General features: G+C 47.5%; 2 protein-coding genes and 1 long non-coding RNA gene across 5 annotated transcripts; 2 read left to right on the top strand and 1 right to left on the bottom strand.

The window, feature by feature from the left end:
* The first annotated feature begins 64671 nt into the window (after positions 1 to 64671).
* LOC141085073 (uncharacterized) lies at positions 64672 to 129977 on the top strand. The gene is made up of 2 exons (XR_012231208.1): positions 64672 to 65318; positions 129622 to 129977. It is a non-coding gene; the product is annotated as an uncharacterized lncRNA (long non-coding RNA).
* On the bottom strand, positions 69424 to 121241 carry LOC141085665 (guanylin-like). The gene is made up of 3 exons (XM_073571243.1): positions 121068 to 121241; positions 91396 to 91597; positions 69424 to 69582 (listed from the first exon to the last, which is right to left on the bottom strand). The coding sequence occupies exons 1-3, from the start codon at positions 121239 to 121241 to the stop codon at positions 69518 to 69520; spliced, it is 441 nt and encodes a 146-aa protein (XP_073427344.1). The 3' UTR covers positions 69424 to 69517.
* On the top strand, positions 108217 to 111588 carry LOC141085072 (uncharacterized). Of its 3 annotated transcripts, none has more exons than XM_073570104.1 (5): positions 108217 to 109154; positions 109226 to 109300; positions 109437 to 109520; positions 109617 to 110182; positions 110297 to 111588. In XM_073570104.1, exons 4-5 carry the CDS (start codon positions 110091 to 110093, stop codon positions 111270 to 111272), a joined length of 1068 nt encoding a protein of 355 aa, XP_073426205.1. In that variant the 5' UTR covers positions 108217 to 109154; positions 109226 to 109300; positions 109437 to 109520; positions 109617 to 110090; the 3' UTR covers positions 111273 to 111588. The 3 variants fall into 2 exon arrangements, with proteins under 3 accessions (XP_073426205.1, XP_073426207.1, XP_073426204.1); XM_073570103.1 differs by having other exon boundaries at positions 109437 to 110182.
* Positions 129978 to 144179: the final 14202 nt, after the last annotated feature.

The following is a 144179-nucleotide window of genomic DNA, read 5'->3' as shown; positions in this document are numbered from 1 at the left end:
GTGCAGTGCCAGGCACAGAGATGTTGCAGTGCTGAGTGTGCTGGCGCAGGGCATATAGTTCCAAAGCTTTACTCACAGTCTGTTGTGCATACAGGTGCCCGCATCCGTGCCGTGTCCTCCGGGTCAGGGGCTCAGTCAACCTCCAAGCTAGATGAAGCACTCCATTTCAACACTCTGCCAACATGTGCCTTTTCTGAACGCCTCCCTCTATTGCTACACAAACCCTTTAACATAGTCAATATCTTTGTAACTCCAAACGGGCTAAACCTCTATGCCTTTAATGTCTCCTCCACATCCCCCAATACACTCTACATTATTCTTAGTTGTTTTCCTTCATGTAGAATTAACCTACAAGGAAAGTAAGGGGTTTATTTTCATTCCGATATTTGTGTCCCATTGACTTGCATTGGTTTCCGGTATTGGAATCGGCGATATCCGATATTTTTGGGGTATCGGGCCGATCCAATCCGATCCGATATTTCCCGATATCGGAAGGTATCGCTCAACACTAGTGGTGTTTGACTCCAGTGCTCAGTATGAAGGCATCTCCCTAAATAGCCTGCTCCTCACTGGGCCTAATCTAAACAGCCTTATAGGAGTACTGATTCGCTTCAGACAAGAACCCGTCGCAGTAATGGCCGACATTCAACAAATGTTTCATTGTTTTATCATGACAGAAGATAGCAGAAACTCTCTCAGATTCCTATGGCACAAAGACAAATACGTCCACAACAAGGTCATAGACTACAGGATGAAGGTGCACTTCTTCGGGAACAGGCCCTCTCCCGCAGTGGCCATCTATGGACTAAGATGGACAGCACAGGAAGGTGGGAGAGTGCATGGGTCTGATGCTCGTCTATTTGTGGAAAGAAACATCTACGTAGATGAAGGGCTTAAGTCTCTTCCCACAAGTGAAGAGACAATCGATCTGCTCTCTAGGACTCAGGAAATGCTGTCAACAGCAAACCTTAGACTCCACAAGATCATCTCCAACAGTAAAATGGTAATGAAAGCATTTCCATCAGAGGATCACACTGCTGGTGTAAGGGATCTTGTTCTAGGTTCTGACATTCCTCCCATGCAACGCAGCCTCGGTCTGCTTTGGGATATTAAGCAGGACACGTTCACTTTCCAGGTGTCAGCTTGTGATAAACATTTCACTAAATGAGGAGTCCTATCTGTTGTGAGCAGCATCTATGATCCTCTCGGGGTTATCGCACCCATCACCATTCAAGGCAAGATACTGTTGAGACAGTTGATCGCCGAGAGTACGGATTGGGACACTCAGCTACCATCCTAGAAACTACAAAGGTGGGAGGCGTGGAAGAAGTCTCTGAAGGTCCTAGAGCATTTCCAAGTCCCACATTGTTACTCCCCAGCCACCCTTTCAGCCACCATCAGAAGAGAAGTCCACATTTTCTTGGATGCTTCTACAGAGGCTATAGCTGCCGTAGCCTACCTGAGGGCCTTGGAAGAAGATAACAAGGTGCATTATGGATTCATCCTTGGTAAGGCAAAACTAACCACGAAACTTGCTCACTCTGTTTCAAGACTCGAACTTTGTGCCGCCATTCTGGCAGTGGAGTTAGCTGAAGCTATAAAGGATGAAATGGACATTGCTATTGATCCATTTACCTTCTACAGAGACAGTAAAGTGGTACTTGGTTACATCTACAACCAAACAAAACAATTTTATGTCTACGTTAGCAATAGAGTAGAGCGTATCAGAAGCTTTTCTACCCCTGACCAGTGGTACTACGTCTCTACTGACATGAATCCAGCTGACCAAGTGACGAGACTCACCGCCGCGTCTAAACTCAATGACAACATGTGGGTGTCACCTCCAAGGTTCTTTTACGAGGTTTCCAGTTCAAGGGACTTCAACAACATTTACGAGCTGGTGGAACCAGAGTCTGACAAAGAGATCAGACCAATCCATTCTACCCACTACACTTCTGTGATGCCAAAATTGAAACTGAGGTTTCTCCGCTTTGAACACTTCTGAAGATGGTCAGCTGTCGTGCGGGCCATAGCTCATCTAACTCACATCACCCATACCTTTGCCGGTAACAAGACATCAGAGTGTTTTGGCTGGCATATGTGTAGAGGATACCCTACCGTTGCTGATATTAGACATGCCGAGCAATTCATCATCCGATGCGTGCAACAAGAAGAATATGGTCACGAGATTGACAGTATTACAAGGGATACTAGCCTGTCTATAAACAGTTCTCTGTTTGAATTGAACCCAGTGATCGATCATCACGGATTGTTATGGGTGGGTGGTTGTATAGAGAAGTCTGACTTATGTGATAAGGAGCAGAATCCTATCATCATCCCGGGTCGGCACTACATTGCTACACTGTTGGTCCGTCACTATCATGAACGAGTGCAGCACCAAGGAAGACAGTTTACCGAAGGCGCTATAAGGTCCGCTGGCCTATGGATCGTGGGGATGAAGAGATGTGTCTCCTCAGTGTTCCATAAATGCATTAAATGTCAAAAATTAAGAGGAAAACAACAACATCAACAAATGGCAGATCTTCCAGCAGACTGGATAAACACAGACCAGCCATTCTCGTACTTCGGTGTAGATGTTTTTGGCCCATGGTCGGTTGTTACAAGAAGGACCTGTGGTGGAGTTGCAAACAGTAAGCAGTGGGCCGTGCTGTTCACCTGTCTTAGCATTCAAGCAGTTCACATTGAGGTAATTGAATCCATGGATTCCTCTTGTTTCATCAATGCCCTCAGAAGATTCTTTTCTATGCGGGGACCCGCCAAGTAGTTCAGATCGGACTGTGGCACTAACTTTGTGGGAGTGTGCAAAGAACTACAGTTGGACAACTTTTTGACTGAAAATGGGTGTATTTGGGTGTTCAACCCTCCACATTCCTCGCATATGGGAGGATCCTGGGAACGTATGATTGGCATTGATTGAAGAATCCTAGATTCGGTTGCTGGATCACAAGTTACCCCTCACCGATGAAGTCTTGGTTACCTTCCTGGCTGAAGTGTCTGCCGTGATAAACGCAAGACCATTGGTACCAGTAACATCGAACTCTGATGCAGCAATGATCCTTACTCCTGCTACAATTCTTACTCAGAAGGTTGGAGCTGCCGCAATTAGTGTTGAGCATTCCGATACCGCAAGTATCGGGTATCGGCCGATATTAGCGGTATCGGAATTCCGATACTGACTTCCGATACTTTTGTCATATCGGATTCCGGAATCGGAATCGGAAGTTCCCATCATGCTATGAGCCTGCTTGCTTTGATTAAGCCAATGGGAATCCTCCGAAGTGTGGGCACATCCTGTTAGGCATGTAGGCATGTTAACTATTGGCATGGCTGTGATTGGCTGCCGAAATGATGTCATGATGCACTATAAAAGCCACCGCAGCCGCCATTTCTGGTCACTCTGCTGTGAATTCAGTTAGGGACAGGCTGCTGTAGAAGACTGTGAGGGACAGTTAGAAATAGCGATTCCACCAAACATCGAGTGCTTTACCCAGGCTACATAAACCACCACTGTAGCCTTCTTTGCCCTAGCAGCAGTGTTCACAGCTGTCTGCAAGGGCTGTGTGAGTGCAGCTCACGCTGTGGAGTGGGTCCTGCAGCCACGTCAGGCTGTAGGCCACCCAGTGTGATCACTGCTGCCTCATACATCTTTTATTTTTTGAGCTGCATTTTTTACATAATTTCAATCTAGTGTGCTTCCATCCGTATCCATATACGTTGGTTGCAAACACTAGTAGTAGACAGCGGAGCCTTTCTGCAGCCTTTCAGTGCTAGTGTCCACTTTGCTGCACTGTTCACTGCTGTCAGAGAGGTCTCTGACTGTGTGTGAGTGCAGCTCACGCTGAGTAGTGTGTCCTGCAGCTACGTCTGGCTGTAGGACGCTCAGCGTGCGTCAGTGCCTCACACATATTTTTATTTGAGTGCAGCTCATTTTTTCTTCTATTAGTGTGCATCCATCAGTCTCCATCTACGGTGGTTGCAAACACTATATAGGAGTACACAGCGGAGCCTTTCTGCAGCCTGTCAGTGCCAGTGCCCACTTAGCTGCACTGTTGACGGCTGTCTGAGAGGTCTCTGACTGTGTGTGAGTGCAGCTCACGCTGAGTAGTGTGTCCTGCAGCTACGTCTGGTTGTAGGACGCTCAACGTGCGTCACTGCCTCACACATATTTGTCTTTGAGTGCAGCTCATTTTTTCTTCTCCTATTAGTGTGTATCCATCCGTATCCATCAACGTTGGTTGCAAACACTATATAGGAGTAGATAGAGGAGCCTTTTTTTCTGGCTTGTGCCCTGCCGGCGCAGCCAGATTAGTATTACCCAATTTTTTTGGAGCCTCATCTTTTGCATTGTAGGTTACCTGCCTGCATTGTAATAGCTCCAAAAAGTTGGTGATACTATCAGTTTCAATTCTTTGTTCACATACTTTGAGTTTGTTTCCAACAAAGAAACCACAAAAAAAGTTCACCAAACACTACATTTGGAACTTGTGTAGGCCACATCAGCTCCTATTAAAGTGTAGTCCACACACACACACTTCATAAAATTAGTGTTTCTTGTACCTGTAACCAGCTGTTCAGGAATAAGCACACTAAGGCCCCCCTTTGTACTTTTCTGCCTATCTTAAGCAGTCTGGCAAGATGAAGAAGGCAGGGAGTAAGGCGCGTGGGCGTGGGCGTGGGGATTCTGCAGGGAGAGGACGTGGGGATTCTGCAGGTAGAGGACGTGGGGATTCTGGGCCTGCTGCAGGCACCAGTGGATCAGCATCCCCCAGTTTTAGCAGGCAACAGTCCTTTATGCGCAGCTTTGTAGGACCTCAACGTACCCCACTGCTGCGGGAGGAACAAATTGAAGCCGTTGTCGGATGGATGGCAGCTAACGCATCGACTTCAATTACTTCCGCATCCTCTCAGGATCAGAGCACCGAAGAGCAACCATCTGTCTCTTCACCACCTGCCAAAGTGCCCAGGCAGTCAGAGAGACATGGACAGGAGCCATCACAGTCTCTACTTCTGTTCTCGGAATCTGTTGGCTTGGAAAGAGGGGGCCAGCCAAGCAGCATTCCTGAATGTGAAGAAGAGGGAGTATGCAGTGATGCGCAACTTCTTTGTCCCTCTGAATCTGAAGAGGCGAGTGGGCCAGTGCCTATGGTCAGCACACCTCAGTACGCATCAGATGATGACGAGACTCAGTTGCCACTTTCTGGTGCGTACGGTGCTGGCGAGACAACCCCGGAGAAGCAGCTGTTTGAAGAGGGGAGGGAAGATGATGAGGTCCTTGACCCATCATGGCGTGAGGAACAGGAAGGTGGTGGGAGCAGCTCGGAGGAAGAGATTCCCCTACCGGCCAAAACAGGAGGCAGAGGGAGGGGGAAGACTTGGTTGCCTGTACCCTCCACTTCGGCACCCGTTAGGAGCATTCCTCATTCCAAAGGCAAACCGGGCGCTCCCAAGAGTTGCAGTGCGTGGTCCTTTTTTGACACAGTTGCAGATGACATTTGCTTTGTCAAATGCAAGCTGTGTCATCAGATAGTCAAAAGAGGGAGAAATGTCAGCAACCTCAATACCACAAATATGTGGAAACATGTGCGCACCAAGCACGAGTTGGAGTTGCAGAGACACCCTGAAGACGTAGGCCAACGTACAGCACCACCTACCACCTCTTCAGTTCGTGTTGGGGCCTCTTCCTCCAGCTCACACACTGCTGGTTCGGCTTCCTCACAGGATCGCCAAGGAAGAACCTCTGCCACTGTTGTCCGGAGACCCTGTCAGATTCCACCCATAGCAGCACGTTCCCATCCATCACAGCCATCGGTAGCACAGGCATGGGATAAAAGGCGCCCTTACTCGGCAAACCATCCCCGAGCACAGTCTCTGAATGCTGGCATTGCCAAACTTCTGGCAGTTGAAATGCTGTCATTCAGGCTGGTGGACACTGACACCTTCCGGGACTTAATGGCATTGGCAGTCCCCCAATACAACGTGCCCAGCCGCTTTTATTTCAGCAGGCGAGCCGTCCCTGCCCTGCAGAAACATGTTGAGGGCAAAATAAAACATGCGCTACTAAACGCCGTTAGTAGCAAGGTCCACCTGACCACCGATGCGTGGACCAGTAACCATGGACAGGGACGATACCTTTCCCTCACTGCCCACTGGGTCAATGTTGTGGAGCCGGGTACAGATCTGGAGAGTGGCGCTGTACGTGTTCTTCCAACGCCACGGATTGCAGGACTCCAGTCTGTACACATAGACTCCTCCTCCTACTCAAGTTCCTCAGAAACAGCAGAGCAGGAGCCTGTTACGACCGATATGAGCACAGCCATGGCCAAACGTCAACAGGCTGTACTCAAATTAATTTCTTTGGGGAATCGAAGCCACACAGCGCAGGAGCTCTGGAATGCTATCAAGCTGGAGAGCGATGTGTGGTTTGGGCCAGCGAATCTCCAGCCGGGCTTGGTAGTGTGTGACAATGGCCGAAATCTGGTGGCAGCTCTTGGCCTAGGCAACCTCACACACATCCCATGTCTGGCACATGTGCTTAACTTGGTCGTGCAGAGCTTTCTGAGGGACTATCCGGATCTTGATGCACTGTTGCACAAGGTCCGCATAGAGTGCGCTCACTTGCGACGTTCCAGCACGGCAAGATCGCGCCTCGCTGCTCTGCAGCGACGATTTGGCCTTCCGGAACATCGCATCATATGTGACCTACCCACCCGGTGGAATTCAACGTTACATATGTTGGAGCGGTTGTGTGAGCAGCAGGCAGCAGTCATGGAGTACCAGCTGCATCAGGCGCAAACAAGTCGCACTGTGCGCCGTTCACACTTCAGCACCATTGAGTGGGCCTCTATGAAGGACATCTGCCTCGTTTTGCATGCCTTCGATGAATCCACGCGGATGGCGAGTGCAGATGATGCACTAGTCAGCATGACTGTCCCCCTTATCTGCCTGCTTCAACAAACACTGCAAGCACTAAGGGATGAGGTTTCGGAAGAGGTGGAGGATGAGGAGTCCCAAATGCCATCTGCTTCTGGACAGTCTGCGCTACGTGTTTCCTCACAAAGGCCTAGGCAGGGGACACTTTGTGAGGAGGATGAGGAGGAGTCGATGGAGGAGGAAGACATCTCTCCAGAGGAGGGAGGTACACAAACCTCTACTCAGTATGTACAGCGAGGGTGGGGTGATGCAGAGCAGGCCGAGGTCACGCCTCAAACAGGGGACAGCGGTTCTTTGGCAGTTGGGAGTCTGCAGCACATGGTTGATTTCATGCTGCAGTGCCTGAGAAACGACCGCCGCATCGCCCACATTCTCGTCTCGGCTGATTATTGGGTGTACACCCTCCTAGATCCTCGCTACCGGGACAGTGTACAAAGGCTCATACCAACGTTGAACCGGGAGCGTAAACTGCGGGAGTACGAAGAGTCACTGGTGCAGTCCATAATGTTTTCCATTCCACCCGACAGCATTGTTGCTAGTGCTTTACAAAGCAGCTCTGTGCGTCGAGGCAGTGGAGGAAACTCTGCACAAAGAGGGAGCAGAGGCAGCGCCGCAGCACAAGGCAAGACCACTATGGCCCAAATGTGGCAAAGTTTTGTGTGTCCACCACAATTGTCTACACCATCAGCGACGCCTCGAGTCAGCAGGAGGCAACGCTTCCGTCAGATGGTGTCAGACTACATGTCTTGCCCTGTCGCTGTACTCCCAGATGGCTCTTCCCCCTTCAAGTTTTGGGTCTCTAAGCTGGATACATGGCCAGAGCTTAGCCAGTATGCATTGGAGGTGCTTGCTTGCCCTGCTGCCAGTGTATTATCGGAACGTGTCTTTAGTGCCGCAGGTGGTGTACTAACAGACCGTCGCACGCGACTATCTTCCGATAATGTTGACCGGCTGACTTTTCTGAAAATGAACAAGGCCTGGATCTCCAAAGACTTTGCCATTCCTCTTACATACTAAATTAGTGGTTGGCAACTGTATCCAGGTCTGCTGGTGTGTTCATTTTTCTACCACCTGAACTATAATCCCTGTGCTTCAACACAGCCAGTTGTCGCTCAGATGTGTCGTCTGCACAGAGAAACACACTAGCTCCTGTGTTAGTGGGGTTCAGTAACGCCAGCTGATCCCCTGCTGTGTGGACGGCAAAGTCACCAGCTCCATCAACATTCAAACCACTACTGATTTTTAACCGTGCCCAACTTAGGTCTCTGGCTCCACTGTCTCTACTATTTCCCCTGACCTCCAACCCCGCCATCTACATCTCTGAAGTGGTGTCAGCACAATCTACACTTGTTCCTGTGGCTCAGTCCCATCAGTTTATCCCCTGATGTGTGTCCGGCAAGGTCTCCTGCTCTGTCCACATTCCCATAACCAGTAGTGGGAATGAGGACAGAGCTGGCGAACTTGCCGGACAAACATCAGGGGATCAACTGACGGGACTGAGCACCAGTAACACAGGAACAAGTGAAGATTGTGCTGACGCCACTTCAGAGATGTAGCTGGCGGGGTTGGAGGCCAGGGTAAATAGTAGAGACAGTGGAGCCAGAGGCCTAAGTGGAGCATGGTTAGAATCAGTAGTAGTCAACAACCTCCATAAAAACCGCTGCCCATTGGCCTCTGCATGCGGCATGCGTAATCCTGGGCTCCAACAGTGTCAGTTGGTGTTCAGAAGTGTCGTCTCCACAGAGCCAAACACATTCGTTCAAGTGTTAGTGGGGTTCAGCACTGCCAGCTGTTCCCCTGCTGTGGAGATGGCAAGTCTCCTGCTGCCTTCACCTGCCAAAAGCAACAGGCCCCAGCCTGCTCCTCGCCTAATCCTGGGCTCCAACAGCGTCAGTTGGTGTTCAGAAGTGTCGTCTCCACAGAGCCAAACACATTCGTTCGAGTGTTAGTGGGTTTCAGCACTGCCAGCTGTTCCCCTGCTGTGGAGATGGCAAGTCTCCTGCTGCCTACACCTGCCAAAATCCAGTAGGCCCCAGCCTGCTCCACGCCTAATCCTGGGCTCCAACAGCGTCAGTTGGTGTTCAGAAGTGACCTCTCCACAGAGCCAAACACATTCGTTCGAGTGTTAGTGGGTTTCAGCACTGCCAGCTGTTCCCCTGCTGTGGAGATGGCAAGTCTCCTGCTGCCTTCACCTGCCAAAAGCAACAGGCCCCAGCCTGCTCCTTGCCTAATCCTGGGCTCCAACAGCGTCAGTTGGTGTTCAGAAGTGTCGTCTCCACAGAGCCAAACACATTTGTTCGAGTGTTAGTGGGTTTCAGCACTGCCAGCTGTTTCCCTGCTGTGGAGATGGCAAGTCTCCTGCTGCCTTCACCTGCCAAAAGCAACAGGCCCCAGCCTGCTCCTCGCCTAATCCTGGGCTCCAACAGCGTCAGTTGGTGTTCAGAAGTGTCGTCTCCACAGAGCCAAACACATTCGTTCGAGTGTTAGTGGGTTTCAGCACTGCCAGCTGTTCCCCTGCTGTGGAGATGGCAAGTCTCCTGCTGCCTACACCTGCCAAAATCCAGTAGGCCCCAGCCTGCTCCACGCCTAATCCTGGGCTCCAACAGCATCAGTTGGTGTTCAGAAGTGACATCTCCACAGAGCCAAACACATTCGTTCGAGTGTTAGTGGGTTTCAGCACTGCCAGCTGTTCCCCTGCTGTGGAGATGGCAAGTCTCCTGCTGCCTTCACCTGCCAAAAGCAACAGGCCCCAGCCTGCTCCTCGCCTAATCCTGGGCTCCAACAGCGTCAGTTGGTGTTCAGAAGTGTCGTCTCCACAGAGCCAAACACATTCGTTCGAGTGTTAGTGGGTTTCAGCACTGCCAGCTGTTCCCCTGCTGTGGAGATGGCAAGTCTCCTGCTGCCTTCAGCTGCCAAAAGCAACAGGCCCCAGCCTGCTCCTCGCCTAATCCTGGGCTCCAACAGCGTCAGTTGGTGTTCAGAAGTGTCGTCTCCACAGAGCCAAACACATTCGTTCGAGTGTTAGTGGGTTTCAGCACTGCCAGCTGTTCCCCTGCTGTGGAGATGGCAAGTCTCCTGCTGCCTACACCTGCCAAAATCCAGTAGGCCCCAGCCTGCTCCACGCCTAATCCTGGGCTCCAACAGCATCAGTTGGTGTTCAGAAGTGACATCTCCACAGAGCCAAACACATTCGTTCGAGTGTTAGTGGGTTTCAGCACTGCCAGCTGTTCCCCTGCTGTGGAGATGGCAAGTCTCCTGCTGCCTTCACCTGCCAAAAGCAACAGGCCCCAGCCTGCTCCTTGCCTAATCCTGGGCTCCAACAGTGTCAGTTGGTGTTCAGAAGTGTCGTCTCCACAGAGCCAAACACATTTGTTCGAGTGTTAGTGGGTTTCAGCACTGCCAGCTGTTTCCCTGCTGTGGAGATGGCAAGTCTCCTGCTGCCTTCACCTGCCAAAAGCAACAGGCCCCAGCCTGCTCCTCGCCTAATCCTGGGCTCCAACAGCGTCAGTTGGTGTTCAGAAGTGTCGTCTCCACAGAGCCAAACACATTCGTTCGAGTGTTAGTGGGTTTCAGCACTGCCAGCTGTTCCCCTGCTGTGGAGATGGCAAGTCTCCTGCTGCCTACACCTGCCAAAATCCAGTAGGCCCCAGCCTGCTCCACGCCTAATCCTGGGCTCCAACAGCGTCAGTTGGTGTTCAGAAGTGACATCTCCACAGAGCCAAACACATTCGTTCGAGTGTTAGTGGGTTTCAGCACTGCCAGCTGTTCCCCTGCTGTGGAGATGGCAAGTCTCCTGCTGCCTTCAGCTGCCAAAAGCAACAGGCCCCAGCCTGCTCCTCGCCTAATCCTGGGCTCCAACAGCGTCAGTTGGTGTTCAGAAGTGTCATCTCCACAGAGCCAAACAAATTCGTTCAAGTGTTAGTGGGGTTCAGCACTGCCAGCTGTTCCCCTGCTGTGGAGATGGCAGTCTCTCCTGCTGTCACCTCATTCCAAATACAGTAGGCCTCTGCCTACACCCTCCTACTTCCTGGGCTTCAACACAGCCAGTTGTAGCTCGGAAGTGCCGTCCACACGGAAAGAGATACTTGCTCCCGTGTCTCAGTGGGGTTCAGTAACGTCAGCTGATCCCCTGCTGTGTGGATGGCAGTCTCTCCTGCTGTCACCACATTCCAAATACAGTAGGCCTCTGCCTACACCCTCCTATTTCCTGGGCTTCAACACAGCCAGTTGTAGCTCGGAAGTGCCGTCCACACGGAAAGAGATACTTGCTCCCGTGTCTCAGTGGGGTTCAGTAACGTCAGCTGATCCCCTGCTGTGTGGATGGCAGTCTCTCCTGCTGTCACCACATTCCAAATACAGTAGGCCTCTGCCTACACCCTCCTATTTCCTGGGCTTCAACACAGCCAGTTGTAGCTCGGAAGTGCCGTCCACACGGAAAGAGACACTTGCTCCCGTGTCTCAGTGGGGTTCAGTAACGTCAGCTGATCCCCTGCTGTGTGGATGGCAGTCTCTCCTGCTGTCACCACATTCCAAATACAGTAGGCCTCTGCCTACACCCTCCTATTTCCTGGGCTTCAACACAGCCAGTTGTAGCTCGGAAGTGCCGTCCACACGGAAAGAGATACTTGCTCCCGTGTCTCAGTGGGGTTCAGTAACGTCAGCTGATCCCCTGCTGTGTGGATGGCAGTCTCTCCTGCTGTCACCTCATTCCAAATACAGTAGGCCTGTGCCTACACCCTCCTATTTCCTGGGCTTCAACACAGCCAGTTGTAGCTCGGAAGTGCCGTCCACACGGAAAGAGATACTTGCTCCCGTGTCTCAGTGGGGTTCAGTAACGTCAGCTGATCCCCTGCTGTGTGGATGGCAGTCTCTCCTGCTGTCACCTCATTCCAAATACAGTAGGCCTCTGCCTACACCCTCCTATTTCCTGGGCTTCAACACAGCCAGTTGTAGCTCGGAAGTGCCGTCCACACGGAAAGAGACACTTGCTCCCGTGTCTCAGTGGGGTTCAGTAACGTCAGCTGATCCCCTGCTGTGTGGATGGCAGTCTCTCCTGCTGTCACCACATTCCAAATACAGTAGGCCTCTGCCTACACCCTCCTATTTCCTGGGCTTCAACACAGCCAGTTGTAGCTCGGAAGTGCCGTCCACACGGAAAGAGATACTTGCTCCCGTGTCTCAGTGGGGTTCAGTAACGTCAGCTGATCCCCTGCTGTGTGGATGGCAGTCTCTCCTGCTGTCACCACATTCCAAATACAGTAGGCCTGTGCCTACACCCTCCTATTTCCTGGGCTTCAACACAGCCAGTTGTAGCTCGGAAGTGCCGTCCACACGGAAAGAGATACTTGCTCCCGTGTCTCAGTGGGGTTCAGTAACGTCAGCTGATCCCCTGCTGTGTGGATGGCAGTCTCTCCTGCTGTCACCACATTCCAAATACAGTAGGCCTCTGCCTACACCCTCCTATTTCCTGGGCTTCAACACAGCCAGTTGTAGCTCGGAAGTGCCGTCCACACGGAAAGAGATACTTGCTCCCGTGTCTCAGTGGGGTTCAGTAACGTCAGCTGATCCCCTGCTGTGTGGATGGCAGTCTCTCCTGCTGTCACCACATTCCAAATACAGTAGGCCTCTGCCTACACCCTCCTATTTCCTGGGCTTCAACACAGTCAGTTGTAGCTCGGAAGTGCCGTCCACACGGAAAGAGACACTTGCTCCCGTGTCTCAGTGGGGTTCAGTAACGTCAGCTGATCCCCTGCTGTGTGGATGGCAAAGTCTCCTGCTGCCTACACAGTCGTACCACTACTGATTTTTAACCGTGCTCCAATTAGGCCTGTGGCTCCACTGTCTCTCGTATTTCCCCTGTCCTCCAACCCCGCCAGTTACAGCTCCGAAGTGGCGTCTGCACAATCCACACTTGTTCCTGTGTTACAGGTGTTCAGTCCGGTCAGTTAATCCCCTGATGTGTGTCCGGCAATGTCGCCTGCTCTGTCCACATTCACATAACTAGTTATGGGAATGTGGACAGAGCAGGCGACATTGCCGGACACACATCAGGGGATTAACTGACCGGACTGAACACCTGTTACACAGGAACAAGTGTGGATTTTGCAGACGCCACTTCGGAGCTGTAACTGGCGGGGTTGGAGGACAGGGGAAATACGAAAATCAGTGAAGCCACAGGCCTAAGTGGAGCTTGGTTAAAATTAGTAGAAGTCTACAACCGATCTTAAAATTTCTTCAATGCAGCCTCAGCCTGCTCCGTGCTTGTCCCTGGGCTTCAACACAGCCAGTTGTTGCTCGGAAGTGCCGTCTTCACAGAGTAAAACACTAGCTCCTGTGTTTGTGGGGTTCAGTAACGTCAGCTGTTCCCCTGCTGTTTTGATGGCAATCTGTCCTGCTGCCTCCCAATTGACAGCACATCAGGCCTCAGCCTGCTAAGTGCTTGTCCTGGGCTCCAACATCGCCAGTTGCTGCTCATAACTGACTTTGGCACGGGTACTCCCTCCTGCCCAGCTTGGTTCCAGCCCTGCCTGCTGTTTCCGGGAAGTGTCAATGTCAGTTTGCCACCCCAAGTTGCCATGTCGTGTTGCGGTTGGGTTAGCCGAGGCTAGGGTGCCAGCAGTTTAGGTGCTTCCTATGTGGACTGCGGGTTCTGGTAAGAAAGGCTTGTTCCGTAGTGCCAGTAGGACAAGCACCCCCTGTAGGACTGTGTGATTCGGTAACTGCGGCCAGCTTGCGGCATGCCAACTTTGCTTTTCAGGGGTAACTTCTGCTACCCCTCCGGGTTCCAGCACCGTCAGCTGGTTCTCGTCAGAGCCTTTGGCCTAGGTGCCTCCATCTCGGTATCCGAGTTCCGGCAACGTCTGCTGGTCCTTGGTAGTGCTTTGTAGCACAGGTACCTCCTGCTTAGTAACCGGGTTCCAGCACCGTCAGCTGGTCCTCGGTTGTGCCATTGGCTCTTATTCCTTCTGCTGCCCCTCCGGGTGCCAGCACTGTCAGCTGGTCCTCGCTATTTCCATTTGCTCTTGCAGCTTATGCTACCCCTCCGGGTTCCAGCACCGTCAGCTGGTTCTCGTCAGAGCCTTTGGCCTAGGTGCCTCCATCTCGGTATCCGAGTTCCGGCAACGTCTGCTGGTCCTTGGTAGTGCTTTGTAGCACAGGTACCTCCTGCTTAGCATCCGGGTTCCAGCACCGTCAGCTGGTCCTCGGTAGTGCCATTGGCTCTTGTTCCTTCTGCTGCCCCTCCGGGTGCCAGTACAGTCAGCTGGTTCAAGAGGACAAAGAACAGGAAGACAACCACCAAGATGCAGAACAACAAGAGAGAGAAGACAAAGAAGCATAAAAAAACAAAGCAGAAGAACATTAAGCATAAGACTAATACTCTGAGCAAATGATATTATCTTATTTATAAGCAGAAGAAGACTAAGCAGTGTATGGGGGTGAGTCCGTTCCTCCTCGTGGTGCCCCTGGAAAAGGCCTGCTGCTGCAGGCCAAACTGAACGCGGACAAATCCTGTTGTAAATCTTTTGTGACAGGCAGAACGGAAGGTGTAAACTTCTAACTTTTCTAGATAACAACTACAGGAATGCCTGACACAAACAAGAATATGATGAAGAAGAATAGGAAGAAGATGAAGAAGTTGAATATGTAGAATAATAATTGTTGAATAAGAAGAATATGAAGAATGTAAAAAAAGGAAGTAGAAGAATTTAAAAAAAGGAAGAAGAAGAATGTAAAAAAAGGAATAAGAAGAAGAATGTAAAAAAAGGAAGTAGAAGAATGTAAAAAAAGGAAGAAGAAGAAGAAGAATGTAAAAAAAGGAATAATAAGAAGAAGAAGGTAAAAAAAGGAAGAAGAATAAGGAAGAAGAAGAAAGAAGAAGAAGACATACATGTCTGGCAAAATATAAATGAGGCTAACATAGTCAATATCTTTGTAACTCCTAACGTCTTTAAAAAAAAAGTTTAATTCCTGCTATTCCATTTGATTGGGCTAAACCTCTATGGCTTTAATGTCTCCTCCACCTCCCACAATACATTCTACATTATTCTTAGTTGTTTTTCTTCATGTAGAATTAACCTACAAGGAAAGAAAGGGTTTTTTTTAATTCCGATATTTTGGCCCCATTGACTTGCATTGGTTCCCGGTATCGGAATCGGCGATAACGATACTTTTTTTTAAGATCGGCCGATCCATTCCGATCCGATATTTTCCAGTATCGGCTGGTATCGCTCAACTCTAGCCGCAATCCCTCCAGGGAAGTTTGTGGACGGTGACATTTACAGACGTCAGTGGAAACTGGTGCAACACTTGTCCAATGCCTTTTTGCACCGCTGGAAAACTGAATACTTGCACTTGCTTCAAAACCGTCACAAATGGCAGACTGCAAAACCTAATCTCCAAGAGGGAGACCTCGTCCTCTTTAAAGATAAAGAAGCTCATCACAATGACTGGCCAATGGGTCTTATCACCAAGGTTTCACCAAGCGATGACGGGAAGACCCATAAGGTAGAAGTCAAGGTTACGAAAGGCAGTTCAACTCGTATTTTCTTTCGCCCAGTCACTGAGCTTGTGCTACTTTTACCAAGGGAAGACATCACATGAAAGTCATTGTTTGGACACAGCTCATGGCGGGGAGCCTACTGCTGTTAGGCGTCAGGTTCCTGCAGCTGCACAGCAGGAATCCAGAGCCTTGCATCCAGTGGTATCCCATTCTCCACCGACCGCTCAGGAGCCTGCACAGCAATCTCGGCGTCCCAGCCGCTCTGCTCAGAGAAGCTCTGTAGGACTGGTTGTTGTTGCCACCTCTGGTTCAGCAATAGCAGCGCAGGCTGTCCTGCAGCTAGCCACTCCAGAGGCTAAGTCCTCTCGTTCCGCTACTGGGCATGCTCAGGAGACGATCTCCCATTGGAGATCAGGAGTCACATGGTCAGGTCCTTCTCCTGATCTGATTGGTCCATCTCAGATCTGGAAGGTCCCGGCAGCGCATGGCTATAAAAGGCCCGCATGGCCGCTCGGCCATGCGCTAGTATAGACTCTAATTGCTATCTGTTTGAATGATGATGAATGCATGTGCCTGCGAATGACTCATTAAGATTCCCTCCCTCTGATATTACATGTGTGGATAAGGGACTTAGTCATAGAGTCAGCGCCAGTCAGTGGCGCGCTACAGGCCACAGTTCACATCTTACAGCACTAGCGTCCGACAGTGCGCCCCCTCTTGGGCATTGTCATGTGGTGGCTGAGTCGGTCGCCACGCTGCAGTCAGCAGCACTTGATGGCGTCCGCGGTAGCGACGCCACATGCATGGTAGGTCTAGACGGACATTGACCCTGAGTCTTGGGCCTAGTCCTGTGACCGTATACTGTGTGTGCACACTGCTGAGACCTGTGAGGTCAACAGGCTCGGCATTTATGTTTATAACTTAGGCGTCTCTGTGAGATTAACAGAGCTCGCCAGCGCACATCGGGTGACATATAACCCGCGTGTGCTATACCGCCATATAGCACGTCTGCCATTATATAGCAGCAGTTTAACACGTCTGCACAGTGGACCCCAGGCGGCGAACGCAGTTTCTGTTATTTAATATTTAGTGCAACACAACAAGAAAACACAAAATGACAAATTTGCAAAAATACTCTGCAGTAAAAAATATGACAGTAATCAGCAAGTGCTGGATAACAAATACAGGGTATTTAGTCGATACGTTTTTTGCAAAAAGTGTATACCAAGCTGCTCCACCACGTCACGGTAACCCTTCACGGAGCAGTCCCTATCTAATATATTTAAAACCTGAACATGTGAACAGTGTCTAAATGAACAGGATACACACAGGTGTCTCCTAGTATGGGCTCGTGGTGTAAGGCAGCTCATTTATGTGCATGTCACACAAGAGATGGGTGGGGTCTCCCAAACCATGCTAAGCAAGGAAAAAATGGATTAAAACCATATGTGACATGCACAAATGTGAACAAGTCAGTGAGACAGTGTTCATGCCACCCACTGGCTGAAACACAACAAGAAAACACAAAATGACAAATTTGCAAAAATACTCTGCAGTAAAAAATATGACAGTAATCAGCAAGTGATGGATAACAAATACAGGGTATTTAGTCAATACGTTTTTGCAAAAAGTGTATACCAAGCTGCTCCACCATGACACGGTAACCCTTCACGGAGCAGTCCCTATCTAATGTATTTAAAACCTGAACATGTGAACAGTGTCTAAATGAACAGGATACAGACAAGCGTCTCCTAGTATGGGCTCGTGGTGTAAGGCAGCTCATTTATGTGCATGTCACACAAGAGAGGGGTGGGGTCTCCCAAACCATGCTAAGCAAGGAAAAAACAGATTAAAAACATATGTGACATGCACAAATGTGAACAAGTCGGTCAGACAGTGTTCATGCCACCCACTGGCTGAAACACAACAAAAAAACACAAAATGACAAATTTGCAAAAATACTCTGCAGTAAAAAATATGACAGTAATCAGCAAGTGCTGGATAACAAATACATACCAAGCTGCTCCACCATGACACGGTAACCCTTCACGGAGCAGTCCCTATCTAATGTATTTAAAACCTGAACATGTGAACAGTGTCTAAATGAACAGGATACAGACAGACGTCTCCTAGTATGGGCTCGTGGTGTAAGGCAGCTCATTTATGTGCATGTTAATATTTAGTGCGTTCCGCCGTTCCTAACACCTGCCATATATTCCTCCAGCTGCGTTGGAACATTCGAACATTTGAACTTTCTCCAGCTGATTGTTTGGGATGGTGGAAGTGTTTGCATGTTGTGGCTTCCTCAATCCAAAGATGGGTTTACGTTTGGACTTGGACTATTCCGCTGTTGAGAACTTCATGCCTCCAACTGATGATTGACCATGCCAATTGGACTACAACTGTTGTTGTTGTTATTACTTGCATGCTTGTTTTCCTTTTGTTTTTCAGGTCTACAGTGACATCTCCAGAGGACATCATAAAAATTATGAAATCTATAGATTTCAGATGGGCAGTGTTATGTCCCATGAATGAGACAATTTACAGACTGTCTTGAACATTTTACATGCTGTATTGAAGTCTCTCATATTGTTTTATTGTTGCTATGTGTTCCTGTATTTTGCATAGCTGCAATCCTAACCTTTCCCTGAAGTTTGTTCCTTCTGTCTCCCTGTCTCCCTCTTCTGGTGTGATGTCACTTCTTTCTTCTTCTCCCTGTGTCTCAGTATCCATCTTGGCTTTATTAGAGGCACATGTGCTTTCAGCCTGTCAGAAGAAAGTCTTTTTTACCTGCTGCTGTTTTGTATGCATTCAACAAGAATTCTTAAAGAAATCAAAGTTTCTTCTGGATTCTTCATAACATGTGTGCCTGCAGCTGAGTTAAGCTATCTGAGCCATATTTGCAGCCACAGGCACCAGGGACAGAATAGGCCCCCCTGGTATACAGCACAGGTCCACATGGCATACAGCACAGGCCCCCCCGGTATACAGCACAGGCCCCCTTGGTATATAGCACAGGTCCACATGGTATACAGCACAGGCCCCCTTGGTATACAGCACAGGCCCCCTAGTATACCGCACAGGTCCATATGGTATACAGCACAGGCTTCCCCTGGTATACAGCACAGGTCCACATGGTATACAGCACAGGCCCCCCTGGTATACAGCACAAGTCCCCCCTGGTACACAGCACAGGCCCCTCATGGTATACAGCACAGGCCCCTCTGGTATACAGCACAGGCCCCCCTGGTATAAAGCACAGGTTCACATGGTACACAGCACAGGTTCACATGGTACACAGCACAGGTGCACATGGTATATAGCACAGGCCCCACATGGTATACAGCACAGGCCCCACATGGTATACAGCACAGGCCCCCCTGGTATACAGCACAGGCCCCCCTTGTATACAGCACAGGCCCCCCCATGGTATACAGCACAGGCCCCCCTGGTATACAGCACATGCCCCCCTGGTATACAGCACAGGCTGCATCTCTTCCCCAGAATGACCCCAAAGTCCTGTACACAGGTGCTGGGCTTGTGCCACTGGCCATTCTAGGCTGAGCGTGACTGCATTTGTTGGGTAGTGGCTGCTAAGCAGTTTGAGCCTGGGCTAGGCCCCGAATGGGAGACCAGCCCAGGTCTGGGGTCATGCATTTTGCGTAATTTCCCTTTCGATTTTTTTTTTTTTACTTGAAAAGACCCAAAGAGGTGCAGGGCTTGCGCCACCGTCTATTCTAGGCTGAGAGTGAGTGCATTCGTCAGGTGGCGGCTACTAAGCAACCTGGGCTGGGACCCAAAAGGGAGACCAGTCTGAGGTCATGCATTTTGCCCAGTATCCCTTCCAAAGTGTGAGTGCATTCATCAGGTGGCAGCTGCTAAGCAGCTAGAGCTTGAACTTTGGCTGGGGCAAAAATGGGAGACCAGCCTGTGCTCGCTGGTCCGTGGTCAAGCAATATGCCCAATTTCCCTTATGATTTTTTTTTTCTTGAAAAGACCCAATGAGGTGCTGGGCTTGCGCCACCGGCCATTCTAGGCTGAGCATGACTGCATTCATCAAATGGCCGCTGCTAAACAGCTTGATCCTGGGCTGGGACCTGAATGGGAGACGCGCTTGCAGGTCTGGGGTCATGCATTTTGCCCAATTTCCCTTCCGATTTTTTTTTCTTGAAAAGACCCAAAGAGGTGCTGGGCTTGTGCCACTGACCATTCTATGCTGAGTGTGACTGCATTTGTCAGGTGGCGGCCGCTAAGCAGCTTGACCCTGGGCTGAGACCCAAATGTGAGACCAGCTTGCACTTCCTGTGTCATGTAGGTTCGGGGTCATGTATTTTGCCCAATTTCCCTTCCGATTTTTTTTCTTGAAAAGACCCAAAGAGGTGCTGGTCTTGTGCCACCAGCCATTCTAGGCTGAGCGTGGCTGCATTCGTCAGGTGGCGGCGGCCCAAATGGGAGACCAGCCCATGCTCGCAGGTCTGTGATCATGCATTTTGCCCAATTTCCCTTCCCGATTTTGTTTTTTCTTGGAAAGACTGTTACATAAAAAACACTCCTCACCTCCTCATGCCCGCGCTGCTCCCGGCTGTCTCCTGCTCTGCATGGCACACAGTGAGTGCGCGATGACGTCATCATGTACCCTCTGTGTGTCAGAGGCAGAGCGGGGAATGATGGGAGTGGGAGTGTCACCTGATTCTCTCTCCTCCATCATTGCTTTGAACTGTACTGGCATCTATGACGCCGATACACTTCAATGCGGCAGCGGGGGGATTCCACGCTGGCGGCAGGTGGGCCCCCCTGCCTCATGGGCCCCATAGTGGCTGTGTGATGTGCCACTAGCTGGGGACCCATGGGGGGAGCTGCCTGGGCTGCCTGCTCCGAACGCCGGCCCTGCCCTGACCTAAACCCAATTGAGCATCTCTGGAGAGACCTGAAAATGGCTGTCCACCAACGTTCACTATCCAACCTGACGGAACTGGATAGGATCTTCATGGAACAATGGCTGAGGATCCCCAAATTCAGGTGTGAAAAACTTGTGGCATCATTACCAAGAAGACTCATGGCTGTACTAGCTCAAAAGGGTGCTTCTACTCAATACTGAGCAAAGGGTCTGAATACTTATGACCATGTGATATTTCAGTTTCTCTTTTTTAATAAATTTGTGAAAATTTCTACATTTCTGTTTTTTTTTCAGTCAAGATTGGGTGCAGACTATACATTAATGAGAAAAAAAAGAACTTTTTTCAATTTAGCAAATGGCGGCAATGAAACAAAGAGTGAAAAATTTAAAAGGGTCTGAATACTTTCTGTACCCACTGTAGGTCAGCACAGTATATTGGATGCACACGTCAGAGTATATAGGGCAGCAGAGTATACAGGACGCACATGGTTGAGTATATAGGACAGCACTCAGCACAGTATATAGAACAGTGTATAGGACTTTCCGCACCCACTGTACATACTCTGCCGTGTGGGTCCTATATACTGTGCCATGTGCATCCTATATACTCTGCTGTGTGTGTCCTATATACTGTGCCAAGTGCTGTCCTATATACTGTGCTCAGTGCTGTCCTGTATACTCTGCCGTGTGCATCCTATATACTGTGCTGGCCTATATACTCTGCCGTGTGTGTCCTATATACTCTGCCGAGTGCTGTCCTGTATACTCTGCCGTGTGCATCCTATATACTGTGTTGGCCTATATACTCTGCCATGTGCGTCCTATATACTGTGCCGAGTGCTGTCCTATATACTCTGCCGTGTGAATCTTATATTCTGTGCCGAGTGCTGTCCTATATACTCTGCCGTGTGCGTCTTATATACTGTGCAGTGCTGTCCTGTATTCTCTGCCATGTGCGCCCTATATACTGTGCGGAGTGCGTTCTACAGTTGTGGCCGAAAGTATTGACACCCCTGCAATTCTGTCAGGTAATACTCAGTTTCTTCCTGAAAATGATTGCAAACACAAATTCTTTGGTATTATCATCTTCATTTAATTTGTCTTAAATGAAAAAACACAAAAGAGAATGAAGCAAAAAGCAAAACATTGATCATTTCACACAAAACTCCAAAAATGGGCCAGACAAAAGTATTGGCACCCTCAACCTAATACTTGGTTGCACAACCATTAGCCAAAATAACTGCGACCAACCGCTTCCGGTAACCATCAATGAGTTTCTTACAATGCTTTGCTGGAATTTTAGACCATTCTTCTTTTGCAAACTGCTCCAGGTCCCTGATATTTGAAGGGTGCCTTCTCCAAACTGCCATTTTTAGATCTCTCCACAGGTATTCTATGGGATTCAGGTCTGGACTCATTGCTGGCCACCTTAGAAGTCTCTAGTGCTTTCTCTCAAACCATTTTCTAGTGCTTTTTAAAGTGTGTTTGTGTCATTGTCCTGCTGGAAGACCCATGACCTCTGAGGGAGACCCAGCTTTCTCACACTGGGCCCTACATTATGCTGCAAAATTTGTTGGTAGTCTTCAGACTTCATAATGCCATGCACACGGTCAAGCAGTCCAGTGCCAGAGGCAGCAAAGCAACCCCAAAACATCAGGGAACCTCCGCCATGTTTGACTGTAGGGACCGTGTTCTTTTCTTTGAATGCCTCTTTTTTTCTCCTGTAAACTCTATGTTGATGCCATTGCCCAAAAAGCTCTACTTTTGTCTCATCTGACCAGAGAACATTCTTCCAAAACATTTTAGGCTTTTTCCGGTAAGTTTTTGCAAACTCCAGCCTGGCTTTTTTATGTCTCGGGGTAAGAAGTGGGGTCTTCCTGGGTCTCCTACCATACAGTCCCTTTTCATTCAGACACCGACGGATAGTACGGGTTGACACTGTTGTACCCTCGGACTGCAGGGCAGCTTGAACTTGTTTGGATGTTAGTCGAGGTTCTTTATCCAACATCCGCACAAACTTGCGCTGAAATCTCTTGTCAATTTTTCTTTGCCGTCCACATCTAGGGAGGTTAGCCACAGTGCCATGGGCCTTAAACTTCTTGATGACACTGCGCACGGTAGACACAGGAACATTCTGGTCTTTGGAGATGCACTTGTAGCCTTGAGATTGCTCATGCTTCCTCACAATTTGGTTTCTCAAGTCCTCAGACAGTTCTTTGGTCTTCTTTCTTTTCTCCATGCTCAATGTGGTACACACAAGGACACAGGACAGAGATTGAGTCAACTTTAATCCATGTCAACTGGCTGCAAGTGTGATTTAGTTGTTGCCAACACCTGTTAGGTGCCACAGGTAAGTTACAGGTGCTGTTAATTACACAAATTAGAGAAGCATCACATGATTTTTCGAACAGTGCCAATACTTTTGTCCACCCTCTTTTTTATGTTTGGTGTGGAATTATATCCAATTTGGCTTTAGGACAATTCTTTTTGTGTTTTTTCATTTAAGACAAATTAAATGAAGATAATAATACCAAAGAATTTGTGTTTGCAATCATTTTCAGGAAGAAACTGAGTATTATCTGACAGAATTGCAGGGTTGTCAATACTTTTGGCCACAAATGTATATACTGTGTTGAGTGCTGTCCTATATACTCTGCCGTGTACGTCCTTATACAGGGCTGTGCAAATTAATTGGGACAAAGCATTTTTTTAAAGTAAAATCACAAGTTGGTTACCAGTCAGTGATTCAAACCAGGTTTTACTGCTTTGAACAGGTGTGAACTGTTGTTCTGGTCCTTTCTTCCACAAGACCACCACATCAAAACCCTGTCATGGGCAGCCCATTTTCCAGACCTGAACCCCATTGAAAACCTCTGGAATGTAATCAAGAGGAAGATGGATAGTCACAAGCCATCAAACAAAGAAGAACTGCTTAAATTATTTGATCTGCTCAGGTCACCCCCACTGTCCAGACTTATAGAAACATACAGGCCATTAACACCCAGAAACTTATGAAGAACTTGCAGTCTTCATTGGCCCCTATCTCCTCCCTCTCATGTCCTGATTCTGCATTGAAGCATTACAATGAAACACTTCAAAGTGCCCTGGATGAATTTGCACCCCCTATAAATAGAACACCACAACGCAGACGGCGACAACCCTGGCACATGGTGCAAACACGTTTCCTGCAGCGGTGCTCCAGGTGCGCCGAACGTCTGTGGAGAAAATCCAATCTACACGAAGATTTCATCCATTTTAAGTTTATGCTTAGAACATACAACACTGCCCTTCACCTCTCCAAACAAACCTATTTCAACACCCTCATCACCTCACTGTCCAATAACCCGAAACGTCTCTTTGACACTTTTCATTCTCTACTCAATCCAAGAGTACATGCCCCAACCACAGAGCTCAGAGCTGACGATATGGCCAATTACTTCAAAGAAAAAATCGACCAGATTCGACAGGAAATTATCTCCCAATCACCTCATACCATGCACTGTCCTCCCTCCCCCACTGCATCTAGCTCATTCTCTGATTTTGAACCAGTCACAGAAGAAGAAGTAAGCAGGCTCCTTGCATCTTCTCGCCCAACTACTTGCACCAGTGACCCATTTCCGTCACATCTCCTCCAGTCCCTTTCCCCTGCTGTCACCCCTCACCTAACTAAAATATTTAACCTCTCTCTCTCTTCTGGTATTTTTCCCTCCTCATTTAAGCATGCCATCATACATCCACTACTTAAAAAACCATCCCTCGACCAAAACTGTGCCGCTAACTATAGACCTGTCTCTAATCTTCCCTTCATCTCTAAACTCCTGGAACGCCTGGTCCACTCCCGTCTTATCCGCTATCTCTCAGAAAACTCTGTTCTCGACCATCTCCAATCCGGTTTCCGCTCTTTACACTCCACTGAAACTGCCCTCACTAAAGTCTCTAATGATCTGCTAACAGCTAAATCAAATGGTCATTACTCCATGCTAATTCTCTTGGATCTCTCGGCAGCATTCGACACTGTGGATCATCAGCTCCTCCTCACTATGCTCCGTTCCATTGGCCTCAAGGACACCGTTCTCTCCTGGTTCTCCTCCTATCTCTCTGACCGCTCCATTACTGTATCTTTTGCCGGTTCCTCCTCCTCTCACCTTCCCCTTACTGTTGGGGTCCCCCAAGGATCGGTTCTAGGCCCCCTCCTCTTCTCCTTGTACACTGCCCCTATTGGTCAAACAATCAGTAGATTTGGGTTCCAGTACCATCTCTATGCTGATGACACCCAATTATACGCTTCTTCTCCTGACATCACGCCAGCCTTTCTAGAAAACACCGGCGATTGTCTAAACGCTGTGTCTAATATCATGCCCTCACTATATCTGAAACTGAACCTGTCAAAAACTGAACTCCTGGTGTTTCCTCCCTCTGCTAATGTACCTATACCCGACATTGCTATTTCTGTGGGTGGCTCCACTATTACTCCCCAGCAACAGGCCCGCTGTCTTGGGGTCATACTTGATTCCGAGCTTTCCTTTGCCCCCCACATTCGATAACTGGCTCGCTCTTGTCATCTGCAACTCAAAAACATTTCTAGAATTCGACCTTTTCTTACTTTTGACTCTGCAAAAACTCTTACTGTTTCTCTTATTCATTCTCGCCTCGACTATTGTAACTCTCTTCTAATCGGTCTCCCTCTTACCAAACTCTCCCCTCTCCAAACTGTCTTGCATGCTGCAGCCAGGATCATATTCCTCACCAATCGTTACACCGATGCCTCTACCTTGTACCAGTCATTACACTGGCTACCCATCCACTCCAGAATTCAGTATAAACTTATTACCCTCACCCACAAAGCCCTCCATGGCTCAGTACCACCCTACATCTTCTCCCTTGTTTCAGTATACCACCCTACCTGCGCCCTCCGTTCTGCTGATGACCTGAGGTTAGTATCCTCAATAGTCAGAACCTCCCACTCCCGTCTCCAAGACTTTACACGTGCCGCGCCAATTCTTTGGAATGCACTTCCCAGGTCAATACGATTAGTCCCCAATCCCCACAATGTGCCCTGAAAACACATTTATTCAGACTGGCCTATCGCCTCAACACAATAACCTAATCTATCCCTGTGTGGCACAGCCAAAAGTCTTACCATAACCAGATTTCCCGCATCATGTTCCCACATGCTGTATGCATCCATTAGCCCTCTGTGTCTGTACTGTCACACACTTAACATTATGGCTGGTCCATACAATCAGGGCAACTGTTACCACGCACCTTTCGTGTCTACCTCTTTCCTTATAGACTGTAAGCTTGCGAGCAGGGCCCTCATTCCTCTTGGTATTTGTTATAGTCTACTGTATGTGATTATTGCTATGCTGTAATGTCTATTGTCTGTACAAATCCCCTCTGAAATGTAAAGTGCTGCGGAATATGTCGGCGCTATAAAAATAAAATTTATTATTATTATTATTATTATTATTATTATTTGAGGTCTGAAAGCAAACCATTTTTCTTTGTCAGAAAAAAATAAAAAATGTATTGCTTGGAAATTCGGAGATATGTTTCAGAAGTTTATAGACTAAAAGAACAATTTACATTTTACTCAAAAATATACCTATAAAGAGAAAATTCAGACAAACTGAACATTTTGCAGTGGTCTCTTAATTTTTTACAGAGCTGTATACTCTGCCATGTACTGTCTTATATACTGTGCTGAGAGCGTCCTATATACTTTGCTGAGTGCTGTGTTATATACTCTGCCGTGTGTTCTATATACTGTGCTGAGTGCTGTCCTATATACTCTGCCATATGTGTCCTATATACTGTGCCGTGTTTTTCCTATATACTCTGCCATGTGCATCTTATATACTCTGCTTTGTGCGTCCTATATACTCTGCCGTGTGCGTCCTATATACTGTGCCGAGTGCTGACCTATATACTCTGCCGTGTGCGTCCTATGTACTGTGCCGAGTGCTGTCCTATATACTCTGCCGTGTGCATCCTATATACTCTGCCGTGTGCGTCCTATATACTGTGCCAAGTGCTGAACTATATACTCTGCTGTGTGCATCCTATATACTCTGCCTTGTATGTCCTAAATTCTACCGTTACCATCTGGACATAGTTCTGGGGTAACGGAGTCCTGTCAATGGTGACAATTTGAATGGGTCTTTCCAATAGTCAATGAAAGCAAGACCAGATAACTACAGGTTCTGAAAACAAGCTTCTCTGTTCAGCAATACTTTATCTGAGGAGTAAAAGGGTACCTGGAAGTCTGGGTAACCTCCTTGAATATGACTTAGACGTTTCCCGTTATTTTGCTGGCTTGAGGACGTATCGAGCAGTCTTTGAGAAAATGTCCAGCATGACCACAATAAAGGCCGACGCCTCTTCTCCACTTCCCGAGAGCGGGCTGTTGCAACCTCAATTGGTTCCGTCTCTGACAAGTGAATAGGCTTGGGCAGGACGACTGAAACCCCCTGTTGTTCACCACGTCTCTCAGGAATTCGGCAATCCATTCGAATGGCCTGGGTCATGGCCGTCCCCAGGGAACAAAGAGGAGTATGCAAAGCCAGAGCGTCCTTTAGAGTAGGGTTCCCCAACTCCAGTCCTCAAGCCCCACCAACAGGTCATGTTTTCAGGATTTCCTTAGTATTGCCCAGGTGATAATTGCATCACCTGTAGAATACAAGGGAAATCCTGAAAACATGACCTGTTGGTGGGCCTTGAGGACTGGAGTTGGGAAACCCTGCTTTAGAGTATCTGAAAGGCCACGGTGAAACTGAGAGCTGGATCATTCCACAAAACCTAAGAGGACCATTGGCGGAACTCAGAGCTGTCATGAACTCATTTTCTGCTCCACCAGTTGAGAGTTCCCCTTCCGTTCTCCCTCTGGTGGTGACAGGAGGTAGCTCTGTTGGTTTAAGTGGTAGTGATCTGCCACCTGATGAGGAAGATAACGATTGGATCTCTGGAGTATCAGACTGGATATAAGACAGCCGACGCCCTATCCGGGTGCTGGTGATTCAGTCTGCTTCTCAGGTCCTGGACTTCAGCTCTCTTCCAGTCTTCTCAAGTTAAGTTTGTTTTTTGCTAATGTTCACACTTGCACTTGTTGGTCAATTCAGTTTTTTGTGTAATCAGCTTGCCCCTGCTGAGGCTATGCTGAATTTCCACTCCTATGAATCAGTATTTGTCAATCTGCTTTTTGTTCCTTATCAGATTGGCCTCTTTTTTGCTCTGTCTCAGAATATTTCAGAGTGCTGATATAGTTTTAGAAGTCTAGTGACTTCAAGGTTAATTTTGCTATCAGAAGTGTTGGACAATATTTTTGTAGGTTGTTTTTGGCAGATTGCAGACAGTGTCTTTCCTTTTCTGTCCTTTTTAGTTAGCTGGGCCCTATCGTTTGCTCAGCCTATTTTCCTGCCTTTGTTTGCATTTTCATCTTGCTTCACTGTCAATACATGTGGGGGGCTGTCTTTCCTTTGGGGTCTGCTCTGGGGCAGTTAGTTTTCCTCTTTTCCTGCTTTAGGCTTAAGCAGTTCTCCAGTTGTGACGAGGCGTCTAGGACCAACGTAGGAACGCTCCGCGACTGCTTCTAGTTGTGCGGTTAAGATCAGGGATCTGCAATCTGCATAGTTACCAACTTCACTGGTTTTCTGAGACTTAGCTTGTTGTCTTGTTTTTCCTCCCCGGTTTCCCATTCATAACACAGAGCTATGGTCCTCTGCGGTATGGCCCCCCTGCTTCAGGTTGATGATCTTAGCTTCTGTGACATGGGCGCTGTCAGGTTTGTCATATATCATCCCTAAGGCATCAAAAAAGGCATTAATGGAAAACTGTTCTGGGGCTAATGGGGACAAAGAGAATGCCCAACTCTGAGGACCCCCTCATAATAGGGACATGATTATTCCCACCCACTGGGACACATCCTCTGAAGACTGGGGTCGTAAGGTTAAAAATTGATTGCAACTCTCCTTAAACTGATCCTTCTCCCCTGAAAGTTTGTCAATAAGTGTGACCACAGGTTCAGGAAAGACCAACTGCACGTCAGAAGATACAGAAGTTATTGCTACAGTCAATGATGGAGAGCTATGGGAAGCATCCATAGTTCTATAAAACTGTCCCGCAGCTGGAACTGTGAAGATTCCAGTTTTTGGTGTTCTCTTGCCAGATCCTGAACAATTTGGGTCAGATTTGCCACCTGATCACAGAGTGCACAAATGGGAGCCATTGGTGGAGAAAAAAAAATCTACTTTTTTGACCAGTTAAAATGTGACACTAGTCACAAACCACAGTCAGGCCGTGAGTCAGCAAATGTTCCGGGGTCAATACCAAAAGAGCACGTAGTAAATCAGGGAAAAATACGAAGTCGTAAGTCAGGTTACATGCCAGGGTCAGAATACCAGACAAATAGCGAATAATCAAAGGGGCAATAACAAACGGGTAGTCAGCACACGGTCCAATGGTCAGCAGAAGAATATCTGATGAAAAGGGGCAATAACAATTGCTAGTCTGAACACAGTCCAAAGGTCAGCAGCAGAAGAAGTTCAGAACTTACAGCACAGGGATCAGGTGAACACACACCAGAGCACACAGGCTTAGAACAAGCTTGGACTGGCAGTGATCTGGGCCAGACAGCTCACCTAAATAGCAGGGCAATTACCAAGAACAGGGAGCACCTATGGAAATCTCTGCACCTCCCAGTCAGATAGGTCATCCAAGCTGTCAGTCAAAGCACTGACAGCGCAGCACAGAATAGGATGACAGAGCTACAAAGCAATAGACACGGCACTCATACGATGAGGAGTTAGTCGTGCCCAAGTATGGTATCCAGACCTTAGTATCAAATGTAGAAAAAACTTGGCACTCAAGGAGCAATTTGGTGTGAGAAAAAAGGTTCCATTTATTGCGTATCCAACCTTGAGAAAGAGGGACTGGGTCCCTCAAAATGCGTTGGGAATTGGCCCTTGTGTGTGTCCGTATCAAGGACAGGTGATGTCACCGCTCAGCCATGCCCCTCACTCGCTACGCTCCTGCATGGTGGCGCCATAGGCCGAAGCTCACTGCCACTAGGTGCAGCCAGCAGCGTGTGGAGGAAACAACATCGGGAGGATGCTCCCTATCTCAACACATCGCATTCAAGTGCTGTCTCTCCATGGGACCAACTGACCACCAGCGTCTTCAGTCAGTCACATAATAGTAAGTGCCACATGATCACTGTATATACACCTGTTTAAGGTTCACTAATTTCTACGGTCTGGAGTAGCTGGTTTTGCAACACAAGCTCCAGACATCTATACACTGATAGCACGGCAGCCACAGTCTGATCTACAATGATGTTAAACGTTTTCGGTCTACATAAAGACCTTTGTCAGAACTAAACGAAATCATGGTGAAAGACATATGCAAAAAACATAAAAGGGAAAAGAGAAAAAATAAATCAGACAATGCAATTCATCATCATATCGTATAAACAACAATTCATATTAAATACGTAGGATGACAGAGCTGTCCATCATCGAGTCCCAGACACTCTGAGCAGAGGAACTGTGACACTCAGCTTTTGAAAGGACAGAAACATTCTGGTGACCCGAGCATTCCACTCATTAGCATTTTGCATCCAGACCAGGAGTGAATGGCCTGTCACCAGGAGGAACTATTGCATCAGTAAATAATAGTGATGCCAAGATTCACTTAATGATGAAGTACTCTTTCTCCACTACATTATAATTTTTCTCTTCTGGGTTGTTTCCTGCTCAGTTAGGTGACCTGATGTTCTCCGTTCACCTCTTGCAACAAAACTGCTCCAAGCCCTGCCTCAGAGGCATTCCTTTGTACTATAAACCCTTTTCTAAACTTGAGCTCGATAAGGATGGGATATTTGCACAGCGTCAACTTCATGGACTGGAAAGCCTCCACTGCCTGAAAAGTCCACTGGACCTTGACCAAATTACGTCGCTTTGAGAGATCGGTCAGCGGTGGCAATCTCCTAGAAAAATTAGGTACAAACCGTCTTCAATATCCAATGATACCCATGAACTGTGTCTGTGTTTCATAATGGGAGGCCGGGGTCAGTTTTGAATGGTTTCAATTTTATTTATTTGGGGTTTGATAACTCACCGTCACCGACCAATCATGTACCCCAAATACCTGGCTTCCTCAATACCTAACGCATATTTATTTTGGGTTTGTTGTCAAACTTGTGGCTCTGAGTGAATCCACTAGTGAATGCACATGGTACAAGTGGGTATGCAAGTCGCTACTATAGATCATGAAATCATCTAAGCACACAGATACATACTTCTGATGGGGCTATAACACTATGTCCATCAGCCTCTGAAATGTGGCCGGGGCCCCATGTATCCCAAAATGCAAGACGTCCCGAAGGCTGTATATTCTTTAACCGACTCTGTCAGAGGCACCTGCCAGTAACCCTTAGTTAGATGGAGAGTCGTGAAATATTGGGCCTGCCGCACTCTCTCAATCAGCTCATCCAGATAGTGCTTTGGAGAAAGGTCAAATTTTAACACCTCATTCAATTTCCAAATACCGTTACAGAACTGTAACGACCCGTTTGGCTTTGGAATCAGTACAGTAATAATAGATTGACATGGTAAATTTGCTTGGGTTTGCTTTTTCCAGGCTGTTACACCCTATAGTTCACATCCCCAAATTTTCCCAGACTTCATATGGCACTTGCCACCTGGCCAAGAACTTACTTTCTGCAGTGGGTACTGTGTGACAGTGACTGGTGTCACAGCTAGGGGTCGCTGTGTGTTCTCCCGAGGATGCGCACAGAGGTGTATGGAGGCCATGAGCGTGCATTGCAGTTACAGGTGTAGCTGTGATTGCAATGTAGATTAAAAATAAGTGTTAGTCTTGGGCAGGGCCTGCGTTTGGGGCAGGCAGACCAGGCAGATGTCTGGGGGCCCCACCCACAGAGGGGGCCCCCTGCATCTGCAGCTAATTTATGTAGTGCCCAGAGGGTGTAAAGCAGTGAATAACGCTGTTCATCCTCTGGAGTCCCGGACTGTCTCTCGCAAATCCCCTTCCAGCCCCCCTGTCTCTCTCTTTCTCCTTGCAGTCAGGTTAGAAGTTGAGTGAGAGGGGGAGGGGCCGATTACAGCACAGCAGTCAGAGGTCAGAGCCAGGCCAAAAAGATGCCTGCAGCCCTGTGTGTCTGTGTCATCATCTCCTCCTGAGTCCTCATCATGTCTGCTCCTAGTACTGTCCTGGGAATGGATCTGTACAAGTGAAGCTGCAGAACGTGGTAAGTATACAGTACATGCATATGTGTATTTGTGTGTACACGTGCAGTATACAGTGTGTTTGTGTCTGCATATGTGTATATAGTATGTGTGTGCATATATACAGTATATAGAATGATTGTGTACATCTGTTGTGCATGTGAATATATCTTCTAATATATAAAGCTCAAGTGTGTGTATGTATGTATGCATGTATGTATGTGTGTATGTCCGGGATTGGCATCCGCACCGTCGCAGCTACAGCCACAAAATTTGGCACAGTCACATGTCTGGACCCCGAGAGTGTCCTAGGCTATGTCGTGAGGCAAAATGTTAACCCCGCGCGTTCCAATTCACCAAACAATTTTGCCCCTATCTACATAATGGAGAAAAAGTGTGTGTGTGTCAAGCCCCACCCCTCATTATGATGTCATAATGGTTGCCATGGTGACACTGATGTCATCGTAGGTTGCAAGCCCCACCGCTCATTGTGATGTCATAATGATTGACTATGGGATGGAGGATGTGTGATGGGTATATGGGCACTGGACTATGGGATGGAGGATATCTTTGACGGGTATATGGGCACGGGACTATGGGATGGAGGATGTGTGATGGGTATATGGGCACTGGACTATGGGATGGAGGATATGTATGACGGGTATATGGGCACGGGACTATGGAATGGCGGATATGTATGATGGGTATATGGGCACGGGACTATGGGATGGAGGATATGTATGATGGGTATATGGGCATGGGACTATGAGATGAAGGAGGTGTGATGGGTATATGAGCACTCGACTATGGGATGGCGAATATGTATGATGGGTACATGGGCATGGGACTATGGGATGGAAGATGTGTGATGGGTATATGGGCATGGGACTATGGGATGGAGGATGTGTGATGGGTATATGGGCACTTGACTATGGGATGGAGGATATGTATGATGGGTATTTGGGCATGGGCCTATGAGATCGTGGATATGTATGATGGGTATATGGGCATGGGACTATGGGATGGAGGATAATTATAATTTGCTATAACTAACCACAGTTAGTTACTGTGCCCGGGCAGCGCCGGACTCTTCAGCTAGTATATGTGTATATATATATATATATATATATATATATATATATATATATATATATATATATACACACATGTACGTACAATATATAGTAAGTGTATGTACAGTATATCATATTTTCATACTGCATGTGTGCAGCATATTATGTAAATATATATAAACTGTATATGTATGTGAGCATACTGTATATAAACTGAATGTTTCTGTGTATACTTTATATTTGTTTATTTTATATAGTGTGTATCTGTGTATATGTGCAGCCCGACCACGTGGAGGCCCGTCTCGCTAGCGGCCTCAAGGACACCGGGGCTGAACGAACCCTCTTCCGACCTGGACTGGCGACCCCTGAAGAGATTATTCCGGGGAAAACCCTGTCACCGGAATTGGTGGCGTCCCCTGTCCCTTGCCGATGGCACGGGTTTTCATTGATTGGGGTGTAGGGAGCGGGTTGAAGGAAGTGTGGGTGTCCAAAAACCTGCCCACTGATGTTTTGTTGGGGACTGATTTGGGGAGGATGGTTGCATATTACGTCCCTGACACCCCTCCCCAATCTGATAAGGGTAATGCTAACCTTGATGATATTGATGATGGGAAACTGAATGTGTTACCTGACAATGCTTTATCGAGTAATGATGCATCTGATTTTTTTCCCTAGGAATGATGCGGATAATGATGTAAATGTGCCAGCTGAAACTGATAACCATTTTTATGCAATGGTTGATGTGTCCACAGGTACAGGAGTTCTCATCCACGTTGCTCTGTGGAGTGATACGGCTGAGGAACCCCTAGCAGGGGCAAGCGTTTGGTGCTAAAGGAAATGGGGAGATGCATGGGAACCATGAGGAAGGTGATGCCATGCAACTGACCAGTGCCACTGAGGAAGGTAACTGGCCCATAAGTAGCACTGCTCCTGAAATGTTGTGGTGGATGGGGAGGTAGAGCCCATAGCAGCACAAGCTGATGGGTCTGTAGAAATCATTGGGGAGACAGCCTATGTGGCCGCTGTCACCCACAGTCAGAGTGCCCAGAATGCAGGTAGCACCCTGCCTTCTGAACCTGCCCCTGCCACAGGAGTGACTGAACCAGAGGTGGACCCAGAGCAGGTCACAGAGGGTCCCAGTGAGGAGGGGACCTTGACGTCGCTTCTGGCTGCCTCCAGCCAGGAGTTCCAGGTCGCTCTACACTCAGATGCGAGTCTGGAGAGATTGAGATACCTCGCCGAGACGCCCACCTCCGTGCCTAATAAGGAGAGGGTGTTCTGGGAACGAGTAAGATTGTATTGGGAGACAGTGCCTGGAAAATCCCAAAAGGAGTAGTTGAAGGAAAGACAGCTGGTCATCCCCTATCAATTTAGGGCTGAGTTGTTACGGATTGCCCATGAGATTCCACTTGCTGGACACTTGGGGATCAGCAAAACTAAGGCCCGGCTGTCTCAACACTTCTATTGGCCCAAGATGGGGACAGACGTGACCAACTACTGTGGCTCCTGTACCTCCTATAAAAGAGTGGGGAAAGCGGGGCCTGCTCTTAAGGCTCCCCTGATCCCTTTGCCAATGATAGAGGAGCCTTTCCAGAGAATTGCGGTGGATATTATGGGCCCGCTCGCTGTCCCCAGCAGCTCTGGAAAGCAATACATCCTCACCGCAGTAGACTACGCTACCCGATACCCAGAGGCAGTAGCTCTGTCCTCAACCAGGGCGGATAAGGTGGCGGATGCACCGGTGACCATCTTTTCAAAGGTACAGTAGGATTTCACAGAGAGATGCTTACCGATCAAGGTACCCAATTTCTGCAGGCCTCGACGGGGTTCTCCCCCTTCGAGCTCCTGTACGGCAGGCGAGTTCGGGGACCCCTTGGGTTGGTAAGAAAATCCTGGGAAGATAAGCCGAACCCTTCTGAAGTGTCCATCGTGGATTATGTCATATGCTTCCGTGACAAGATGCAGACCTTGACGCAGTTGGTGCATGACAACATGGCGCAGGCTCAGGCTGACCAGAAGAACTGGTATGACCAGAACGCCTGGGAGTGGACTTACCAGGTGGGGCAAAAGGTGTGGGTGCTGGTCCCCGTACCAAAGGATAAGCTTCAGGCAGCCTGGGAAGGCCCGTACGTCATGCACCAACAGCTCAACTCAGTCACCTACGCGGTCACGCTTGGCGTAGGCGCAAGGCCTTTCACATCAACATGATGAAGGCTCATCACGAACGTGAAGCCTGCATTCTACTGGTCTGTAACCTGCCCGAGGAAGGGGAGGAAGACCCCCTCCTGGACGTACTGGCCCAAGCCAAGGCTGGCTAGGTCCATCAAGGACATGGATGTAAACGCCTCACTATCTGAATCCCAGTGGTCGCAACTGCGGACCATGCTGGAACCCTTCCGGGCCTTGTTCTCCAACTGACCTGGAAGGACTGAGTTAGCAGTCCACGAGGTGGACACCGGGAATCATGCCCCACTACGGCGAACACCTTATCGGATCTCTGAGGAGGTGCAGCAGGTTATACACCAAGATGAGATGTTACAGCTAGGGGTGATTCAACGGTCCAAGAGCGCGTGGGCCTCACCTGTAGTTCTCGTGCCCAAAAAGGATTGGACCACCCGGTTCTGCATGGACTAAAGGGGGCTCAACGCCATCACAACCTCTGATGCACACTCGATGCATCGAGGTTCGAGGATCGAGGATCTGCTTGAGCGGTTGGCGAACGCAAAATACCTATCCATCATAGATTTGAGTCGGGGATACTGGTAGATTCCCCTGAGCCCTGGAAAGATCTGCCTTTATCACCCCCTTTGGACTGTACGAATCCATGGTCATGCCCTTCGGCATAAAAAATGCCCCTGCCACTTTCCAGTGGATGCTCAACCACCTGCTTCAGGGACTGGAGAAGTACGCAGTGGCGTACCTGGATGACATTGCCGTCTTCATTTCCACCTGAGAGGAACACCTTCAGCACCTCCAGGAGGTACTCAAGCGTATTCTCTAGGCAGGCCTGACCATCAAGCCGGGAAAGTGCCAGACTGGTGAGCTCACCCCTCCCAAAGGAATATCTTTGTCTTCAACATGTGCTCTGGGTCTTCTATAGCCTAGAGTTAGAATCTAATCATTTGGACATAATGCGATGCCAGGTTAACCCCTTTCCTACAATGGACGTAATATTCCGTCCATGTGACCCTGGACCTAACTCCCATAGACAGAATATTACGTCATAGCTGATTATCACAGCTGACACCCGGCACAATGTGTCAGGGGCGGTCACGGACCGCCCCGACGCGTTAACCCCTTGCACACCACGATCAAACACGGGTTAAAGGGAAGCATCGGCAAGGAGGGGGCTCCCTCAGTGCTTCCCTGAGCCCCCCACAGCAGCGCAATGTGCAGCGCTGCTGTGGGGGGCTCCATCGCTGCAGGTCCCCGGATCCAACATGGCGACGGGGACCTTCGGGGGCCTGCAGGGAGCTGGCTTCCTCAGTGCCTGCAAAGCGCAGGCACGAGGAAGCCTTGTGCATTGCCTGTGACAGATCGCTGATCTGTCACAGTGATCTGTGATGTGACAGATCAGCGATGTAATAAAGTTAAGAAAAAAAAAGTGTAAAAATAATTTAAAAAAAATCGCTAAATAAATAAAAAAAAAATATTCCCAAATAAATTCATTTTTTGGAAATAGAAAAAAAACACAATAAAATTACACATATTTGGTATCGCCGCATCCGTAATGACCCGCCCTATAAAACTGTCCCATTAGTTAACCCCTTTAGCGAACCCCTTAAAAAATAAAAATAAAAAACGAAGCAAAAAATAATGATTTATTATCATACTGACGAACAAAAAGTGCAATAACACGCGATCAAAAAGACACATATAAATATCCATGGTACCGCTGAAAACGTCATCTTGTCCCGCAAAAAACGAGCTGCCATACAGCATCATCAGCAAAAAAATAAAAAAGTCATAGCTCACAGAATAAAGCGATGCAAAAATAATTATTTTTTATATAAAATTGCTTTCATTGCATAAAAGCGACAAAACATAAAAAAAGACCTAAATGAGGTATTGCTGTAACTGTACTGACCCGAAGAATAAAAGCGCTTTATCAATTTTACCGCAGGCGGAATGGTGTAAACGCACCCCCCAAAAGAAATTCATGAAACGCTGGTTTTTGTTCATTCTGCGTCCCAAAAATCGGAATAAAAAGCAAAAAGATGTCACGTGCCCGAAAATGATACCAATAAAAACATCAACATGTCCCGCAAAAAATAAGACCTCACATGACTCAGTGGGTCAAAATATGAAAAAATTATAGCTTTCAAGATGTGGTGATGCAAAAACTATTTTTACAATAAAAAGCGTCTTTTAGTGTGTGACAGCTGCAAAACATAAAAACCGCCATAAATAGTAAATCAAACCCCCGTTATCACCCCCCTTAGTTAGGTAAAAATAATAAAATTAAAAGAAAATGTATTTATTTCCATTTTCCCATTAGGGTTAGGGTTAGGGCTAGGGTTAGGGTTAGGGCTAGAGTTAGGGCTGAGATTAGGGTTAGGGGTGTGTTGGGGTTAGGGTTGGAGTTATAATTGGGGGGGTTTCCACTGTTTGGGCACATCAGGTGCTCTCCAAATGCAACATGGCATCTGATCTCAATTCCAGCCAATTCTGCGTTGAAAAGTCAAATGGTGCTCCTTCCCTTCCAAGCTCTGCCATGCGCCCAAACAGTGGTTTACCCACACATATGGAGTATCAGCCTACTCAGGACAAATTGCAAAACAACTTTTGGGGTCCAATTTCTCCTGTTACTCTTAGGAAAATAAAAAATTGGGGGCAAAAAATATCATTTTTGTGGAAAAAATGATTTTTTTATTTTCACGCCTGGGCGTTAAAAACTTCTGTGAAGCACTTGGGGGTTCAAAGTGCTCACCACTCATCTAGATAAGTTCTGTGGGGGGGTCTAGTTTCCAAAATGGGGTCACTTGTGGGGAGTTTCAATAGTTTAGGTACATCAGGGGTTCTCCAAACGCACATGACACCCGCAGACCATTCCATCAAAGTCTGCATTCCAAAACGTCACTACTTCCCTCCTGAGCCCCGACGTGTGCCCATACAGTAGTTTTCTCCCACATATGAGGTATCAGCGTACTCAGGACAAATTGGACAACAACTTTTGGGGTCCAATTTCTCCTGTTACCCTTGGGAAATAAAAAAAATGGGGACTAAAAGATCATGCTTGTTGAAAAAATACGATTTTTTTATTTTCACACCCGGTCGTTATAAACTTCTGTGATGCACTGGGGGGTTCAAAGTGCTCACCACACATCTAGATAAGTTCCTTAGGGGGTCTACTTTCCAAAATGGGGTCATTTGTGGGGGGGTTTCCACTGTTTAGGTACATTAGGGGCTCTCCAAAGGCAACATGACACCCGCAGACCATTCCATCAAAGTCTGCATTCCAAAATGTCACTACTTCCCTTCCGAGCCCCGACGTGTGCCCATACAGTAGTTTTCTCCCACATATGGGGTATCAGCGTACTCAGGACAAACTGGTCAACAACTTTTGGTGTCCAATTTCTCCTGGTACCCTTGGGAAAATAAAAAAAATTGGTGACTAAAAGATCATGTTTGTGGAAAAAATACGATTTTTTTATTTTCACGCCCGGGCGTTATAAACTTCTGTGAAGCACTGGGGGGTTCAAAGTGCTCACCACACATCTAGATAAGTTCCTTGGGGGGGTCTAGTTTCCAAAATGGTGTCATTTGTGGGGGGTTTCACTGTTTTGGTACATCAGGGGCTTTCCAAACACGACATGGTGTCCGATCTCAATTCCAGCCAAAAACGTCAAATGGCGCTGCTTCACTTCCGAGCTCTGCCATGCGCCCAAATAGTGGTTTACCCACACATGTGGGGTATCAGCGTACTCAAGACAAATTGCACAATAACTTTTAGGGTCCTGTTACCCTTGGAAAAATAAGAATTGAGGGTGAAAAGATCATTTTTGTGGAAAAAATATGATTTTTTAATTGTACGGCTGAACGTTATAAACTTCTGTGAAGCCCTTGGGGGTTCAAAGTTCTCACCACACATCTAGATAAGTTCCTTGGGGGGTCTAGTTTCCAAAATGGTGTCATTTGTGGGGGGTTCCACTGTTTTGGTACATCAGGGGTTTTCCAATCGCAACATGGTGTCCGATCTCAATTCCAGCCAAAAAAGTAAAATGGCGCTGCTTCCCTTCTGAGCTCTGCCATGCGCCCAAATAGTCGTCTACACCCACATATGGGGTACCAGCATACTCAGGACAAATTGAACAATAACTTTTAGGGTCCAGTTACCCTTGGGAAAATAAAAATTGGGGGTGAAAAGACCATTTTTGTGGAAAAAATATGATTTTTTAATTGTACCGCTGTACGTTATAAACTTCTGTGAAGCCCTTGTGGGTTCAAAGTTCTCACAACACATCTAGATAAGTTCCTTGGGGGGTCTATTTTCCAAAGTGGGGTCACTTGTGGGGGGTTTCCACTGTTTAGGTACATCAGGAGCTCTCCAAACATGACATGGCGTCCGATCTGCATTCCAGCCAATTTTGCATTGAAAAAGTCAAACGGCGCTCCTTCCCTTCTGAGCTCTGCCATGCGCCAAAATAGTGGTTCTCCCCCACATATCAGGTAACAGCGTACTCAGGACAAACTGCACAATAACTTTTGCAGTCCAATTTCTCCTGTTACCCTTGGTAAAATAAAAAAAATTGAACCTGAATTATTATTTTTGTGAAAAAAAGTTAAATGTTCATTTTTTTTTTAAATATTCAAAAAAATTCCTGTGACGCACCTGAAGGGTTAATAAACTTCTTGAATGTGGTTTTGAGCACCTTAAGGGGTGCAGTTTTTAGAATGGTGTCACTTTTGGGTATTTTCTATCATATAGACCCCTCAAAGTGGCTTCAAATGTGATGTGGTCCGTAAAAATAAAATGGTGTTGCAAAAATGAGAAATCGCTGGTCAAATTTTAACCCTTATAACTTCCTAACAAAAAAAAATTTTGGTTCCAAAATTGTGCTGTTGAAAAGTAAACATGTGGGAAATGTTATTTATTAAGTTTTTTGTGTGCCTTATCTCTTTGATTTAAGGCATAAATATTCAATGTTGGAAAATTGCAAAATTTTAAAAATTTTCGCCAAATTTCCGTTTTTTTCACAAATAAGCGCAAGTTGTTTAATTGAAATTTTACCACTAACATGAAGTACAATATGTCACGAGAAAACATTGTCAGAGTCACCGGGATCCATGGAAACTTTTCAGAGTTATTACCTCATAAAGAGACAGTGGTCAGAATTGTAAAAATTGGCCCGGGAGTTAACGTGCAAACCACCCTTGGTAGTAAAGGGGTTAAGGTAGGAATATGATAAATACATAGTTGGGATGTGCTTCGACAGAGCTTCACTACAGCACCTTTTTCCAAACTCTAGCACCGAGAGAACCTGAGAAATGGATTTCTCCTGAACAGAGTGGAATAGCCAGTCTGTGTTTAGTGTTGTTAGAAGGCTAATTCCAATATAAGATGAGTGATGGTTCTGCCTTTATTCTGCTAGGTTCTCCAGCAAAGTTTTGATAATTATAAGTTTTCTTAGCAAATCTGTAAATCAGAAAAAATGGGAGGGCGGTGGTAACTCAACCCCCTTTAGTGATGTCACAGCCTACAAGTATAAGTTACTGCCAGTCAGCCAAGCCCTCAGTCACTGCCTGAGAAGCTGTTGCACCAAGACCCTCCGATGCATTTTGATGTATCGCCCCTCCCCCGCCAGCATGGTTAGCCTGGAATGATCTAAACCACATGTGAGTGTTTCTGTTTTAATCCTCTTTATTTTGTAATTGCTTTGTACATACTTTAATTGTCTCATATTGTAAAATCTTTTATACCTTCTGTAAAAACTGCCTACGTTTTTGGAGCAAAATATAAAATTATTAGTTTCGTCTTCTCCATGCTCTATAACGAATTTACATGTGCCTGAAGTTAATTACGCTACTAATTTGGGTTGGCTTCGGACCCCCTTTATTAATTTAAAAATTAATAGAGAAATCGGATATGGTGGCCGCGAAGTGTGTTCTGGGCTAGGTGGGTAACGCTGGCATTGACGGAATGGGTCTTAAAAGCTATTGTCTGGCTATGGCCAGAGCATTTATAATTCCTTCCCCGCAGCATGCCTGATAGCCAGTCCACAGTGAAGCGGCCCATCCGGTGACCAATTATCCTAGGTGCATTTCCCTGACTGACCTGAGGGTAAGGGGGGCGCCGGAGAGCTGTGAGTTCCAAAGCGGAACTTGAAAGTGGGATATACATAAATCCCAGCAGTTCGTGACATATTGTGGCAGCAGTGGGATAACTATAATAAGCCCCTGCGGTAAAGTGATAGGTCAATAGCCTTGTTTTCTGTTTTCATCACATTGTTGGCAGCGGTGGGATAACTAAGATAAGCCCCCCTGCACATGTGATAGCCATGTGCCTGCCAAAGGTCTTCCTTTTCCCTGACAGTGTGCACCTGGCCTAAGAAAATAAATCAGTCAATTTAAAAAAAAATTTCATTTGACCTTGTGTCAGTGCAGTCTGTGGCCCCGTTGGGAATTTACGTGAATCCTATTTTAGTGAGATTCAGGCAGAGCATCTGGACGCACTGCAGAAGCACAATGTGAACAGGGCTTAATATACTATTGTGTGGAATAGTGCAGCCTACTATGCTATTCCATACTGTCCTAGAGCAGCACCCAGGCACAGACAGTGGCCAGGAGACAATTTTTTTTATAAATCTGTTGCTGTCAACTTTCAGCGTTCCTGGAGCATTTTTTCCCCTATTCATATGAATGGGACACAAAAATGCAATTGAAAAGACTGCAAAACCACTGAATATTTCCTGCCAACACTGTAGATCAATCTGCAGAAAAAATGGTGCGTGTGAACAGACACTACAGGGGTTTTCTGATAATCTACTATATAATTGCCAATCGGCTCTGTCACAGCTTCCGGCAATTGTGTCGCTATGCCACAATCCACCGCGGCCGGAAGCTGTGACAGAGCCGTCCGCCATATTGGAACACCCAAGCAGGGGCGTATCTACCCCGGTCGCAGCGGTCGCAAGGGGGCCCGAAGTGCTTAGGGTCCCGATCGCGAAGCTGCAGCTGCTCATTGGCTGTGCAGCTCCGTGATTTGATTGACTGCCAGGCTGCAATTGGCCTGGCGCGATGGCTGCTCTATGCGCACAGGACCTGTGATGAGGTCACAGGAGGGAAGGAGTCAGGGGTCACATGATCAGGGGCCTCGGTGTTTGCAGGACTCTGCTGTTCTGGATGTCATGGTGCTGGATGAGGGTAAGTTTATGTGTGGGGTCAGGAAGGGTTTATAGGGTGGATGTAGCAGAGCCGTGTGTGTACAAGGTGTACGGTACGGAGCGGAGCCACATGTGTATGAAGTGTATGGAGCATAGCCACGTGTGTATGAGGTGTATGGAGCGGAGCCATGTGTGTACAAGGTGTACTGAGTGGAGCTGTGTGTACGAGGTGTATGAAGCGGAGCCATGTGTGTATGAGGTGAGCGGAGCCATGTGTGTATGAAGCGGAGCCGCATGTGTACGCGGTGTACGAATTGTATGGAGCGGAGCTACATGTGTATGAGGTGGATGGAGCGGAGCCGCGTGTGTACATGGTGGACGGAGAGAAGCCGCATGTGTACGAAGTGTATGGAGCTGCGCCGCATGTGTATGAGGTGGACAGAGAGGAGCCGTGTGTGTACAAAGTGTACGGAGCGGAGCCGCGTGTGTACGAGGTGGACGGAGAGGAGCCGTGTGTGTACGAGGCGGACGGAGAGGAGCCGCGTGTGTACGAGGTGGACGGAGAGGAGCCGCGCATGTAAGAGTTGAACGAAGAGGAGCCGCGCGTGTACGAGCTGGATGGAGCGGAGCCGCACGTGTACGAGGTGTACGGAGTGGAGCTGCGCGTGTACGAGGTATACGGAGCGGAGCCACGTGTGTACGGGGTGTACGGAGCGGAGAAGCGCGTGTACGAGGTATACGGAGCGGAGATGTGCGTGTATTTTGGCATGGGGGGTCCCCATTTGAAAGTCCGCTCCAGGGCCCATAACTTTGCAGTTACCCCACTGCACCCAAGTTATGGGTATTCCAATAAGGCGGCTTGGATTCATATTCCCCACTGAGCTAATGAGCATTGCCACGCGGGATTTGAATCCCCCACCAAGCCACCCCCCTGGCCTCAGCCAATGAGCAGCGTGGGATTCAAATGTGTCATGATCCAAGGTGGATCTGACAAGTAAATGGACAAAGTGAAATTTTTTCCTTTGGCTTGGTGCCAAAGTGGGTTGATTGCCCCCGGTGGCCATTAGAATTATTACACGTGGTGTCGTTTGTTCTAAGTTGCCCCGGTGGTGGTGAGTGGTATTACACTTTAGTTTTAATGTGCACGTATTACAAATCAGGTGTGGGGCTCTATAAAAGAGTTTCAGGTGTGTTTGATGATCGTGGGTGATATTGATAGTTCGTCATTTGGGAAGCAAGCCTGGATGATGAAGGAGCTGAATGAGAGTCCTGGGCAGCCCAGCCAGAGGGGTTGAGTCAGCTATGGAGTCTGCAAGGAGTGCTGGCATGGATTGGTGGAGTTCAACGTTGGTGTCTGCAAGAAGGGCTGGCATGGCATGGTGGAGTCGCAGTTTATGGTGTCAGCAGGAAGTGCTTGCATGGCTTGGTGGAGTGGCGACTATGGTGAGAGTTGCACTCAGCATGCTGGACTTGGTTGCTGAAAGCTGGACTCAAGCATGCTTGACTTCTTGGCAGAAAAGTTGGACTCAAGCATACTGGACTTTTTGGCAGAAGCTGGACTCATCTTTGGGACTCTGTTTACTGGACAGATGCAACTGGTGGTGGACTCTGCTCCAAGGCTACACTAGGGTGATGGATCCGGTTATGGTGATGGATCTGGTTGGAGAAGAAGATGCACGCAGGTGGTGGGCTCTGTTGCTAGGAGCGTACGCAACAGAGCAAAGCTAAGTGGTGTTCCCCCTGTATTGTCATTTTCCCTTATGTATGTTTAGTGCAGTGGTGGGATTAGTTTCCGCACCAACCAATTCCCTAGTGAGGGTTTAGGTGCAGGGCGAGTCAGGGTTTTAAGGTTCCTGTGCGTCACCTGGAACGGAACCGGCATAGGGAACAATAGTAGTGCAGGGACTGGCTCAGGGGAGTACAGGAGGTCTCCACGTCCCTATTCCCTATCGCAGGGCCCTCCGTTGTTAATGTTACCCAGGTTTTCCCTTTATTGTTTAAATTCGCCTTACTGGAGGCGGGGTTTCCAGACTTACATGTATTACCTAAATTCGCCTGTTGGAGGCGGCGTATCCAGCTGCACGTGTTACTATTTAAAATCGCCCAACTGGAGGCAGTGTATCCAGGGTCACGTGTGTCATATGGGTTCGCCTTGCAGTACTCGCTGCGTCCAGACACACATGACCGTGACAAAATGCCTCGCCAAAGCCGCGCAGCTCCACTCATTGACTGAGCCGCCCGCTGGCTGAGGCTTGGCGGGGGATTCAAATCCCATGTGGCACCGCTCATTGGCTCTGCCAGGGGGCGGGGGATTACTTACTTACCTGCGGTGTTGGAATCGCGCATGCGCATAGCGCTATCCGGCGCCATTTTACTGAAGACACATTTGCAGTGTGCATTCAGCAATATGGCGCCGAACATCACGGTATGGGCATGCGCGTAATCCCACGCTTCTCCCCCGGCCTCCGGCAGAACGGGACAGCGCTGGAGCACAGGGAAGAAAGGTGAGTATAAATATTTTTTTGTATGTGTGCAGTTTAATAGGGGTGAGAGGACCATACATATCAGGATAGGGGGTGAGAGGTAGCATGCACACCAGGATAGGGGGTGAGGGGTCCATGCAAATCAGTATTGGGGGGTTAGAGGACCATGCATACCAGGATAGAGGGGTGAGGGGACCATGCATATCAGGATTGGGGGGTGAGAGTACCATGCATACCAGGATAGGGGGGTTCAGGGACCATGCATACCAGGATAGGAGGGGTGAGTGGACCATGCATACCAGGATAGGGGGGTGAGTGGACCATGCATACCAGGATAGGGGGGTGAGAGGACCATGCATACCAGGATAGGGGGTGAGGGGACCATGCATACCAGGATAGGAGGGTGAGAGGACCATGCATACTAGGATTGGGGGGTGAGGGGACCATGCATAACAGTGTAGGGATGAGGGGGGACCATGCATATCAGGATTGGGGGAAGAGGGGACATGCATACCAGGATAGGGGGGTGAAAGGACCATGCATACCTGGATTGGGGGGTGAGGGGACCATGCATACCAGGATAGGGGGGTGAGAGGGCCATGCATACCAGGAAAGGGGGGGTGAGGGGACCATGCATACCAGGATAGGGGAGTGAGAGGACCATGCATACCAGAATAGGGGGTTGATAGGACCATGCATACCAGGATAGGGGGTGAGAGGGCCATGCATACCAGGAAAGGGGGGGTGAAGGAACCATGCATACCAGGATAGGGGGGTGAGAGGACCATGCATACCAGAAAAGGGGGGTGAGAGGACCATGCATACCAGGATAGGGGGGTGAGAGAGCCATGCATGCATTCAAATCCCACATGGCACCACTCACTGGCTCAGCTGGCAGGGGCGGGGGACTTGAATCCCACGCTGCTCATTGGCTGAGTGCCAGGGGCTCGGTTCTGACTGAACCCAACAGAGGGTTGTGATCCTTTCCCAGACTCCTGGGCTTACAAGGGCTGTGTGATAGCGGCAGTGGGGCAGTGTCCCGTATGAAGTACTGGGTGGCAGTATAATGCTCTATCTGGCTAACCACCTGGTCTTGGGTGCTTACGTCCCCTTGTCCCACAAAATGCTATATAGTTGCTGGCAGTTCTTACAAGCCGGTCGACCACCACCATCTTTACCATCTGGGAAGGAGTCAATGTCTCAAGGTGGAGCCATCTTTTGACTAGCTGCAACAAGTCACACACCTGAGTCCTAGTGAGTCAGGCTTCCACAAAGGACCATTGAAACACTCGTTGTGCCTGTACATATGCATAAAAACTCCAGTCAGGCAAGGATATAACCTTTCAGATTCCCATAGTCCTGGGCACCCTCCTGACCGAGGTCACAGTAGGCATTCTGAGTGCCTCCCATTAGGAATGAGGCCACTACTTCAGCCCACTGGGACGTTGGCAGGCTCTCCCAGTCCTCCGTGCATTTGTAGACGGTGAGGAAAGCTTTCACGTCGTCCTCTGGTCTCAACTTTCTCAGCGCTCTCCTGACTTTGTGCCGGGCCTCATGACGAACTGGGGTCAGCGGTGGGGTTGTCTCTCGCAGAGCCGCAATCTGCTGCAGTATCAAGTTGTTCATCTGCTGCTGCAGTTGTAGCTGCTGCTGAAACTCTAGCAATTTCTGCTGCTGCGCCTGAGAGAGGGTCAACTACCTCAGTGCCTGCTCCATTTTGTTGGCAGGCCTGGGCTGTAGCGTTTCTGGCTTGATTAACGACATGTAATTTTCTTCGGGGTATGTCTCAATACACACTGCCCGCATTCTCATGTAGAGCAGAGGTGTTTCCACCAGCGAATTTACTGAGACAGTGCCCCAACCAAGTAAAGTAAATGTTCTTTATTGTCCTAAATACTGCATTCATGCAATCGCTCACCTCTGAATTGCAACCGGGAATGTGAAAGTAAAATCCAGTGCCGCTGGCACTTGCAACCTCGCAAGGTTCTTGGGAGCTACAGTGTATGTCCATGTCGCTGGCTCTGGCCTGTGTTAGCTTCACACAGCAAGGCCTGCAACCACAGCACCTTCAGCTCTGATGCTTGTGAAACAAAACACAAAGCTGACACACCCAAACCTTTAGTGCAGCTTTAAATGAAAACTATGACCATTTTTAAGACCCGAATTGGAAGGAGAGATCTGTACCACTACCATCCTATAGATCTCTCCAAAAATAAAAGCCCAAGACAGGTGTGGAGACAAGAGGGTATCATCTGGCGTCCTGGTGCGCTAGCCGAAATCGCGTGGACCAGTGATTGTCCCACTGTACGCCTGTTCTCCTTTTATTGTGGGGTTAAAGCTACTCAGACAACATAGATTGAGTGTAAAAAGTATGGCAAAACTTTATTGAACCAGAAAACAGGCAAATAACATGTAGTACAGTCCCAGCACATTACCCAAGATGGTGCACATTGCAGAGTCTCACCCATCTGCTGACTTGTCGGAATAAGAACAGCTGTGACTTCAGATCTTCCAGGGTTAACTATTCTACCTTTGACATGCACACAGAGAGGAGGGAAGGACAAGCTTAGGAAGATGACAGTCCATTCAGGTACAACGCCAGTTGACCAGAGGGTCCCAACCTGGCTTCTCCGAACATCTCCATTGAGCCAGACAGCCGGCAGGTCCCATTCCTGGCTTCCACAAATGTATCCGTGGTTCAGCGATGGTCGATAGAGCAGATCTGTATTCTTCCAGCTGGGGCCAAGTTCCTCTATGCTGACATCCTATTGAATGATAAATCTGTGTCCCACGTGATGTAACCATAATGTCTTGGCTGCTGTCCTGTCTCTGGTCCATTGGATGACTGGATGTCTTGGCTGAATCCCTGGCTATCTCATACAGAGGTAAATAACCTCTTTTTATAGTCAACAAGTGTCCTACATTCAGTATTCACAGGTAAAGGTGAAGAATGGTGACAAGATCAAGTTGCATTATTTGATTATTTAATCTATTTGCATAGTTTTTCTTCCTCTATTTTAAAAGTCAACAAACTGGCTGGCCTGGACAATGTTTAATCAACATATCAGCAAACATCATTGTTCCATGACGCTTTACCACTAGTCATCCAGGATAAGAGAACACTATGTTACCTTATTTTTCAAACTATAAGATGTATCGGATCATAAGATGCACCTAGGTTTTAGAGGAGGAAATTAAAAAAATAAATGTAGTCAATTCTGTGCTAATATCCCATATCCTGATATATATATATATATATATATATATATATATACATATATAAATATCTCACCAAACTATGTATACATGGTCCCCTCATCCTCATCCTGGTATGCATGGCCCTCCATCCCTATCCTGGTATGCATTGTGTCACATACCCACTTCTCAGCACTTGACTTGGAGTTGTGCCTGCAAGGGTTAATCTATCTCCTCTCAATCAGTCCAGCATTCAACTTCTGTCCTATGCTGCAATAGGAGCATAAATCACACCCCAACACAGACCACACACACCCACTTCATACACACTGCCATCACTCACCGAACACACGGGCGATGAGTCCTGGAAATACTACTATTATATGGCAATCATCAGGATCATACACTCTAAGGCTATGGATTCTTTAGGGCATACAAAGTTCAAACTTATTAAAGTTTTAAGCTTTAATAGAAAAGGTACAGTGCTTACAATAAAATGATATAAAAATATGGAAATAAAAAGTGACATACAAATAGGCAAAACAGTTATAAAAATAAAAAGGAGAAAACTTACAGAAATATCTAAACTTTGCAGTCTGGTATTCTGTTCCCTGAGGAGGGGGGGGGGGTGAATATGAAATGGATCATATCAGCTTGGCTGTCCCTCATCTGTGAATGACTTTCTTTGTGTAAGGCCTAATTTGTAGATTTAACCTGGAGATCAGCTTTCTAGACCAGCCTCTCATGTTAATATTTAATTCCTGGTTTGTGACTGGACCATGGCTACTTTACCAATGAATACATTATTTCTAAAGGTTCTTGTCTTAGTTTTTCTTTCCCATAGTAAATAGAAATTGTCAGGCTGCAAATAGGTCCCAGTTGGCATCTGCCTTCAAGGCATTAGAGATGTGAAATGTTTCCAATTCTGTGTCTTCCCAGGAAGGCCCCCTGGGATATGGCACCAGGAAACTGTCTTTTCTCAGTATAACATATACTATCACCTCTGTGAGACCTGTGGCCTAAGAACAGACGCTAGTTAACTGCCAGTCATACATCGCGTACAAATACATATTTCTACTACACATTGCCCCCTCATCTCTATCCTGATATGCATTGCCTCCTCATCTCCATCCTGGTATACATGGTCCCCTCATCCCTTTCCTGGTATGCAAGACCTCCTCATCCCCATCCTGGTATGCATGGCCCCCTCATGCCCATACTGGTATGCATGGCACCCATTACCATCCTGGTATGCATGGCCCCCTCATCCCTACCCTGGTATGCATACCCTCCTCACCCCTATCCTGATCTGCATGGCTCCCTCATCCCTATCTTGGAGTGCATAGCTTCCTCATCCCTATTGTGGTATGTATGGCCCCCTCATCCTTATCCTGGTGTGCATGGCCTCCTCATCCCTATCCTGATATGTATGGCCCCTTTATACCTATTCTGGCATACAGGGCCCCCATCTCCCTCTTGGTATGCATGGCCTCCATCAAAAAAAGTAAAAGAAAAAACCAAACCAGTCTATTTAAGCAGCACATGGCCGTGACATCATGCACTGCTTACAAGCAGGGATTCAGAAAGAGAATTGGAGGGATCCAATGGCTGGATATCCTTAAGGACAAAAATGTCCAGGAAGGATGGGAAATCTTGAAAAATGAAATTCTCAAAGCACAATTGTTAACAATTCCAAAAAGAGGAAAGAATAGGAAGCATTTAAGGAAACCAGGATGGATGAACACAGAACTTAAGCACATGCTAAAAAGAAAGAAAGAAATGTTTATAAAATGGAAAGAGAGAGGCATATTTAAAGTAGAATATAATGTTGTCTGTGGAACTTGCAGGGCACAAATCAGATTATCTAAAGCTGACAATGAATTGAGGCTTGCAAGAGACGTCAAAAGCAATAATAAAGGATTTTGGGGATATGTCAAAAGTAAAAGAAAAGTCAAAGATGCTATAGGATTTTTACAGGACGAAAATGATGAAATGGTAAGACAGGCCAAACTTTTAAATTCCTATTTTGCATCTGTTTTCTCTCAGAAAGGAAATGTAACATCAACTGTTCTTCACTGTCCTATTAAGGGAATAGAAGAATCCAGGATATCTATAAACAGAAAGATAGTGAGGAAACACTTAGCTAGCCTAAATGAATTCAAGTCACCAGGTCCAGATGAATTACACCCCAGAGTACTGAAGGAGATAGCAGAATAAATTTTTGAACCCCTCTCCATAATCTTTGAAAATTCTTGGAGAACAGGAGAAGTCCCAGAAGACTGGAGAAGAGCAAATGTTGTTCCTATCTTCAAAAAGGGAAAGAAGGTGGACCCAGGCAACTATAGGCCGGTGAGTCTGACTTCTATACCAGGAAAGAGCTTTGAGCAAATTATTAAACAACATGTATGTAAGTACCTGGACAAGAATGAAGTGATTAAACAGAGTCAGCATGGGTTTGTAACTAATAAGTCACGTCAGACTAACTTAATTTCCTTCTATGACAGAATCACTGATTGGGTGGATCAGGGAAATGCTGTAGATATAGTATATCTTGACTTCAGCAAAGCATTTGACAAAGTATCTCACACAATCCTTATTGAAAAAATGGCTAAGTATGGAATGGACAAGGCAACTGTTAGGTGGATTCATAACTGGCTTAGTGATCGGACCCAAAGAGTGGTCGTAAATGGCTGAACATGCAGTTGGAAGAATGTCTCAAGTGGGGTAATAATAATAATAATAATAATCTTTATTTTTATATAGCGCTAACATATTCCGCAGCGCTTTACAATTTGCACATATTATCACAGGGTACCACAGGGTTCTGTCCTGGGCACTGTATTGTTCAACATCTTTATCAACGATTTAGATGAAGGAATTGAGGGTAAACTGATTAAATTTGCTGATGACACAAAGCTAGGAGGGATAGCTAATGCAAGAGAAGAGAGAGAGGATTCAAAAAGATATAAATAAATTGGAGCAGTGGGCAGCAACTAACAGAATGGTTTTTAACAGGGAAAAATGCAAAGTACTACATCTGGGCAATAAAAATGAAAAAGCATACACAGAATGGGAGGAATAGGGCTAAGCAACAGCACATGTGAAAAAGACTCGGGTATACTAATAGATCACAGACTGAATATGAGTCAAGATTGTGATGCAGCAGCAAAAAGGCAAATGCAATTCTAGGATGTATTAACAGAAGCATACAGTCTAGATCATGTGAAGTCTTTATTGCCCTCAACTCCTCTTTGTTCAGACCTCATCTGGAATACTGTGTCCAGTTTTTGGTGCCACATTTTAAAAAAGACATCAACAAACTGGAGCAAGTTCAGAAAAGAGCGTCCAGAAAGGTGACCGGTCTGCAAACCCTGTCTTGTGAGGAACGGTTGCAGGATTTGGGAATGTTTAGCTTGCAGAAGAGAAGACTGAGAGGAGACTTAATAGCTGTCTACAAATATCTGAAGGGCTCTCACATTGCAGAAGGATCATCTTTATTCTCATTTACACCAGGAAAGACTAGAAGCAATGGGATGAAACTGAATGGGATGAGACACAGATTAGGCTGGTTTCACGCTAGCGTTTTATCGCGCAGTGCATCATGCGCTATCGGTCACACACGCAATGTTCCTCTATCTTTAAAATGACGGGCGCAGTGTCTAGCGATTGCACGCGTGCCTCAGCGTTTTCGTGCGCTGCGCATTTTCCAGGTGTGCGACCAGACGCGCCGGACGCTACATGTTGCATTTTTTGTTCCGCCCAACATCGTTAAAAAATTGCAAGCGCGCATGTGCGCATGCAATGTGCCAAAAAATAGCATTATAGTCTATGGGGTTGCTGATGTGCGCTGTGAAGTGCGCACGTCAGCGCTTTGTGAGCGCACACGATTTCAGAGTAAACAATATCTAGACGCTTGTTTAATCCACCCCCTAAACAAGCAACATTGTTTTGGAGGAGTGTACATACAAGAAGGTGTCTGTAGTGCCAGACCACTTACTCTACAGACAGTCTGCAAGAGACAAGAAGCCCTGGAAGAGAAAATGCACCCACCCAGCAAGAGACAAGACACAACTTTGGATAACAGCTTCAGCAGTTAAAATGTGAGTATTCTAAAATCTATATATTTGTGCCTGTCCTTTAAAATTTATTATGTACTAATGATTTTGTTTTTTTTTATTCAATCATGTCTTCTGGAGCCGAATATTCGCCATCCCAAGAAGAACTGGCCCAAGCAGAGCGTGAGGTGAGGATTTTGCTGCCTTTGGGTAAGTATTGCTGCCTATACAAATGGGTAACAATTTGTGTTCTTTTACAGATCTCAGCATCGGACGCGGCAAGTGATGCAGAACAGCGGGAGCAGCCTATCCAAGTCCCGGCGAGGAGACCCAAAGTAAGTATCCAGTCTTTGAATGTCCCTTTTTTTCCCTTTTTTTTCTCTTCCTTTTTTTCTGTCCTGTTTTTCATCTTCTATATCTTTCTTCTTTTCCGTTTTCTTTTTTCTATTTCATTCCCACAATTTCCAAGATTATAGTATTTTTTTTTCTAGGTTCCACAACGGGATGAAGACATCTATCTCGACAACGAGCACCTGATCCGCCTTGTCCAGGACCGTGTCCCGTTGTGGGACAGCCGTGACCAGCAGTACAAGGACACTGTGGTGACCCGGCAGCTCTGGAATGAGGATCAGGATCAACAGTGACTTCTTTGTGTTTTTTACTGCTGTATTGATCATGGCAAGAATCTTGTTGATGAGGATACTGTTGTGTTTCTTGATAGATATATTCTATCAGGAAACATATCAGTGTCCTCAGGATCAACAGTGACTTCTTTGTGCTATTTACTGCTCTATTGATCAAGGCTTAAATCTTGTTCATGAGGGTACTGTTGTGTTTCTTGATAGTTACAGTGGGGAAAAAAAGTATTTAGTCAGTCAGCAATAGTGCAAGTTCCACCACTTAAAAAGATGAGAGGCGTCTGTAATTTACATCATAGGTAGACCTCAACTATGGGAGACAAACTGAGAAAAAAAAATCCAGAAAATCACATTGTCTGTTTTTTTTTCATTTTATTTGCATATTATGGTGGAAAATAAGTATTTGGTCAGAAACAAGCAATCAAGATTTCTGGCTCTCACAGACCTGTAACTTCTTCTTTAAGAGTCTCCTCTTTCCTCCACTCATTACCTGTAGTAATGGCACCTGTTTAAACTTGTTATCAGTATAAAAAGACACCTGTGCACACCCTCAAACAGTCTGACTCCAAACTCCACTATGGTGAAGACCAAAGAGCTGTCAAAGGACACCAGAAACAAAATTGTAGCCCTGCACCAGGCTGGGAAGACTGAATCTGCAATAGCCAACCAGCTTCGAGTGAAGAAATCAACTGTGGGAGCTATAATTAGAAAATGGAAGACATACAAGACCACTGATAATCTCCCTCGATCTGGTGCTCCACGCAAAATCCCACCCCGTGGGGTCAGAATGATCACAAGAACGGTGAGCAAAAATCCCAGAACCACGCGGGGGGACCTAGTGAATGAACTACAGAGAGCTGGGACCAATGTAACAAGGTCTACCATAAGTAACACACTGCGCCACCATGGACTCAGATCCTGCAGTGCCAGACGTGTCCCACTGCTTAAGCCTGTACATGTCCGGGCCCATCTGAATTTTGCTAGAAAGCATTTGGATGATCCAGAGGAGTTTTGGGAGAATGTCCTATGGTCTGATGAAACCAAACTGGAACTGTTTGGTAGAAACACAACTTGTCGTGTTTGGAGGAAAAAGAATACTGAGTTGCATCCATCAAACACCATACCTACTGTAAAGCATGGTGGTGGAAACATCATGCTTTGGGGCTGTTTCTCTGCAAAGGGGCCAGGACGACTGATCCGGGTACATGAAAGAATGAATGGGGCCATGTATCGTGAGATTTTGAGTGCAAACCTCCTTCCATCAGCAAAGGCATTGAAGATGAAACTTGGCTGGGTCTTTCAACATGACAATGATCCAAAGCACACCGCCAGGGCAACGAAGGAGTGGCTTCGTAAGAAGCATTTCAAGGTCCTGGAGTGGCCTAGCCAGTCTCCAGATCTCAACCCTATAGAAAACCTTTGGAGGGAGTTGAAAGTCCGTGTTGCCAAGTGAAAAGCCAAAAACATCACTGCTCTAGAGGAGATCTGCATGGAGGAATGGGCCAACATACCAACAACAGTGTGTGGCAACCTTGTGAAGACTTACAGAAAACGTTTGACCTCTGTCATTGCCAACAAAGGATATATCACAAAGTATTGAGATGAAATTTTGTTTCTGACCAAATACTTATTTTCCACCATAATATGCAAATAAAATGAAAAAAAAACAGACAATGTGATTTTCTGGATTTTTTTTTCTCAGTTTGTCTCCCATAGTTGAGGTCTACCTATGATGTAAATTACAGACGCCTCTCATCTTTTTAAGTGGTGGAACTTGCACTATTGCTGACTGACTAAATACTTTTTTTCCCCACTGTAAATTCTATCAGGAAACATATCAGTGTCCTCAGGAACAACAGTGACTGCATTGTGTATTGTAATGCTGTATTGATCGTGCTTTAACGCTTGCTACTGATTTGTTTCTTGCAAGATATATTCTTGCAGGAAACACACCAGTGTCCTCAGGATCAACAGTGACTGCATTGTGTATTGTAATGCTGTATTGATCATGCTTTAACTCTTGCTGCTGATGATACTGGTGTGTTTCTTGCAAGACATATTCTTTCAGTAAACACACCAGTGTCCTCAGGATCAACAGTGACTGCATTGTGTATTGTAATGCTGTATTGATCATGCTTTAATTCTTGCTGCTGGTGATACTGGTGTGTTTCTTGCAAGATATATTCTTGCAGTAAACACATGTGTCCTCAGGATCAGTAGTGACTGCATTGTGTATTGCAATGCTGCATTGATCATGCTTTAAGTCTTGCTGCTGATGATACTGGTGTGTCTCTTGCAAGATATATTCTTTCAGTAAACACACCAGTGTCCTCAGGATCAACAGTGACTGCATTGTGTATTGTAATACTGTATTGATCATGCTTTAACTCTGGCTGCTGATGATACTGGTGTGTTTCTTGCAAGATATATTCTTGCAGTAAACACACCAGTGTCCTCAGGATCAACAGTGACTGCATTGTGTATTGTAATGCTGCATTGATCATGCTTTAACTTTTGCTGCTGATGATACTGGTGTGTTTCTTGCAAGATATATTCTTGCAGTAAACACACCAGTGTCCTCAGGATCAACAGTAACTGCATTGTGTATTGTAACGCTGCATTGATCATGCTTTAATTCTTGCTGCTAATGATACTGGTGTGTTTCTTGCAAGATATATTCTTGCAGTAAACACACCAGTGTCCTCAGGATCAACAGTGACTGCATTGTGTATTGTAATGCTGTATTGATCATGCTTTAACTCTTGCTGCTGATGATACTGGTGTGTTTCTTGCAAGATATATTATTTTAGGAAACACACCAATGTACTCAGGATTAACAGAGACTGCATTGTGTATTGAATTCTTTTGTGATGCCGCATTGAATGTTTGCCAAGTTCACTCAGGTGTGTGTGATGATACAGATGTTGCCATCAGTGCATTGTATAACATTTTTTCTTTGTTTTTTCAACAGTGAACAAAGTCCGCACACATTGGCGCTCGATGAAGGACCGCTTTAACACTGATGTTCGTGCTGAGGGACAGGTTGGCAGTGGTTCAGCGGCAAGGACCAGAACAAAGTACCACTATCATTGTGAGTTGGCATTCCTAAGACCGATTCTTGCCACCAGAGCGTAAGTATTATATATATATTTTTTTTAGTAACCTGTTCTTTTCTATTCCACAGCTGATGCTTCTTGTAAATGCATGATAGTAATGTTTTTCTTTTCTTTCCACAGCACCTGGAGCAGCACCCTGCAACCTGTCCCTGGAGCGGTCCTTCATCGATCGCCTTCGGACCCATCCCAGCCATCCGACAGCCAGGAAGCAACTTGCAGGTCAGCAACATGGACAGCTGGTGACCAGGAAGCTGGCCAATCAGGTGTTCCCCTGTCCCAGGTCTCTGCCACTGGTTATGCGGGCACTACCCGCCATCGGCAGAGGGCCTCGGACAGGCCTGTCTTGCACGAGTTCATGCACTTGAGCGAGGCCTTTCATGCCAGCCTCAAGTCACTGTCAGGCAGAGTGGAAAGCGGTTTTTCACTCACGGAATGCGGTTTTACCCACATGGAACACCGCTTCCACTCTGTCGACCAGCGCCTTGACCGGCTGGAGGCTGACCTCAACAGACCAGCGCACCATTTCTTTAGTAAAATTGAACGGGGCATGGCGGAACACCTTAGTCCTGAGCAACAGCTGAATGTGTTACAGGCCTGCAACACTGCTTACTTACAGGCTATGCAGCAGAATTAGTACGTGCAGCAGTCAGTGGTGTCATTCCCACCTGTGCCACCACTGACTCGCTTCAACACAGTACCGCCTTCTGCTGCATACCACTGCATGGCCACCTGCATTCCTAGCCAAGCCGGACACCACTACACCACACCAATGCCGAGTGCTGCTGAACACTCCACCCCCGCCACCACCATGGCAAGCGCTGCTCCTGTCTGGAGCACCACTACCGCCACTGTTCCACCATCTTGGCGCACCGCCACCGCACAACCAGCTTGGGCCACCGCCACCTATTCTCCTGTTCGGAGCACCGACACAACATCTCCGTCTAGGAGCACCGCCACCACTCAGCATCATTATGGGAGCACTGCCACCACTCCTCATCATTCAAGGAGCACCACCACCACTCCTCATCATAGGAGCACCGCCACCACTTCTCCTCCTAGGAGCACCGCCACCACTCCTCATCATAGGAGCACCACCACCACTTCTCATCCTAGGAGCACCATCACCACTCCTTATCATAGGAGCACCACCACCACTTCAACTCCTAGGAGCACCGCCACCACTCCTCATCATAGGAGCACCGCCACCACTTCACCTCCTAGGAGCACCACCACCACTCCTCATCATAGGAGCACCGTCACCACTTCTCCTCCTAGGAGCACAGTCACCACTTCTCCTACTAGGAGCACCGCCATCACTTCTCCTCGTAGGAGCACCGCCATCACTTCTCCCACAAGAAGCATCGGCACCACTTCTCCTTCTAGGAGCACCGACACCACATATTCTCCTTCAAGGAGCACAACCACTGCCACCACCGAGCAGCAGAGGGGTGACCCACATTCCCTCTTTTTCTCATCACGGACACGGTTCACCAGCTCCAGGGGTTCGAGCAATGTAAGGCGGTCACATAGTGGTGGTCGGTCCAGGCAGGAGACTCCTGCCCCAAAGAAGCACAAGAAACAAACGACTTTGTTTGTCACGCCCCCCTCTCCTTCTAATGTTTCTTAACCTGCCTCCATTTCCATCCCTGAGCTCCCTTCCCCCACTACTTTAGTCGCCCCTTCACCTAGAACCCCTTCCTCAACTTCCAGCCATTCCTCATCTCTCCACACCCCCAAAGTATCCCACTCTTCCCCCAAACGTCCTTCAAAATAAAATTTTATTTTTTATTGTTTTTAAAAATAAATGTGCTTTCACAAAATACGGTTTGATTAATGTGTCTTTCGCCGCCTACACACACTGCGCCGTACACATACTGCACCGTACACTTTGCCACCACATAGCTCCATTACTGACACGTTTCTTGTGTCAGTCTTGGAGATATGTGTAGTCAAAAACACAAATTTATATGACTTGTATTTTCCCCACCAGTCTCTTCAGTCAGCTAATATTACACAGACTGAATAGAGGATGGTGTTGAGTGCAAGGCATATCTATTGTTACCTTGTCAGGTAGCATAAAAAGTTAATTGACTATGGTGTGTTTTTACCATCATCATTTAACGTTTTGTGATATAAGGCAAGGTGATTCTAGATATATCTTGTAATTAACCACGTCCTCTATTCAGTGTGTGTTGAGAAACTGAGGAGATGACGGGGAAAATACACGCCATATGTACAATACCTTGCGCTTGTAACATAACTATCACACCTGGGCAGGTGAATACACAGGAGTTTTAACCTGCAGCGTCGCTTCAGTCTGCATATATTTCTATCAGACTGTAGCGATGCTGCAGTTTACCTCTTATGTGTATTCTCCTGCCCATGTGTGATAACCTTCTGAAGTCAGGATGCGTTATTTTTGGTGTCCTCACTCCAGCATGACACCAGGCCTGGGTATTGTAGAAGTTGTATAAACTTTATTATGTCCACAGTCTGCGTTCAAACTGAAGCCACAGTGATGATACTACAAATAATATTTATAGTCACAGTGTTAGGTGTCATAAATAGTGAGGGATGCTACTGCATTCCCAAATCACTATTTTTAATATCAGGCCAGGTGACACAAAAATTAGTTGTATTATCTCCACCCTCGCTGCAAATTGAACTCAAAGTGTAGAGATGATAAAGATCATACAACTTGTGTGTATGTATAGTCACCTGGTCAGGAGTACTAGTAAATTCATGATGCACAAAACACAGCATCATGAATTCACTGGTACACCTGGGCATTTGATTATTGTATTGAAGTGTACACGGACAGAGTGCGCTTGGTACAGGTATCAACACAGGTTTTTTATTAACATACACACAAAACAAAACTTTTTTACACCATTTGATCTTGCCATTCCACCTGTCCAACATCTGAGTTGAAGTAGGCCGCAAATTGGTCCCTCATTTTGCCAACTTCAACGGAACACCTGAGAGGGTGCTGAGTAAATTCCGGCAATGGGCTAGGAGCTGCATCATTGAGTTCAAAGTTCGGGTGCTCTCTAACCACAAAATTATGTAGAACCACACAGGCCTTCACCACCTCATCCACTGTTTCCAGTTTCAGATTAATGGCTGTGCTGAGAATGCACCATCTGGAGACAAATATACCAAAAGCACACTCAATAGTTCTTCTGGCCCTGGTCAGCCTGTAATTAAAAATTCTTTTGGTGTGGTCCAAGTCCCGGCTGGAGTAGGGTTTGAGCAGGTTTTGGCACATCTGGAATGCCTCATCCCCAACCATTACAAAGGGCTGTGACAGACCTTCGGTGTTGGGAAGAGACCGTGGCATGGGGAAATTGAACTGGCTGCTATAGAACCTCCGGCCCATGTCAGAGTTCTTAAAAGCCTGGGAGTCATTCCCACGGCCAAATGCCCCAATGTCAACTGCAACAAACATACAGTCTGCATCCGAAATGGCCATGAGTACTGTAGAAAAGTACTTTTTTATAGTTATAGTACTCAGAGCCTGTTCTTTTTGGTTTTATAATACGGATGTGTTTCCCATCAACCACTTCCAAACAGTTTGGGAAATTGCAGACTGTCCAGAATCTTTCAGCAATTTCCATCCACTTTTCCGCGGTGGGCAGGGGCCTAAATTCGGGACAGAGAACATCCCACAAAGCCCGGCAGGTGTCTGCAACAATTTCAGACAAGGTTGATATTCCAATCCGGTACTGGAAGTGCAGTGAAGAGAGGCTCTCTTCAGTAGCTAGAAATCTGGGAAACCGAGAAACAACAAAAATTAATATTTGTGTATATGGATTTTTACAACACCAAAAATAAAATTTAATAAAAGAAAAAAAAAGGCATACAAATAAATCTGCAGCCTTTTGTTTACTACATGGCATAAAAATAATACTGCAGCCTTTGGTTAACTACATGGCAGAACAATAATTCTGCCAGCTTTGGAATAGTACATGTCAGAACAAAGAAAATTACGCAGGCATTGGTTTTGCAATACTACGTACCGTAATGTGACCAGGAGACGCTCCTCAGGAGGAATCGCAAGACGGAGCTGTGTGTCCTGTCTCCGGATGGCATCTTGGACACGACCAAGCAAATACCTTTGCTTTGTTGGGACATCCGTGTGTAATTAGTAAATTTATCCGGGTTTGCCTGGAGCTCGCTGTAGAGAGTGTGGTACACTCCACGGCTCTCCTGGAGATCAATAATCGCATGTATCCACAAACGCCGCCGCTGCCGTCTTCGCTGTCTCTCTCTCTCTCCCTTTGTTGATGGCAAGCAACTGCATAAGCCTGAGCCATCCTGATGTCCAGATCCAAGTTGAAGTGAAAACTCTTCCAGCGCAGATCCATGTTGTCAAGAGGAAATGAAAGCAAATGTGAAGAATTCAGCTGTAAACTGGGTCTATATAAAGAATTCCCATAACACAAGCCCACTGCTGTCATATTGCAAGACAGCAGTGGGCTTGTCTGTTGCAAGAATTTTTCCAGGATTTTCCTCCTGTGATTGTGACACCATGCGCATAAAAAATGCAAACGCATGGAAAAACGCGTGAAAACGCATACAAACGCAGCATTTTTGTTGTAATGCGCACGATGATGCGACAAAAAATCGCAGCACTTACAAGCAATTGTAAGCGGTTTTTGCATGCGTATCATGTGCGCTCGAAATGCTGTGCAAAACGGCGCAAGTGCGAAACTAGCCTTAGATATTAGAAAAATCTTTTTGACAGTTAGAGTGATCAATGAGTGGAACAGGCTGCCACGAGAGGTGGTGAGTTCTTCATTAGAAGACTTCAAACAGAGGCTGGACAAATATTTGTCTGGGATGATTTAGCGAATCCTGCTTTGAGCAGGGGGTTGGACCAGATGGCCCCGGGCATTCACGTGTGCCCGCTACTAAAGGGAATGAATATTCACTGAGAGCAGTGAATATTCATTCTCTTTAATAGCAGGCACATTTGATCGTCCTGCAGCTGCAGGAGCCGGCGGCTGTGGCTAACACTGTGCCTGCTATTAAAGATCAGTGAATATTCACTACTCTCCACGTCTATGGGAGTGGAGAGCAGTGATATTCCCTTAAGTAGCGTGCACAAGTGGAAGCCCGGAAGCTGCAGGAAGCCGGTGGCTATGGCTAACAGCATGTCCGCTAGTAAAGAGAAATTAATATTCACTGATTCCCACTCCCATAGGCTTGGAGAGCAGTGAATATTCATTTCCCACTTTCCATAGCCGCCGGCTCCTGCCTCCTGTGACTCGTTGATCCGCCGCTGACGCTCCCCCACCTGCCCATTCACAGCCAGAGCAGGTACATCTGGACTATAAGACGCTCCCATTTTCCTCCACATTTTTGGAGGAAAAAAGTGCATCTTATAGTCTGAAAAATACGGTATATCAAATGTCAACTTACAAGTCAATATTACAGGCTTATAGGAACAAAAGTCTGTTTTCTAGACCAACCAGAAAGAAACACATAAATTCGAAAGTCAACGTATAGGTAACAGTCTATACTTTCGGTCTTGCTGAAAATAGACGTCTAACTTGACTCAGTCCACACTTTTATTTTGCATTGTAACTGTGATTACACTGTACTCCAGCGGTTCAGTTTGTTTCCAAGCACATTCTGGGGGATAAATAATGGCCCTCGCTTATAATTCCCTCCACTGTCTCACAGTCCATGTAAGGTCATTAATCCTGTGACGTTCAAGTTCAAACTCTCTATTACATGGAGGATTAATAAATTCTTCCATTCCTTTCTTCTTAAAAAGTCCCGCCGGGTCCTCAGAACATCATTAAGGTTGACTTGGAGGAGGACATGGAGTATGAGGTGGAGCGATTTTTGGGTTCCAGACATTTCAGATGTCAATTGCAATATTGGAGGATTATTCCTGGGTTGATGCTGAAGATTTGCATGCAGATCACCTAGTGAAGGAAATCTACCTAGTGAGAGAGATTTGTCAATGGCATCAGCGGTTGCTGATCAGGGATCTCAGGTGGTCCAGTGGCTCCTTGTAGAAGGTGGGTTACTATCATGCATCTGGGTTAAGACCATTGAGCCTGTGCTTTGTGGTTTGCTTCTCTGTGATCTCAGCTTGGGTTTATCTCTCAGCTGTTTTTTTTTCTGTACCCTGCACCTATCTTCTGTTCCATTTTAGGAAGTATTCAGCATATTCTCTAACAGTACATTCTTAATCCTTTATTTTGTATTTGGTGATTTATTTTACTCACTCTAGGATCGCTTTCTATTTCAGCACACTTTCCCTTCTGTAGGTAGTTTGTACTCTTCGCTGCTCTCCGGTTCTTTAGGGGAAACGTGAAGCGCTCGACGGCCTTTCAGGTAGCTTAAGTCCGAGTTGCCATCGGCAGGCTCAATTGCAGTTTTTTAGTGTGTTACCTATTTTTCTGAGCGAGTTGCTACACTATCATAACAATATACTATACTGTATATATACTGTACTGTCTTTTATACTGTGCTATGTACTGTCTTATATACTGTGCCATGCTATATACTATGTTGTGCACTGTTCTTCGCACTGTTCTGTGTACTGTCGTAAATACTGTACTGTCCTATATAACGAGACATCCTTACATACTGTGCTGGTTTTCTTCTATATACTGTGCCTTGTAGTGTCCTATTTACTGTGCCATCCTATATACTGTATCATGTACTCTCCTATATACTGTACTATCCTATATTCAGTATATGTCCTAAATTATGTGGCTTGTCCTATATACTGCACTGTCCTATATACTGTACCATGTACTGTCCTATGTACTGTGCCATCCTAAATACTGTGCTGTTCTGTATACTGTACCATCCTAAATACTGTACCATGTACTATCCTATATATTGCGCACTGTCCTATATACTGTGCTGGCCTATATATTGGGCCGTGTGCTGTACTATATACAATTCTGTCATATACAGTGGGGCAAAAAAGTATTTAGTCAGTCAGCAATAGTGCAAGTTCCACCACTTAAAAAGATGAGAGGCGTCTGTAATTTACATCATAGGTAGACCTCAACTATGGGAGACAAACTGAGAAAAAAAAATCCAGAAAATCACCTTGTCTGTTTTTTTTTCATTTTATTTGCATATTATGGTGGAAAATAAGTATTTGGTCAGAAACAAAATTTCATCTCAATACTTTGTGATATATCCTTTGTTGGCAAAGACAGAGGTCAAACGTTTTCTGTAAGTCTTCACAAGGTTGCCACACACTGTTGTTGGTATGTTGGCCCATTCCTCCATGCAGATCTCCTCTAGAGCAGTGATGTTTTTGGCTTTTCGCTTGGCAACTCGGACTTCCAACTCCCTCCAAAGGTTTTCTATAGGGTTGAGATCTGGAGACTGGCTAGGCCACTCCAGGACCTTGAAATGCTTCTTACGAAGCCACTCCTTCGTTGCCCTGGCGGTGTGCTTTGGATCATTGTCATGTTGAAAGACCCAGCCACGTTTCATCATCAATGCCCTTGCTGATGGAAGGAGGTTTGCACTCAAAATCTCACGATACATGGCCCCATTCATTCTTTCATGTACCTGGATCAGTCGTCCTGGCCCCTTTGCAGAGAAACAGCCCCAAAGCATGATGTTTCCACCACCATGCTTTACAGTAGGTATGGTGTTTGATGGATGCAACTCAGTATTCTTTTTCCTCCAAACACGACAAGTTGTGTTTCTACCAAACAGTTCCAGTTTGGTTTCATCAGACCATAGGACATTCTCCCAAAACTCCTCTGGATCATCCAAATGCTCTCTAGCAAACTTCAGACGGGCCCGGACATGTACAGGCTTAAGCAGTGGGACACGTCTGGCACTGCAGGATCTGAGTCCATGGTGGCGTAGTGTGTTACTTATGGTAGGCCTTGTTACATTGGTCCCAGCTCTCTGCAGTTCATTCACTAGGTCCCCCCGCGTGGTTCTGGGATTTTTGCTCACCGTTCTTGTGATCATTCTGACCCCACGGGGTGGGATTTTGCGTGGAGCACCAGATCGAGGGAGATTATCAGTGGTCTTGTATGTCTTCCATTTTCTAATTATTGCTCCCACAGTTGATTTCTTCACTCCAAGCTGGTTGGCTATTGCAGATTCAGTCTTCCCAGCCTGGTGCAGGGCTACAATTTTGTTTCTGGTGTCCTTTGACAGCTCTTTGGTCTTCACCATAGTGGAGTTTGGAGTCAGACTGTTTGAGGGTGTGCACAGGTGTCTTTTTATACTGATAACAAGTTTAAACAGGTGCCATTACTACAGGTAATGAGTGGAGGAAAGAGGAGACTCTTAAAGAAGAAGTTACAGGTCTGTGAGAGCCAGAAATCTTGATTGCTTGTTTCTGACCAAATACTTATTTTCCACCATAATATGCAAATAAAATGAAAAAAAACAGACAATGTGATTTTCTGGATTTTTTTTTCTCAGTTTGTCTCCCATAGTTGAGGTCTACCTATGATGTAAATTACAGACGCCTCTCATCTTTTTAAGTGGTGGAACTTACACTATTGCTGACTGACTAAATACTTTTTTGCCCCACTGTATACTGTGCTGAGTGCTGTCGTAAACACTGTGATGTCCTATACAATGTGCCATCCTACATACTATGCATCATACTGTCTTATATACTGCGGCATCATCATATATATTGTATTGTATAACCAATGCGTTTCAACCAATATCCAGTGTCTGCTATAAATGTTTCACTGGTAATACCACAGTTTATATCATGATTAAGACCTCTATTGGTTGAAACATGTTGGTTTTACCAGGGTACCGGGGATTCCCTTCATCATGTGTACTAGATGTAAATACTTACGGTATGTCACCAAAAAAAAAATTGAGAAAAGTATTCAAGCAGGGATACCTTTATTGGCTAACCAGAGAAATTATATTTGCAAGCAAGCTTTCAGGGCTCAAAAGGCCCCTTCATCAGGCTAAATTACAAGTGAATTACTGAGAAGAGACGGCAACATTTGAGACAGGCACAGTCCCCTGTAACAGTAAGACATGCAAGACATACACCCACATATCACCAACAGATAAAGTCCCATTATCCAACACAAATCAGGACTATAAGATCATGGACTATTTTTCATCTAATCTAGCCTGATGAAGGGGCCTTTTGAGCCCTGAAAGCTTGCTTGCAAATATAATTTCTCTGGTTAGCCAATAAAGGTATCCCTGCTTGAATACTTTTCTCAATTTTTTTTTTTGGAACATAAGTATTTACATCTATTTTTCTGGCTCAGGCCATGTGCACACAATGCAGATATCCAGCGGATCCGCAGCGGATTTTACCGCGCAGAAACATTGCATATCCGCATTGTGATGTACAGTAGCATGTTAGTCAATTGGAAAAAAAAATGCTGTGCAGACGCTGCGGATTTTTCTGCGCGGTTTTCTTGTGGTTCAAAATATGCAGCATGTCACTTCTTTTGTGCGGTTTTCCACCTGCTCCATTCTCCAAATCCGCAGGGGGAAACCGCACAAAAACTGCAAGAAAACCGCAAGAAAAAAGGAAGAAATCCGCAGGAAAAATGCAGGTCATTTGACCTGCGGATTTCTTCAATTCTGCGCAGAAAAATCCGCAGGGCAAAAAAGTACGTCTGCACCTAGCCTAACACGGTACCGCAATATTATTTTGTATTGTACCTCATCATGTGTACTACTAAGTTATGGATTTATTTTTTAAAGATGTTTTGAATTAAACTGGAATTTTAACTTTTCTCAGTATACACATTGGAGTTCTTTCCTTCCTTCCTTTTTTTTAATTCAATCTGGACTACGCCCTTGATCAAGGTCCCTCCGTGCGTGTCTGACAAGCAGGTTCCTGCAGAGATTGGTGAGCTGACTTTTCCCCTTTCCTTCACCCTGCTATTTTCTCATATACTATATATGCTGTCCTATATACTCTGCCGTGTGCTGGCCTATATACTGTTCCATCCTATATACTGTACTGTGCCTTGTGCTGTCTTATATACTCTACAGTACTATATACTGTGCAGTCCTATATATTGTGCAGTGTGCTGTCCTATATACTGTGCTGTCTTATACATACATATATACATACTATACCGCATACTGTCTTATATACTGTGCCATCCTATATATTCTGTTGTGCACTGCCTGCATACTGTTCTGTCATATATAGAGTGCCATGTGCTGTTCTATATACTGTTCTGTCCTATATACTATACTGTCCTATGTACTGTGCAGTGTGTTTTCCTACATACTGTACTGTCCTATATACTGTGCCATGTGCTGTCCTATATACAGTGGTGTCCTATATACTGTACCGTATGCAGTCCTATATACTGTGCTATCCTATATACTGTGCAGTCCTTTATACTTTGCTGCCTGCTGTTCTATACACTGTGCTGTCTTATACATTGTGCCATCATACATACTATACCACATACTGTCTTATATACTGTGTCATCCTATATATTGTGTTGTGTACTGTCATATACTGTACTGTCCTATATACAGTACCATGTGCTGTTCTATATACTGTGCTGTCCTATATACTGTGTACTGTCCTATTTAGTGTGCCGTTCTATATACTATGCCATGTGTTGTCCCATATACTGAACTGCTTACTTTTCTATATACTGTGCTGTCCTATATACTGTGCCGTGAGCTGTTCTATATACTGTGCTGTTCTATATACTATACTTTCCTATGTACTGTGCTGTCCTATATACTGTGCCATGTGCTGTACTTTATACTGTGCCGTGTGCTGTCCTATATACTATACTGTACTATATACTGTGCTGTGTGATGTCTTATATATTGTGCTGATCTATATACTGCACTGTCCTATATGGTGTCCAAAATACTGTGCTATCCTATATACTGTGCCTTATGCTGTACTATATACTGTTCTGTCCTATACATCGTGCCATCATACATACTATACCGCCTACTGTCTTATATACTGTGCCATCCTATATATTCCGTTGTGCACTGCCTACATACTATACTGTCCTGTATATTATACTGTCCTATGTACTGTGCAGTGTGCTTTCCTACATACTGTACTGTGTATTGTCCTATTTACTGTGCCATGTGCTGTCCTATATACTGTACTGTCCTATATACTGTGCCGTATGCTGTACTTTATACTGTGCTGTCCTATATACTGTGTACTGTCCTAAAATACTGTGCCGTCCTATATACTATGCCATGTGTTGTCCTATATACTGTGTTCTGTACTATATACTGTACCGTGTGCTTTCCTATATACTGCACTTACCTATATACTGTGTACTGTCCTATATACTGTACCGTGTGCTTTCCTATATACTGTACTGTGTCGTGTGGTGTCCTATATACTGTGCCATGTACTATCCTATATACTGTGCTGTCCTACTGTATATACTGTGATGTCCTATACAGTGTCATGTGATGTCCTATATACTGTGTTGTGTGATGTCCTATATACTGTGCCATCTACTGTCCTATATACTATGCCGTGTGCTGTCCTATATAGTGTGCTGTGTCCTGTCCTATAAATTGTACGCTATGATATACTGTGCAGTGTGATGTCCTATATACTGTGCAGTCATATATACTGTACTGTGTGCTGTCCTATATACTGTGCACTGTGCTGTCCTACATACTATACTGTCCTATATACTGTTCCGTGTACTCTCCTTTATACTGTGCCGTGTGCCATCCTATATACTGTGCTTTCCTCTATACTGTGCCATGTGATGTCCCATATATTGTGCCTTCTTATATACTGTGCCGTATGCCTTCCTATATACTGTGCCGTGTGCCATCCTATATACTGTGCTGTAAGGTGTCCTACATAGTGTGCCTCTTGCTGTCCTATATACTGTACTGTGTGTGTGTGTGCTGTCCTATATACTGTGCTATATACTGTGCAGTGTGCTGTCCTATATACTGTACCATTTGCTGTCCTATATACTATGCTGTCCTACATTCTTTTGAACAAAATTATGTGTACTAAAGTTTACTAAACACCCTTATTATTATTACTACCTTCATGCAATTTTTGCAATTTATTTTTTTATTTTAGGATATTTGTTTTTTGTTTTTGTTTTTTATGCTGTCCTATATACTGTGCAATGTGCTGTCCTATACACTGTACCATGTACTGTCCTATATACTGTGATGTCCTATAAACTGTACTGTTTCCTGCCCTTTATATTGTACTGTACGATGTACTGTGCAGTGTGATGTCATATATACTGTACTGTGTGCCATCCTATATATTCTGTTGTGCACTGCCTACATACTGTTCTGTCATATATAGAGTGCCATGTGCTGTCCTATATACTGTGATGTCCTATATACTATACTGTCCTGTCCTATGTAATGTTGCATGTGCTGTCCTATATACTGTGCTATCCTATATACTGTGCAATGTGCTGTCCTATATACTGTACCATTTGCTGTCCTATATACTATGCTGTCCTACATACTGTGCAATCTGCTGTCCTATACACTGTACCGTGTACTGTCCTATATACTGTGATGTCTTATATACTGTACTGTTTCCTGACCTATATATTGTACTGTACGATATACTGTGCAGTGTGATGTCATATATACTGTACTGTGTGCTGTCCTATATACTAAACTGTCCTGTCCTATATAATGTGCCATGTGCTGTCCTATTACTGTGCTATCCTATATACTGTGCAGTCTGCTGTCCTATATACTGTGTTGTCCTCTATATTATACTGTGCATTGTGATGTGCTATATACTGTGGTGTCCTTCATACTATACTATCCTTTATGCTGTGCTGTCCTAGATACTGTGTCATCCACTATAATTTGCTGTGTACAGTCCTATATACTGTACTACATACTGTGCCATGTGATGTCCTATATAGTGTGCTATCCTATATATTGTGCTGTGTGCCTTCCTATAGACTGTGCCATGTGCTGCCCTTCATTCTGTGCTGTCCTATATACTGTACCTTGTGCTGTACTATATCCTGTGCTGTGTGCTTTCCTTTATATTGTGCTGTACAGTGTCCTATATAGTATGCCATGTGCTGTCCTATATACTGTACTGTCCTATATACTGTGCCTTGTGCTGTCCTATATACTGTGCCATGTGCTGTGCTATATACTGTGGTTCTCTATATCACTGTGCTGTGTAATGTCCAGTGCTGTCCTATAGACTGTGTCATCCTATACACTGCTGTGTCATTTTTGGAATTGTGTGGCTTTATCCTGCTCCCTGTCCTTTGTGTGTGTCTGCCTGCAGCAGGAGCCACCCTGTCACGTGTGTGGCGGTTTCCTGTGCTCTGTCATGTGTGTGGTGTTATCCTGCTCCTTGTCACGCGTGTGGGGTTATCCTGTGCACTGTCACGTGTGTGGCGTTATCCCGCTCCCTATCTCATGTGTGGTGTTATCCTGTGCCCCATCAAGTGTGTGGTGTTATCCTGTGCCACCCCGTGTGTAGCGTTCATCCTGTTCCCTGTCCCGTGTGTGGCATTATCCTGCTCCCTATCCCGTGTGTAGCGTTATCCTGCATCCCGCCCCATGTGAGGTGTTATCCTGTGCCCCCCCCTTGTGTGGCGTTTATCCTGCACCGTGTGTGGCATTTATCCTGCGCCCCACCCTGTGTGTGGGGTTTATCCTGCGCCCCACTCCATGTGTGAGGTTTATCCTGCGCCCCGCCCCATGTGTGGCGTTTATCCTGCGCCCCAGCCCGTGTGTGTCATTTATCCTGCGCCCCAGCCCGTGTATGGCTTTTATACTGCGCCCCGCCCTGTGTGTGGCGTTTATCCTGCGCCCCAGCCCGTGTGTGTCATTTATCCTGCGCCCCAGCCCGTGTATGGCTTTTATCCTGTGCCCCGCTCTGTGTGTGGCATTTATCCTGCTCCCTGCCCTGTGTATGGCAGCCTGCAGCAGGAGGAGATTTATTTACGGCTCTTTCTCAGTGTCATTGATCAGTACAGACAGGATAGGAGGAGATCTTGACACCGTCTTTATTAATGTGTCACATGTCACAGAAGATTTCCGTAACCAGAGGAGAAGATCCGTGGCGGCGACCGGTGATTAGCAGCCACTGCATGCTGCAAATGCGCAAACTTCACATACATCCATGTTATCTGCGACCCGTCCTGGAGGGAAACGTACAATCATTAAACATGTATATAAAGGTTTACACAAACATTATATCTGTGTATACCGTACACTCCCAACACTGACATTACAACCCCAAGAAGTGAAAGTGGTGGAATGTTGGAAACCTTACTCATCTGCAAGTGATGGAAAATAGAAACAAAATATTTAAGATCTTGTGATGTCTCTAGTCTGGAGTCTGAGCCCCGTGCAGAAATCCCGGCACCTCCAGGGTCGGATGTCATCACTGAGGTCATTAATGGTTGTCCAAGGAAGGTTCTGCGGCTGAATCTACAAATAATAATCAGGAACAGCTCCTGTGTGATTACCAACCAATGACGTGCTCGATAGAGATGCTGACGGCAGCTCCGGTGTAATCACTGACCAATGACGTCCGTAATGTGCTCAATGGGGACAAGTCCGGAGATGTTGCTGCCGCGGGAGCAGGTTTAGGCCATGCAGGCTGCTCACAGTAGTGCGAGGAACATGCAGCCTAGGGTGGTCGTGCACAGAAATGGCTCCTGGGACACTTTGCAAAAATGGTGGTAACGCCATATTTTCAAGATTTGCAGATCAGTATGTCTATCCATCCGGTGATTTACAGAATTGCGTGACTTTTCTGTCTTAGTGTTACAATTTCAATGTAGAGGAGTGTACAGTATATAAAGCATAAAACTCCACTATAGAGCACACAGTACAGTATATTCTGTTATATTATCAATGGCACCAGTCGTAGTATGGACTCCCCTGCTCAAGCAGTGTTCGTTTTTTTTTTTCACTTATTGAAATTTGCATATTGTAAATTCAGACTGAAAACGGCAAAACTACAAGAAGATATGGAAACAAGAAATAAAGAAACGTGACACAATCCAGAATGTGTGTTACACCTCAGGTTCTTCACAGTACCTCATGCTACTCTGATGACAATTTTATACATCCATGACTTCTCCAGGTCTCACTGGGAATGGCAACCAATAAATAGGTCGCCTCATCAAGATGTCATTAGAGGAATCATGGGAATTCAGAAAGTGTTTTGCCGGCACAGTGTTTGTGCACAGCTTCAGACAAAGCTGTGCCTATTGCACAGTTGTCCTGGGCCAAAAGAACCACTCGACTCAATAAAAAGAAACAACCATCCAACATCACTAAGACTTGAAGATCAATCCAGAAAATTGCTTGAACCTGGAAGGTATCCTCAAGTGCAGTAATGAAAATCATCAATCGATATGATGAAACTGGTTCATAAGTGCCTCTCCAAGAAAGGAAAACCAAGAATGACCTTTGCTGCAAAGGATAAGTTCATCAGTTACCAGCTTCAGAATCCGCAAAGTGACAGCAGTTAAGGTAACAGCCCTCATAAACTGTGCACAGACAGTAACAGGAACATCCTAACATTAACTGTCCATGTGCAAAAACAGTGTCTGCCATTACTGAGGGTGAGCAGAGCCATGGACACAAACTGCGTCGATCACTGTGTATAGCGTGCAATCCTAGGCTGTGTATAGAGACCCTAGGTATCCTTTTCAGTGCTGTATATTGAGTGTGCTGCTTGTGCATCACCAGATGTATGTGGCTTACTCTCCTCACTGTGTATATTGGGATGTGTTTACAACTTTCATGTTTATGCTGTGAACTGATCATGGAGTATACAGGTTATTACGCCTCACTATATATAAATGAGTATATGACTCTACCTCAGTGTGGCACCCCTGTGTATATGGCTTTTCCCCTGTATATATGGCTATGCCCCTAAATATAAAGCATGACCACTGTATACACCGCCTTTAGTCTTTTGTATCCCGCTCTGCCTGATGTTCCCGTGTTGGTGGTGCTGCATTGTCATTACAGTAATTTGCGTATCTACAATGGCTATGATGGTGCATAGTGCAGTGATCATGGGTCCGGTTCTCGGCACGGAGTCTCAGCACATGCGACTGGGACAAAATGAGACAAATACGAGATACACATATCTTACTATTCATTGCCAACTTTATTTTGGGTTGTTTCCCCATACTGGTAGCTCTGGGGTGTTCCCCATACTGGTAGCTCTGGGGTGTTACCCCTACTGGTAGCTCTGGGGTGTTTCCCATACTGGTAGCTCTGGGGCGTTTTCCATATTGGTAGCTCTGGGGCTTTTCCCATACTGGTAGCTCTGGGGCGTTTTTCATATTGGTAGCTCTGGGGCTTTTCCCATACTGGTAGCTCTGGGGTGTTTCCCATACTGGTAGCTCTGGGGTGTTTGTTTCCCCATTCTGGTAGCTTTGGGGTGTTTCCCATACCGGTATCTCAGAGCTTAGTGAAGGGAAGCACTTTGACTGAGAAAATAGACAGCGCAAACAGTGAACTGTCCTCTAGGGCCCAACAATCACTGAGACCCCAACTTTCATTGATATTAGCTCCATGTTACGCCCCCATACCACCCCTTTATTATCTCATTTGGGGGCCATTTGTGGGATATTCTCCAGTCTTCAATATTTTATGAGATACCCCAATTTACAGAATATCTTCGCCTCTGAAGGTCCCCGGAGTTAGATATTGACATTTCTTTTTTATCATGATACTACCTTTACATTGGGATCAAACATGAGCTGCTCTCACCATTTATTAAGTTGGAGGTGCTCTATTTGCCCGATGGTGATGTAAATGAATGTGTCACATCGTCCCTTCGCAACGACACCAAAAATCCCATAAATATGGGATCAATATAAACCCCAATTTTCCTATCTGCCATCTAGCTGCACTCTCATCCTAATTCTTTGAACCCAGGATTCTCTTCCCTATGCATAAATAAATGTCAGTCTTGCTGTCCCCTTCTCCTGTTTTAATTACCTGTCCATAGCAGGAGGTATCTGCTTCAAAAGGAGCTTGAAGCTTGAGCTGCTTATGTTTTAATTAGTTTTTCTCACTTCCGCATGTGTTCAATGCAAAGGCCTATTCATAAGGTTGAATTGTCAGCTCTTCTCCCTTCTCTGGAGATATGTCATGCCGTCTCTGTACACTCACCCGGCCATCGCTCCCACGCCGCAGCCACTCGCCGCCCTGAGGGAAGCGCCTGATCGTTGTGTTTCCTAGCACACTGGGTCTCGCTTCTTCGTGTGCTCTCTGCAGTCTCACAGTCCCGTTCTCGTGTGCTCCCTGCAGCAGCCTCGCAGTCCAGCTATCCGTGTCCCCTGCTGTTTTCCAGTCCTGCCTCCAGTGGTCCTGTTTCACTCTGCTCCAGTCCTGCCGTCCTACTCCAGTCCTGCCTCCTGTGTTCCTGTTCCATCCTGCTCCAGTCCTGCCATCCTACTCCAGTCCTGCCACCAGTGTTCCTGTTCCATCCTGCTCCAGTCCTTCCGTCCTCCTCTATTCCCGTCTCCTGTGTTCCTGCTCCAGCCATCCCTCCACATTCCATGCTACTGTCTTACTCCATTCCTGTCTCCTGTGTTCCAGCTCTTTCCTGTCATCTACACTTCAGTCCCTCCATGTTCCAGTCTACAGTCTTACTCCACTCCTGTCTCCTGTGTTCCAGCTCTGTTCTGTCATCTACACTTCAGTCCTACTCCAGTCCATCCTGAGCCGCCCCTCTTGGCACCGGCTACCGTGGTACTCGAACCCCTGGGCCTGCTCCTAATGGTCCCTGTATAGGGGTCGGTTCCACCTGGCTGCTCGCCCAGGGCTCCTCGGTGCCACGACACAGAGGGTCCACTCCTGGAGATTCCGGCTCCAGACAAGCCACGCTAACAGTACGATCAGGCCATGGACTCCGCCGATACTACTGCTGCTACCCAGAAAGAGTTACTCTTCCTGCGGGAGAATCAGAGACGCATTATGTCTGTCATGAAGTCTATGGACACCCGTTTGTCGGCCCTGCAGGTGGCCGATCCTGGAACTGCCAATCTACTGGCCAGTCTTCAACAGGAGCTGGGCCAGCAACAAGATACTCAAGCCCATATTTTGTCTTACATGGCCTCCTTTGATAGCCGCTTGTCAGTCCTCCAGTCTGCCGCCGCAACTCCGACTCCTCCCTCCGCTCCTACAGCTCTCCTGACGCCCCGCCTCGCCAAACCGCCTCACTTCACTGGGGATTCCAAGCCCTGCATGGGGTTCTTAAATCAGTGTAGCCTCCACTTTGAATGGTTGCCGCAGCAATATCCCTCTGACCGGGCCAAAGTAGCCTTTATTATGTCCCATCTGGAGGGAGAGGCCATGTCCTGGTTGTATCCTCTCTGGGAACGTGACGATCCCGTTGTCTCAAGTCTTCCGGTTTTCTTGGATACTTTTCACAGGGTCTTCGATGAGCCGGGTCGGTTAGCCGCTCTCACCGAGTTACTTTTTAACCTACATCAGGATTTTCTCACGGTCGGACAGTATGCTATCCGCATTCGCACTCCGAGCTCGGCTGGAATAACACGGGTTTGGTAGGGGCGTTCTGGCGCGGTCTTTCAGGCAGAAAAAAAGATGAACTCGCAGGTTGAGGTACCACGCCCACCTTAGAGGACCTTATTTCGCTGGCTACCCGCATTGACCTACGCTTCCAGGAGTCAGCGAGAGACAGGAGGTCCACCAGGCCAGCTCCCCTTCTCACCCGTTCTGCCAGTCCTCATTCGGCCGGGTCCCCTTCTTCCTCCTCGGTCGAGTCCATGCAGATAGACCGCCTCAGGTTGACCAAGTTGCGTCAGCAAGAGAGGCGGGCACAAGGTCTGGGCCTTTATTGCGGAGATTCATCACACTATATCCGCACCTGTTCAAAGAGACAGGGAAACTCCTCCGCCTAGGTCAGGTAAGAGAGGCCTCCCTAGGTGATGATGATTCCTCTCAACCTCTTACTATATCTTTTCTTTTGTTTTCAGGGGAGAGACGTGGGTCCGAGGTGGCCTACGTGGATTCGGGCTCGGCAGGTAACTTCATTCCGCCTGAAGAAGTGGACAAATACCAAATTCCCGTGGTTGCTCTATCTAACCCTCTCCAGATTGCCGCTGAGGAAGGTAAACCACTACAGGTGACCGTCACCTTGGTCACTGAAGAAGTGGAGTTGCAAGTCGGTGCCTTACATCGAGAGAAGATAGCCTTTTATGTTTTGCCTAAGCTCTCCCATGGTTAAGGACTCATCAGCCTGTTCTCGACTGGTCTTCTGGGGAGATGCTCTGCTGGGGGCACCCGTGCCAAGCTCGCTGTCGGACTCCTGTCTGCCTGGCGGCCGCTCCTTGGCCACCCCCAGGCCTCCCGGGTCTCCCTCCAGCCTACAGTTCTTACGCCGATGTCTTTGATAAGAAGGAAGCGGAGGTCCTTCCTCCACACCGGCCTTTTGATTGCCCAATTGAACTTGTTCCCGATTCAACCCCCCTAAGGGGCAGAATCTACCCCCTGTCTCCCGCTGAGACCACAGCCATGTCCGAGTAAGTCCAGGAGAACCTCGCTAAAGACTTTATACGGAAATCCTCGTCGCCCGCGGGAGTCGGGTTTTTCTTCGTCAAAAAGAACGGCCGTGCATTGACTATAGGGGCTTGAATGAGATTACCATCAAGAACAGGTACCCCCTTCCACTCATTCCGGAGTTGTTTGACTGTCTCAGAGGGGCTCGGGTCTTCTTTAAGCTGGACCTCAGAGGAGCCTATAATCTGGTCCGTATCCGCGCTGGAGATGAGTGGAAGATGGCTTTCAACACTCGAGACAGCCATTACGAGTACCTGGTCATGCCCTTTGGTCTTTGCAATACTCCTGTGGTGTTTCAAGAGTTCGTCAACGAGATCTTCCGGGACCTCTTGTACTCCTGTGTGGTCATGTACTTGGACGACATCCTCGTCTTCTCGCCAGATCTCTTGTCCCATAGAAAGAGTGTCCGCTTGGTGCTACAGCGCCTTCGGGAGAACTGCCTGTATGCGAAGATAGAGAAATGTCTCTTCGAACAGACCTCTCTGCCATTTCTGGGATAAATTATCTCAGACACTGGACTGAGGATGGATCCCAAGAAGTTGTCTGCCATTCTCAAATGGCCTCGCCCCGTTGGAGTAAGGGCGATACAACGATTTCTAGGATTCGCCAATTATTACCGGCAATTCATCTCTCACTCTTCCACAATCACAAGACCTATTTCTGCTCTCACCCGTAAAAGGACTACTCCCAAGGATTGGCCTCCGGAGGCTGAAGAGGCCTTTCTGACCCTAAAACGGGCTTTCTCCATGGCTCCGGTCCTGCATCGCCCAGAGAGCAGCCGATCTTTTGTACTCGAGGTGGACACTTCCTCGACAGGTGCCGGGGCAGTATTGTCCCAGAGATCTGCCTCCGGTCGTCTGCACCTTTGTGGCTTCTTCTCGAAGGCCTTTTCTCCATCCGAGTGTAACTACTCAATCGGCGACCGGGAACTTCTGGCCATCAAGTTGGCCTTGGAGGAGTGGCGTCACCTCCTGGAAGGAGCTGTCCATCCCTTTGTCATCTTCTCGGATCACAAGAATCTAGCCTATCTCAAGTCTGCCCAGAGACTCAACCCTCATCAGGCCAGATGGTCCTTGTTTTTCGCCCGATTTGACTTCGTGCTCCGCTTCCGTCCCGGCAACAAAACGACGCTCTGTCCAGGGTCTTCCAGCCACACAAAACCACGGAGGAACCCTCGCATATCATTGACCCCACTAGGATCATCACAGTGGCTCCAGTGAACTGGCTTGCTCCTCCTCCTGGCAAAACGCTTGTGCCTGAGAACCTCAAGCGAAAGGTCCTCCTATGGGGGCACTCCTCCAAACTGGCCGGCCATGCTAGGACTAAGAAGACCCTGGATCTTATCGCGTGTCACTACTGGTGGCCCACGCTTCACCAAGATGTACTCGATTTTGTGGCTTCTTGTCCATCCTGCGCAAAAAACAAAGTGCCACGAAGACCTCCGTCCGGCTTGTTGCTGCCATTGCCTGTCCCTGCGGTTCCTTGGGAAAACATCGCCATGGATTTCATCGCCAACCTACCCTGTTCTTCTGGCTGCACAGTCATCTTGGTGGTGGTGGATCGTTTTTCGAAGATGGCCCACTTCGTCCCTCTGCCCAGTCTCCCCTCGGCTCCGGAGCTGGCCAAAGTCTTTATCCACAAAATCTTCAGACTCCATGGACTACCTCAGCGCATTGTGTTGGACCGAGGGGTTCAGTTCACCTCCAAGTTCTGGCAATCACTTTGTAAGCTCATGAATGTTTCCCTTGACTTCTCCTCGCCCTACCATCCACAGTCCAATGGGCATATGGAGCATACCAACCAGACGTTGACTGCGTACCTACGTCATTTCTCCAATACCCACCAGAACGATTGGGATAACTTACTTCCCTGGGCAGAGTTCGCTTACAACAACCATGCTGGCGAGTCCTCGGCCAAGTCTCCATTTTTCATTGTGTTCGGCAGAATCCTGGTGTTCCCCTTCCGATAACCCCTGCCTCCGAGGTACCCGCGGCCAACGCTTTGACCTCTGAATTTTCCAAGATTTGGGCTGAGACCAACACGTCTCTCAAGAAGTCCGCTGATCAGAAGAGGAATTATGCCGACAAGAAGAGATTGGATCCTCCTCCCTATCGTGTCGGGGACAAGGTCTGGCTCTCGTCCAAATTCATCTAGTTGAAACTGCCTTCCTACAAGTTGGGGCCATGCTACATCGGTCCGTTTGAAATTCTTGGATGTATCAACGAAGTCGCCTACAAATTGAGGTTGCCTGCTTTCCTCCGGGTCCCGAACACCTTCCATGTCTCTCTCCTGAAACCTGTGGTGCTGAATCGCTTCCATTCAGTCCTACTCCAGTCCATCCTGAGCCGCCCCTCTCGGAACCGGCTACCGTGGTACTCGAACCCCTGGGCCTGCTCCTAACGGTCTCGGTATAGGGGTCGGTTCCACCTGGCAGCTCGTCCGGGGCCCCTCGGTGCCACGGCCCAGAGGGTCCACTCCTGGAGATTCTGGCTCCAGACCAGCCACGCTAACAGTATATCTGTATGGATTTTAATTTTTTCCATCAGGGATTGTGAGATTTTATCTCTTTTTATACATCCTGAAATCTTGTTTGCTTTTGCGGCTGCTGCCTGACATTGAGTGCTGCTGCTCAGCTTACTTGTACCCAGAATCCCCCATCCTTCTCCTGTCCTGTGGCCCCGAGTATTCTACCATCTAATGTCTGTGCAGCTATAGGATTACTCCGTTCTCGTTGAGTACTCTACATTTATCTACATTACTCTCATGTGACAAGTCTTTGCCAATCAGACATCTCATCCAGGTCATTCTGTAATATTGTAATGCCAGGGTCAGATTTTATCCTACGTAGTTTGGTGTCATCAGCAAAGAATAAGAATAAGACTGACACTTTTCTCTTAATCCATCCACCAGTTCATCAATAAAGGGGTTAAAAAGAATCAGTCCTAGCACAGATCAGTGGTGAACAGGTTCTGCTATGGGGGGGGGCATCTGAAAGGTGTGGCATAGAAATGCTTTACAGCTATCTTGCCTGGGGTGGTAGGTCACCTCATGGTAATGACAGGCTCAGATTTGGGAGGCTGCCTGAAGGGTGGGTGTGGTATGGAAACTCTTTACACCTGTCTGGCCTGGGGCGGTAGGTCATCCCATGGTAATGACGGGCTCGGCTATGGGGGGGGCCACCTGAAGGGTGTGGTATGGAAACACTTTACACCTGTCTGGCCTGGGATAGTAGGTCATCTCATGGTAATGACAGGTTTGGCTATGGAGGGCCGCCTAAAGGGTGTGGTATGGAAACTCTTTACAGCTGTCTGGCCTGGGGCGGTAGGTCATCTTATGGTAATGACAGGCTCGGTAGGTCAACCTCACCTCAGGGTTAGGAATTGAATAGTGGGATGATTTGTAGGTCTCAGGAGGTTGTTCACTGTCTTTATACTATAATTACAATGATATCGTTCCACTGAGACTGCCCTGACCGAAATTACTAACAACCTACTTACAGCCAAAGCTAATGGACAATACTCTATACTCCTCCTTCTAGACCTGTCATTGGCTTTCGACACAGTTGACCACTGCCTTCTACTACAGATCCTCCCTTCCTTTGGTGGCACCAAAGACCTCGCCCTATCCTTGATCTCCTCATACCTTTCCAACTGCACATTCAATGTCTCCCACTCCCACACTACCTCTTCATCCCACCCTCTCTCTGTTTGAGTCCCCCAAGGCTCTGTTCTAGGACCCCTACTCTTCTCAATCTATACACTTGGCCTGGGACAACTCATAAAGTCCCATGGATTCCAGTACCACCTTTATGCTGTTGATACTCAGACCTACCTCTTTGGTCCAGACGTCACCTCTCTGCTGTCCAGAATCCCAGAGTGTCTATCAGCCATATCCTCCTTCTCCTCTCGCTTCCTCAAACTCAATGTGGATAAATCTGAACTCATCACCTTTCCTCCATGTCACAGATCTTCCTTACCTGATCGATCTATCACAATAAATGACATCATACTTTCCCCCAAATCAGAAGTCCGCTGCCTCGCAGTAACCCTTGACTCTGCCCTGTCCTTCAAACCACACATCCAAGCTCTTTCCACCTCCTGTCATCTCCAGCTCAAAAATATTTCCTGAATCCGCCCTTTCCTCATCCCTCAATCTACTAAAATGCTTCTGCATGCCCTCATCATCTCCCGCCCTGACTACTGAAACATCCTCCTCTGTGGCCTCCCTGCTAACGCTCTCGCACCTCTCTAGTCTGTCCTTAACTCTGCTGCTAATTCATCTCTCTTCTCGCTACTCCTCCACTTCTCCCCTCTGCAAATCTCGATACTGGCTCCCAGGGCCGGCTCCAGGTTTTTGAGGGCCCTGGGCGAAAAAGTCTCAGTTGGCCCCCCCTTAACACATATCACGTCTCATGCCGTGTGACATCCGTGGTGACGGCCAAAAACGGACTTCTCTCTGTGTGGATCACACGGACACGCATGTGATCCACACGGACACTCGCTCTGTGGCAAAACACGTTCATGTGATGGAGGCTACTGATTAGTAGTGTGCGCATGAAAGAAAGAAGAGAGGGGAAATAAAGAACAGAGAAAGAAAGAGAGAATGGAAGGAAGAACAGAGAAAGATGCAGAGAGAGAAAGAAAGAACATAGAAAGAACGAACAGAGAAAGAAAGAAAATAAAGAACAGAGAAAGAAAGGAAGAACAGAGAGAGAAAGAAAAGAACAGAGAGAAAGAGAAAGAAAGAGGGTAAAGAAAGAAAGAACAGATAGAGAAAGAAAGAGGGGAAAGAAAGAACAGAGAGAAAGAAGAAAGAAAGAAAAAGAACAAAGAGAAAGAAAGAGTGGACAGAAAAAAAGAACAGAGAGAGAAAGAAAGAAAGAGGGGAATAAAGAACAGAGAGGGAGAGAAAAAAGGGGAAAGAAAAAACAGAGAGAGAAAAAGAGTTGACAGAAAAAAAGAACAGGGAGAGAGAGAAAAAGGAGGGGAAAGAAAAAACAGAGAGGTAGAGAGAAAAAGAAAGAGGGGAAAGAACAGAGAGGAAGAGGGGAAAGAAAGAACAGAGAGAGAGAAAGAGAGGAAAGAGAGAACAGACAGAGAGAAAGAACAGAGACAGAAAGAAAGAGAACAGAGAGCGAAAGAACAGAGAGAGAGAAAAAAAGATTAGAGAGAAAGAACAGAGAGCGAAAGAAACAGAGAAAGAAAAATTCTATAAAGATACTATAGCAGCCCAGCTCCCATTGTAGTGCCCACCTGAGCCTCCTGGTGCAGGACGTATCATGATCCGCTCACATGGCCGACATCCCCGATTCCAAGGCGATCTCGCTGTCCGCTGTCAGAGGAGGACACGGTGATGGATCTGAAGCATTCCCTGAAGTGCCTCCATGGTTCTGTCACAATCTCCTACTGAAATTACCTAATTTCTGGTCAGCTTCCAGCACGTCACTTCAGGTAGAACGTTACGTGCAAGTTTTAAATTGCTCCTTGGGGCTCTGCTGTGTACTCCTGTGTCCCGCGGGGAAAGTATGCTCCCGGCTGGGGCAGTCTCTCTCTCAAAATCGGGACTGTCTCGCTGGATCCGGGACAGTTGGGACTCGGGAGGTATAAATGCTCCCCACTATACACCTCGTACACGCACGGCTCTGCTTTGTATGCCTCGTACACACACGGCTCCGCTCCGTACACCTTGTACACATGCAGCTTTACTCCGTACACCCCTGGCTCTGCTCCGCTCCATAAACACACGGCTCAGCTCCGTACACACAGGGCTCTGTTCCGTACATCTCGTACACACACGGCTCTGCTCCATACACCTCGTACACACACGGCATCGCTCCGTACACCTCGTACACACACGGCTCTGCTCCGTACACCTCGTACACACACGGCTCTGCTCCGTACAACTTGTAAACCCCTCCTGACCCCACCCAAGAACACACACGGCTCTGCTACATCCACCTTGTTAAACCCCTCCCTGACCCCACACAAGTACACACACGGCTCTGCTACATCCACCTTGTTAAGCCCCTCCCTGACCCCATACAAGTATACACACGGCTCTGCTACATCCACCTTGTTAAACCCCTCCTGACCCCACACAAGTACACACACGGCTCTGCTACATCCACCTTGTAAAACCCATCCCTGACCCCACACAAGTACACACACGGCTCTGCTACATCCACCTTGTAAACCCCTCCTGACCCCACACAAGTACACACACGGCTCTGCTACATCCACCTTGTTAAACCCCTCCCTGACACCACACAAGTACACACACGGCTCTGCTACATCCACCTTGTTAAACCCCTCCCTGACCCCACACAAGTACACACACGCCTCTGCTACATCCACCTTGTAAACCCCTCCTGACCCCACACAAGTACACACACGGCTCTGCTACATCCACCTTGTTAAACCCCTCCTGACCCCACACAAGTACACACACGGCTCTGCTACATCCACCTTGTTAAACCCCTCCCTGACCCCACACAAGTACACACACGGCTCTGCTACATCCACCTTGTTAAACCCCTCCTGACCCCACACAAGTACACACACGGCTCTGCTACATCCACCTTGTTAAACCCCTCCCTGACCCCACACAAGTACACACACGGCTCTGCTACATCCACCTTGTAAAACCCCTCCCTGACCCCACACAAGTACACACACGGCTCTGCTGCATCCACCTTGTAAACCCCTCCTGACCCCACACAAGTACACACACGGCTCTGCTACATCCACCGTGTTAAACCCCTCCTGACCCCACACAAGTACACACACGGCACTGCTACATCTACCTTGTAAACCCCTCCTGACCCCACACAAGTACACACACGGCTCTGCTACATCCACCTTGTAAACCCCTCCTGACCCCACACAAGTACACACACGGCTCTGCTACATCCACCTTGTAAAACCCCTCCCTGACCCCACACAAGTACACACACGGCTCTGCTACATCCACCTTGTAAACCCCTCCTGACCCCACACAAGTACACACACGGCCCTGCTACATCCACCTTGTTAAACCCCTCCCTGACCCCACACAAGTACACACACGGCTCTGCTACATCCACCTTGTTAAACTCCTCCCTGACCCCACACTAGTACACACACGCCTCTGCTACATCCACCTTGTTAAACCCCTCCCTGACCCCACACAAGTACACACACGGCTCTGCTACATCCACCTTGTTAAACCCCTCCCTGACCCCACACAAGTACACACACGGCTCTGCTACATCCACCTTGTTAAACCCCTCCCTGACCCCACACAAGTACACACACGGCTCTGCTACATCCACCTTGTAAACCCCTCCTGACCCCACACAAGTACACACACTGCTCTGCTACATCCACCTTGTTAAACCCCTCCTGACCCCACGCAAGTACACACACGGCACTGCTACATCCACCTTGTAAACCCCTCCTGACCCCACACAAGTACACACACGGCTCTGCTACATCCACCTTGTTAAACCCCTCCTGATCCCACACAAGTACACACACGGCTCTGCTACATCCACCTTGTTAAACCCCTCCTGACCCCACACAAGTACACACACGGCACTGCTACATCCACCTTGTAAACCCCTCCTGACCCCACACAAGTACACACACTGCTCTGCTACATCCACCTTGTTAAACCCCTCCCTGACCCCACACAAGTACACACACGGCTCTGCTACATCCACCTTGTTAAACCCCTCCCTGACCCCACACAAGTACACACACGGCTCTGCTACATCCACCTTGTTAAACCCCTCCCTGACCCCACACAAGTACACACACGGCTCTGCTACATCCACCTTGTTAAACCCCTCCCTGACCCCACACAAGTACACACACGGCTCTGCTACATCCACCTTGTTAAACCCCTCCCTGACCCCACACAAGTACACACACGGCTCTGCTACATCCACCTTGTAAACCCCTCCTGACCCCACACAAGTACACACACGGCTCTGCTACATCCACCTTGCTAAACCCCTCCTGACCCCACACAAGTACACACACGGCTCTGCTACATCCACCTTGTTAAACCCCTCCCTGACCCCACACAAGTACACACACGGCTCTGCTACATCCACCTTGTTAAACACCTCCCTGACCCCACACAAGTGCACACACGGCTCTGCTACATCCACCTTGTTAAACCCCTCCCTGACCCCACACAAGTACACACACGGCTCTGCTACATCCACCTTGTTAAACCCCTCCCTGACCCCACACAAGTACACACACGGCTCTGCTACATCCACCTTGTTAAACACCTCCCTGACCCCACACAAGTGCACACACGGCTCTGCTACATCCACCTTGTTAAACCCCTCCCTGACCCCACACAAGTACACACACGGCTCTGCTACATCCACCTTGTAAAACTCCTCCCTGACCCCACACAAGTACACACACGGCTCTGCTACATCCACCTTGTAAAACCCCTCCCTGACCCCACACGAGTACACACACAGCTTTGCTACATCCACCTTGTAAACCCCTCCTGACCCCACACGAGTACACACATGGCTCTGCTACATCCACCTTGTTAAACCCCTCCTGACCCCACACAAGTACACACACGGCACTGCTACATCCACCTTGTAAACCCCTCCTGACCCCACACAAGTACACACACGGCTCTGCTACATCCACCTTGTTAAACCCCTCCCTGACCCCACACAAGTACACACACGGCTCTGCTACATCCACCTTGTTAAACCCCTCCCTGACCCCACACAAGTACACACACGGCTCTGCTACATCCACCTTGTTAAACCCCTCCCTGACCCCACACAAGTACACACACGGCTCTGCTACATCCACCTTGTTAAACCCCTCCCTGACCCCACACAAGTACACACACGGCTCTGCTACATCCACCTTGTTAAACCCCTCCCTGACCCCACACAAGTACACACACGGCTCTGCTACATCCACCTTGTAAACCCCTCCTGACCCCACACAAGTACACACACGGCTCTGCTACATCCACCTTGTTAAACCCCTCCTGACCCCACACAAGTACACACACGGCTCTGCTACATCCACCTTGTTAAACCCCTCCCTGACCCCACACAAGTACACACACGGCTCAGCTACATCCACCTTGTAAACCCCTCCTGACCCCACACAAGTACACACACGGCTCTGCTACATCCACCTTGTTAAACCCCTCCTGACCCCACACAAGTACACACACGGCACTGCTACATCCACCTTGTAAACCCCTCCTGACCCCACACAAGTACACACACGGCACTGCTACATCCACCTTGTAAACCCCTCCTGACCCCACACAAGTACACACACGGCTCTGCTACATCCACCTTGTAAAACCCCTCCCCGACCCCACACAAGTACACACACGGCTCTGCTACATCCACCTTGTTAAACCCCTCCCTGACCCCACACAAGTACACACACGGCTCTGCTACATCCACCTTGTAAAACCCCTCCCCGACCCCACACAAGTACACACACGGCTCTGCTACATCCACCTTGTTAAACCCCTCCCTGACCCCACACAAGTACACACACGGCACTGCTACATCCACCTCGTTAAACCCCTCCCTGACCCCACACAAGTACACACACGGCTCTGCTACATCCACCTTGTAAAACCCCTCCCCGACCCCACACAAGTACACACACGGCTCTGCTACATCCACCTTGTAAACCCCTCCTGACCCCACACAAGTACACACACGGCACTGCTACATCCACCTTGTAAACCCCTCCCTGACCCCACACAAGTACACACACGGCTCTTCTACATCCACCTTATAAACCCCTCCTGACCCCACACAAGTACACACACGGCACTGCTACATCCACCTTGTTAATCCCCTCCATGACCCCACTGTCCCACACATAAACGTTACCTCATCCATCCAGACCAGCACCATAATGACAAGCGACCAGCACAGCAGAGTCCTGCAGCCACCCTGGTCATGTGACCCGACTCCTCCCCTCCTGTGACCTCATCACAGGTCCTGTGCTGGCACCGCACACAAGATTACAGCCGAAGGAAGCAATGATCATTGCTGGCTGTAAGGGGCTGCGTCACTGCGTGGGTCTCTCGCGGAGGGCGCAGGATGGGGTCAGTACATGGGGGGCGTGGCGGCGGCCGGTGGGTATCCCAGACAGCGTGAGTGGGCCCTCCCATCTCGCCAGGGCCCCGGCACTTGCCCGGGTGCGCCGGGTGCTGACGCCAGCCCTGCTGGCTCCCATTCCTGCAGCGGATCTAGTTCAAATTATTAATACTGACCTACAAGGCCATCCGGAACCTGTCTCCTCCATATATCTCTGAACTAATCTCCCGATTTCTCCCCTCACGTAATCTCCGGTCCTCCCAAGACGTCCTTCTCTCTTCCACACATATTCGCTCCTCACCCAACCGCCTCCAAGACTTCTCCTGAATATCTCCCATCGTCTGGAATTCTGTTCGCCAACACATCCGTCTATCAACCACATTCGGAACCTTCAGATGGAACCTGAAAACCCATCTCTTCAGGAAAGCTTACAGCCTGCAATGAACCCACTGCCTCCTCACCACTACCGAGGCTACCACCTCACCATCACTGGAGCTGCTGCAACCCCCCAACCTACTGTCTCCTTCCCCACCATCCTGTAGAATGTAAGCCCACAAGGGCAGGGTCCTCTCCCCTCTGTATCAGTCTGTTATTGTCAGTTTGCTTACTGTAAGCGATATCTGTAATTTGTATGCAACCCCTTCTCATGTACAGCACCATGGACTCAATGGTGCTATATAAATAAATAATAATAATAATAATATACACTTTAAACATGATACCCATGAGCACTATGGTGCCCGATAACTCCAGTGATGTTACTGCTCATGTGTGGATTGAGTAATCTACAGAAAGATGGTGCTTTGAGCTACAATATGTCGGCAAAGACAGGGAAATTATGGCAATTTTTTTTCCACTATAGATTGTGATGGCTTTAGTTATGCGCATTGTGGTTTCTAGGACACCAGACGTGGCATGGACACTTGTAAACTGATAATGGTGGGGGGAGTCATAATTACAATCAAATGGATTTACATGTGATAATCATGAGCAAGACTGAATATATTGTATGCACTGTATGCAACATTTGATGATGATATTATGTATAAGGCATATTTATGCACAATGCACTTTATGTATTTTTAAAGATGTATAAATATATATATAGTTATGTAATTGATGCACCTGTTTACATGTCTATTATAGACTATTATACTGCTTGAGAAAGGTCCACACTTGGAATGAAATGTTGTCACCATGGTTCAATAAACTACTGAAAATTGGACTTTGGAGCGCCACCTTCATATTTTTGGGAAAAAATTAAAATAAATCTATAATTAGTGCCGTGTATGTGTAGTTTACTGTAATGTATTGACCAAATAAATAATTGAAAAAAACAATTATCAAAAACCATTTTTGGTAACCAGCAAAGGTAAAGCAGACAGGTGTGATCCTATATTATCAGGCTGGGTCGGTCCCTGCTTATTGAGTTTTTCCAAGTCTAAATAACCTGTGACCTTCCCAGCCTGATAGTATGAGCTCACAGCTGTCTGCTTTACCTTGGTTGGTTGTTATTTGTTTCATTTAATCATTAGCGTAGTACATATACAGTAATCTATACACAAGGCAATAATTATATATCGCAAGGGTATCGATCTATCTTTGCACTCCTTTTAACACCTAAATCCCCTTCATTAGTTTTCTGCATTGTATTCGAGCACGTGTTACAGGGATGGCACATGGATGTTACACATGTAAAGAGGATGCTGTATGTGCTTTGTGCCTTCCGCTTTAATTGCTGTATATATATTATGTGTTATTGTAATGCTAAAATAAGGTAGGGACAGCATAGATATGTAGTTAGGACACTAGGGGGTGCTGTAGAGTTAGGGAGATTAGATGCTAGATGGGATAGCAATAGTTAGCTGGTTTTAGCCAGAATAGAAACAGTTAAGTAGCTGTACCAATGGGATTGTTGGTGGGAGGAGTTACCCAGAGGAGACAGAATTGTTCTAGAAAAGTTGGCAGAGTGTGTGTGAAGAGCAAACAGCAGTGTAGGCTGGAGTAACAGTTGCAGTGGAGTGTGAGAACAGGCAAGACAAGGTAGAGTGGTTTGAAGAAAGTTTGAAGTTTGGCTTCTGGGGAGCACGGTGTGGGAGACGCCAGGAAGAGGATCTCGGGTTGGAGTCTGGGGACAACATCTGAAACTGTCAGGGACCAAAGGTCCAGTTGAGGCTGCGAACGGCAGTCTGGTTCTCTTGCCAAAGATGGGCAATATAGATGGGGAGCGTCAGGCCCGGATTGGCAATATAACCAACCGGGCATTTTCCCGCTGGGCCGCTGTCACGTGGGCCGCGGGCGGCAGCGCCCGATCATCTGGCCAATTGCCAGCTGCTGCTGCCACTGTTGCTCCTGCCGCCGGCCCTCTGCGGGCACGGCGGTGATAGTTTCAAGTTCCTCCCGCACTGCAGGGAGATAAGCCGCCACGCCCCCCCACGCACCCCATCCTCGCCTTAGCATGAGACCCCCTCCCCCCCCGCAGCCACTCACAGCGTCGCACTCGCTTGCCTGCTCGCTCTGTTCGCAGGACCTGTGATGAGGTCACAGGAGGGGAGGAGTCAGGGGGTCACATGATCAGGAGCCTTTGTCCAGACCCCTGACTCCGCCCCTCCTGTGACCTCATCACAGGTCCTGTGCGCTCAGCCTTGCCTCTACCGTCTGCAAGACTCTGCTTTGCTGTTGTCATGGTGCTGGTTGAGGTAAGTATGTGTGGGGTCAGGATTTACAGTGTGGATGTAGCAGAGCTGTGTGTGTATGAGGTGTACGGAGCGGAGCCGTGTGTGTACAATGTGTGCGGAGCGGAGCCGCGTGTGTACGAGGTGTACGGAGCGGAGCCGTGTGTGTACGAGGTGTACGGAGCGGAGCCGTGTGTGTACGAGGTGTACGGAGCGGAGCCGTGTGTGTACGAGGTGTACGGAGCGGAGCAGTGTGTACGAGTTGTACGGAGCGGAGCAGTGTGTACGAGGTGTACGGAGAGGAGCCGCGCGTGTACGAGTTGTACGGAGCGGAGCCGTGTGTGTACGAGGTGTACGGAGCGGAGCCGTGTGTGTACGAGGTGTACGGAGCGGAGCCGTGTGTGTACGAGGTGTACGGAGCGGAGCCGTGTGTACGAGGTGTACGGAGCGGAGCAGTGTGTACGAGGTGTACGGAGAGGAGCCGTGTGTACGAGGTGTACGGAGTGGAGTCGTGTGTGTACGGAGCAGAGCAGTGTGTACGGAGCGGAGCAGTGTGTACGAGGTGTACGGAGCGGAGCAGTGTGTACGAGGTGTACGGAGCGGAGCAGTGTGTACGAGGTGTACGGAGCGGAGCAGTGTGTACGAGGTGTACGGAGCGGAGCAGTGTGTACGAGGTGTACGGAGAGGAGCCGCGCCGCGCGTGTACGAGGTGTACGGAGCGGAGCAGTGTGTGTATGAGGTGTACGGAGCGGAGCAGTGTGTACGAGTTGTACGGAGCGGAGCCACGTGTGTACGAGGTGTACGGAGAGGAGCCGCACGTGTACGAGGTGTACGGAGAGGAGCCGCGCGTGTACGAGGTGGACGGAGTGGAGCCGCGCGTGTACGAGGTGGACGGAGTGGAGCCGTGTGTGTATGGAGTGGAGCCATATGTGTACGGGATGTACGGAGCGGAGCCAAGTGTGTACAAAGCATACAAAGTGGGCTTTTCCCACGGACACAGGAGTACACAGCGGAGCCCCGAGGAGCATTTTAAAACACACACATGACGTTCCACCTGAAGTGATGTGCTGGAAGCTGACCGGAAATGAGATAATTTCTTGAGGAGATTGTGACGGAACCAGGAATGCTTCAGATCCATCACCGTGTCCTCCTCCGACAGCGCAGACAGCAGGATCGCCTTGGAATCGGGGATGCCGGCCATGTGAGCGGATCATGATAGGTCCTGCACCGGGAGGCTCAGGTGGGCACTACAATGGGAGCCGGGCTGCTATAGTATCTTTGTAGAATCTTTCTTTATTTCTTTCTCTCTTTTTCTTTCTTTCTCTGTTCTTTCATTCTCTGTTCTGTCTTTCCCTTATTTTCTTTCTCTCTCTGTTCTTTCTTTCTCTCTCTGTTCTTTCTTTCTCTCTCTAATCTTTCTTTTTTCTCTCTCTGTTCTTTCTTCCCCTCTTTCTTTTTCTTTCCTCTCTTTCTCTCTGTTCTTTCTTTTCTTTACTTCTTTCTCTCTGTTCTTTCTCTGTCTCTCTCTGTTCTTTCTTTCCCCTCTTTCTTTCTCTCTCTGTTCTTTCTCTGTCTCTCACTGATCTTTCTTTGTCTCTCACTGTTCTTTCTTTCTTTCCCCTTTCTTTCTTGCTCTCTCTGTTTTCTTTTTTCTCTCTCTCTGTTTTCTCTCTTCCTTAGTGCCAGTCAGTGTGCCCATAATGCCAGCCACTGTGCCCGGCCTCAGTACCAGTCAGTGTGATCAGCAGTGCTAAATGGGTGCGATTAGGTGTGGACATGGGTGTGACTAGTTGTGAAATGGGTGTGGCTGGGCGTGGCCAAAATTTGCAGTCACGCCGCAGTCTTTGTCCATCTTTCCCTTCTTCAAAAGTTGGGAGGTATGATAGGGGCGGCTATGACCAGGGGGTCTGGTTGCCCAATAGAGAGCAGTTCTGCCAGGAATTCTGTAATCATGCATACAAAAGGGGACAGAGATTTGGGAGGAGTACTGTACCTAAAAGCAATAAATAGGACTGAGCTGAAATACTGGGCACAGCTGTGACTACATGTTATATAGTCGTGTTAATCTCCTCTCACTTCTTGTAAACTACAAGTGTACAAAGATATTATATAGTCACCATGTGACTAGTGGGCCTGTGTAACTTCAAATGCCAGGGCTGAATTTTAGTCCCAGTCCGGCCCTGGGAAGCGTCCAGTGACTGCTAACAGGAGGATTCTGCAGGCCTTGGGCTCAGAGAACATGCAGGACAAGAAGTGGCAGGGCCAGACCAGGGACTGTACAGAATATATCATGTTTACGTTTTACTGGAATGGAAGGACTGTAACTGTGCTGCTAGAACCTTTTTCAAATAAAACCTTAAAGAAAAAGAGCAAGGATTCTGCGGACATTTCTTTGTGTTCGGATCCCCATGGGACACTGTATCCTGATCAGGCTTCGGTCCCGCAGGTGAGTGAAGAATTGCACACATGCCGCACCAACACCAAGACACACCAAAGTTGTAGTATCGGGGCACCCGGGTGCTGAAGACTTAAAGTGCCTCATCACAGCAGGCACCAGGGCCCCCGTTACACACACAGACGGCCAACAGAGAACCACACGGATAGTAAAAAAGTACCGTCCCACCTGTACATTTTTAAGTGGACATATGAGGGCCCTTACCTGATGAACTAGAGGAAACATTTTTCCTCCCATCTTGTTACAATAATTTCTACAGTTATTTCAGTGTGACAATGAGACCAGGCATCGCCATTCAAGTGTTTGTTGCATTACTGGTCATGTATGTTGTTCCATGTCCGATTCCGTTATGTGTAGAAACAGCTAAATCCTTCAAAGCCCAAGGAGGGTGATCCTTCAGCCATTGTTTGCTAGAGGTTTCCTCCACAGTGATTTTCCTTTCCTGAGCACTGTAGGATGACTCATCATGAGTCGGAGGTATGTAAACCTCAAAGTGGTGAACAGGCCCAGCTATGGGGGGCCACCTGAAGGATGTGGTATGGTAACACTTTCGGTTGTCCGGCCTGACTCTTACTATCTCTACTACTATCCAACTATGGTTGTATAATCCTGTGATTTTAATAAAGCTGTGGCCATTTTTGATATCTAAATTTGTTTTGTACTTTATTAGGGTTGATGCTTACAGGAGTTATGGTTGTTTTTAAAGGGATTGAGGGTCCCCATATCCATCAGGCATGCGTGTTCTGGGACTTGGATCAACAGTGGGAGGGATGAGATCTCCATTCCTGCTCTACTATTTGTTTTCCTGTGCAGAGATCCCGCAGTTTGCGGCATTCACCAGCTGCACTTGGCTACTGGTCTGTGTACTGAGGGTTCAGATGAGCTGGATTGTGTTCATCTTTTGCTTTGGATTTTACGTGCTGTTGAAAAGAAGCTGATATTTGGACATTTGCAGCCTTCGTTACTCTAACCAGTGACCGCAAGCTGCTGGAGTCTAGGATGATGGAAGTGATACATTGTACGGACAGCTCTACAATTTCTCATAGAATTTGACGGTATATGATCATCATATTACTGACATCAAGCAGTGATACTATGATCAATCCATGGCTAATGGGAGATAGTAGAAGTTCTGCCCGTGGAATGATAAAATGGTGGCATTCATTACCGAGTCCGCGCAGTGTCTCTGCAATCAGCGCTGTTTGTTCAGAGTCGCACAGATCCCGCAGTTCTGGGAAAACGTGGCTGCTGCAAATCTTCTCATACACAGGGATATCGTCACCCTGTGCACGGTCATCGGCCACCATCCTGCTGCCCAAAACTTCCTTCAGCTTCTTCACAGACTCAAGGGGAAAAGTGAGATCTCCAACCTGAAAAATGTAACAAGACAGGAAATCCCAAACTATAGGTGCGAAACAAGGTTAAAAAGTGTATCCATCACCATCCTATAAAGTCACTAGCAAGAAGGTCTAATGCTACATGGAGGGAGTGACGCTGCAGCCCAGACAACAGTCCCCGGGTATAAGAGGAGCCCGGATTACACCCAACCGCAGTCAATCACTTATCTATGATGGCATGGCGGTCATGAAGTACAGGTCTGCAGCAACTTGTGATCCCCCTCATGCTATTACCGAAGGCTGACCCCTTTTTTGTATGAATGGCTCTAGTAACCGACGGTGAGTTCAAGATGTTTATTTCATTCTCTATCCTTAGGAGCAGATTCTGAATTATTTCTATGTAGGACACTAAAAGTGGTGGTGGTGGTGGTGGTGGTGGGAGTGTTGTTTAAAGGTTTCTCCTGCATAGAGGTGGACGGACCAGAATTTGGGGAGCTGTCTCAGGAGTTTGGGAATGTCTTCATGTCAAAAATACAGTTGAATACAGTAAAGGAACCATCAGATCCCTGCTTTACCATTCTGATTTCAGGCTGAAGGACGTGCAAAGACATGCTAAGGTCAACTGACAGAGCAGCAGAGACCAGCTTATTAGGAGAGGAGCAGTGTGAAGCAGGACACCGGAAAGATCACGGAGAATCCCACCGCTGCCACTGCTTGTGTAGGATGACACCAGAGAGATCATGCAAAATCCCACCGCTGCCACCAAATGTGAGGAACACGTACCTCGCCACCACACCTGACGTCACTATTATATCAGTTGAATCAAGTAATGAGGTCTCCCCACTTTCACAAACATGGCATTCCGCACCCCCTGGGGACACGGAAGGTCAGCTTGGTACAGTTTTGCACAAATGACCCTGTGCACACAGGCCCAGGGAGGCATGGGCAGTGAGAGGATGTGGCCCATGCAGTCACTAATGTGGCACCACACTCGCTCACAACCCCGAGAGGCCCCTTTCACTAGCAAAAGTGAAACAGAGCGCTGCCAGCCCAGTAGAACTGCCACCAGTTTCTCATTAGATATAACCCCGCTCCGTTGACAGGTATATATAAGGCCAGAAACCATCCCCGGAGACATGGAAAGTTAAACTGAGAAAGATGTGTGATTCATAGATCGAGATAAAATAGCAGCACAACGTTTATTTATAAATTTAATCGCCTTAAGGGCACCCTAGTCAATACACGATGGTTACACATATACTATGGTCATATATGCAAATACAATAGTAGTAGGACAAAAGATATAAGCAGAATATATGTCATTTAATCGGGTTGATGTTTGACCATGCGTGTGCTGGGCCGCAGGGGGGATGGGCTGCCAGCTGGCTCCTATATCATTTACAGCATGTTAGTTGACGAGACCCCCACTGTCGAACTGGACCACATGTGCAGCGCCCCCTAGGGTACCTGGCCGGTCAGTCCTTCGGGGAATTTTTCACAGCAGCAGTGACCCGGTCCGTGACCCTGGGCGTGCAATGTAAATAAAAAATGGGGGTAGTAGTTTATGGGGAAATATATTTGTGATGCCACTCGTGGTGTTCCGCAATGAAGCCGATGCTGAAAAAGAAACCGCTGGGGCTGTTGGTGATGCAGCAGAGTTGTTACAGCTCTCCACGGGCAGAGCTAGGCCCCAGGGCAGTTATAGGTGTAAAAGATGATGCTAGTGGTTGTGGTGCAATGCAGGTGACAGAGTAAATAAATCTGAGGACACAGCGGAGTGCAGTTTCCACACTTTTACTCACAGTTCTCCAGGTACATTCCCCAGTCGGGGTGCTGTGTCCTCAGGGTTGGTGGTCCAGCCAGCTCTCAAGTAATTTGGGGTACACCTTGTCAGAACCCCCTTCAGATGTTCCTTCCCTGGCCGTCTCACTGCGCTGGCTTCCTTCCTCTCCTGCCCTGCACCTTCACACACAGTATCCCGAGCCAGAAGCCCCAGATCCTGTTGGGCGATTGTGTGCGGATGTGGCTGCAGCACATGCAGATACTGCAGCCTCCGGTTAGCTAGCTGACCAAGGTGTGAGATCTGTCACTAGCAGCCTTTGAGGCTTGGCCCACCCTGCTGAGCCAGCTAACCAATGAAGAGGGTCTAGTTGTTTTGTTACAGGAGCAAACTGAAGAGGAATTTATAATCCTATGCCACAAAAGATGCAAATGATAAGCATGAAATTATATCTCCATATTCTTCACAAGCAGGTATGTGAAAGAACACACACGAAGGTTAACTGGTATGGGGATGTAAGGAGATGTAAGGAGATGACTGGTCCCCTCAGCTGCACCATCTCCTTCTGTATGACCTCCCATGCACTTAGTATAAATGTGTTTGTTGTTATTTTCCCCTCCTCCCAGTTTTGTTTGCACGTGTTGGTGCCTCCTTTGCTGGATCACAGGACCAAGACTCCATGAGGGTTAATGACAGTGGGCACCGGATGTGGCTGCTGGACTGCTTGCTTCTGAACTTTGTCCACATTCTTACCCTTGTAGTGGCCCCATGTTTAAGCGCAGCCCACCACTGTCAAAAGGACCTATGATCCGCTGAAAGGAGGGAGGGGGAGACTGTCCTCAGAAGAACTGCCGGGTCTGAGTGAGACCCACTTTAAAGACTTGGCCGCCAAGGTTAAAAAGGATGACCGGCCACTAAAGAACTGAATGGGTTTTATGGACTGCCATTTTATGCATTGCCAAGTTTTCCTTAGCCAGGGATGGCCATGTTTAAAGAAGGGAGAGTGTAAGGAGATGGACGGTTCCCTCAGTTCCTCCTTCCTTACAACATCCCGTGTTTTTGTGGTTGTAATGTAATGTATGTCCTTTTCTTACTATGTTTTGAGTGTTGTTCCCTTTAAATCTTACTGTGTCTCTTGCATTTGCTGCTGCCTGTCCAGTTAGGGACAGCAATAGTTAAGAATGTGGGCTGGGCTAGCAGCCACAAGGTGGAAGGAAGTTGTAGCTTCTTTAGTTCTGCCCGGATCGTTGGCCAGGGCAGAGGGACTTAGCAAGAGGGGCACTGCCAGATCATCCAGACAGGAGAGGCTTGTTGCCCTGATAAAGGACTGAGCAGAGGAAGGGACAAGGATCCAGAATGGACTGAGAGGACTCAAAAGGGGTGCCAATGACCAAGGACTAAGGACAAAGGATTGAAGAACCGCAACACGGGCCCCAGGGCTCTGGAAGTGCCTCCGCTTCTGTAGGGTTAATCCCGGCGTGTGGACTACTGCAGAACTTCAGGCCTCTGCAACTGCTGTGGGTGCAGCTGTGGAAAGGGCAGGGAGAGATCAGAGATCCAGTGTTGTGCTCTTCTACTTCCATTCTACCCTTGTGCATTACTTCCATTCCTTCCTCGTTCATCCCTTCTATACCATCCCTGTATATTAAAGTTATTCCCCGTTGGACAACAGTTGCCTTCTGACTCTGCTTCGCCTGAACTACTGTGGACGGAGAGGAAACAAGGTAACCCTGTTTGTGGAAAAACAGAACAGGATTGCATGTACAAGGGGGCCGGGGGTGGTGCTCACTGAATATCTGCTCCATGGACTCTATCGGTGTACTGTGCCTTTAATTACTCTGCTACAACTACCCCCTCATGTCCCCTTAGTTACAGGGACATCATACTGTGTGTAGGGAATGTACTGTACTGTTGGGACATCATACTGTGTGGGGGCAATATACTGTGGTGACATATTTTGTGGGGGAATGTACTGTGGGGACATCATACTGTGTGTGGAGGGAATGTTCTGTTGGGACATTGTATTGTGTGTGGTTGAATATACTGTGGATACATCATACTGTGTGTGTGAATATACTGTTGGGACATCATACTGTGTGTAATGTACTGTGAGGATGCCATACTATATGGAAGAAATGTACTGTGGAAAGAAAATACTGTATGTGTGGAGGTGTGTGAGAGGAGAATGTAATGTGTGTACATTAGGATGACCGCAAAAAAATCGATGTCGGAATTTTGTCCGTCTGGACCCCACAAAACGATTCCCCTTTCCAGATATTGAGATAGCCAAAATTTGAGCTCGATCAAACGACGTTAACCCGTGCCGCTCGTCGCTCAAAGTTTGAAAAAATCCAAATTGAGGTATTTTAAGATTTAGGTATTTTGCATAGTCTGTTAGACTATAAAGAATGTGACAACAACATTGCAGAAATAGCCCTGACCAAATTTTCGAACCATTTGTGGTATTTGAATGCAGAGTTGGTGGGATTATCGTTTTTTGATCCCACCATTACAGACAATGAAAAGTTGTTAATGGCTAATAAATTGCTCAGTAGCACAGATGAACCATCAGAGCACGCTAGGGTTGTAAATCCAAAAGTTAGGAATGAAAAATTAAAAGAGGTAGGAAGTAACCGACTTTAACGACCTTCTGACAAAAGATGAAGAACAAAAGCAATATGTCCTGCAAGTTGTAAGCAAATGCCGAGCATTATATTCTGACGTTTCAAAAACTACTTTAACAAAAGCTCTAGAATAGATTAGATAACTATGTAAAATTATCAACTCATGTAGGTTAGCGTGCTCTGATGGTTCATCTGTGCTACTGAGCAATTTATTAGCCACTTTTCATTGTCTGTAATGGTGGGATCAAAAACCGATAATCCCACCAACTCTGCATTCAAATACCACAAATGGTTCGAAAATTTGGTCAGGGCTATTTCTGCAATGTTGTTGTCACATTCTTTATAGTCTAACAGACTATGCAAAATACCTAAATCTTAAAATACCTCAATTTGGATTTTTTCAAACTTTGAGTGACGAGCGGCACGGGTTAACGTCGTTTGATCGAGCTCAAATTTTGGCTCTCTCAATATCTGGAAAGGGGAATCGTTTTGTGGGGTCCAGACGAACAAGATTCTGACATTTCCCCCCCCCCCATATGAGATCCGGTCACCCTAGTGTACATCATACTGTGTGTGGGGATGTACTGTGGGGATATCATACTGTGTGTAATGTACTGTGGGGACACCACATTGTGTGGGGGCAATGTACTGTGGAAAGATAATTGTTCTGTCTCCGACATAAATATTGACTCTTAAATGTTTATTTTTATAGCATAAATTCTGTGATAATGCTCAGTTTGCCTTACAGTTTGATGTGCATTGTTTCCAGCTCCATCTAGTGGCCAAAAATAATAACTGCAGTGTTATTCTCTTCCTGCTTTAATTTCATTTTCCCTCCAACTCCCACTGTATCATGGGTAGATTTGCAAGGGATTCTAGTCTAGTCCAGCCCCATTTCCCTGTCCAGTCCTCCATTTTCTATCTGCTTGCATACTGGAAACTCCTTATCCACCTTTTCCCCAGTGTTAGCATCGCTGGTAAGTGACACGCTCCCTTTATATATCATTATCTCTCATATTGGCCAGCTTAGACAGTTCCCTTGTTCAGCTATTAGTGCAGTCATGTACGTTATGTGTATATGTATTTTCTATGTACCCGACACTGATTGTCTCTATGTATTTCTGTTTATAGTTTCACCTCATCAATATACTGTACCTACGTTCAATAAAACACAGATTCAACTACAGTCTCCCGTATTGGACCCGGTATAGCGTTTTAGCTGCTTGCTAAGCTATTTGAATCCCGTTCATTTAGTGAGAGCATGACAGTGAAACAGTGGCTTTCCAGCTAGTGGGAATACAGACAGGAGCTTTCCATCTCGCAGGACCCTAGTAAAACACCGGCTCTCCAGCTAGTGGGAAATAGAGAGAAGAATCTTCCATTCTGCAGAGGCCAGTTGCACAACGCTATCCAGCTAGTGCAATCCAGGGAAAAGACACCCTTCATCCAGCTTGCAGAAACTAGTGATGCTGCAGAGATCCTTCTAGTGAGATTCAAGTCACCGGCTACTAATACAGCTACAGCAATTTCTGCTCAGCCAAACATCCCTCTAAGACACCATGTCCCACAAATCACACAGGATAAAATCTGCTACATCCTTCTCCTCAAAGACTGTATCTATCAGCAGCGCGGTCGCCATTGCCCGCGCAAATGCGGAAGCCGCCAAAATGCGAGTGAAGCGCCCTCACTCACCAAGGCCGTGGGGTACTCGGTACCGGGCCGGCTGATCTCAATGGGGGGTTGTCACGGCAGCAGTGACCCGGTCCGTGGCCCTGGGGCTCCATTACAAAAGGGGTTTGTTTCAGTGTGCTTATGGTGGTGAAAGGTTATAAGTGATTTGTGACGCCACCTGTGGTGTTCGGCAATGAAGATGTAAGCCGACGCTGCAGACAGATCCTCTGGGACAGGTGGTGTGGTGCAGCAATGATGTTATAGCCCTCCACAGGCAGGGCTGTAGTCCCAGGGCAGAGTAGGTGAAGTGACACTTAGATGGTGTAGTGTTGGGCGCAAGAAATGTAGCAGTGCTGGACGGGTTGGCGCCGGAATAAGTGGAGGACACCAGGGCATGTAGTTCCAAAGCTTTACTCACAGTCTGTTATGGTACAGGTGCCCGCATCCGTGCCGTGTCCTCCAGGTCAGGAGCTCAGCCAACTTCCAGGCAGGATGAAGTACTCTTTTCCAACACTCCGTCAACATATGTGCCTTTTCTGAACGTCTCCCTCTTTGCGCCTTTGAGTGAAGTACTCGCAGTACGGAGTTAAACTGGAGTTCCTCCTGTCAGATGTTCTTATGCACTCTACATGTACGACAGACAGCTGTAGCCTGCTTCGGGGACTCCTTCTACCTAGTCCCGGCTCACTATCGTTGCTGTTGTGCCCCCAAGTCTTGTGTGGGAATAAAGTGGTCACTACTTCTATTCCTCCGGTGTCTGCTGCAGGACCATTAGTATCCATACAACCTTGGGGACAGGGCCCCGGCCTTGCGCTTAAAACTTGGGAAGGGTTCTCCTCTAACCCTGGTCCTTGTTCTCTTATTGTCCTCACGTTCCGTACTAATCCATTCCTTTTTATGGAGAGTCAGGCTTTCCTTCAATGTTCCTTTCCTGTGCCAGCAGACCCAGGTCACTGAGGTCTGCTGCAGCACTTCCATCCATCCATCCCTCTCCTGGGGATCTCTCAAACTCTCCCTCTCTGTCAGACTCACTGACTGGCTGACTCCTAAACTCTTCCCGCTCTTTTAGTGCAAACCCAGCTCCACCCACCTCCCAGCATGTTTCGTGTTCCAAGCAGGGAGCCACCAAGGGGTGCTATGCTACACTCCAAGCAGGGAGCCGCCGAAGGTGCTTTGCTATACTACTTTGTGGTGTGGGGTGCAGGTGTTGGAGTGTGGTCAGGTGTCTCCACCTTACCTGGATAGTGGGGTACCACACCTCAGGAGGAGGTGCAGTACCTCTGTGGCAACTGAACCCTCAGGGGCGCCACACAAGCACGCTATGCTGAAGAGGAGATGCAACTCATGCATAGAGAGAGAGGATCAAGAGAGAAGGTTATCCTTAGAAAGAGATGAGCAAGAGAGAATGATGCAGTTAGAGAAGACACGTGTGGATGCTGCCTTAGAGAGCCTAGCATTAAAAAGAGAGGCTGCCGCCGCATTGGCCGAGGCAGAAGCACTGGAAGCCACACACAACCCTGAGCTGCATAGTTGCAGCAGTACATCAAGGCTGAAGTTGCCGCTGCCAGATTGACCACAACGTACATCTCATTATGTTAATGAACTTCCTGATCCAAACTATAACCAAGATCACAACACATCCAGTGAAACGAGTGAGAGTCATCATGAGGCTCAGCTCCAGGAAAATGTGAAGCAAAGCAACTCCTGTCTTCTTTGCCCCTCACCAGGTAACCAACGTGAATCACCTTGCTGACACACCGCATGTCAGACCGAAGCAATATGACACCGGCTGGCGCCACCCTGAGGATACTAACAGGTATGAACGCACCTCACATCACTATCAGGGTGACACATCACCAGTATACTCTGCCGACAACCGGTTCACATCAGAACTTGCTAGGATCTTCACACGACGTCATCTAGTTGCCAAGGGACTCATGAAATTCACTGACCACGCTGAAGGTTACAGAGCTTGGAAAGCTTCCTTCCAAAATGTTACCAGAGACTTGGGGCTAAAAAACAGGGAGGAGATAGACCTCTTAGTCAAATATCTGGGAGAAGAGTCAGTCAAACATGCAGTAAGGATCAGAGACATTAATATAAACCACCCTCAAATAGGCCTTAAAGAGATCGGGAAGAGGCTAGACGAGTGTTACGGCTCTGCAGAGGTAATAGAGAGAGCCTTGTTCAAAAGAATCAATGACTTTCCTAAAATATCTAACAAAGGTCTCTCAAAACTTAGAGAGCTAGGTGACCTGCTACAAGAGGTCCTGGTTGCCAAATGTGAAGGTGACCAACCAGGACTCACAAACCTCGACACAGCCAAAGGTGTTAACCCTATAGTCCAAAAGTTGCCCTACAATCTACAGGAGAGGTGGCTCACACGTGGCTCCACGTACAAATACAAACACAGTGTTTCATTGCCTCCCTTCTCCGTTTTTGTAGACTTTATACACGAACAAGCGGCAATCAGAAATGATCCCAGCTTTGACTTTACAGCGTCATATGCTGCACCACTACCAGCTGCAAACCCACGCAGAACATCTGTGGCAGTGCACAAGACTAATGTTTCTTCTCCAAGTTCCAATTACAGGTCTGCTGGCTGCTCTCAATCAGAGACAAAGGTACGAGAACCTGACAAGCAGTGCCCACTCCATCAGAAGCCTCATCCTCTCCTGAAATGCAGAGCCTTCAGAGGGAAATCTATGCCGGATCGCAGAAGCTTGCTGAAAGAGAACGGTATCTGCTACAAGTACTGCTCATCTACCACTCATCAAGATTGTAAGGTCAGTGTAAAATGCACAGAATGTGGAACCACAGATCATAACACTGCCCTACACCCTGGCCCAGCTCCATGGAGTGCGCAAAATACGCCAGCTGACAGTGAGCATGGCGGGGAGGAAAAGAGCACCGATGCAGCTACGCCAGAGATCACTTCACAATGTACTGAAGTCTGTAAAGGGACAATAGACAGTTGGTCTTGTTCAAAAATATGCCTCGTCAGAGTGTACCCAAAGGGCCATAGAGACAAAGCTGTGAGACTGTATGCTATCTTGGATGATCAAAGTAATCGATCCCTGGCCAGATCAACATTCTTTGACCTATTTAACATTAAAGGACCAAGCACTCCTTACTCTTTAAAGACATGTGCAGGTACTGTGACAACAGCGGGCAGGAAAACCACTGACTACCAAATTGAGTCCTTAGACGGACAATTCTGCCTGCCACTACCTACAATCATCGAGTGTAATCAGATCCCAGACACCAGATGTGGCAATCCATCATGCTCATTTAAAACACATGGCACACCTCATACCGTAACTCGACCCTCAGGCACAGATAATACTGCTGTTGGGAAGAGACATCCTGCAGGTTCATAAAGTGAGAAGTCATATCAATGGACTCAACAATGCTCCCTATGCACAAAAGCTAGACCTAGGATGGGTCATAATAGGAAACGTATGCTTGGGACACATGCACGCCCCATTTTCTGTGACAAGCATGCTAACAAATACACTGGAGAAAGGGCGCCCATGTCTGTTTCAACCTTGCAACGAGTTCCATGTCAAGGAACTACCACACAGCATCCAACTACCCAATCACTTAATAGACTTTACTCATAACAGCAGTATGGTGTCAGGAAGCTATAAGGATCAGCTGGGGTGCACAGTCTTCCATAGAACTAAGCAAGAAAACCAAGCAGCAATGTCGGTAAGCTGTTCTTAGAGGTAATGGACAAAGGGCTCATAAAAGATGAGACCAACAGCTGGGTCGCACCTCTTCCCTTCAGAACCCACAGACCATGTCTACCAAACATTGAGAGATCAGGCATTCAAACGTTTCTCCACTCTCAAACATAATTTGCAAAAGAAGCCAGAGATGAGAGATCACTTCTTCTCCTTCATGTCAAAGATATTTGAGAACTGTCATGCAAAACTAGCTCCCACTCTCAAAGACTCTGAAGAATGCTGGTTCCTACCCATGTTTGGCGTATACCACCCTAAGAAACCAGGCCAGATTAGAGTGGTGTTCCACTCCAGTGCTGTTTGATGATGTCTCCCTGATTGATGTTCTACTGACAGGACCAGACCTCAATAACAAACTGCTGGGAGTACTTATGCGCTTCCGTAAGGTTTCCATTGCCTTCATCGTTGACATCCAGCAAATGTTCCATTGTTTCCTTGTGAGAGAGAGAGACAGGAACTTCCTAACATTCTTCTGGTACAGAGACAATGATCCTACTAAAGAAGTCACAGAGTACCGCATGAGAGTGCACATCTTTGGCAATAGCCCTTCTGCAGTTGCTATCTATGGACTCAAAAGGTTAGCTCTAGAAGGAGAAATAGAATATGAGTCAGATGTCAGACAATTCATAGAGAAAGACTTTTATGTTGATGACTGTCTGAAAGCCATGCCTTCAAAAGAGACTGCCATCAGTCTTCTCAGGAGAGCACAGGAGATGCTTGCTTGCTCTAACCTCAGGCTTCACAAAATAGCCGCAAACATCCAAGAACTCATGAAAGCATTCCCTTCCCAAGACTTGTATAACAGTGTCAGAGACCTGGATCTGGGGTCAGACCCCACACCAATGCAACGCAGCCTCAGGCTTCTCTGGAATCTACAGTCAGACACTTTTACCTTTCAGGTCACCCAGGAAGAAAAGCCTTTCACACGCAGAGGTCTCCTGTCTACCATTAACAGTCTGTACGATCCCTTGGGTTTTGCAGCTCCTGCTACTATACAAGGCAAAGCCATACTAAGAGATGTAACCAAGGAGTCTTCTGATTGGGATGCACCTCTGCCACCTGATAAGAGAGTCCAGTGGGAAGCATGGAAGAACTCTTTCTCTCTTCTCTAGTATTAGCTATCCCTCCTAGCTTTTTGTCATCAGCAAATTTAATCAGTTTACCCTCAATTCCTTCATCTAAATCATTGAAAAAGATGTTGAACAATACAGGGCCCAGGACAGAGCCCTATGGTACCCCACTTGAGACATTCTTCCAACTGGATGTGCAGCCATTTACAACCAATGTTTGGGTCAGATCACTAAGCCAGTTATGAATCCACCTAACAGTTGCCTTGTCCATTCCATACTTAGTCATTTTTTCAATAAGGATTGTGTGAGATACTTTGTCAAATGCTTTGCTGAAGTCAAGATACAGTGGGGCAAAAAAGTATTTAGTCAGTCAGCAATAGTGCAAGTTCCACCACTTAAAAAGATGAGAGGCGTCTGTAATTTACATCATAGGTAGACCTCAACTATGGGAGACAAACTGAGAAAAAAAAATCCAGAAAATCACATTGTCTGTTTTTTTTTCATTTTATTTGCATATTATGGTGGAAAATAAGTATTTGGTCAGAAACAAGCAATCAAGATTTCTGGCTCTCACAGACCTGTAACTTCTTCTTTAAGAGTCTCCTCTTTCCTCCACTCATTACCTGTAGTAATGGCACCTGTTTAAACTTGTTATCAGTATAAAAAGACACCTGTGCATACCCTCAAACAGTCTGACTCCAAACTCCACTATGGCGAAGACCAAAGAGCTGTCAAAGGACACCAGAAACAAAATTGTAGCCCTGCACCAGGCTGGGAAGACTGAATCTGCAATAGCCAACCAGCTTGGAGTGAAGAAATCAACTGTGGGAGCAATAATTAGAAAATGGAAGACATACAAGACCACTGATAATCTCCCTCGATCTGGTGCTCCACGCAAAATCCCACCCCGTGGGGTCAGAATGATCACAAGAACGGTGAGCAAAAATCCCAGAACCACGCGGGGGGACCTAGTGAATGAACTGCAGAGAGCTGGGACCAATGTAACAAGGCCTACCATAAGTAACACACTACACCACCATGGACTCAGATCCTGCAGTGCCAGACGTGTCCCACTGCTTAAGCCTGTACATGTCCGGGCCCGTCTGAAGTTTGCTAGAGAGCATTTGGATGATCCAGAGGAGTTTTGGGAGAATGTCCTATGGTCTGATGAAACCAAACTGGAACTGTTTGGTAGAAACACAACTTGTCGTGTTTGGAGGAAAAAGAATACTGAGTTGCATCCATCAAACACCATACCTACTGTAAAGCATGGTGGTGGAAACATCATGCTTTGGGGCTGTTTCTCTGCAAAGGGGCCAGGATGACTGATCCGGGTACATGAAAGAATGAATGGGGCCATGTATCGTGAGATTTTGAGTGCAAACCTCCTTCCATCAGCAAGGGCATTGATGATGAAACGTGGCTGGGTCTTTCAACATGACAATGATCCAAAGCACACCGCCAGGGAAACGAATGAGTGGCTTCGTAAGAAGCATTTCAAGGTCCTGGAGTGGCCTAGCCAGTCTACAGATCTCAACCCTATAGAAAACCTTTGGAGGGAGTTGAAAGTCCGTGTTGCCAAGCGAAAAGCCAAAAACATCACTGCTCTAGAGGAGATCTGCATGGAGGAATGGGCCAACATACCAACAACAGTGTGTGGCAACCTTGTGAAGACTTACAGAAAACGTTTGACCTCTGTCATTGCCAACAAAGGATATATCACAAAGTATTGAGATGAAATTTTGTTTCTGACCAAATACTTATTTTCCACCATAATATGCAAATAAAATGAAAAAAAAACAGACAATGTGATTTTCTGGATTTTTTTTTCTCAGTTTGTCTCCCATAGTTGAGGTCTACCTATGATGTAAATTACAGACGCCTCTCATCTTTTTAAGTGGTGGAACTTGCACTATTGCTGACTGACTAAATACTTTTTTGCCCCACTGTATGCCATATCTACAGCATTTCCCTGATCCACCCAATCAGTGATTCTGTCATAGAAGGAAATTAAGTTAGGCCTCTTTCACACATCAGGTTTTCGCCGTCAGGCGCGATCCGGCACTTTTGACAAAAACCGGATCTGACTAAATGCAATGCCGGATCCGGTTCCCTCCCATTGACTTGCATTAGCGCCGGATCGTGCCGGATGGCCATGCGTTTCATCCGGTTTTCGCCGGATCCGGCAATGTGTCGCAATCCGGCGTCTGGAAAAAACGGCTACTGTAACGTTTTTTGTCTCCGGCGAAAAAGCCAGACACGCCGGATCCGGCGTGTCCGGCTTTTTCACACAATGAAAGCCTATGAGCGCCGCAATGCGCCGGATCCGGCGTTAGCCGGATCCGGTTTTTTGGGTCTGAGCATGCTCAGTAGCTCTGCCCACAAGACACATATATAAAAGCATGACAGTGGGACCCTCAGCCACACCCAACATGCCACCCAAGACAGCAACCAGGCGCAGGAGAAGGCAGGAGACCACTGCAGCACCATCAGCACCACCACCCCAAATGGAGCAGCATGCTGAACAATGGGAGGGGAGGCCAGCAGCAGATGAGAGAAGGTAATTATCAAATCCCCCATTCCTCAAAACTAGGGCCATGGAATATCAAGATATTCATTGGCCCTTTGTTTCTCTTTATTCAACAGCCGCCCAAGAGATGCAGCAGCAGCAGTGGCAGCACTGGCAGCAGCACCAGCACCACCCACAGCCATGGACAGGGCTGCCACTAGGAATTTCGGGGCCCCATACTGGCAAAATTTATGGGGCCCCCCTTGAGACTCCGTCCAGGCTCCACCCCCAGCTCCGCCTCCACCCTAGCTCCTCCTCCACCATGCGAACCTTCCAAAATCCCTCCGCCCTTTCTTGGAAAAACTTCACTTCTACACCACACCCTCACCAATCTCACATCAACACCATATCACATACATAGCCATCAGCTTTAGTTTTGACCAAAAGATTTTTTAAGCCTGCCACCATGACAAGGTAGACTCTATTGACAGGGCCCTACTCTACTCTAACCTATTAAACATTTGGTAACTTTTTTTTAACCATTATTGTGCATCCATCTTCAGACAATGACCAGGTGATACTGAGTCAGTGCCCATCTAACTCTAACATACTCCAGCAAGGTGGCAAAGGCAGTACCTTATATTAGGTTGGTCACATATTAAGTCAATGTAATTGTACCCCCCATGAGACCCCCAGATTCTGTTCCCTCTCCCGTCATGGCTCTTTGGGCACCGCCACCATGCCACCGGAGACGGAGACATCGGAGAGAGTCAGAGACAGACAGTCTACTCATCCTGCTCGCTCGCCGCCTCGTGACTGGTCTGCCAGTGCCTACCGTCTGCGCCTCGCCATCCACCGTCCCGCTGCTGTCCACGGTCACCATCTTCTGCTCCCAGCCTGGTCCCACCACATGGCACGCTGGCACAGCCTATGGGTGATGGTCACACAAAATCCCTCATGCTCCATTCAAACATGGCTTTAGGACCCCAACTTCTCAGAAAAGGGCTTTTGGCTGCCAGGTATGTAAGGTGTATGTGCACCCCAAAACATGAGATCGCAGATATCAGCACTTCAGACCAGACATGCTTCTGTAGACACGGACTGTGCTAACAAATCGCCAGTGATCAGCACTGACACTGGTATCCGAGGTCCCAGCGGTCAAAGATGACAAGATGAGAATGGAGGGGCTGCCATGTCCCTGACTAATATGTCCCCACTGCTACAGATCTGATAGTGAACTGCCAATCAGATCAATTTACCTGAATGACATTGACATAGGGGAACTGGAAAATCCCCAATGTTCAGCACTAGACCTGTAGTGAGGGTCAGCCCTAAGAGTAAGCGCACGAGCAGCACATTCAATGTGGACTTTCCTCAACAAAATCATGTGGCACGTGTGGATCTTGTCACATACAAGTGACACACTGTGGATTTTAAAATGCACATTTGAGTGGGAATCTCCCACTCATTTGTATTTCCTCACACATTTCCTGGAGGAATAGAAATGCATATTTATAAGTATCTAATGGTCCCAGAACTGCGCTTTATGTTACATTACCATCACAAATCTGTTCTGTCAAAACCCTGCAAAAGAGCCCTGACCCTAAAAATGGCACAGACAGAACGGACTGAGAACCAGTGGGGCTATAAAGCCCCCAGTCAATTTTACACTGCAGACTTCTCCGCTGCCTTGCACATTGTGAGAATAGAGCAGGTGACTTTATAAGAGTTGTCAAAAGGTGACCCCAAAAAATCCCTGAGGTAAGAAAAGACTAGATAATATTACCCCCTCCCCTATGTCTGACTCTGAACTCTTCAGCTAGTGCAGGGGAGGGAGAGGACTGGGGGGCTTTATTTACTGTATTGGGAGTCATCTGGGGACAAGTGAAAGACCCCTAGAAGATGACATCTCATGCACATAGGGCAACCTGAAACAGTAGGGTAAGTGGGAAGAAGCCGGCTCTGCAGCAGAGAATATAGGGCAGGTGGGTGGGAGTCTGCCCCTGTGGGGTACAACACGGGGATGTACCCTAAGGCTCCCAACCCCACAATGGCACTGCAGCCCCTCAGGGGGAGACAGGTTTATTGAGCTGGACGGAACCGCTGCCCCACAGAGCCTTGCTCTCCCAGCATGAGAGCCGCAGTCATATCGCAGCTGCTGCAGAACTCCTATCTGAAGCGCGGTTTCCCTTATCCCCTTCACACGGCCATAAGCGCCTGCCGCCGACGTTGCATAATAACTTTCTAATGGGCCCCCAATGCCAAAATGCACAAGCGGCTCTGTACACCTCGTACACACGGCTCCGCTCCGTACACCTCGCACACACGCGGCTCCGCTCCGTACACCTCGTACACACGGCTCCGCTCCGTACACCTCGTACAGACACGGCTCCGCTCCGTACACCTTGTACACACACGGCTCCTCTCCGTACTCCTCGTACACGCACGGCTCCTCTCCGCTCACCTCGTACACATACGGCTCCGCTCCGTACACCTCATACACGCGATGCTCCGCTCCGTACACCTCGTACACACGGCTCCGCTCCGTACACCTCGTACACGCACGGCTCCTCTCCGCTCACCTCGTACACACGGCTCCGCTCCGTACACCTCGTACACGCACGGCTCCGCTCCGTACACCTCGTACACGCGCGGCTCTGCTCCGTACACCTCGTACACGCGCGGCTCCGCTCCGTACACCTCGTACACGCGCGGCTCCGCTCCGTACTCCTTACACGCGCGGCTCCTCTCTGTACTCCTCTTACACGCGCGGCTCCTCTCCGTAAACCTCGTACACGCGCAACTCCGCTTCATACACCTCGTACGCGTGCGGCTCCGCTCCGTACACCTCGTACACGTACGGCTCCGCTCCGTACTCCTCGTACACACACGGCTTCGCTCCGTACTCCTCGTACACACACGGCTCCGCTCCGTACACCTCGTACACACACGGCTCCGCTCCGTACACCTCGTACACACGCGGCTCCGCTCCGTACACCTCGTACACGCGCGGCTCCGCTCCGTACACCTCGTACACGCGCGGCTCCGCTCCGTACACCTCGTACACGCGCGGCTCCGCTCCGTACACCTCGTACACGCGCGGCTCCGCTCCGTACACCTCGTACACGCGCGGCTCCGCTCCGTACACCTCGTACACGCGCGGCTCCGCTCCGTACACCTCGTACACGCGCGGCTCCGCTCCGTACACCTCGTACACGCGCGGCTCCACTCCGTACTCCTTACACGCGCGGCTCCTCTCTGTACTCCTCTTACACGCGCGGCTCCTCTCCGTAAACCTCGTACACGCGCAACTCCGCTTCATACACCTCGTACACGCGCGGCTCCGCTCCGTACACCTCGTACACGCGCGGCTCCGCTCCGTACACCTCGTACACGCGCGGCTCCACTCCGTACTCCTTACACGCGCGGCTCCTCTCTGTACTCCTCTTACACGCGCGGCTCCTCTCCGTAAACCTCGTACACGCGCAACTCCGCTTCATACACCTCGTACACACACGGCTTCGCTCCGTACTCCTCGTACACACACGGATCCGCTCCGTACACCTCGTACACACACAGCTCTGCTACATCCACCCTGTAAACCCCTCCTGAACCCACACAGAAACTTTACCTCATCCAGCAGTACACCATGACAACCAGCATAGCAGAGTCCTGCAGACATGAAGCCCCTGATCATGTGACCCCTGACTCCACCCCTCCTGTGACCTCATCACAGGTCCTGTGCGCACACAGCAGACGGAGCTGGAGGAGCCTGAACAAAACGTAGGGGGGCCCGGGGCCGAGCGTGGACCGGGCTGCCATTGTTCTCAGGCGCCGGGCGGGCACCGGGCCCCCCTAATCACCGGGGTCCCCGCACAGAAACTTTACCTCATCCAGCAGTACACGACAACAAGCACAGCAGAGTCCTAAATACGTCCAGGGCCCTGATCATGTGACACCGGACTCCTCCCATCTTGTGACCTCATCACAGGTCCTGTGCGCACACAGCAGACAGAGCTCGGGCTGCCAGTGTGCTCGGGCGCCGGGCGGGCCCCCCCCTAATCACTGGGGCCCCATACACTTGTAAGGGCTGTCATGCCCTGATGGCGGCCCTGGCCATGGAGTCTGGCCAGCAAGAGGACAGCACATCTTCTTCTGGGAGCCCTCCCTTGCATCGTCAGCGTTTGACGGTAAGTTTTTATTTCCAAAATCCATCATCTCTGTAATATATGTCTATTCATTGCCTTTTATTTCAAAACAGGAATCACAAGCTGAAGAGGAGCTCCCAGAAGATGAAGGAAGGGGTGGACAGACACCTGGAGTGGGCTCACAATTGGTAAGTTTTTTGCATCAAACTCAGAAACACAACATCACACTACACACAACACATAGAAAACAATGTTCTGCAGACCACACACAGCAAACAAATGCCTACATCCAAAGACATAACATTTTTTTCTTTTCTTCTCTAGTCTTCCCAATCTGGTGCTCGGCCAAGAGGTCCTCGCAGTGCCTCCCAGGGTCGTCGGCGACAGCAACGCGGTGGTCACCAGCGTGTAAGTATAATATTTAAGTGAAATTTTGGTACACTTTTTATTTCATGTCTTAAGTGTGGTGACTAATTTTGCTATTTTTCTCTTTTACTTTAACAGCCTTCACAGCGTGCTCCCGACTCAGACGGTGAGGATGGAGGAATAGATGTGGACCACCTCATCGATCTCGTCAGAGAAAGGGAGCCGCTATGGAATATGGCTGACCGCCGCCATGCTGACCTGATTGTTACCCAACGACTCTGGGAGGAAATCTGTTCGCTCCTTGTGGCCCGCTGGGAGGACCTCGATGCTCGGGCCCAGATTAAAGAGCGTAAGTATATACAGTACCGGTTGCTTGATGTAAACCAGTGTTTCCCGAACTCCAGTCCTCGTGGTCCCCACGGACCATGTGTTCAGGATTTCTATTTACTATGGAAATCCTGAAAACATGACCCCTGGGGACCATGAGGACTGGAGTTTGGGAAACACTGATGTTGTATACTAACCACTTTGTCCTTTCTCGTTTCAGGGGACAGAATTGTGAAGCGGTGGCGGTCTGTGAGGGATCGTTTCAAGAAGGAGTTCAATAAAGAGATGCGGGCCCCGAGTGGATCTGGAGGACGCAGGAGCAAGTACAAGTACGCACGAGCCCTGTCGTTCCTCCGGGATACAATGGTCACCAGAAGGTAAATATTACACACCACATGTGAAAAAAAAATGTTTAGATGTAACAATTTTTTTTCAGCCAGGGCCATGCCATGTCACTATTTTAATTGTTTTTTTTTCTCTTTATTCCACAGCACGGTGAGCAGCACTCTGGAGCCTGCACGATTGGACCCTTCTGAGGCGATCCCTGAGGAGACCGGCACCGAGGGACACTTCGACCGCCCCGGTACATCTGCACCTTCCCAGCCTTCCGACACATACGACCCATCTGTCCCATCCACCAGCACAGGTGCATCGTGGCCGCCTACATTACATGAAGCTGCTGGTGAGGAGATCGCTTTCCCTTTACCCCACCCTTCTGCCCCTGCCACCTCTAGTACACCTGCGGGTACTGGGCGGCAGCGGCAGAGGGGTCAGGAAAAGAGCTATGCGCCAGAGTTCTTGCATCTGAATGCATCTTTCCAGAACTGTCTAAAAGTCTTGTCAGAGCAAATCTCCGCAGGCTTTCAGCAGATCAACTCCAGCATTCTGGAGGTGAAGACACTTCTGCAAACCATGCATTCAGAAGCAAGATCTTCGCCAAACCACACCTTTTTCAGGTCTGTTGTGGAGCGCATGGCAACGCTCTCTCCTACCCAGCAGATGCATGTAATGCATTCATGCCACGGTGCTCTCCAGCACGTTACCTCCCAACCTCCTCCTCCCACCCCAGTAGTTCCTCCACCTGCACCCCCTCCAGCCATTTTCCATCCTCCCCCTCCTATTACATACCAGCCACCTCCCCAGTACCAGCAACCTCCCCAGTACCAGCAACCTCCCCAGTACCAGACATCTCCCCACATCCAGCAACCTGCCCCGTACCAAACTCCTTCCCCATACAACTTTCCATCAACATCATCTGCTCCTACAGTCCCTGCCCAACCCTCCACTCCACCGCCCACCACCTCTTCTGCCTCCAACATGTCCACCCATTCTGTAGTTTTTTCCACACCTTCACCTCTAACTGTTCCTTCCCCACCACGATCCCAGTCCTCTCTCCACACTCCCAGTGTCGAAGTGTCCCGCAGCCCCTCCAGCAGTATTTCCACCCCACACTACACAGATTTGTAATGTGTGTTTTTTAATAAAAATGCCCATTGGGTTTAAAACCTTTATTAAAAAAGTTTTTTGCACTTTAAAAACATTTTACAAAAAAAATAAATATTTTAATTAAAAGTTAAATTATCGTTTCACAATGGTTGTCTGTCATTTCTTTCTGCGGCGAAATATTTTTAAAAAAAAGGTTAAATACAGGGTATTTCAAAGGTAAAAAGGTATTCAAAACCAGGTATATAACTGTGGGTAAATTTTAGCTTTTTGCCACAGTTGTGTTCCTGGTTGTGTTTGAAGCAAAGTATTTCACCTAAAAAGTTGTGTTTATTGTTGGTGATTTCCTAACAATGTACACAACTTTTGTTAAAAGGTGAAATACTTTGCATAAAACACAACCAGGTACACACCTGTGGCCTAAAGGTAAAAATAGTAAGACCATGACAAGATAGCCAACTTTGGTTGGCAAAGGTATATACTGTTGGTACAGAAGGTACACAAGTTTGGTTAAGGGCACAAATCTTTCACACTCTGTCATCCTGCCAGTGTACTCTGCCTTAAGGTGACATAAAGTACAGTGCAAAATTGTCCCTCATTACTGAAACCGTCACAGAACTTCTAGTGGTAATGTCATGGTAATCTTGCAAGGTGGTTTCTTCAGAGGTGTCCTCAATGGAAACGGGTTCCTTGCAGATAACAAAATTGTGGAGTACCACGCAAGCTTTGATCACCTCGTCCACAGTTTCTGTCTTGAGGTTGATCGCAGTCAATAGGACCCGCCATTTGGCTGTCAGAATACCAAAGGTACATTCAACCATTCTTCTTGCTCTTGTGAGGCGGTAATTAAAAATGCGTTTTGTTCTTGACAATCCTCTGCTACCGTACGGTTTCAAAAGGTGTTCTGAGAGCTGGAAGGCTTCATCCCCTACACAGACAAATGGCATAGGTGGACCAGATGTTTGCGGCAGCGGTCTAGGGGGTGGGAACTGGAAGGTGTTTCCATACAGTTTACGCCCCATGGCAGTTTGAAAACTTGAGAGTCATTGGAGCGGCCATAGGCCCCAATATCAACAGCAATAAATTTGTATTCCGCGTCAGCGATGGCCATGAGGACAATTGAAAAATATTTCTTGTAATTGAAATATTCCGATCCCGATCCGGCTGGCTTTACAATGCGGATATGTTTCCCGTCCACAGCGCCCAAGCAGTTCGGAAACTGACATATCTGTTGAAACTTTTCTGAAATTTCAATCCACCTCTCTGGTAAAAACTCTTCAGCTAAGGAGTCCCACAGTGCACGGCATGTGTACTTCACTATTCCAGATATGGTGGAAATCCCGAGTCTGTACTGGAAATGCAGTGACGAAAGGGATTCTCCAGTTGCAAGAAATCTGTGGGGAATTAAAAAACAATCAATTAGTTTAAAATCACAGCATTACATACCAAAACTCAGCTATAACACTTGGAGCTGCAAACTACCACCAACAAGATTGCAGTGAAAGTGTGCTCTGATGCGAGCATATCCAATAAATGTGGCTTACCTTAAAGTCACCATCAGACGCTCTGCGGGTGAAACAGAGAAGCGGCAATAGGTGTCTGCTTTTCTTATGAGGTGTGCAATGCGCTCTACCAAGTAATCAAAATTCTCCATTTTCATCTGAACATATCCAAAAAATGTATCCGGGTTTCGTCTAAGGTCCATGCAGAGTGTAGAATAGACCCCACGTGTCATTCTCTTGGCTGTGATGGGGTGGATCCACAAACGTCGTCTACGATGCCTGATGCGCTGCTGCTGTCTTGCTCTCTCCTTCTCCAGAACAATCACCCTCAAACGATTCGCCTCCACTGTAAAATCCGCCAAATTCTTCAAAATATTTCCAATCACAACATCCATCTTCGCCAGTAACTTGCTCTTCTCTCCAACCTGCACTTTCTCCTTTACAACCTGTCAAAGAAGGGCTGTAGGAACACGCTATATATAGTTTTTCAGTAGCCAATCCCTTTCGGAAGGCCACAAGGGGCGATTTTAAAAACCGGATCCGGCGTAATCCGTCGAAAAACGGATCGAAAACCGGATGAGACGGATCCGGTTTTGGCTGTCAAGCGCAAGACGGATCCGGCAGAAAACCGGATCCATCACGTCCGGTTTTACTAAACATTTGCCGGATCCGGCGCTCCGGCACGACGCCGGAACGCGCCTGACGCCGAAAACCTGATGTGTGAAAGTAGCCTTAGTCTGACATGACTGATTAGTTACAAACCCATGATGACTCTGTTTAATCACTTCATTCTTATCCAGATACTTACATACATGTTGTTTAATAATTTGCTCAAAGATCTTTCCTGGTATAGAAGTCAGACTCACCGGCCTATAGTTGCCTGGGTCCACCTTCTTCCCATTTTTGAAGATAGGAACAACATTTGCTCTTCTCCAGTCTTCTGGGACTTTTCCTATTCTCCAAGAATTTTCAAAGATTATGGAAAGGGGTTCAAAAATTTCTTCTGCTAATGTACTGTGTGGATATCATACTGTGTCTGGGGGGAATGTACTGTGTGGACATCATATTGTGTGTGGTGGGAATGTACTGTGTGGGCATCATACTGTGTGAGAAGAATGTACTGTGTGGACATCATACTGAGTGTGGGAGAAATGTACTGTGTGGACATCATACTGCGTGAGAGGGGAATGTACTGTGGAAACATCATACTGTGTGGAGAGAATGTATTGTTGGGACATCATACTGTGTGTGGGGAGGAATATACTGTGGGGATATCATATTGTGTGTACAGGGGATGTACAGTTGTGGCATCATACTGTGTGTGGGGAGTAATGTACTGTGGGAACATCATACTATGTGGGGGGGGATGTACTGTGAGAACATCATACTATGTGGGGGGGGATGTACTGTGAGAACATCATACTATGTGGGGGGGGAATGTACTGTGAGAACATCATATTGTGTGTGGAAGAAATGTATTGTGGGAACATTATACTGTAAATGGGGAAGTATACTGTGGGGATAACATACTGTATGTAGAGGAATGCACTGTGGAGACTTCATGCTGTGTATGGGGAAATGTACTGTGGAGACTTCATGCGACGTGTGGAGGGAATATATTGTGACACAGAAGCCCTTTACACCTACATTAAGCATAATGCTGTCATGCATTACTTGGACCGACAGACCAGTAAAGACAGAAAACATTCATTTATCATCCACCCATTAAAATTTGTCCTTGAAAAGAGCTATTTTACCTTTGATCGGGCCTTCTACAGGCAAGTGTCTGTTACAGCAATGGGGGCTAGATGTGCGCCATTGTACGCCACCCTGTATATAGGTTGGTAGGAGGAGACATGCGTATGAAAAATCTTGGCATTCAAAACCTGTGTGCTGAAATGGTACCGTTTTATTAATGATATGTTTTTTCTATGGACAGGTACGATGAAGGACTGTAGCTTCTTTATTGACCTTCTTAATGACAACCCTCGGAACATAAACCCCTCAGCATCCCTCATGGTTGATATTCTAGACTTCAAGATACTGAAAAATGGCACAATGTACCTAGAAGGAATATAGAGCGCACATAGGGTCTTATCCGGTATAAAAGGAATATTCGTGAGGGATAATCAAATTCACTCACCTATTATGGTTGTGTGAGACACAACCACTGCACTTAGCATTGGCGGCTGCTGCAAGCCCCGATGTGATGATCCTTTGCTAGGTAAAGAGAATGGGGCATCAGACTGCGCTGCTCGCCAGTCAGGATGATGGTCCAGAGGAGTCCAAGTGGATGAAATAGAAAATAGACTTTATTTCTACGCGTTTTGTGGTGATCACACCACTTCCTCAGGACAGTCTATACACATACACATACAGGGTCTGCTATTTATAGCAAAGTAGGCAGATGGAGACGCCTCCTTTAAAAAAAAAGGCCACACCCAATGGGCGAGAAATCAGACTTAAGCACATATACAGTATACATCGTAATCACCACAAGCAATCATAAAATATAATGGAGTATATCACTTAAAACCATTGTTCTTACATTTAAATATCTACATACAGAGAAACACAATAAAACACCATAAGAAAGTAGTTCAATAAATAAATAAAACTTTGCAAGCTGGGGGAGTGCTTGAACCTATGGTGTTAACCCATTCATTCTTTAGCAGGACCCTGCTAATTGTGTTTTAAACCTTCTGTGGCTCAATGGTTTAAAACACAATTAGCAGGGTCCTGCTAAAGAATGAATGGGTTAACACCATAGGTTCAAGCACTCCCCCAGCTTGCAAAGTTTTATTTATTTATTGAACTACTTTTTTATTGTGTTTTATTGTGTTTCTCTGTATGTAGATATTTAAATGTATGAACAATGGTTTTAAGTGATATACTCCATTATATTTTATGATTGTTTGTGGTGTTTATGATGTATATATGTGCTTAAGTCTGATTTCCCGCCCATTGGGTGTGACCTTTTTTTAAAAGGAGGCGTCTCCATCTGCCTCCTTTGCTATAAATAGCAGACCCTGTATGTGTATGTGTATAGACTGTCCTGAGGAAGTGGTGTGATCACCACGAAACGCGTAGAAATAAAGTCTATTTTCTATTTCATCCACTTGGTCTCCTCTGGTCCATCATCCTGACAGGCGAGCAGCGCAGTCTGATGCCCCATTCTCTTTACCTAGCAAATGAAAAATGACACACACATTTCAACCACATTGTATCAAAAGAAGACAACGAGCAACAGTGTATTACACTATTCCAGCTTTCACCCCACCCATCAGTGAAATGGAATCCCTAAGGGACAGTTCTTATGTCTCAGGAGGAAGTGTAGTTCATGTGAGAAATTTTGTGTTCAGTCAAGTGATCTAACAGAGAGATTCAAGGCAAGGAATTACCTATGGAGAGTTATCTCGAGAGCTTTTGTACATTCCTGAACTTGTGATCGTCGTGATGCCTTTAAATCTAAAAGGACCACACCTTCACACACCATTAGCTTAAAAACCACATATAACAACCAGTGGAGAGACATCTATGAGATTTGGTGGAAATATTGGGGCATTTTGCTCAGCGAACCAAAACTTTTACCATTAATTTCCCCCAAATCCAAAGTTAATAGCAAAAAGAGAAAAAAAAATGTAAAGATCATCTGACCAATAGCCATTTTAGACTGGCCACGTATAGGCTTAACACGGACAAAAGAATTTCTGGATCCTTCCGTTGTGGAACCTGCACTTTATGCCCCTTCATCGTATGAGATGAAGGCGTTTCTCTCCCAAACTCCTCTATGTAAGTAGGACTACAGGGGTTCTTCAATTGTCAGTCCCGCAATATCCTAGTGTATGTGGGCCAAACCACCCAGGAGCCACGATGGAGATGCAGGAGCATATCTCCAGTATCTCAAAGGCAATAGAAGATAAATCGTAAGGCCCCTTTACATTTAGCGATGCACCAGCGATCCTGAACACGATACGACCCGGTCAGGATCGCTGGTGCATCGATAAGTGGTCGCTAGTGAGCTGCCACACAGGCAGATCTCACCAGCGATGTAGCGATGCTCGGCGGTCGTACTTACCTTTCAGACGAAGCGATGACCGCCGTCTTCCGCCCACGTCCAAAGCTCGCTCGTCGGCGCCAGCAGGAAGCCGATGACGAGAAATGGACGTGGACGATCTCGCGCGATCAACGATAGCCAGCGGGGGAGCTGGTCGGAGGTAAGTATCACATGTAGCGATATCGCTGGCAATATCGCTGCTATGTCACAAAATCGGTGACGCTTTAGCGATATCGTAGCGATATCGCTATGTCTAAAGCCCCCTTAAGGGCAAGAAGCTGTCTTCGGTGTCAGCACACCTCCTGGAAGACCATGCTGGATCCACCAACAGAATCCGAGCTATGGGGATGGAGGCAGTGAGGCATGATATGGGGGGGGCATCATCATCAACCCTTATTATGGTGCGAGTCCAAGTGGATATTGTGGACCCTGGCACCTTTCGGCTTCAAAGAAGATCTGCTTTGTACTGGGATTTCTAAGCAGATATATAATTAACATTGATGCCACTTGCACTTGTGTTTTTTTTTTTCTTCCTTTTATATACACACATAATTTGCACATTTATGGTTATTACGTAGCTATTCCCAATTATTGGGACACTCAGACACTTTTCTGGATCTTTGTGCACTTTCTATGCATAAAATGTATACTTCCACTATTGTTTCATGGCATGTGAACATTGTATCACACTTGTATCACATTGCTCTGTTCTTTGCGCTTTACGTGTTCAGTATGTCCTTCTATTCTAAATTTTATTTTGCAGCAGTATACATTTCCTTGTAACCCTTGCAGACAGCTTTCCCTTCCTGATAGGATGGGTACACAATCTGATTAGGATTATTATGAGTGATGAAACACTGTGGCGATGCTCAGAGATGATATGTATCGTTCCATTTTTAAGAATTTACAGTTTGTGAAATATAAACATAAACATTTATGGTGTGAACCACTTCTGTTCTGATGCTGTATGGCACGGTTTATGGATCTGAACTCACTCCTCGGGGTCCCGGCCTCCCTCATAACATGGTTTCCCTTGCTCTTTCCTCTTTTGTGTGCTCACTGATGCTACTATCATGACTTATTTCACCTTGACACAGCAGAAAATGCCCAAAGCTTCCATCCAGTAACCTGCCGCCTCCTAGCTGTATCTAGGCCTAACTAATCCTCATTATCTCTAGCATAAATATACCTGCATCATACATTATCTAATCATGCTGACCCCTGAGGAAGACACCCTTGTAGCAATACGCAGGTTTTTTCTTCCCCTTCTTTGCCAAGCTCGTGCACATGAGGGCAGTTTATTATGGAGTGATATGTATACTCCCCGCCTGTTGTTTAGGCATATAGCGCTATTGTTATTGCCTTAATCATGGTTTGATTTGTTTCAGGGGGGTCTTTTGCTGGCATATCGCTGCTCTCCCTTGCACCTGCTGTCTGATTTAACCATTTTCGTGATTTAGCTATTGTCTATATCCGTTTAATAACATGGATGCATGTTACTGATATATGCTTTTTACTTACACCCCTGCGTGTCACAGGGTAATTTGCAATACTCAGATCTTTAGGGTCCTAAATGAATTTGTGTAGTCGCTGGGTTTTTTAATTGTTTTTAAATGTGTGTTTTTTTGCAAGTATCTTGCTCTAATAATTTTTTTTGTCAGTTTTTTGGGGATCCCTTTGTATGCCTACTTGTTCTTTATACTGTAGGGAATATAATTTGGGTACATCATACTGAGTGGGTGGTCAAGATATTGTGTGTATGGGAATGTACTGTGAGGACATCATACTGTGTGTGGGGGATGTACTGTGGGGACATCATACTGTGTGTGTGGGAATGTACTGTGGGGGCATCATACTGTGTGTGGGGGATGTACTGTGGGGACATCATACTGTGTGTGGGGGATATACTGTGGGGACATCATACTGTGTGTGGGAATGTACTGTGGGGGCATCATACTGTGTGTGTGGGAATGTACTGTGGGGGCATCATACTGTGTGTGGGGGATGTACTGTGGGGACATCATACTGTGTGTGGGGGATGTACTGTGGGGACATCATACTGTGTGTGAGGGAATGTACTGAGGAGACATCATACTGTGTGTGTGGTAATGTACTGAGGAGACATCATACTGTGTGTGTGGATTGTACTGTGTGGACATCATACTGTGTGTGGGGGTTGGACAGTGTGGAGATCATACTGTGTGTAGGGGATGTACTGTGTGGACATCATACTGTGTGGTGGAATGTACTATGGGGATATCATACTGTGTGTGAGAGAATGTACTGGGTGGACATAATACTGTGTGGGGGGAATGTACTGTGAAGACATCATACTGTGTGGGGGAATGTACTGTAGGGACATCATACTGTGTGGGGGAAGTTCTGTGTGGACATCAAACTGTGTGTGGGGGAATGTACTGTGGGAGAATCATACTGTGTGAGGGGAATGTACTGTGGGGACATCATACTTTGTGTGTAGAATGTACTGTGGGGACATCATACTGTGTGGGGGAATGTACTGTGGGGACATCATACTGTGTGGGGGAATGTACTGTGGGGACATCATACTGTGTGGGGAATGTACTGTGGGGACATCATACTGTGTGTAGGGATTGTACTGTGGTGACATTATACTGTGTGGGGAGAATGTAGTGTGGATACATCATACTGTGTGGAGGAATTTATTGTGAGGATATCATAGTGTTTGTGGGGGAATGTACTGTGGGGACATCATACTGTATGTGAGAGAATGTCCTGTGGGGACATCATACTGTGTGTGGGGAATGTACTGTGGGGATATGATACTCTGTGTCGGGAACGTACTGTGGGAGGAATGTACTGTGGGTATATCTTACTGTGTGGGGAACGTACTGTGGGGCATGATATTGTGTGTGGAGGGGATTTACTGTGTGGACATCATACTGTGTGTGAGGAATGTACTGTGAGTTCATCATACTGTGGGGGGGATGTACTGTGGGTACATCATACTATGTGGGGAAATGTACTGTGTGGACATCATACTGTGTGTGGGGAATGTACAGTGGGGACATTATACTGTGTGGGGGGTATGTACTGTGGGTACTTCATACTGTGTGGATATCATACTGTGTGTGGAGACTGTACTGTGGGGACAGTATACTGTGTGGGGGCAATATACTGTGGGTACATCATACTATGTGGAGGAATTTATTGTGAGGACATCATAGTGTTTGTGGGGGGATGTATTGTGGGGACATTATACAGTGGGAAAATGTACTGTGGGGTTATCATACTGTGTTTGAGGGACTGTACTGTGTGGACATAATACTGTGGCGAATGTGGGGAAATCATACTTTATGTGGGGAATGTTCTGTGGGGACATCATACTTTGTGAGGGGAATGTATTGTGGGCATATTATATTGTGTGGGGGGAATGTTCAGTGGGGACATCATACTTTGTGAGGGGAATGCATTGTGGGCACATTATACTGTGTGGGGTGAATGTACTGTGGGGACATCATACTGTGTTAGGGAATGTACTGTGGGGACATCATACTGTGTGTGGACGAATGTACTGTGTGGACATCATATTGTGTGGGGGAATGTACTGTGGGGACATCATACTGTGTGAAGGAAATGTACTTTAGGGACATCATACTGTGTGTGAAGGAAATATACTGTGGAGAAATCATACTGTGGATGGGAGGAATGTAATGTGAGTCATCATACTGTGTGGAGGGGAGGGAATATAATATGTGCATGGAGAATGTTCTGTGGGGACATTATACTTTGTGTCAGGGGAATGTACTGTGGGAACATCATACTGTGTGTGGGAGGAACGTACTGTGGGGATATCATACTGTGTGTGGGAGGAACGTACTGTGGGGATATCATACTGTGTGAGGGGAATGTACTGTTGGGACATCATGGACATTATAGTGTGTGGGGGACTATTCCTTGTGGGTACATATAAAGGGGCAGGTGGAGCAGGCATCAGCACAGTTTGTGTCATTCTTTCCATGTTGGGCAATTTGTGGTTACTGGTCCACAGTCTGTTGCTATTCCAGTACCCATAATGGCTGTCACCCCACTTTCACACACCCTGAATTCCAGCAATCTCCAATCTCACCCATTTCCTATTAGTGACTAAGATTCATGAACCAGGAGACCCTGGATGAACCGCCCATATTCAGGCCAGTGACCATGAATGCTATATATCAGGACAGTAACTTATGGTGTTCAGCCAGGCCTGTCTGGTGCAGGCCATTGGCTAGTTCTTACCTTCACTATGACTCCTGCACTGAGGTGAATGAGGGCGAGGAGGCACAGCACTCGGGGCCACATGTTGAGGATTCGCTGGTTCTGCCCGGGCCCCGGCTCCCTGCAGGCTTTTATGGCTAAACTTATCTCTTGGGAACGGGGCTTGGCAGCCGATCCTGGCATTATTTGGAACATTTACGGCTTTCACACGGTCACCTGATGTTTATAGGCCGATATTGCAGGATATAAAAAGTGATCCAGTGGGAGTTATAGTGATATGAGGGTCAATAAAAGCAGATGAAATTACATGAATACAGCCACCACCTGAGCAGGCGGGAATGAACAGGGTAGTATATACTATGTAAATGTACAGCACTGAGTGGCGGTATATACTGTATACATGTACAGCACTAAGTGGAGGCATAAACTCAGGCTCGGACTGGCCCATAGGGTAATAGGGCACTCCCCGGGTGGGCCCCAGTGCAGATCTGGGCTGCCAACTCCCCGATATGGGCAGTACTTGTCATAATTCACTTGATTCACTCTGTACAGAAAAAAGCAGGATCTCATCATTCTTTAACCAAACTAACCAGTTTATTATGATCTAGAGATATAGGTAAATTTGTGAACAAGGGTAGTCTAATATTTGTATGCAGGTGAAAAGTGGGCCCCTGCAAAGTCAATATTACTGGTGGGCCCTTGGCACCCCAGTCCGACACTGCATATACTGTATACATGTAGAGCACTGAGAGGTGGCATATACTGTATACATGTACAGAACTGAGTGGCGGTATATACTGTATACACGTACAGACCTGAGTGGCAGTGTATACTGTATACGTGTACAGCACTGAGTGGCGGTATGTACTGTATACCATGTACACCACAGAGTGGCGATATATACTGTGTACCATGTACAGCACAGAGTGGCGGTATATGTATATACTGTATACCATGTATAGCACTGAGTGGCGGTATATACTGTATACCATGTACACCACAGAGTGGCGATATATACTGTGTACCATGTACAGCACAGAGTGGCGGTATATGTATATACTGTATACCATGTATAGCACTGAGTGGCGGTATATACTGTATACATGTACAGCACTAAGTTTCGGTATATACTGTATACATATACAGCACAGAGTGATGGAATATACTGTATACCATGTACAGCACTGAGTGTCAGTATATACCGTATACCGTGCACAGCACTGAGTGGTGGTATATACCGTGTACATCAGTGAATGGCGGTAGTGATAGGCGGAGGTATGCATGGTGCATAGCACTGACATATTGCGGTCTATGCGGTACTGGTGAGCAGCTGTATACTGATTGGCAGAGGTATGCATGGTGTGCAGCACTGACCTATCGCGGCATATGTGGTATTGTTGAGCGGCTGTATACTGATTGGCGGAGGTATACATGGTGTATAGCTCTGACATATTGGGGTATATATAGTACTGGTGAGTGGCGGTATACAACGTGTTCCGTACTGATCGACGGAGGTTTACATGGTGTACAGCGCTGACATATTCCTATATATGCGGTACTGGTGAGTGGCGGTATACATCTTGTTCGGTACTGATCGGTGGAGGTATACATGGTGTGTAGCACTGACATATTGCTGTATGTGCGCTGTATACACCATGTTCAGTACTGATCAGCGGAGGTATACATGGTGTATAGCACTGACATATTGCGGTATATGCGGTACTGGTGAGTGACGGTATACTCCGTGTTCACTACTGATAAACGGAGGTATACATGGTGTACAGTGCTGGTATACTGCGGTATATGCGTTACTGGTGAGTGGCCGTTTACACCATGTTCGGTACTAATCGACGGCGGTATACAGGGTGTATAGCATTGACATATTGCGGTATATGCATTACTGGTGAGTGGCCGTATACACCATGTTCTGTACTGAACGACGGAGGTATACATGGTGTATAGCTCTGACATATTGCAGTATATGCGGTACTGGTGAGTGGCTGTATACACCACGCTCGGTACTGATCGGTGGAGCTTATCCACTCTGTGCTCAGCTGCTTGTCTCAGGACACTTTCTCATTTGACATGCTCTTTCATTGTCTCTTTAAGCAGCTCTATTTTGTGATCCTGCTCTCTTTTGGCATATTGTGGTATATGTGGTACTGGTGAGTGGCTGTATACTCAATGGTGGAGGTATACATGGTGTATAGCACTGACATATTGTGGTATATGCGTTACTGGTGAGTGCTTGTATACTGAACGGCGAAGGCGTACATGGTGTATAGCACTGACATATTGCAGTATATGGGATACTGGTGAGTGGCGGTATACACCGTGTTCGGTATTGATCGGCATAGGTATACAAGGTATATAACACTGACATATTGCAGTATATGCGGTACTGATGAGTGGCGGTATACACTGTGCTCGGTACTGATGGGTGGAGGTATATATGATGTGTAACACTGACATATTGCGTTATATGCGTTACTGGTGAGTGGCCGTATACACCATGTTGTGCACTGAACGGCGGAGGTATACATGGTGTATAGCACTGACATATCGTGGTATATGCCGTACTGGTGAGTGGCTGTATACTGATGGGCGGAGGTATACATGGTGTGTAGCACTTACATATTGCAGTATATGCAGTACTGGTGAGTGGCCATATACACCATGTTCGGTTCTGATCGGTGGAGGTATACATGGTGTGTAGCACTGACATATTGCAGTATATGCGGTACTGGCAGGTACGGACTGGGGCTGAAATTCAGCCCTGGCATTTGAAATCACATAGGCCCATGCTGTCCCCATCCCCAAGCACCAGATGGGATATATTACCCTGAATTGACGAAAGCAAGATTTACTACAAGACCAATATTTCTAATGACACCAATGGCCTGCTGGGGTAAGTGACTTTGTGTTCTGTCACAATTCTTAACAGTATGTGTGCTTTGAGAACACTGATTCTGTTAACAACGCAGCAAGCAAGGCGGCCCTCGACCAGATAGACCCTTCTGGCATTTGCCAGAATTGTCAGATGGCCAGTCCGGCCCTGGGTACTGGTGAGTGGCTGTATACACCATGTTCGGTAGTGATCAGTAGAGATTTATATGGTGTATACCACTGACATCTTGCTGTATATTCGGCATTGGTGAGTGGCCGTATAGTGGTCAGCGGAGGTATATACATAGTGTATAACACTGACATATTGCAGTATATACGATACTGATGAGTGGCTGTATACACCATGCTCAGTGCTGATCGGTATATATGGTGTACAGCGCTGACATATTGCAGTATATACCGTACTGGTGAGTGGCGGTATACACCGTGTTTGGTACTGATCGGCGAAGGTATACATGGTGTATATGGTTTGCCCTCCCAGGGCTGTGGGGTACTCAGTACCGGGCCGGTCTATCAGATGGGAATGTCACAGCAGCGGTGACCCGGTCCGTGGTCCTGGGCGCCCAAGTAAAAGGGAGATTGAATGGTGAAATGTAGTGGAAATGAATAGTTCGTGACGCCACCCGTGGTGTTCGGCGAGGAAGATGTTAAGCCGACACTGCATACAGATCCTCTGGGACTTATGGTATGGCGCAGCAAAGATGGTATAGCTCCCCACAGGTAGCGCTGTAGTTCCAGGGCAGTGTAGATGTAGAGGCCAAGGGAAGGCGTAGGTGAGGCAGTGTCGAGCACCAAGATGTAGCAGTGCTGGGTGTGTTGGCGCAGGAATAAGTGGAGGACACCAGAGCATGCAGTTCCAAAGCTTTACTCACAGTCTGTTGTGCAAACAGTTGCCTGCCTCCGTGCCGTGTCCTCCAGGTCAGGGACTAAGTCAACCTCCAGGCCAGATGGAATACTCCTTTCCAACACCCCGCCAACATGTGCCTTTCTGAACGTCTCCTCTATAGCGCCTTTAGATGAAGTACTCCTAGTACTGAGTTACACTGGAGTTCCTCCTGTCCGATGTTCCTATGAACTCTACTTGTACGGCAGACAGCTGTAGCCTACTTCGGGGACTCCTTGCTACTAAGTCCCGGGCTCACTATCCAGTTGCTGTTGTGCCCCCAAGTCTTGTGTGGGAATAAAGTGGTCACTACTTCTATTCCTCCGGTGTCGGCTGCAGGACCATTAGTATCCATACAACCTTGGGGACCGGGCCCCGGCCTTGCGCTTAGAACTTCTAGGAAGGGTTCTCTTCTAACCCACGTCCTCTGTTCTCTTTTACTCCTCACGTTCCGTACTAATCCTTTCTTTCTATGGAGAATCAGGCTTTCAGTCTATGTTGCTCTCTCTCTTCCTTTCCCGTGCCAGTAGACCCAGGTCACTGGGATCTGCTGCAGCACTTCCATCCATCTATCCCTCTCTCCAGGGATCTTCTTCTCTCCAGCTCTCTAATCAACTGACCACCAATCCTAAACTGTTCCCGCTCCTTGTAATGTAAACTAACTCCACCCACCTCCCAGCACGTTTCGTGTTCCAAGCAGGGAGCCACCAATGGGTGCTTTGCTACATTGCAAGCAGGGAGCCGCTGAAGGTGCTTTGCTACACTACTTGGTAGTGTGGGGTGCAGGTGTTGGAGCATGGTTGGGAGTTTCCACCTTACCTGGATGGTGGGATACCACACCTCAGGAGGAGGTGCAGTACCTCTGTGGCGACTGAGCCTCAGGGGCGCCACATATATCACTGACATTGTGGTATATGCAGTACTGGTGAGTGGCTGTATACTGAATGGCAGAGGTATACATGGTGTATAGCACCAACATATTGCTGTATATGCTGTACTGGTGAGTGGCCATATACACCATGTTCGGTACTGATCGGCGGAGGTATACATGGTGTATAGCACTGACATATTGTGGTATATGCGATACTGGTCAGTGGCCGTATACTGAACGGCAGAGGTTTAAATGGTGTATAGCAATGACATATTGTGGTATATGCGGTACTGGTGAGTGGCGGAAAACACAGTGTTCAGTACTGATTCGCAGAGGTATACATGGTGTATAGCACTGACATATTGCGGTATATGTGGTTCTGGTGAGTGGCTATATACACCGTGTTTGGTACTGATCAGCGGAGGTATATATGGTGTATACACTCACTGGCCACTTTATTAGGTACACCTGTCCAACTGTGTGTTAAGACTTAATTTCTAATCAGCCAATCACATGGCGGCAACTCAGTGCATTTAGGCATGTAGACATGGTCAAGACAATCTCCTGCAGTTCAAACCGAGCATCAGTATGGGGAAGAAAGGTGATTTGAGTGCCTTTGAACGTGGCATGATTGTTGGTGCCAGAAGGGCTGGTCTGAGAATTTCAGAAACTGCTGATCTACTGGGATTTTCACGCACAACCATCTCTAGGGTTTACAGAGAATGGTCCGAAAAAGAAAAAAAATCCAGTGAGCGGCAGTTCTGTGGCCGGAAATGCCATGTTGATGCCAGAGGTCAGAGGAGAATGGGCAGACTGGTTCGAGCTGATAGAAAGGCAACAGTGACTCAAATTGCCACCCGTTACAACCAAGGTAGGCAGAAGAGCATCTCTGAACGCACAGTGCGTCGAACTTTGAGGCAGATGGGCTACAGCAGCAGAAGACCACACTGGGTACCACTCCTCTCAGCTAAGAACAGGAAACTGAGGCTACAATTTGCACAAGCTCATCGAAATTGGACAGTAGAAGATTGGAAAAACGTTGCCTGGTCTGATGAGTCTCGATTTCTGCTGCGACATTCGGATGGTAGGGTCAGAATTTGGCGTAAACAACATGAAAGCATGGATCCATCCTGCCTTGTATCAACGGTTCAGGCTGGTGGTGGTGGTGTCATGGTGTGGGGAATTTTTTCTGGGCACTCTTTGGGCCCCTTGGTACCAATTGAGCATCGTTGCAACGCCACAGCCTACCTGAGTATTGTTGCTGACCATGTCCATCCCTTTATGACCACAATGTACCCAACATCTGATGGCTACTTTCAGCAGGATAATGCGCCATGTCATAAAGCTCGAATCATCTCAGATTGGTTTCTTGAACATGACAATGAGTTTACTGTACTCAAATGGCCTCCTCAGTCACCAGATCTCAATCCAATAGAGCATCTTTGGGATGTGGTGGAACGGGAGATTCGCATCAGGGATGTGCAGCCGACAAATCTGCGCCAACTGTGTGATGCCATCATGTCAATATGGTCCAAAATCTCTGAGGAATGCTTCCAGCACCTTGTTGAATCTCTGCCACGAAGAATTGAGGCAGTTCTGAAGGCAAAAGGGGGTCCAACCCCTTACTAGCATGGTGTACCTAATAAAGTGGCCAGTGAGTGTATATTGCAGTATATGCGGTACTGATGAGTGGAGGTATACTCCATGTTTGGTACTGATTGGTGGAGGTATACATGGTGTGCAGCACTGACAAATGGCAGTGTATATATTGTACTGGTGAGTGGCAGTATACACCATGTTCGGTACTGAACAGCAGAGGTATACATGGTGTATTGCAATGACATATTGCAGTATGTGCGGGATTCTCCGTCACTCTTGTATTAGCAGTATATTAGGCAATGTCTCCTGGTGAGTCCGGGTTGTTTGCTAGATCCGGGTGACTCCGCACTTTATGACCTGTTTGATGTTCCCGATTATTGCGCTGATATCTTATCTGTCAAGTGTGATTATAGATATTGCTGGCAGTGCCTCTCCTCATCCTGGCGCTGCCCGGACTCATTGGGTACAAGAAACAATCTGCCCGACAGACGCCTGGAAATAGATGAGGGTGACTAATGCCCCCAGAAGGGCAGCAGGTCATGTATGGCGAGCGCTGTCTGGTCATTGGAGTAAGCGTCCACTGTCTATACCGGACTCGCCAATCTGCGGTATCAAGCAGCTATTTGTAAGGAGGAACAAGAACGGTTTTAACTGTGGGCATCAGTAGTGGACACGGATCATCCCTCTAATGCCACATCCAGTGCCACACCATCTACCACGTCCAGTGCCACACATCTGTCACGTCCAGTGCCACACCTTCCAACTCCAGTGCCACATCTTCTTCCATGTCTAGTACCACACCTTCTGCCACGTCCAGTGCCACATCTGCTTCCACACCTTCTTCCATGTCTAGTGCCACACCTTTTGTCAATTCCAGTGCAATACCTAATGCAACGTCTACTTTTCTTTGAGCAATGTGAATATCTTGTAAGGGATCCTGATTGTGTGAAACCCATATGTAAAGTATTAATATTAACGGCGAGGGACATGATCGGCAATGGCGACTGAGTGGGAGATTTCTTTACCTGTGTAGAATGATATAAAAAACCAAAGGTGTTGTGATGGTGTGATATGTTATGTGGATGTCATTTTTTGTATATTTCTATTTTTAACAATTCCCGTTATTTTCATAGTGTTTTTCTTATTACATTGTAAGCCTACAGCCTCACTGTATCTGTCTCTTGATGACCCCCTGTAGTGCATTAATCCCTAAGGCCTTTTGTTCTCCTCTGGGAGGCAACTTGTTGGACTACCCCTGGACAAGGGAGGGGGTGGGGGGAAGAACGGCATCTGGACAAGTCAGTTCCGGTAGAGACTAGATGGTGAAAAGGCTGCACTTCAGAGAGAAGGACCCATTTTTATCCTCTGGTGCTAGAGTTTTGAAATCTCGTTTCCCTGGACATTTTATCCTGATACTGGACTGCATTCTTATTCTGGACTATCTTATCCTTTGTGTGGTGGACTGAATATGGACCTTTACGTATTTTTGCCTGAATAAAGGTCTTGGAATTGTTCACTCTTCGCTTGCTTTGTTGATTGTGTGATACCAGAGAAGGACCCCGTGACAGGTGTGAACTGAGATATAAACTGGTGTGTATGTAAGGGTTGGCCAGGACCGTAGTTGTGGCCGAGGACTCCGGGGCAACGGTGTCCTGGCCTCCCCTCACATAGACATGACAGCTTCCTGTCAGCATACCTGCAGTTCCATTCTTCTCAGGGCTTTCTGTAATGTGCTGCACGCTCTCCTCAGACGATGTGGAACAGAGTCACAGTCCCGTTCAACTTTAACAATAACAGCTTTACTCATTTTTGTAACACGTGAAGAAAGAGAAAACACGCGGACGGCACGGCTGTTACCTTATAACTTCTGGTGGTGTGCGGTATCCGGAGCACTGGATGCTGGCAGCTTCGGGTGCTGGTCTGGAAATCCACAATACGAATATATCCAAAAGTAAAGAGAGACCACACTCCATGAGCTGGTGTGAACAACGCTTGATTTATTGGCACATGCGGTACATGTCGGCCGCGGGAGTGATATCAGGAGAGGAAAACAGCTGACAACGGCCGTTTCGCGCTATCAAAGCGCTTCGACGTCTAAGACGAAGACTCAGAGATCAATACGATAAAGACAATGATCGTACTAAGGACAGTTGGTGGTCAGACACTTTCTCCTTTCTCAATCCAGCCAATTGATTTAAGGGAATAGGGGGCTGGATAGCTGGGATCTTACAGAGCTTGTTACACATTGCTGCCTGTATCCTTGTTGTATATGTGATACTAAAACTTGTTCTTTGGTCTATTTCTGTATGTATTAGGAAAGTCTGCACTAACACAGCTAATGATGATACCAAAGGTGTCGTTGCCCCTGCTCTTCTCTGCACCGATCTCAAAAGGCTACTTGATGAAGATGTTGAAGCCAAGCACATGCCTACCTACAAAAGATCCCCCCCACCGTCATCAAAAATTGTTATTCGTGAACAGCAGTATACAGGGAGGACGGGTGCGCTGCGACAGCCATGACTGGTAACACGGCATCAGTCATGTGAAGACCAGTAACCCTCAAGCTGTTAGCTTGGGATAGCACCTCTGATGCTGCATATGTGTTAAAAAAAATGTATCTAGGGGGGAATGTGAAGGGTTAATACTAAAATCAGAGCTTAAGTTTTACTTCTCCATTTCTCTGAAGGTTTCGTTTCTTAATTTTTGTTGCTGTAAGATAGATAAATTTTTGTAATTGGCATGGGCTGTCATGAAATCAGACTGTTCTCATCAGGTGCAAAGATAAGGGAGGCGGGAGTGTAAAACTCTGAAGAATATGCCATTATACTACTTTCTACGCTATCTATGTACGGACATATATGTAGTTTCTGGTTTTCTTGCAATATTATTGGCTTATAAAGTGAAATGATTTTATTGGTAGTTGAGAACCTTGCATAATTAAGTAAAATATTATAAAAGAAGTGACTAAAATAAGCGGGTTACCGAACTCTTTGGATCGTCCCATACAGAGACACGTCTCCGTTTGGTCATTTGAGTTGCTAGCAACACTCTGTGGAATAATTTGGACATCACTGGCTCAACCGTGAAGGGTTAATTTAACTCTCTCCCTATCAATGGTGAGCCCCAAAAATGATTTTTCTTTGGTGGGCCCAAGGTACTCCAGTCCGATGCTGGGTGTACATACTGTGTAGTGTATTCCATATGGTCACTGCTCATCTGTTACCTCTCACAACTGGTGGCAGTGGTGACATACAGCATACACCGAGGTCACCGATGGCGGTGTGATGGCCAGGCATCTGCAGATGGCGGTGTGATGGCCAGGCATCTGCAGATGGCGGTGTGATGGCAAGGCATCTGCAGAGGGCGGTGTGATGGAGATACGCCAACAGATGGTGAGATGGCCAAGAGTCTGCAGATGGCAGTGTGATGGCCAGGCATCTGCAGATGGCGGTGTCTGCAGATGGTGGTGTGATGGCGAGGCATCTGCAGATGGCAGTGTGATAGCGAGGCATTTGCAGATGGCGGTGAGATGGCGAAGCGTCTGCAGATGGCGGTATGATGGTGAGGCATCTGCAGATGGTGGTGTGATGGAGAGACGCCTGCAGATGGTGAGATGGCCAGGCATCTGCAGATGGCGTTGTGATGGCCAGGCATCTGCAGATGGCGGTGTGATGGCAAGGCATCTGCAGATGGTGGTGTGATGGAAAGACATCTGCAGATGGCAGTGTGATGGCGAGGCATCTGCAGATGGCGGTGAGATGGCGAAGCGTCTGCAGATGGCGGTGTGATGGCGAGGCATCTGCATATGGCGGTGTGATGGACAGGCATCTGCAGATGGCGGTGTGAAGGCGAGGCATCTGCAGATGGTGGTGTGATCGCGAGGCATCTGCAGATGGCAGTGTGATAGGGAGGCATCTGCAGATGGCGGTGAGATGGCAAAGAGTCTGCAGATGGCAGTGTGATGGCGAGGCATCTGCAGATGGCGGTGTGACGGAGATACGCCTACAGATGGTGAGATGGCCAAGAGTCTGCAGATGGCAGTGTGATGGCCAGGCATCTGCAGATGGCGGTGTATGCAGATGGTGGTGTGATGGCGAGGCATCTACAGATGGCAGTGTGATAGCGAGGCGCCGGCAGATGGCGGTATGATGGTGAGGCGTCTGCAGATGGTGGTGTGATGGAGAAACGCCTGCAGATGGTGAGATGGCCAGGCATCTGCAGATGGCGCTGTGATGGCCAGGCATCTGCAGATGGCGCTGTGATGGCCAGGCATCTGCAGATGGCGGTATGATGGACAAGGCTTCTGCAGATGGTGGTGTGATGGCAAGACATCTGCAGATGGCGGTGTGATGGCGAGGCATCTGCAGATGGCGGTGAGATGGTGAAGTGTCTGCAGATGGCGGTGTGATAGCGAGGCATCTGCAGATGGCGGTGTGATGGAGAGACGCCTGCAGATGGTGAGATAGCCAGGCATCTGCAGATGGCGGTATGATGGCGAGGCGTCTGCAGATGGTGGTGTGATGGAGAGACACCTGCAGATGGTGAGATGGCCAGGCATCTGCAGATGGTGTTGTGATGGAAAGACATCTGCAGATGGCAGTGTGATGGCGAGGCATCTGCAGATGGCGGTGAGATGGCGAAGCGTCTGCAGATGGCGGTGTGAGGGAGATACGCCTACAGATGGTGAGATGGCCAAGAGTCTGCAGATGGCAGTGTGATGGCTAGGCATCTGCAGATGGTGGTGTCTGCAGATGGTGGTGTGATGGCAAGGCATCTGCAGATGGTGGTGTGATGGAAAGACATCTGCAGATGGCAGTGTGATGGCGAGGCATCTGCAGATGGCGGTGAGATGGCGAGGCATCTGCAGATGGCGGTGTGATGGAGAGACGCCTGCAGATGGTGAGATGGCCAGACATCTGCAGATGGCGCTGTGATGGCCAGGCATCTGCAGATGGCGCTGTGATGGCCAGGCATCTGCAGATGGCGGTATGATGGACAAGGCTTCTGCAGATGGTGGTGTGATGGCAAGACATCTGCAGATGGCGGTGTGATGGCGAGGCATCTGCAGATGGCGGTGAGATGGTGAAGTGTCTGCAGATGGCGGTGTGATAGCGAGGCATCTGCAGATGGCGGTGTGATGGAGAGACGCCTGCAGATGGTGAGATAGCCAGGCATCTGCAGATGGCGGTATGATGGCGAGGCGTCTGCAGATGGTGGTGTGATGGAGAGACACCTGCAGATGGTGAGATGGCCAGGCATCTGCAGATGGTGTTGTGATGGAAAGACATCTGCAGATGGCAGTGTGATGGCGAGGCATCTGCAGATGGCGGTGAGATGGCGAAGCGTCTGCAGATGGCGGTGTGAGGGAGATACGCCTACAGATGGTGAGATGGCCAAGAGTCTGCAGATGGCAGTGTGATGGCCAGGCATCTGCAGATGGTGGTGTCTGCAGATGGTGGTGTGATGGCAAGGCATCTGCAGATGGTGGTGTGATGGAAAGACATCTGCAGATGGCAGTGTGATGGCGAGGCATCTGCAGATGGCGGTGAGATGGCGAGGCATCTGCAGATGGCGGTGTGAGGGAGATACGCCTACAGATGGTGAGATGGCCAAGAGTCTGCAGATGGCAGCGTGATGGCCAGGCATCTGCAGATGGCGGTGTCTGCAGATGGTGGTGTGATGGCGAGGCATCTGCAGATGGCAGTGTGATAGCGAGGCATCTGCAGATGGCGGTGAGATGGCGAAGCGCCGGCAGATGGCGGTATGATGGTGAGGCGTCTGCAGATGGTGGTGTGATGGAAAGACATCTGCATCTCAATTGAATTGATCAATTTTTTTTGCTAAATACTAGAGTTGAGCGACTTTTGGTTTTTTAGGGTCGCGTTTCGTTTCGTGAAACCCGACTTTTCCAAAAGTCGGGTCGAGCAAGATCGGCCGATTATAGGGAAAAGTCGGGGTCGTCCCGAAACACGAAACCCAATGTAAGTCAATGGGGAATAAAAGTCCGGAGTGAGAGGAGGACAGGAAACACACCTACAGTGCCCATTTGAATGCCAAAAGCATCAATTCTTCTTACTTAAGCTTGACAACCTTAATTAACTTCATAATACAAGTTACGCACTGAAAAATGGGGGTTATTTGGCTAAAGTTGTGGGGGGGGGGCTGGCTCCAGGTTTTCATGTGCCCTGGGCGAAAGAGCGCCCCTTTAACACATACCACAACTCATCATGCTCCGATACGGCAGAGAAATAGCGGTATAGTACAATGAAAAATACTTCACTTTTTACATCTCATGACAAGGCCCATCTATTTCTCCATACAGAATCATTGGTCCCTTATAATGTTTGAAACAGTATATGATGAGCTCCACATAATGCTACAGTATATGTTGGTCCCCATGGATGAAGCTCCACTGTCTTATGGGCCCAAATAATGCTCCAAACATAATGGGCCCCATTTCTAATGCTCTAGTGTATAATGGGCCCTGTAAATGCTGCTCCAGTGTCTGATGTCCACCTTTGGAATGTTCCAGTGTATGGTGGGCCCCATGTATCATTCTCCAGAGTATAGTGCTCCCCAAAAATTGCTGTCCCAACATTGAAAACAATCAAATAAGTCTCCTCGCTAGGGAATCCCTGTACTAGTCTGGACTCCTCGTCGTCCCCATCTTCCATCTCACTGCACAGTATTTCAACCTTGCAAGTGCTGTGATCCTGAGCAAGCAGGGGGGGCACACTCGTTGGCGACGGCACTGGCACAGGGCCTCTGATAGTACGGTGGTGTGTCTGATGGCGGGTGGGCCGAACCTGCACTTTCATCTGCAGCTTCCTCTTTGTCACCGTGTAAGATGGAACTGTATATGGGAAGGGTAACCTGAGTTTCATCAGGGTCAGATTCAGGCCGTGTAGCGTGCGAGGGGAATGTAGTGGTCTGGGTCAATGTACCAGCAGATTCATCGAGCAGTGGCTGGGCATCAGTGCACTTGTGTCGCCCCCAGGAGTACGGTCGCCACAGTGGCATTACCTTCTTCCTAGGGAGTGTGATGTCATGCTTGGGAGCAACGAACGATCTCTCTAGCAGGTTAACTGATTGGGCGGCGTTATTCCCACGAGTCATGACCCTCCAAACAGCAATCATGAAGGCAAAGTGTTTGTTTTACGTGGGCAGTATGGTTGCAAAGCTGAACCTTAAAGGAATGTCCAGAAGGGCACCACCAGGAGTGGAGTCTACGGTTAAATTCGACTCCACCTGGGAAACCTCAACCATGCCAGCTACAGAACAGATGCACACATTGCAAGCTTAATTCCGTTAACGAACGAGACTCCGTCATGCCCCGCGGTCTGAGTCCGGCTTACTAGAGGGACATGTGAGGCTCTGGAACATGAGATTGGCCAATAACTGGTGTGTCATGCCCTTACATGTCCGTGGCTGCATGTGCGCTACACTGAAAAGGCCAGCGTTTGTCGCTTACAGGTGCAGATAACCCGCTGAACAACGTTAGTGATGGGGATCACTGATTACAATTATTACCCGCGAACAATGATTTCCCAGTAAGTGCAGGTCAACTGCAGTTCCGGAATTAGGCCTAACCATCATTCCTGAAAAAATGAAAAACTTACGTGTGCAAACCACAGGTGCTGTAGCTTGCTTAACAGCTCGCCAACCGTTCTCACGCCCAGTATGGATTACACGTGATTGCACAAAGGTTAGAAAGGGTACCGTATCCCCAGATAACATGTATGGATAGCGTACACATTCAAAATATATGTCTCAGGAGGCAGGCTCAGACGGTGTTAGGCCCAGTATGGATTGCACGTGATTGCACAAAGGTTAGAAAGGGTACCGTATCCCCGAATAACATGTATGGATAGCGTACACATTCAAAATATATGTCTCAGGAGGCAGGCTCAGACGGTGTTAGGCCCAGTATGAATTGCACGTGATTGCACAAAGGTTAGAAAGGGTACCGTATCCCTGGATAACATGTATGGATAGCGTACACATTCAAAATATATGTCTCAGGAGGCAGGCTCAGACGGTGTTAGGCCCAGTATGGATTGCACGTGATTGCACAAAGGTTAGAAAGGGTACCGTATCCCCGGATAACATGTATGGATAGCGTACACATTCAAAATATATGTCTCAGGAGGCAGGCTCAGACGGTGTTAGGCCCAGTATGGATTGCACGTGATTGCACAAAGGTTAGAAAGGGTACCGTATCCCCAGATAACATGTATGGATAGCGTACACATTCAAAATATATGTCTCAGGAGGCAGGCTCAGACGGTGTTAGGCCCAGTATGGATTGCACGTGATTGCACAAAGGTTAGAAAGGGTACCGTATCCCTGGATAACATGTATGGATAGCGTACACATTCAAAATATATGTCTCAGGAGGCAGGCTCAGACGGTGTTAGGCCCAGTATGGATTGCACGTGATTGCACAAAGGTTAGAAAGGGTACCGTATCCCTGGATAACATGTATGGATAGCGTACACATTCAAAATATATGTCTCAGGAGGCAGGCTCAGACGGTGTTAGGCCCAGTATGGATTGCACGTGATTGCACAAAGGTTAGAAAGGGTACCGTTTCCCCGGATACCATGTATGGATCGCGTACACATTCAAAATATATGTCTATACATCAGGAGGCAGGCTCAGACGGTGTTAGGCCCAGTATGGATTGCACATGATTGCACAAAGGTTAGAAAGGGTACCGTATCCCCAGATAACATGTATGGATAGCGTACACATTCAAAATATATGTCTCAGGAGGCAGGCTCAGACAGTGTTAGGCCCAGTATGGATTGCACGTGATTGCACAAAGGTTAGAAAGGGTACCGTATCCCCGGATAACATGTATGGATAGCGTACACATTCAAAATATATGTCTCAGGAGGCAGGCTCAGACGGTGTTAGGCCCAGTATGGATTGCACGTGATTGCACAAAGGTTAGAAAGGGTACCGTTTCCCCGGATAACATGTATGGATAGCGTACACATTCAAAATATATGTCTCAGGAGGCAGGCCCAGACGGTGTTAGGCCCAGTATGGATTGCACGTGATTGCACAAAGGTTAGAAAGGGTACCGTATCCCTGGATAACATGTATGGATAGCGTACACATTCAAAATATATGTCTCAGGAGGCAGGCTCAGACGGTGTTAGGCCCAGTATGGATTGCACGTGATTGCACAAAGGTTAGAAAGGGTACCGTTTCCCCGGATACCATGTATGGATAGCGTACACATTCAAAATATATGTCTATACATCAGGAGGCAGGCTCAGACGGTGTCAGGCCCAGTATGGATTGCACATGATTGCACAAAGGTTAGAAAGGGTACCGTATCCCCGGATAACATGTATGGATAGCGTACACATTCAAAATATATGTCTCAGGAGGCAGGCTCAGACGGTGTTAGGCCCAGTATGGATTGCACGTGATTGCACAAAGGTTAGAAAGGGTACCGTTTCCCCGGATAACATGTATGGATAGCGTACACATTCAAAATATATGTCTATACATCAGGAGGCAGGCTCAGACGGTGTCAGGCCCAGTATGGATTGCACGTGATTGCACAAAGGTTAGAAAGGGTACCGTATCCCCGGATAACATGTATGGATAGCGTACACATTCAAAATATATGTCTCAGGAGGCAGGCTCAGATGGTGTTAGGCCCAGTATGGATTGCACGTGATTGCACAAAGGTTAGAAAGGGTACCGTTTCCCCGGATACCATGTATGGATAGCGTACACATTCAAAATATATGTCTATACATCAGGAGGCAGGCTCAGACGGTGTCAGGCCCAGTATGGATTGCACGTGATTGCACAAAGGTTAGAAAGGGTACCGTATCCCCGGATAACATGTATGGATAGCGTACACATTCAAAATATATGTCTCAGGAGGCAGGCTCAGACGGTGTTAGGCCCAGTATGGATTGCACGTGATTGCACAAAGGTTAGAAAGGGTACCGTATCCCTGGATAACATGTATGGATAGCGTACACATTCAAAATATATGTCTCAGGAGGCAGGCTCAGACGGTGTTAGGCCCAGTATGGATTGTACGTGATTGCACAAAGGTTAGAAAGGGTACCGTATCCCCGGATAACATGTATGGATAGCGTACACATTCAAAATATATGTCTCAGGAGGCAGGCTCAGACGGTGTTAGGCCCAGTATGGATTGCACGTGATTGCACAAAGGTTAGAAAGGGTACCGTATCCCCGGATAACATGTATGGATAGCGTACACATTCAAAATATATGTCTCAGGAGGCAGGCTCAGACGGTGTTAGGCCCAGTATGGATTGCACGTGATTGCACAAAGGTTAGAAAGGGTACCGTATCCCTGGATAACATGTATGGATAGCGTACACGTTCAAAATATATGTCTCAGGAGGCAGGCTCAGACGGTGTTAGGCCCAGTATGGATTGCACGTGATTGCACAAAGGTTAGAAAGGGTACCGTTTCCCCGGATACCATGTATGGATAGCGTACACATTCAAAATATATGTCTATACATCAGGAGGCAGGCTCAGACGGTGTCAGGCCCAGTATAGATTGCACGTGATTGCACAAAGGTTAGAAAGGGTACCGTATCCCCGGATAACATGTATGGATAGTGTACACATTCAAAATATATGTCTCAGGAGGCAGGCTCAGACGGTGTTAGGCCCAGTATGGATTGCACGTGATTGCACAAAGGTTAGAAAGGGTACCGTTTCCCCGGATACCATGTATGGATAGCGTACACATTCACAATATATGTCTATACATCAGGAGGCAGGCTCAGACGGTGTCAGGCCCAGTATGGATTGCACGTGATTGCACAAAGGTTAGAAAGGGTACCGTATCCCCGGATAACATGTATGGATAGCGTACACATTCAAAATATATGTCTCAGGAGGCAGGCTCAGATGGTGTTAGGCTCAGTATGGATTGCACGTGATTGCACAAAGGTTAGAAAGGGTACCGTATCCCCGGATAACATGTATGGATAGCGTACACATTCAAAATATATGTCTCAGGAGGCAGGCTCAGACGGTGTCAGGCACAGTATGGATTTGACGGCCCAGATTACACAGCGGAGGAGCAGGGAGAGGTAAAGATTGCAAATGCTGGGGCCCTGCCCAAGCAAGGGGGGCCCACTCGTGGGCGTCGGTACTGGCACTGGGCCCCTCATAGTACAGCGGTGTGTCTGACGGCGGGTGTGCACCACCACCGTCAGAGACACTTGATTGCACTATGAGGGACCCTGTGCCAGTGCCCGCGCCCAAGAGTCGGCCTACCCACCTGTCCAGGGCAACGGCACTCGCACGGTGTCGTGCGCTAGGTGGTGACCCCGGCCATGGGGGGGGAGGCAGCACAGTTAGGGAGTTTTAGAAAGTGGCATATGTTGATGTTGGACATTCAGCTGATGCAAAAGGCGAAATAGGTCAAGTCCCAGGAAGAGGTGGACCAAAGCAAGCCATTTTTCTGTCACCCTATGTGTCATCAGGGGAAGGTGGGACAAAATCCTTGGAAACCCATGCATGGTTCATTTTAATGAAGGTTAGATCATCCACATTTTGGGTTGACAGACGGGTCCTTTTTTCTGTCAGGATTGATCCAGCTGCGCTGAAGACTCTTTCCGATAGCACACTTGCAGCTGGGCAAGCGAGCTCCTGTAAGGCATATTGTGCCAATTCAGGCCAGGTGTCCAGTTTAGCGGCCCAATAGTCAAAGGGGAATGACCTGTGTGGGAGAACATCGATATGGGAGGAAAAGTAGTTTGTAACCATGGTTGACAACTGCTGTCTCCTGTCACTTTCCATCGATGCAGTATTACCAGTTGTGTGAGCGGTATTTGAAAAATCAGTCCACAACATTGACCTGTCTCCAACGCCACTTCTGCTGTGTGCACCACGAACACCTCTGCCAAGCTGCCCCCGGCCCGTACGGCTCGTGTGAGAACCATCACCTCAAGCAACCGATTTACCAGAGTTGCTTGTTTATTAGCCAATATTAGGTCAAGGTTCTCCTGTGGCATGATGTTTTGTAATTTGCCTTTATAGCCTGGATCCAGGATGCTGGCCAACCAGTAGTCGTCATCGTTCATCATTTTGGCAATGCGGGGGTCCCTTTTTAGGATCCGCAAGGCATAATCTGACATGTGGGCCAATGTTCCCGGTGTCAATGATGCACTGCGAGTGCTGGTTGGAGGAGCACTTTCTGGCAAATCCACATCCCTCCAGTCAGGCACAAACCCTGTACCAGACCTTACCACGCCAACATTTTCACTTGCCCCACGAGATGTATCCTCCTCACCTAAGTAATCATCCCCATCCTCCTCCTCCTCCTCCTCCTCTTCTTCCTCCACCTCGTCCAGGAGAGGTCCCTCAGCAGACAATGGCTGAATGTCATCAAGGATTCCCTCCTCCTCTTCCTCCTCATCAACATTGGCTGCAGACGCCTGCTCCTTAAGGTGCGTCAAAGTTTGCATGAGCAGACGCATAAGTGGGATGCTCATGCTTAGGATGGCGTCGTCTGCGCTTACCAGCCGTGTGCATTCCTCAAAACACTGAAGGACTTTACAAAGCAGGGCTGTTAACTCCGGATAATTTTTGAGGAAGCACTGCACCACCAGGTTCAAGGTGTGAGCCAAGCAAGGTATGTGGCTGAGTTTTGAAAGGGCTATGGCTGCCACAAAATTACGGCCGTTATCACTAACTACCTTGCCTGCCTCAAGATGTACACTGCCCAGCCATGACTCAGTTTGTCGCTTCAAGTACTCGGCCAGCACCTCGGCGGTATGTCTGTCGCCCAAACACATCATCTGCAACACAGCCTGCTGACGCTTTCCACTAGCTGCTCGATAGGGGGACACATCGTATGCAACAGTGGCAGCTGCAGATGGAGTGCTCGTACGACTGCGCTCTGTGGACGAGCTTTCGCTTCTGGAGGAGGAGGAGGAGGAGGAGGGTGGAACGCCTACAGCCAACTGTTTCCTATACCGTGGGCTAGGCAGCACTGTCCCACCACCGCTGTCCCCTGTGGACCCTGCATCCACCACATTAACCCAGTGCGCAGTGATGGACATGTAACGGCCCTGGCCATGCCGACTGGACCATGCATCAGTTGTGAGGTGCACCTTTCCGCTCACTGACTGCTTGAGTGCATGGACAATGCGGTCTTTCACATGATGGTGGAGGGCTGGGATGGCTTTGTGAGAGAAGAAGTGGCGACTGGGTAGGTCATAGCGTGGTACTGCATAGGCCATGAGTTCGCGGAAAGCTGTGCTTTCCACCAACCGAAAGGGCATCATCTCAAACGAGATTAGTTTGGCAATGTGGGCGTTCAAACCCAGTGTACGCGGATGAGAGACTGAGTACTTTCTTGACCTACTCATAGTGTCTGGGAGGGTGAGCTGGACTTGAGAGCTGCATATGGTGGAAGTAGCGGTGGACAGGGCGGACTGAGAGAGGGTTGATGATGGTGATGGAGTTGGTGTTCTTTCTGATGGCCTAGAATCAGTCTTTCGTTGATATAACAGTGGGATTCCCTGACTGCTGTGGCCTTGCAACGACACCTCAACATTTGCTGCTGTGCTAACCGGTGGGCTTACAGTGGGGGAAACAATGTAGCGTTGATGACTACCTTCGTTGTGATCAGTTGCACATGTGGCACTTGAGGTTTGGTGTTGTGTCCACGCTTGCAAGTGCATGCTGGTTAAATGTCTAAGCATGCAACTGGTATTCAAATTTTTCAGATTTTTCCCTCGGCTAAAGGTCTTTGCGCACTTCTTACAGATAACCTTGGCCTGATCATGAGGATTTTGTTCAAAAAAGTGCCACACTGCACTCTTCCTACTTGGCAGACATTTTGCGGCCTAGCACGCTGTGATCTTTTGACCCTCTGGACAAGCTGTCCAGCAACTCTTTTGATGTTTGGAACCTGTCTTTGGAGTGCTCCGGGCCTGCCAGATAACAGCTGTTGCGATGTCGATGTCTGCTGTGGATGCTCCTCATCTGAGCTATTGGAAGCAGCACCCTCTTCCCCCAATGGATGCCAATCTGGGTCAACAACTGGGTCATCCATCACCTCCTCTTCTATGTCATGTGCACCTTCCTCTGTGTCACCGTGTATGGTGGTATAGTGTGCGGGAAGGGGCACCTGAGTCTCATCAGGGTCAGAATCTGGCTCTGTACACTGCGAGGACAATGTAGTGCTCTGAGTGAATTTACCAGCAGAATCATCCATCAGCGGCTGTGCATCAGTGCACTCCATGTCAGATTCATCTTGGCCTGGGTAATTCACCATTTCACTTGATAATCCAGGCATGGTATGTGAAAACAGCTCCATGGAGTAATCAGTAGTATGGCCTGCGTCATCCTTCAATCTTGGTTGGGGTGAAGGACACAAGGAAAGGTGTGGTTCATGAACATGAGCCTCCAATGACGACTCAGTGCTTTTACTTTTTACAACTGAAGAAGAGGAGGCGATAGAGCTGGAGGCTGAGTCAGCAATGTAAGACAAAACTTTTTCCTGATGCTCTGGCTTTAAAAGCGGTTTGCCAACTCCTAGAAAACTAAGCGTTCGAGGCCTTATGTAGCCAGACGATGACGCAGGCTCAACACCTCCTGCATTCGGTCCTATTTTGCTCTTGCCACTACCATCAGATCCACCACCAACACCATCATTACCAGCTGCCAACCCCCGCCCAATTCCACGGCCTCTTCCACCAGCCTTCCTCATTTTTGGTAGAAATGTAGACAAAATCCAACAAACTATATAGTACGTAAAACAAGGTACAAGGTGTCTATAGGACAGGGGAGATTTTGAATTTCTGCACACACTTTTGGACACTGGACACTTTTGGATTGTGTGAGGCCCACTGATATCTGAGCGCTATGTGACAGGCTCGATGGCACAGCTGTGACCTAAGTGACTAGAGGATAAGTGAGATTTTGAATCTCTGCACACACTTTTGGACACTGGACACTTTTGGATTGTGTGAGGCCCAATGAATATCTGAGCGCTATGTGACAGGCTCGATGGCACAGCTGTGACCTAAGTGACTAGAGGATAAGTGAGATTTTGAATCTCTGCACACACTTTTGGACACTGGACACTTTTGGATTGTGTGAGGCCCAATGAATATCTGAGTGCTATGTGACAGGCTCGATTGCACAGCTGTGACCTAAGTGACTAGAGGATAAGTGAGATTTTGAATCTCTGCACACACTTTTGGACACTGGACACTTTTGGATTGTGTGAGGCCCAATGAATATCTGAGCGCTATGTGACAGGCTCGTTGGCACAGCTGTGACCTAAGTGACTAGAGGATAAGTGAGATTTTGAATCTCTGCACACACTTTTGGACACTGGACACTTTTGGATTGTGTGAGGCCCACTGATATCTGAGCGCTATGTGACAGGCTTGATGGCACAGCTGTGACCTAAGTGACTAGAGGATAAGTGAGATTTTGAATCTCTGCACACACTTTTGGACACTGGACACTTTTGGATTGTGTGAGGCCCACTGATATCTGAGCGCTATGTGACAGGCTCGATGGCACAGCTGTGACCTAAGTGACTAGAGGATAAGTGAGATTTTGAATCTCTGCACACACTTTTGGACACTGGACACTTTTGGATTGTGTGAGGCCCACTGATATCTGAGCGCTATGTGACAGGCTTGATGGCACAGCTGTGACCTAAGTGACTAGAGGATAAGTGAGATTTTGAATCTCTGCACACACTTTTGGACACTGGACACTTTTGGATTGTGTGAGGCCCAATGAATATCTGAGCGCTATGTGACACGCTCGATGGCACAGCTGTGACCTAAGTGACTAGAGGATAAGTGAGATTTTGAATCTCTGCACACACTTTTGGACACTGGACACTTTTGGATTGTGTGAGGCCCAATGAATATCTGAGCGCTATGTGACAGGCTCGATGGCACAGCTGTGACCTAAGTGACTAGAGGATAAGTGAGATTTTGAATCTCTGCACACACTTTTGGACACTGGACACTTTTGGATTGTGTGAGGCCCAATGAATATCTGAGCGCTATGTGACAGGCTCGATGGCACAGCTGTGACCTAAGTGACTAGAGGATAAGTGAGATTTTGAATCTCTGCACACACTTTTGGACACTGGACACTTTTGGATTGTGTGAGGCCCAATGAATATCTGAGCGCTATGTGACAGGCTCGATGGCACAGCTGTGACCTAAGTGACTAGAGGATAAGTGAGATTTTGAATCTCTGCACACACTTTTGGACACTGGACACTTTTGGATTGTGTGAGGCCCACTGATATCTGAGCGCTATGTGACAGGCTTGATGGCACAGCTGTGACCTAAGTGACTAGAGGATAAGAGAGATTTTGAATCTCTGCACACACTTTTGGACACTGGACACTTTTGGATTGTGTGAGGCCCACAGATATCTGAGCGCTATGTGACAGGCTTGATGGCACAGCTGTGACCTAAGTGACTAGAGGATAAGTGAGATTTTGAATCTCTGCACACACTTTTGGACACTGGACACTTTTGGATTGTGTGAGGCCCAATGATATCTGAGCGCTATGTGACAGGCTCGATGGCACAGCTGTGACCTAAGTGACTAGAGGATAAGGGAGATTGGATTGCTTTTAAAAAAGCAGTTTGCGGAGCAGTGGGTAAACAGCAATGCCAGCCTGTCAGGAAGCCTTAAAAGGCAGCCCAACAACCAACACCACTGATACACCACAATATAGCCTCCCCTTGCACTGCACACACAGTGACTGGTGTGTTGTGCAGGCCAAATTGCTATCAGCAGCAGAAGCAGTTTTTTTTTCTTCTCAGCAGGACAAAAAAAAAAAGAATTGGGATTGCTTTTA

The sequence above is a fragment of the Dendrobates tinctorius genome, unplaced genomic scaffold (genome assembly GCF_039654945.1).
Source record: "Dendrobates tinctorius isolate UK_male_01 unplaced genomic scaffold, ASM3965494v1 ptg000028l, whole genome shotgun sequence".
NCBI lineage: Eukaryota > Metazoa > Chordata > Amphibia > Anura > Dendrobatidae > Dendrobates > Dendrobates tinctorius.
The sequence above is the reverse complement of the archived record's forward strand: the minus strand, read 5'-3'. Positions and strand labels throughout refer to the sequence as shown.

Coding starts and splice junctions, on each gene's coding strand:
- LOC141085072 (XM_073570104.1), top strand. CDS start 110,091: ATGCGGGCCCCGAGTGGATCTGGAGGACGCAGGAGCAAGTACAAGTAC. Junction 110,183..110,296: donor GATACAATGGTCACCAGAAG/GTAAATATTACA, acceptor TTTATTCCACAG/CACGGTGAGCAGCACTCTGG.
- LOC141085665 (XM_073571243.1), bottom strand. CDS start 121,241: ATGTTCCAAATAATGCCAGGATCGGCTGCCAAGCCCCGTTCCCAAGAG. Junction 91,598..121,067: donor GTGCAGGAGTCATAGTGAAG/GTAAGAACTAGC, acceptor TACATTTTTCAG/GTTGGAGATCTCACTTTTCC. Junction 69,583..91,395: donor AGAGACACTGCGCGGACTCG/GTAATGAATGCC, acceptor GTTTCCCTCCAG/GACGGGTCGCAGATAACATG.